General features: G+C 39.5%; 6 protein-coding genes across 15 annotated transcripts in view; 4 read left to right on the top strand and 2 right to left on the bottom strand.

Moving 5' to 3' along the window:
- Window positions 1-706: 706 nt before the first annotated feature.
- Window positions 707-90789, top strand: LOC117415855 (C-terminal-binding protein 2-like). Of its 8 annotated transcripts, none has more exons than XM_034026736.3 (11): window positions 707-858; window positions 959-1068; window positions 41165-41328; window positions 72278-72432; window positions 76003-76147; window positions 81855-82061; window positions 83869-84083; window positions 84237-84367; window positions 85702-85829; window positions 86265-86382; window positions 88799-90789. In XM_034026736.3, the coding sequence occupies exons 3-11, from the start codon at window positions 41271-41273 to the stop codon at window positions 88977-88979; spliced, it is 1338 nt and encodes a 445-aa protein (XP_033882627.1). In that variant the 5' UTR covers window positions 707-858; window positions 959-1068; window positions 41165-41270; the 3' UTR covers window positions 88980-90789. The 8 variants fall into 8 exon arrangements, with proteins under 8 accessions (XP_033882627.1, XP_033882626.1, XP_033882623.3 ...); XM_034026732.3 differs by lacking the exons at window positions 707-858; window positions 959-1068; window positions 41165-41328 and adding exons at window positions 47897-48123; window positions 48417-50224; window positions 87220-87294 and having other exon boundaries at window positions 88799-88936; XM_034026733.3 differs by lacking the exons at window positions 707-858; window positions 959-1068; window positions 41165-41328 and adding exons at window positions 47897-48123; window positions 48417-50224; window positions 87223-87294 and having other exon boundaries at window positions 88799-88936.
- A 4066-nt stretch (window positions 90790-94855) lies between these two features.
- Window positions 94856-111468, bottom strand: zranb1b (zinc finger, RAN-binding domain containing 1b). The gene is made up of 10 exons (XM_034024235.3): window positions 111114-111468; window positions 106685-107520; window positions 102985-103172; window positions 100585-100738; window positions 100169-100240; window positions 99206-99404; window positions 98747-98867; window positions 97788-97917; window positions 96510-96739; window positions 94856-96292 (listed from the first exon to the last, which is right to left on the bottom strand). The coding sequence occupies exons 2-10, from the start codon at window positions 107496-107498 to the stop codon at window positions 96074-96076; spliced, it is 2127 nt and encodes a 708-aa protein (XP_033880126.2). The 5' UTR covers window positions 107499-107520; window positions 111114-111468; the 3' UTR covers window positions 94856-96073.
- Window positions 111469-115395: 3927 nt separating this feature from the next.
- Window positions 115396-120465, top strand: LOC117415321 (4-hydroxyphenylpyruvate dioxygenase-like protein). Its single transcript, XM_034025520.3, has 5 exons — window positions 115396-116209; window positions 117003-117169; window positions 117478-117629; window positions 117978-118114; window positions 118664-120465. Exons 1-5 carry the CDS (start codon window positions 115485-115487, stop codon window positions 118857-118859), a joined length of 1377 nt encoding a protein of 458 aa, XP_033881411.1. The 5' UTR covers window positions 115396-115484; the 3' UTR covers window positions 118860-120465.
- Window positions 120466-120683: 218 nt separating this feature from the next.
- Window positions 120684-132338, bottom strand: LOC117414690 (BRISC complex subunit abraxas 2-like). The gene is made up of 9 exons (XM_034024456.3): window positions 132107-132338; window positions 130365-130455; window positions 127743-127779; window positions 127441-127507; window positions 126868-127058; window positions 125966-126085; window positions 124757-124841; window positions 124552-124666; window positions 120684-124096 (listed from the first exon to the last, which is right to left on the bottom strand). Exons 1-9 carry the CDS (start codon window positions 132176-132178, stop codon window positions 123594-123596), a joined length of 1281 nt encoding a protein of 426 aa, XP_033880347.3. The 5' UTR covers window positions 132179-132338; the 3' UTR covers window positions 120684-123593.
- eef1akmt2 (EEF1A lysine methyltransferase 2) lies at window positions 132305-138436 on the top strand. 2 transcript variants are annotated; one of them, XM_034025089.3, is made up of 7 exons: window positions 132305-132411; window positions 132825-132968; window positions 133921-133986; window positions 134373-134487; window positions 134938-135045; window positions 136676-136892; window positions 137239-138436. In XM_034025089.3, the coding sequence occupies exons 2-7, from the start codon at window positions 132874-132876 to the stop codon at window positions 137334-137336; spliced, it is 699 nt and encodes a 232-aa protein (XP_033880980.1). In that variant the 5' UTR covers window positions 132305-132411; window positions 132825-132873; the 3' UTR covers window positions 137337-138436. The 2 variants fall into 2 exon arrangements, with proteins under 2 accessions (XP_033880980.1, XP_058882206.1); XM_059026223.1 differs by lacking the exons at window positions 132305-132411; window positions 132825-132968 and adding an exon at window positions 133188-133261.
- A 3803-nt stretch (window positions 138437-142239) lies between these two features.
- LOC117414856 (protein FAM53B-like) overlaps window positions 142240-144179 on the top strand; it is a 43879-nt gene continuing 41939 nt past the window's right edge. For both annotated transcript variants that reach the window (XM_034024681.3, XM_059026224.1), the window contains exon 1: window positions 142240-142476. The gene's annotated coding sequence lies outside the window, so the exon portion shown is untranslated. The remainder of the gene's footprint in view (window positions 142477-144179) is intronic.

Genomic DNA, 144179 nt, shown 5'->3' on the forward strand with positions numbered 1-144179 from the left:
CCCAGATTGAATGTATGATGAGATTGTCTTTTAGAGTGATGTTATTTTCAGGAATGTAAAATTACTGCTGTCTGTTTCTGGTCATCTTGCCAGGACACTCTTGTAAAAGAGGCCTCGTCTCAATGAGCTTTTTTTCTGGTTAAAGAATGTAAAAAAAAAAAGAAAAAAGACAATTTAAAGTCAATACGCCAATATCAATGCTAATGCTGCTTTCTTATGATGATTACTGTATTGAAATTCAAAAGTATATGCTACTTACAATAATAATAATGATGATGTTTTGTTTTTCTTTCTGTTGTCACTATTTTGCAGTATTGCTATATGCCAATAATTTAAAACGTTAGCGATTTAACTGACACCTAAATACCTTTCACTGATGTCATTGCTTCCCCAACCAGTTAACACGAAGCAAAGCGTATCCGTCTGACATAAAGCGATAAGTTTTTCTCTGACAAAGAAAAAGTAAAGCAACCAACACGTGTTATTTTTTTTTTTTTTTTTAAGTCAGTTTAAAGTCAGTTTTTGTTCTTTGCATTTGAGCAGCGAGGTCATCTCGTATCTACAGCAAATTAGCAATCCCAGGAGACTGCTATCTGTTCCAAAATTGAGGGAATATCTGATGGGGGCGAGGCTGGCTCATGTGGGTTTGTGTCATTGGTTTGTACGAAGAGACCCCGCCTTGTAAAAAAACACACACACGCATTCAGACCCTACCTCTCAAACCTCTCTCCATATCAGAAAGGAAAACAAGAGGCTTTTCTTAAACCAAATACCATTACTGTAGATAATTGAGGGCATATATCACTCAGAAATTAACATCGTCTCTTTTTTCTGGACATTCTCCAAGAGAGGAGAAAGGTCTCTCGATTTGTAACTGCATCGGAAATTGCTTTCTAGTCTGCACAGTTAGAGCTTGGAGGATTAAGTTTTTTTTTGGTTTTTTTTTGTCATTTTTAAGGTGGATCAGTTGTCCTGAAGAGAGGATCGATAGGAAACGAAAAGAGGATGATTATGTTCCTGAGTGCATATCGTCATTGACTGTGCTTGCAATGTACATCTAATATTGAGGTAGGAGTCAGATTTTTGCAAAAGTGTTATAATATTTTCCTTCGTAAGATGTACACCTTAGTTGTACTAGTGTGTCTGTCCAGCACAATGTCCATGTGTTTTCGTTTCACTGCGCCACCCGAGAAAAGGGACGCGCTTGTGTTGTATTCTGAGGACATCTTTCTTTGCTTTGGTCACATAACCCCCTCAGTCCAACCTCAAAAAATACATTTTTTTTCTTTTTGCGCTGATTAAACTAATTTAATCTAATGAAGTGTTTCAATTAACAAAATATTGTCATCATATTATGTAATGCACGTAGAATAGAAACCACACTGAACATAGTTCACGGAACCAGGGTCGGCACGGGACAGCGAGAGGGTTTTTTTTTCTCTCTCTCTCTCTCCAGAGCTGGTATATCCCGCTAGTATAAAATGGGATGATACCTCCCTTGCATTATTTGAATTTTAGAGGAAGACCGTTATTAAGCGGGCTAGCTGTGAAGCTTTGCTCTTTTCTTAGTTGTAGTAACTGAAGGGAGAGGAGGGCGTGAGGAGGGAAGAGAGTGGAACTAAGTCTTTTGTTTTGCTGGGTTCTGTATGGTTTGCTTAGTGCTGAATGTGATGGACATTACTCACACAGTTCAGCGAGGTTACTCTCGGTTTAGACCTTAAAAACTCGTGCGGGCGCAAAGAAAAACTGACTTATTTATTTGACTGCACGGTCTCAGCTATGCTGTTAGTATACAGATGGCGAAAACGTCCCAACATTTCTTTGCGCAGCTAGGGCCACATTCTAATTTGTGTTACTACTGTGTTACTATTATTATTTATTTCTTAGCAGACGCCCTTATCCAGGGCGACTTACAATTGTTACAAGATATCACATTATTTTTACATACAATTACCCATTTATACAGTTGGGTTTTTACTGGAGCAATCTAGGTAAAGTACCTTGCTCAGGGGTACAGCAGCAGTGTCCCCCACTGGGGATTGAACCCACGACCCTCCGGTCAAGAGTTCAGAGCCCTAACCACTACTCCACACTGCTGCCCACTGTGTGCTGAATTATTTTGAAACATTATTTACCGCCTTTGTAATTGTAGTAATACTTTTTTATTTTATTTTAAAGTTTTGCAATAGCAACCATGTACATTTATTTATTTACATGTTTATTTACTGTTAGTTTTGACTAATTACACTTTTTTTATTATTATTATTTATTTATTTATTTTTTTTTTTATTTTTTTATTTTTTTAATTGAGATGTTTGTAATACACCTTTGCCTGTCATTATTATTGGTTTGTTTTTGAGTCGAGACAGTTATACAATTTGGAATTGTTTCGTCTACGCCGAGGGCGAATTACATGCGCGTTTCACCGGTAAAACAATGTTGTTAATAAAAAGGTTCACATACATAGTAGCATTGGTACGCAATGCCTTTAGATCGTTCTGCATGTGTGCATCTTTTGTCAGGCAGTTTTATTACGTTGTATAAAAAGACAAATGACAGTTTCTGGTTTTTTTGTGGCTATTTTTTTTATATAAGCTACTCAACACTGGTGAGTTTTGGCGGCATTCGGAGCATTTTTTTTGTGACATGATTAATGCAGTTGGAAAGTGTGTTTTTCAGGAAGTGTTTGTCATCACAAGCGTTTCACACTTTCACTTTTTTAACAGTGGAAATTCAACAAACTTGACAGTGACGTCACAGTGCTTTTTAGTTTTAATGGTTTTGCAAGAAGCGAATGTTAAACTACTAATTGTTCTCAAGGTGTTTTCTGCTGCAGTTTTTCATTTTTGTATTATTATTGCTGTGACGTAGCTTTACTAAAATTACAAAAATGATCAGGCCCCCCATGCATTTTACAAGAAGTACCATGGTGGGTGTGATCTACTAACTGACTGTAGGGGCACCAGTAGTGACTTCAGATGTGTTCTCTGGTATATGAGATAGAGCACACATTAAAATGATTAGCGCCGCCCCCAAAAAACAAACAAACAAACAAACAAAACAAGACAAAACCTTTTTAACATGAAATTCCAGTTGATTTGCAAAACACATGTAAAAATTCACCTTGCCATTCGATTCAACAAGAATGTATACATTTTGGGCACAGTCTCTTTCCATTAAGTGCAAAAGCATTTTCTATTCAGAAGACTTGTGATTTTATATATATATATATATATATATATATATATATATATATATATATATGTTGATGAGAAAAAAATACACATAAAATTGATGTACACAAAAAGTTTAAATGATTAAAAAACATTTATTTCACAGTTTAAAGTTTAATCATTAAACTTTTTGTGTACATCAACTTTATGGCCATCGACACGTTTTCATAAAGTAATAACTTGAGGTTTACTTGTGCCTTTTTGTAGCTGAACAAGCAATCTAAAACTGAAATTTAACTTTAAACGCTTCAAATAAAACAAATGTGGAAATGGTGTGTAAAGTGAAGGGGGAAAAAAACTCACCGTTTTGGGTCTCGTTTATTACATTCCACATAACACAAAGCCACAACAAATGATATATAATATATACAGTCTATATAAAAATCACTACACAACATTTCCAGGAAATTGGGTACTGTTTAAACGAGGCATTTCAGTCCCATGAGATTCACTAAGCGGCATAACGCATTCTTGTCCCAGATGGCTTTCCATAGAGTTCACTAAGGGTGCGTACGCATAATCTGGTTTGTTTACTTTTCGCTGTCTAAAACCTTGAAGTAGAGACTCAAGAGCTGCTGTGTTGATTCTGTGTTTATATATATATATATATATATATATATATATATATATATATATATATACACATACATATATATATATATACACATACATATATATGTATATATATATACTGTATGTATATATATATATATATATATATATATACTGTATATATGTGTGTGTGTATATATATATATATATATATACACATACATATATATATATATATACACATACATATATATGTATATATATATACTGTATATATATATATATATATATATATATATATATATATATACTGTATATATGTGTGTGTGTGTATATATATATATATATATATATATATATATATATATATATATATTACTATATATAGTAATTTAAAGTTCTTGTTCTGTCTAAAAAAAAGCTATTTCAGTGACTGTTTCAAAAAAGAAAAAAAAAATATCGCAGGCTCTGTGTGTCTGTTTTGATGGTGTGAAAAAAATGCCTGCTGTTTTGAGTCAAGTAAGATATAAATCTTTGTGAGATGTGTAGGGGAAAAATAGCTTCTTTCCTTTGTGGCTTTAGCATTCTATTTTTTTCTATAACCAGGTACTTATAAATAAAGTATTATTTTGTCCACCAAGGCCCAAGCTTCATGTTCTGAATAATGCTCTACACTGCAGTTCATTTTAGCACCTTTGATTCATCACAGACTTATGATAAATCTAAACCAACAGTTCAATATTGATCATATTCTTCAATTGCAGGTGCATTCTGCTAGCAGTAAAGTGTGCCTGCTGGGACTATATTTCTGATTTCTAGTATATTCTACATCTAATGAAAGGTGAATCTGCTTTTGTAATAATCTGTCTGGGATGCAAATGCATATTAACTGCTCTGAGCATGTTAGACAAGATAAGAGGTGATGGATTTTAAAGGCCATCATAAGGAAACAGTTGACAGGAGCTGAAGAAAAGAGACTAGCTCAATAATGTGTGCCAGACTTCATTGATATTAATGCAGGGGTCCATTTAAATATAGCCTATTAATTGGTCTCGGTGGACTAAATGGTGTCATTAGGTGTTCTTCAAATGTTTTTTTTTTTTCTTTTTTCTTAGTTGTACTACAGGACAGCCCAACTGGGATTCAACATAGTATTTCTAGATTGGATTTGGCAATTTATCCAGATTTGGAATTGTCCAAAGAATAGAAACACTTATATTTTAAAGGATTAGAGCAGGAACATGATTTTTTTTTTTTTTTGTAGAATATTACATTATTTATAAGCCCAAAAAGTGCTTGTTGTAAGGTTGCCAAGGTTATGGCAATAGTTTTGATTGGCTACTTCAACATTCCAATAAAACAAAATAAGCATATAATGGCAGTTGGAACAATATGTCCTAAATGTTGTGGGACCACCCCTTTTCAAAGGAACGCCCTCCACCTCCACTTCTAAACAACGAGATAAATAGTCCATTGGCCAGACAGGGTAGGTGGTACCAAAAAGTGGTACCAAATGGTCTTCATACCAGTGATCAAGTATTTTGAGCGTTGAGCTTGAAGAGTGGTATATAGTTAATAATGATTTGATGCGTATTGCATAAGATAGTCGGATTTAAGTATGAATTGTCAACCCCACACAGCCACCAAAAACTTCTGATATTGTTCGATAGTGCTTCTGTTTGGAAGCAAATTACTACAAAAGCTACATTTGGAATCTACAGATAATAAGCTTTTAGAAAAGTATTGTTTCATTTGGTATCAATCGGCCAAAATTTGGGTCCTGGCTCAGGACTAAAAATGGCTAAATGAAAAAACTGCTGAACGGTGATTCTGTGACCTAACGGAAAATGAATTACAAAACATACTACAAAAAGAAAGAACAAAACTTGTGGTATGAACTTCAAAAACATTTTCTGTTATTTTTTCATGTTATTTAGTTATTTACTTATGATATCAGCTATACTTAAACAAAATCATGTAAAGCCATAAATATTTGTGACTAAAATGGCGAATCACACCCATAAAACCTATTTTGCTCCCAAAATGTTGGCACCCTGTTGCACTGGTAATAGTATATTACTTCATTATATGTACAGCACTAAGATATTCGTGCCAAAAATATTTAGGTTTTTTTTCATACGCAAAAAAAAAACATAATAAAAGGAAAATATTTATGGCTTCACAGTATTTAAAGTAACATTTACTATCCAACCTTGTCTCTCTTATTATTTTGACGGATTCCTATATTAAATATACTGCAGACTCCACTAATAGTGGAAAATGAAATGCCCCTCGGGTAGACTATTGTTACCTCCCCTTCAGGCATTATAGCCCCGTGTCGGTAGCACTAGTCATCCCTCGGGTCAATAATTTTCCACTATAGCCCTCCTCTCCAGTCCATATTTACTATATATAGTTTTATGATTCATCATTAGGTTACTATAAATCTTGCAAATCCTAAGTAAAAATCATAATTTTTCATTGTGACCTCCAGGTGACCTTAGAATCCTATTCAGTATCAAGACATTAGAATCCTGCACAGTTGCCACCCCACACCTCATATTTCTTGTCATTCAATGATAGCTATATTTACTATTCTGGGATTTCTTTTTTTGTTTTTATTCAATCCAACGCAGATACATAGCAAGACATAATTGCAGTTCTAGATGTCTTTTTCTAGGAGCAGAGCAGATAGCATGTAATCAGGTAGAAGAAAGGAAGCCTAATCCCTCTGTGTGATGTGTACAAAGGGATAATACAGGCTCTTGTAAGGGTGAGAGAGCAGCTACAACATAATAAAGGTGTTTTGAAGGTGGGGGTGGGGGGTATTTCCTTGTAGAAACTGCAGTACGGATCAATGGATCAGCATTCATCGTAGCCTAAGCCTTAAGAGTATTTGTATCTGTGTGAACGTGTGTGTACATTAATCTTCATGCATAATTGTTTGGCACCAGAGGTTGAGATTCTGATGTTTGAAACCTAGGCATGCTATATTATCAGTGCTGCTTCATGCTTGTACATGCGGCGGGGGTTCTGTGCTGTTGGATTTGCTATTCTCTGCAGAGATCATGTATGCCTAAAGTACTGGCCAGCATTCACACTCAGTATCATGAGCAATTTCCATTTGATTTGAAAGCAAATGAAAAGATATGGGAAAATACTGTAGACAGTGTGTTGTGTGTTATGTTTCCTCGTGATATGCGATTTAGGCTTTCTGTATTTTACATTAATTGTACATTCACAGATTTCTTGATTGGTGGGGGGCATCATTTGGAGCATGCTTTATCTTAGCTCCAATTGTAAAGCTACTTGTGCCTACTGTATAGGGCACTGTAATCAGTCCCAAGCCTGTTTATAGAAATGAAGAGACCACCTGAAAGCAGTGTCACACTATGTTTCTCTCCACCCTTGTGTATCTCACAGTGTCTCCCATCGTTCTGCTCCTGTCTGCTTTCGGCACATTGATTTTCTTTTACAGTGGGCTCCTGCTGTGAACCACTGTATTTGAAAGCTAACGCTTACAACAAGAATAGCGATCAACTGTTTCAGAGATTACGCTTAAAACTGAATGCTAAAGACATTATTACAGTACGTGTGGCGTTTTGCATACAGTTATAAGAGAAATTATTATACACATAAAAAAGACTTAAAAGACCAATTGTTAAACCATCGGTGTGTTCTGAAAATACGTTCTAAAAGGTGCTAATTGGCTTCCTGAAGTTTTCATAGCAGATGTTGTAATAAAAAATAAAATGTTGGCTGTGACAAAAAAGGCTTTTGTTTGAGAAGCCAGGAAGGTTTCTTTGTTTGGAGGTTAAGAGGCAGAGGTGAAGTGTTCAGTTAAATTCCAGTGAGATTCCAAGGGGGTCAGGGAGAGGTTTCCATTCTTTTTGGTACACACCCATTCTCTTGGGTTTAATAAACTTCTATTGAATAACCCTGGCTGGTGTCTTGCGCAGTATTTATAAAGTACCTCACACTGTAGTAGCAGCTTTGATAGTGGGGTTTGGAATTGTGTTTAGTGTAATCAAAACTATATGTGAATGTAAAATTTGATATACATACAAAAGTAAAATATAAAGTATTGTGCTTACTGATAGGTGCCTTTTTATAAATTCATACTGTAGACCAGCCTGAAGCATACCCCTTTAAAACACTGATAAGCCTTTGCGTCAAACCCTTTTTAGATCAGATAACTACTCCTTGCCTTATATACTGCACAATCAATGAGCTGGTTTTGTGACAGCTTAATTATCCTAGTACTGTGGTTGCTGCTAATGAAGGGGAGTTCTCTGATAGATTCTCCGAAGAACTACAGTAGTGTCTTCCACCCCGCAAAGTCAGGGTTGAGTCAAGGAAGCGTCTGTTGTAGACTAGTATACAGTACAGCTGTGGGCTGGAGGGGGAGGGCACTCGGGTGATATACTAGTTCTGCGGCAGGATTCATATAACCGTTGCGTTCTTCTCAGGGAAACAAAATACCCCATTGATCTCATTACTTAGGACACCACATCAAAAGGTTAATGGCTTACTGTACTTGGCTTCTGTTCATACGCTATTTAACAAGTCATTGAATTAGAGGAGCCTTCCTCCTTCCTTGTTTAAGAGGCACTGTCTTCATCAAGATATCTGGCTTGGAAAATGTTTTCAAAGGATGAGTGAACGCCTGAAATACCAATAAGCAAGTAGCAGGAGAAATGCTTCAGTTGAAATGCTTACCACACTTTGGTTCTGCAAATTACCTAAACCCCTCTATAGACATTCTGAAACCAATTCCCCAGAGAGGCAGCATTTGGGATTTTCTTTTCACAGAAGTAACCCATATCATATATTTTTTAAACGGCATTTTGCATGCACAAACTGCTGGAGTATATCGTTGTAGTTGGACAACTGCACTGTAACTGCAAGTTAAATGTTGGTCACAGTAAAATATTGTATCGATTTAGTTTACAGCAGTGGTTCTTAAACCATGCGTCCCGACCCAAAGTGGGTCGCGAGCACCTTTCTGATGGGTCGTGGCGTGGGAACATAAATGCAGCTGCATTCTCCACCTTTCTCCGTTCTTCCACTCTGTCAGCTATTTCCCCAGTCTGCACCAACCCGAGGACGTCTTCCTAGAGCTACTGCCGTTATACAGTGATCCAAGAGTTTGTGAAAGCAGCTGTTTATTAAGATGAAAGGTAAGCGTACGGATAGTTTTTTGGATTAGTAAAAGCGGTTGGGAATGCAGAGGAGCGGCCGCAGTGTGTGTGTTTGTGGCGAGGTTTTATCAAATGAAAGCCTTGAGCCCAACACACTGAAGCAAAGCATTCGCAACATTTTTAAAAAAATCGAGCGGCCAACTTCGGCAAGCAGTGTTTTGACCGTGGAAAATATTTGATTTATAAGAATATCATATTTAACTGAATAATATGACAATCTTTTGCATTGCAATACACAATTATTGACGAAGATCGTGTTGACTGATGTTTCATGCTGTTGTGGTGCCTTGTGTTTTCACACTGAACCTGCAGCTCATAAATCAATGGAAATCACAGACATGCTCAGGTCGCAACCAGAAAAAAGAAAATATTATTATTATTATTATTATTATTATTATTATTATTATTATTATTATTATTATTATTATTATTATCCGAGATTAATTTATTTCAGAGTTTTGCAAAATACAATGAATACATAGATAGTCAAATAGCTACCCCGGTGCAGCAAGTAAATATCACCCCTGAATGTGACTTATATATACACTGCTGTGCAAAAGTCTTAGACATGTTGCATTTTTCTACTATGATGTATTATGAGCATCAACAATTTACTCAAAGCCTCCACTAGTGTTTTCTACTATTATAACAACCTTGACTTGCATAAAGAAGGAAAAACATTGAGTGAAATAGCTTGCATCACTTGATTTTAAAATGTATGGTATCCAAAGCATAATCAACAAGTACAGAGAAACATCATCTGTAATTGACAAACCCAGGACTGGAAGACCCAAAAAGCTGTCTAACAAGGATGAGCAATACTTGAAGATAATAGCCTTAAGGAATAGAAAGAAGACAAGCGTTGAATTGACAACAGAACTGGCAGAAGGGACAGGTGTCATTGTCCTTCCATCAACAGTCCAAAGCACCTTTGGCCGTTGTTATATAGCCCAATTTCAGTGTTCTTGTGCATATTTTAGCCTTTTAGTCTTGTTCCCCTTTCTTAACAAAGGTATTCTTACTGCAACACATCCTTTAAGTCCTGATTTCAAGAGTGACCTTCATACGGTTGAAGTTCTGGATTTCCCATCTGCAGCAGGAAAACTTTTCATGTTTGGCTAAAAAAGCTATAAATACTATTTAGCAGTTTGGAACCACCTACCTGTGTGAGTCTGGATTCTCAACATTGTCATACTTGAAGAACAAGTATAGGAACCGACTGAGGCCAGGGGTGCTGGGGGTGTGGCAGCACCCCTGGGTTTGCATGGCTTCCATCATATGCAGGGGTTACAGTTTTGTTCAATGGCTTTCAGCACCCCCACTTTAAAAATTGTTCCAATGCCACTGACTGAGGCCAGAGCATGATCTTAGAGTTGCCTTATCAAAGACTGAGCCAAGAATTGACATGCTGGTAGCACATTTCCAAGAACCTCACTGCTCCCATTAAAAGCCTCATAAAATTGTTTTTCACTCCCTGGGATTTGAAATTTTATTTTTTTCAGTAGTATATTTTAATTTTTATTTGCATTGTCAAATATGAGATGGGTCTCAAGAAGGCAGCGAGGCATAGTTTTGTGTCCTTTTGGTAAAAATGTTTAAGAACCTGTGGTTTACAGCACAGTTAAACTGCATCGGACTTAGCTTCTCTGCTGCTATTCATGGTTTATATATACATGCCCATCTGATTGACCTTAGTGGTAGTTGCCTTTGGATTAAAAGGCTCTGTGTTTGACTTTTGACAGTTAACTCAGCCTCTTCAATGCAATTTTCACTTGGCTTGCAAATTAAACACCTTGTGAACCAGAGCTTGCAGTCTCCCCTTGCAGTGTCTCTTCTGCTGGAGCAGATATGGATACGCTGCTATCAGCTCAAAATACATTGAAACTCAGCGGGCAGTTAAGAACACAAGTGTATGTGCTTATTTTCTCCAGTGTGTGTGTGTGTGTGTGTGTGTGTGTGTGTGTGTGTGTGTGTGTGTGTGTGTGTGTGTGTGTGTGGAGGAGCTCACACTGCAAAAAAAAAAAAGGGGGATTTAAACTTTTGCTGGGGTCACCTTTAACAAAGAAAGAGCTAGCATGTTTTCATATTAGTCCCACCGCACGTGTATTATCCTTCTGAAACATTTGTGTGAAATCCTGTGAAGTCAAGACAAATGAAAATCAAGTAAAACCTCCTCTCGCTCTTCCCATGGAGAATGGACAGATGGCCTCCTTCATTGCAATACATGTAAATGTTGGGGTGAAAAAAATCATTTGAATAACTGAGCCATTTTTTTTTTATTATTATTTGTTTATTTAGCAGACACCTTTATCCAAGGCGACTTACGGAGACTAGGGTGTGTAAACGATGTATCAGCTGCAGTCACTTACAACAATGTCTCACCTGAAAGACGGAGTACAAGAAGGTTAAGTGACTTACTCAGGGTCACACAGTGAGTCAGTGACTGAGCTGGGATTTGAACCGGGGACCTGCTGGTTACAAGACCTTTTCTTTAACCACCGGACAACACAGCTTCCCATTTTAAGTCAATAGCTAGGTTTTTCATGCACCCGGGAACTGCACACTTGAGCACACTGCCTTATCGAAGTAATTCAGGGAAAGGGATTTTTAAAAATTATAATTTTTTTTTTTTTTAAGGATTATGCCCAACAATCCATAAAAGACAGCTCATTCTCCACATAAAGAAGATGGATTGAGCAGCATTGTTGTTAAGTTGTTAAGCATTGGACATTACCAGGTTTGAGTGTTTACTTTGTGATGTCATATTATTATTATTATTTATTTCTTAGCAGACACCCTTATCCAGGGCGACTTACAATTGTTACAAGTTATCACATTATACATTATTTCACATTATACAGATATCACATTATTTTTACATACAATTCTCCATTTATACAGTTGGGTTTTTACTGGAGCAATCTAGGTAAAGTACCTTGCTCAAGGGTACAACAGCAGTGTCCCCCACTGGGGATTGAACCCACGACCCTCCGGTCAAGAGTCCAGAGCCCTGACCACTACTCCACACTGCTGCCCTAACTTCATCCAGAAGAGACATTTTTTATGATTATTACACATGGCACTTTGTAAGTCACAGTGTGACCATTATCACTGGGACAGTTTGAGATAGAGATTTTATTTTAATTTTTTCTCTCATTTAAATGTACTCCAGGTTCTTTTTGAAGAGTTTCAGGTTCAAGTAACAGAATGTATAGCAATGTTATACATAAAAAAAAGTGAACTGTCAGTCCATGAACAGTCAGCATGATAAGGCTTGATGGGGGGCACAGAGACACAGGAATGACATGATTTATTTTGTGTGGCTTATACAGAGGTACACAGCTTTTCATTAGTGACACACTAAGTCACCAGGCTCTTTTCTAGTAAGTCACGCAGCTCCTTAAAGCAATCAGGGCTTATGTCCTAAAATTGATTGACAAATCAATGCTAACCCCCTCATGTAAAAGCTCTGACACTGTTGTTCAGTTTCACTGTAAAGCGGTTGCCCATGGCTATTCTGACAAACAAGGCAGATAGAATTTCACCACAGAGTAAACATTAAGCAGCACATAAAGAAAATAAATGAAGATTACACTAAAAGCCCCAGAGGTGAAATCAAATAGCAGCAAAGTAATTGTGAGGGATGTTTATGGATTCCACTGTATTAAAGGGAGGTGCTCCCTGTAGCAGTTAATGAACACCCACCTGGTGAAATTGATGTACTGTAGATTTAGCTCTGACTAAATGGCAGGTCATTTCATATAAATCTGCCCTGACTTGTTCTCCTGCAGGAGAAGAAAATAAAATGTCTCTGAAGTTTGGTTGCAGTGATTTAATGCTACATAATGTTTGTTTGTTTTTACAAATCATGCATTCATAATCATGTATTTATTTAATTGAAGGTGCCCTGTGTCCAATATATTTGACATTTGGAAAATAGGCATTCAATAAGTATGGGAAACACAGCTAGAACAGTAAAGGGTTCCATCTGCCATTGTGATCATTGTGATCAAACCGGTTTGAATTGAGACTGTCAGCCCCAGTTAAGATTGTGGTAAATCAGTGTCTCAGCTTGCTCCGATGGTGGAAGTTACTGGTCCAGGTTTAGTTTTACAGGCTGGTTTCATGGTGTAGATGGAAATGTATAAACACAGTCTGAAAATAATGTCTTTGAAACTTCATTAGCTCTGGTGAACATAACCTAGCACAGGGCACATGTTCACTAAAGGGGACACAATCTATCATACAAAGCAGGACCTTCACTTGTGAAGCATATTGTTTGGAATCGTGATCTTAATTTGTCTTTGCATCCCTTAGGTCCACATGTATCATATCATCTCTTGTGAGAGGCTGCATATTTACATACAGTTAGCATGGTGACTGAACTATCCCTCTTCCTCTTGTGAAGAATCTTTCCTGTTGCCTGAGCTCTACCTGCTCTTTAAAGAAACAGAGAACATGGTCTCCCTTTGCTTTGAATCCAGCACCTTTCAGGTGCACTGAATTATTCTGAAAAGAACCCCCCCCCCCAAAGAAAAAGAAAAAAAAGAAAAAACACTGAGATGCTAGTGTTTCATAAAGCTGCAGACAGTCTACCATCTGCAAACTCCAGGGTGCTTGAGTGCCACATGGTCTCTGCTGGGATAAACTATTAGCATTGTTATTAAATAGCGGCTGCCACACTGGTGAGCATATTACATCTGAATGTAAGGAAAACAAGTGTGGCCTTCCATGTATTGCTGCCATTGTGCACACAGTGGGGGGGAGGAGGGATTAGATAGCAATATACAAAGTCTCTTTTAAAAGAAAAAGAAATAGATTATTTTGTTTAGTGCATCCCCAGCAAGGTCTGTGCAAGACAAGGTTGTTAAGAGAACCGGCTTAGTAAAAGAGCAATTGATATTGAGCTGCGATCAATTTTTCTGAAGCTGTCTGGTTTTTAGCTCAAGAATGATAACCTTTTAACAGAAAGCAACGCTTAATATGAAATGCAACTTGTATGGTAAACACTGAATCGTAGGAGTTTTTTTTTTTTTTTTTTTTAATTAAAAGCACATACTGTTCTAAAATAATAATTTGTGTCAAAACTAGCCTGTTGTGACCTAACATATTTGTAAATTCTACAGTATTGCTAACTGGTTTAATTTCTTTACACTGCATTACAGTAGGTACAGTATTATATTCCATTTAATCACTGGGTGGCAGTAGTAAAGATGGATATACACATTTTGGAAAATGGCCTCAGCAGCACAGGTAGGGCTGCGGATTTTCCGCGATCGCAGAATTAGGCATTGGAAACGTAATTGCGCATTCTGAGAACGGAATTATGCAGTGTTGTCTTTTCACCTCACAACTCCATTATTTATTTATTTATTTATTTATTTATTTATTTATTTATTTGCGCTACATCATGTGACTTCACTCAAGTGTCTCTGCTGAAACTCAACATGGGGCTAAAACATTTTCTGATAATCTGTATGAGGATGGCATGATACTGTTCTGCAAATGTTGCTGTCATTCGAGTGATCATGTACGAGTCGATACCATTGGTACCGTATTGAAAGTCTTAAACCCGTAGAGAACAGGAAAGATAAAAGATGGCAACAAATGCAAAGCACTGCATTCTTCTGTGCTGAAATAGTAAGGTTGGTTCATACTTAAGACTCTGACATCATCTGTGGTTGGAGTTGAGGGTCTGCGACCCTGTGCGACAGGTCAGAATTACATCAGCCACACTCTTGCGCTGTGCGTCTTTTGTAAAGTCTTTTCCAATGCGTCTGACCTGAAATCGCATAGGGTCAGATAATGTTGAAAACACTGAGCATTTGCTGCATGGTCAGAGAGATGCACAGCCTTGGTCTAAGTAAGGTACTGCGCTCAAGGCGGGGCTTTCCGAAGTAAGTAAGCTAAAAGCTAAGTTTATTTCTTTCCACTCTACATGTCAATCAACACACCTTTTTTTTTATCAAAGTGTTTTTTATATTTTATTCTGGGTATTGTAATGCCAGTAAAACAATAAACGTAATTTGCGGAGCACTGTACATAGGATTACTTTCACATGACATTGCTGGACTGTTACTAAACTGTTTAAGATTTTTTTTATTGTTATTGTAATGCCAGCAATAAGCTAACAGGTCTTTCAAAACACCTTTATTTGTAGACTGAACTACAGTGTCAGTGGAAGACTGTAAATAGATTATATCTCACAACAGTGGTGGGCATTTGTTTTCTGATCTGTTGTAATATAATTACATTTTCCTGCGCATTTTTAGCCAGCAGTGAGCCAAGTGATGTCTATACGCTCCCCTACGCTCCCCTGCCTCCCGAGCCCGCTCCTTCTCCACCCTTGCTCCGCAGTGGTGGAACGACCTTCCTACAGATGTCAGGACTGCCCAGTCCCTGACCACATTCCGGCGCCTCCTTAAGACTCACCTCTTCAAACAGCACCTGTAGAACTCCTCTGTTGTATCCTGGGACACTATCACCCTTCATTTAAATATGCTTTATTTTGCTCTTATCTGCCCCCTATTTTACTGCATTTAATCCTGTACCTCAGAATATTGTAATCTGCCAAGTGTTTAATCTGTAGTATTTTGTACTTAATCATATCCTGATGTAACTATCACTATTTAATCATATCCTGATGTAACTTTCACTATTATCTGCTGTATTATTGAATTGTGGTTTGTCACACTTGAGAATTATTGTATTTCTTGTTCTTATTGTATGACTTATATTGTAACACTTGAATGTATTTGTATTTGCTTGCGATTGTAAGTCGCCCTGGATAAGGGCGTCTGCTAAGAAATAAATAATAATAAATAATAATAATAATAATAAACATTATGAGAGGTTTGAAGTGTCTTCAGGTGCTTTACTTACTATTACAGCAGCAAGAGTCTGATTGAAAATCTTGGATTTTAATAAAATAAAAAAAAAGAAAAGAAAAAAAAAGAATTGCAGTAATATTTATTTTATCTATCAACATTGTATTTATGTTTAAATGTCATGAATAAATTGATAAAAAAAAAGTGGGTAAAAATGGAATTGGTCATTATTGAAAAATGGAATTTGCTATTCCCCAGAATGGACAATCAGGAGCCCTGCACATGGCTGTACATTCATACAATGTGATCAATTTACATAAGTACGTATTCTGTATGTTCAAGGATACACGAAACAGGCATTGCTCGCAGATGTCGATCTGTCACTGGATAGTTCACGTGAATTAGAAGGTCATTCTAGCAAGGAATGAATCCCAAAGAAGCTATTGTAGTCTAGTTTTACAATATTGTATACAATGAATGACGCTGGGTCTTTTTGTGAAGTGTATGGATTTTTTTTTTCTATGTACATTTCCCTACGTCTTGTTCTGAAACCATTAACAGTTGATCTCAATTGCACATGTACTTCCACAATGCTTTGGAAATCAATTATAAAAAGAACCTTGTGGTTGACCTACAGTAAGTGTGCTACAGTGTGACAGAATACAGTAATAGGGTAGTGGAATCAATATGGGAGCAATCCCCTTTGATAAATGATACTGAATTTGTATTGTTATTTAATTTGTTCATTTGTGTTTTTAAATCAAATGCCGATAAGAATTTTATTTTAATTTTGGAGAATTAAATATTATACTGATCTTATCTTGCTCCTGTCAGATCTCATCCACACTGGACAAGACATACCGTGTAGCCAGCCCTGCGTGAACATCCTGTCCGTCCATGTTCTTGGGACCCCTCCACTTCATCCATTAAGATGCACATATTCAATTTCTCCCACAGAATTGCCCTGTATGATGGGAATTTAGATTCATTTTATGATAGTGCCCTTAACCATACAGTTGCACAACTAGATAGCTAAAGAGTCTTATTTAACCTCATTGAATTTTTATAAGTGGCCTATTTTTACAGTGCTCCATCCACGTGTCATTTGAGCTGAATAAAAGCCTAGTATAGTTCTAATGTCATGAATTGGCCAGCGAGCCAATCTTGAGAGGGCCACCATGCTTACTGTTGGTCCGGGTGTCTTTCCTTTGAAGCCCTGGGGAAGAATGAAATGGGAATTTCCTGCAGAAGATAAGTGTCCAAACTTTCTGTTCATAATGAAGGGTTAGTGTTAGGGAAGCAAATGGCAGGACGGAATCCAGTGGCAAGAGAAACAGTCTTCACTAAACAAGAAAAGAATAAGGGGGTCTGAGGTGATGCTGTGAGACAAATGGTTATGCTAATGTATTTAAAAGTCTTGGGTAACACATCTTTATGTTTTAATATGATTACGTGTTTATTTCAGCTAGTACCAAATGCCGCGGCAACAGCACATACACACACTAAGTCTTTTTGGAACAGAGTTAAGGTCACTACATTGGCTTCCTGTGAAGCAGCGCATTGATTTCAAAACCCGGCTCCTCACTTATAGGCTGTTTGCTATTGGTGTAATTTATGCTATTTCTTCCTTATAAACTGGCTCGTACTTTGAGATATGATAATGATGGTCTCTTGTTAATTTCAAGAACTCCAGGAAAGACCTATGGTACGAGGGCTTCTAGTTTTCAAGCTCCCTGCATTAGGAACTCACTTTTAAATTGTATCCAGAATGCTGGGTCTGAGCTTAAAACATATTCCTTTGATTTGGCCTTTCACTAGCGATCACTTTCGAGCTCCTTTGGCTTGCTGCTTGTTTTTGTAATGCACCTGAGATGTTTGCATATGAAGGAAATTGGTATGGTTTGGTTCATGTTTATTTCATATGAAATTGGTATGGTTTGGTTCATGTTTATTTCATATGAAATTGATATGGTTTGGTTCATGTTTATTTCATATGAATTTGATATTTAAAGTGTTTTTTTATTTATTTATTTTTTTAAAGAACATTATTCTCTCCACTGGATATTTCCAGTGATATTTCTCATTTTCAAGGAAGATCCCAGGGGGACAGACAGCAAGCACGTACTGTACACACACTTCATTAACTATTTATCACACCTGCAAATGATGTGGTTTCGAAAAAAATGTGTTTGATAGTTTTTTTTTTTTTTACATTTGAATGAAAGGCATGTGTAATGATTGCTTCATATTGTAAAAGCTGTTAAGGAACGTAGATAAACAGTTCCCTATTAAATGTCCTTATCATTTCTTATTGTAAGTCGCCCTGGATAAGGGCGTCAGCTAAGAACTCGTGTTTTCAATATTCCATTGATGTGATTCGTGTCTGGAGGTAGAGGAGGGTGGGTTTATTGCAGAATACACCTGTTCTGTACTGAGGATATACCACTGTTACCTGAATACTGGTGATTACTGCTATTATTTAATTGTTTGTTTCCTGGGCTAGCTACTGTAATTGGTTAATGGCTGAAGTACAGTAACCTGTTTACAGTATATAAGGTCAATGTCAAATGCTGGGCTGTTTGTTTTATTTCAAGTAACTAGACTTCAGTACAATACAGCGGGGAACAACATTTAGCAAAGCTTAAGAATACCCACAATACATTATTGTACAGTGTGCTGCAAAAATGCTGACTTTTCAGACCAGAACTGGGGCTGTGTCTTCAGTATTTAAAATGTGCACATAGGCTGTGCCAAGTGTAGGCTGATCTCACCAAGTTACAGTGTTCAACAAGCGAGACAATGCTTGCCTTGTAAAGATGTCCTCTAACCAACAGGGTTAATAAGTCATGTTACACTGTATGGATACAATAGTGTCACTGGCTGTTAATGTCATCAGGGACCCTGCATGGGGGGAAATACAAAAAACTGTTGCTGTTGGGCCCAGGCAAGAACAAAAATACAGTGTGCAAGGCAAAGGTTTACTACAGTATTGCTGCATTCCCACAATGGGAGAGGCTCATGTGCGAGATTTAGGCCAGTGAACCAGGGTTTATATCCTTGTAGGAAGAGGGAAATTGAGTGTCTAGATTTATCTTCATATAAAGTACACATTTTTCCTGTTAAAAACGCTTCATAGAATTATAATATTGCCTCATCGAAATGTCAGTGCCAAATCATGCTTCATTTTGGAGTCAGTACTGATGGTTAGCAAGCCTCCAGGGCTTCCTGGTGCTTCTGTTAAAATCTCAATAACTGGTCTGAATTAAATATATATACAGACGTGCTCAAATTTGTTGGTACCCCTCCACAAAAAACGAAGAATGCACAATTTTCTCTGAAATAACTTGAAACTGACAAAAGTAATTGGCATCCACCATTGTTTATTCCATATTTAATAGAAATCAGACTTTGCTTTTGATTTTTTATTCAACATAATATTGTAAATAATAAAACAAATGAAAATGGCATGGACAAAAATGATGGGACCACTAACCTAATATTTTGTTGCACAACCTTTAGAGGCAATCACTGCAATCAAATGTTTTCTGTAGCCCTCAATGAGACTTCTGCACCTGTTAACAGGTAGTTTGGTCCACTCTTCCTGAGCAAACTGCTCCAGCTGTTTCAGGTCTGATGGCTGCCTTCTCCAGACTGCAAGTTTCAGCTCTTTCCATAGATGTTCGATAGGATTCAGATCAGGACTCATAGAAGGCCACTTCAGAATAGTCCAATGTTTTGTTCTTAACCATTCTTGGGTGCTTTTAGCTGTGTGTTTTGGGTCATTATCCTGTTGGAGGACCCATGACCTGCGACTGAGACAGAGCTTTCTGACACTGGGCAGTACGTTTCGCTCCAGAATGCCTTGATAGTCTTGAGATTTCATTGTGCCCTGCACAGATTCAAGGCACCCTGTGCCAGGCGCAGCAAAGCAGCCCCAAAACATAACCGAGCCTCCTCCATGTTTCACTGTAGGTATGGTGTTCTTTTCTTTGAAAGCTTCATTTTTTCGTCTGTGAACATAGAGCTGATGTGACTTGCCAAAAAGCTCCAGTTTGTGACTCATCTGTCCAAAGGACATTCTCCCAGAAGGATTGTGGCTTGTCAATATGAATTTTAGCAAATTCCAGTCTGGCTTTTTTATGTTTTTCTTTCAAAAGTGGAGTCCTCCTGGGTCTTCTTCCATGGAGCCCACTTTTGCTCAAAAAGCGACGGATGGTGCGATCAGAAACTGACGTACCTTCACCTTGGAGTTCAGCTTGTATCTCTTTGGCAGTTGTCCTTGGTTCTTTTTCTACCATTTGCACTATCCTTCTGTTCAATCTGGGGTTGATTTTCCTCTTGCGGCTGCGCCCAGGGAGGTTGGCTACAGTTCCATGGACCTTAAACTTCTTAATAATATTTGCAACTGTTGTCACAGGAACATCAAGCTGCTTGGAGATGGTCTTGTAGCCTTTACCTTTACCATGCTTGTCTATTATTTTCTTTCTGATCTCCTCAGACAACTCTCTCCTTTGCTTTCTCTGGTCCATGTTCAGTGTGGTGCACACAATGATACTGAACAGCACAGTGACTACTTTTCTCCAATGACTGATTACAAGATTGGAGACATGTGTGATACTAATTAAAGAAACTAATTAGTTTGAAATATCACTATAATCCAATTATTTATTATCTTTTCTAAGGGGTACCAACAAATGTTTCCAGGCCATTTTAGAATATCTTTGTAGAATAAGCAATAATTCATCTCTTTTCACAGCTTCTTTGCTTTATTCTATGGCATACCAAAGGCATGCAAGTATACATGATAAAATAGCTTTTAATTTCATCACTTTTCAGGAGGAATGAAGCATTATTTCAACGAGCTGTAAGGGTACCAACAAATTTGAGCACGTCTGTGTGTATATATATATATATATATATATATATATATATATATATATATATATATATATATATATATATATATAATCTCCTGCCTTCATTTATCGTTTACGTTGGGATATGAAGACTCAGCAGTGTGTGCCGACAGGCTCCAGTGGCTGAGCCTCAAGGTCAACAGGGGTCATTCGAGATGAGGGATATGTGCCCTGAGTGTGTTTAGATTTCCTGTTCATGAGCGAGTGCACAACCCAACCACCACCTTTTCATACTGCGCCTGAGGCCGGGAGCTCACATTTATCGAGCATTGAGAATTCGTAAAAACTGACTAATCAATTGTGTGGTCAAGTTAAAATGCCCAAGCATTAATGGACAACTGCAGTCATTAATCAGACATTAACAGTTGTCAGCGTTTATGGTAATAGTTCAGTAGTTTGGCCAGCACAATGGCCTTCTGGGTGGAGAGATACAATCCTGGGACCCTATCAGAAGCCTGGCAACAGTAGGATATCAATTCGTTGATGGCAGAGTGCCACCTTGTGACTTTGTACATCTGGGATATCATCAGCTGGGCATTTGAGCTTTTTAATCTGCTAGGTCGTAGACCAATAGTTCTCTACCGGGTAGAAATAGAATTATTCATTTTTTGAATTCTTAATTCTTAATCCCTGAAGGGGGAGAAGGGTTGGATTCCCTTCAAACAGACAAAGCTGTAGAGAGGAGGAAGCACGCCCCCTGATATTTAGTAAAACACACTCGGGGTGCCTTTCGATTTGCATAGAGATTATAGGTGTTAGTATCCCGGTGGATTCTAATCAATAGCTTTGTTTCCGTATGAGTGTGTGTGTGTGTGAATGTGCTGTAAGGAGTTATAGTATGCAGGGTGGCACAACTTGCTACTGCATACAGTACACATTACAGTTACAGCACAGACAAAAATAGTATTTCATTCCAAACATGCTTTAGCGCCATTGGCTTGTAAAATGTCAATACAGTTTCCTTCATGAATCAATTAACAAGCAAATGCAGAGGAATGAATATACTAGTTACAGAGGTATAGGATGAAGCTCATTCTTCTGTGTCATGCTTGTTTTTATTTTCGTCTTTTATTGCTTTTATCTGTGAAAGGAGACGTCTCTGTGTTTCAAATGCCAGCTGTCTCAGCTATTGATTTTGTCAGTAGGGGAAGGCAGGGGTGCTGGCTTTTTCCTGATTCTTCATTTCTCAGCTTGGTCATTTTCAAAACACAATTCGAAAGGGATTATGTGGTTCAGTCAATACGGAACTAATAAATAAAAACCTTAATTCTCAAACTCATTTGTCAAATGCTTTTCAAGAACTGCTTTTATACAGTAAATGTTATGAAACGAGCAAGTCTCAGTTTTTGTAATTATAATGTATTATAATAATGAGGCTGCAACTGCACACAAACTTAGTGTGACCTTTAAGAGCAACTTGGTATGGGTGTGAAATATGAGTTTCCTGTCATGCATTCTTTCTCATGTTTAGATTCACTTTGTATAATTCAGAAGTTTAAATAAGCCCGGTTGAGCTCTGATCTTCTGTACATCTCACACACCAGAGTGTAACCATTAACCTGCCCCCCTTCCACACTCTGCCCCCTAGTGGAGGTTTGAATGAAATGATCTTTGGTGTTGCCAAGAGAATACATTGGTTACATAACTGTAATGGTATCTGTAAGGGTGCACGGTACATATTAAATCCTGTCATGGTTATTATCGCTAGTAGACATGCAAAAATGAACATTGCATGAATGTTGTACGTAGAAGAGGCAAGCTTTTTTTGTAAAATCACATAACTTATTGGCTTTTTTTTTTTTTACTTGATTTTATTGTAGACTATTTTCTACTACCTGTCTACTTAATGTAAAACATTAACTGTCTAAATGGCAGTGTAGCCATATAATCCAATGACAAGCACAATCGCTTGCTAATTATGGTAACAAACAGGAACAAATATCTGTATAGTCTTTTATGATCCTCTGTGCAGATCAACATGTGATATAAACTATGGAGGATCCCAAAAACTCCCAGATTGCCAGAATTCAGGATTTGTTGTTTTTGGCTGAACTTGAGTTGAAATCTCGCTTTAAAAAAAAAAAAAAAATCATTTTCTTAAGTCCACTGTCAGCTTATTTCTGATTGTCTTTTATGTGAACAAATTCTGCTGCTGTAAGAGGACGTTTTTTTATGAGCAAGCACGCCTCTGTTGTTGTGACCTACCTACTTGTTTTTATGGATTTGTTTGATCACAGGAGCTCAGAAGCCAGTCAGTAATCAGGCTAAAAGAGAAGTGTGTACTCCTAAAATAAATGAAAGGCTTTGAAAGCTCCCAAACAAAGCTTAGCTCCTCCGCCTCCTGGAAAGGTTTTAAACTGTAGCGAATTTAAAATAATGAAGATGTGAGAAACATGCCTAAGTTAACACCTGAAACAACGCAAAGAATGAACATTGTCTAATGATTTGGACTGGGTTCCTAATATTGATCCATGCAAATGCACAAACCACCTTCGTTCTGAGTGAGACATTGATGCAGTAGGTCTGCAGTATGAAACACCCAGATTATTGTGATGGCTACTGTACAGAGCCTTCTGTTGACTGCATAGTGATTTCTGTCAATACTTCCTCCACAACTTGTGTCGATCTCAACGTTCTACTGTGCTTGTTTATTTGTGAACTGGAGATGAAGGTTAGTAGATATCTGTGCCAAAGCCCTTCCACTCTGTTACAGCAACGTACTGCATTACTGTAGTTCACATGAGATTGCAATGTGGAAATCCAAATCACTTGCCTTCACACTGTTCTAGTTAGCACAGAATGGTATTGGTGTACACCGTGAAGCTATCTGCCTTGAACCACATATGTGTATTTATATTTCGGCGAGATAGCACAAACACAATTTTCCATTTACACACAGATATAAAGGCAGCCCGGCTGAAGAGCATCTTGCTCTGTTGGCAATTAATTTTCTCAGCTTCAGTGTGCCATCCCGTGGGTTATCATTGTTTCTCTTAAGCAATCTGCTGCTGAGAAATTGATTTGTTTGTTCGGCGCGCTCACAGAAACTGCATCATGAAATATGGATAAATGCCACTGTGCCGCCCTCCTGTAATGATAAGGACAAAAAAAAACCTTTCAAACTAGCGGTTCAGTGAGATGCTGAACTGCAAATGTGCATTGCACAGCTACTGGCTGCTTCATCACAAAACAGATACACAGCAACACTGGTGCTTCTGCCTCTGTTTAGATATCACGATGCACGCTCACCACTGGAACAACAAGTTCCAATCAAAATCCCTCAATTTTTTTTCATTTCTCCACCACCCTTATTTAAAAATACAAAAACAGTTGCTGTGGTCCAAATGTGCATTTATTTTGGAAACTAAAGTGTCTATATCAGCTGCCTCTGTCTTCTCTGTCCTGATTCTCCTCGACCTCTCTGCTGCCTTTGACACTGTCGATCACTCTATTCTACCATCCTCTCTCGCTGACCTGGGAATCTCTGGCACTGCTCTGGCCTGGTTCTCTTCCTACCTCTCCAACCGCACTTACCAGGTAACCTGGCGTGGAGCAACCTCCACACCTCGCCCTCTCAACAGGAGTCCCCCAAGGGTCAGTCTTGGGTTTATTTCTGTGCTGATGATGCTCAGATTTTCCTTTCCTTCCCCACCTCTGACTCCACCATCCCCTCCCGTATCTCTACCTGTCTGTCTGCTATCTCCCCCTGGATACACTCGCATCACCTCAAACTAAACCTCTCTAAATCTGACCTCCTTTTCTTCCCCTCCTCCTCCCCCTCCTGACCTCTCTATCTCTGTTCCTCTGGAATCTACCACACTCTCTCCCTCCTCCTCATCTAAGAACCTCAGAGTCACCCTGGACCCCTGCCTCTCTTATTCCCAGCACATCTCCACTCTGGCACGCACTTGCCAATTTCTTCCTGAGCAACATACGAAGAGTCCGACCCTTCCTCACCAACTACGCCACCCAGCTCCTGGTCCTGGCCCTGGTACTCTCCCGCCTAGACTACTGCAACTCCCTCCTGGCTGACCTCCCTGCGTCCTCCACCCGTCCGCTCCAGCTCATCCAGAACTCCGCTGCTTGCCTAGTGTTCTCTCTGCCTCGCTTCTCCCACGCAACTCCACTGCTCCACTCACTCCACTGGCTCCCGGTCACCGCTCGCATCCAGTTCAAGACTCTTGTACTTGCCTACAGATGCCTTGACCAGACTGCACCCAGCTACCTCCAGACCCTCATCTCTCCCTACACCCCCACTCGACCTCTCCGCTCCTCCTGCACTAGAAGACTGGCTCTACCTCCTCTACGCTCCCCTGCCTCCAGAGCCTGCTCCTTCTCAACCCTTGTTTGTATTTGTTAATGATTTCTTAGAATATACCCGAAACAACCCTAAAACTGTAACAGAAAAATCCAAAATGTGTACAATATAGGTTAATTACTTAAAAGTAAATGGCCACTTTGCAATGCTGCCATCTGTTAAGAATCAGTGGGCCATATTTTCAAAGCTCTTTAATTCCAATTGCTATTTCCACTGTGACATCAATTACAGTCCTAAAGCAGGAAGAACAATGGAGACTATTAAATACCTGAGCTGTTTATTTCTGGTTTGGTACTGTATCCATTGAGTGTTGTGCTGATGGCTGTTTGGAGGAAAGAGCTTTGAATCTACAGTAGATTGGTAGGTTCCCTCAGAGTAAGAGCAGTTTTAACACATTTTTATGTAGACGTTGGTATCTGCTTGATTTATGTGGCTGATCTGAGCGTAGGTTTTCTTTCTGTTTAAACACTTATACATGGGTCACATAGTTTTAACAATCGTTTTTAAGTGTTAAGCGCTGTTGTAGCTTTATGTCAAGAATCTGACCCACATCCCTCAGAAATGATTATGTTTTTTTTGTGTTTTTTTAATAACAATGGTAACCTTGACTTTAGCATGTGTGCATGCATTGTGCTGCTAGGTCATTCTGCACAAGCATATCTCCTCTCTCTTTGAACAAAATGAAACACAAGTAAGTAAGTAAATACTCCCAGAGTCTCTTTTCTTCAGTTTAATGAGTCCCAATAGAAGCGGTTTATTTTTGCTCCTAATTTGAAATGCTCCACTGGAGCTTTGTTACCTCCTAATAAGATGCACTAGAACCATGAAAAAGCATTATCTTTCACAAAGGTCATGTTGATTTTTGTTTTTAAATCCGCAAGAAAGTTGATTGAAATGAAAGTGTAGCGTATGCCCGCTCTGTTGAAGGAGCTTGTCTCTTTGAACAACGTCCCCCCCTGAACAAGGAGTTCGATCCTCATTCACTGCCACCTGTATTTTGTCAGCTGCTTAAACATTGTGTCTTATTGATTTCAATGGGGTTTTTCTATGGGCCTTGCATGCAGATTTGTCCAGGTTTCCAAAGATCTGAACTGGCTTTAATGGATTGTGCTCTGTAGTCTTGCTGTAAGCCTTTTAATGAGACAGTATTAACCGTGCTTTACAAGCTTTATAACAGACTCGACCTTGTGGTTTCTGCAGCCATCATTGTGTTGTGTTGCAGAGATTACATTGGCTCCTTCTTCTCTAAGACAGGTGTGAAGGAAATTGCCTCAGATAGTTTATAAGGGTAATAAAGGTCTTGTAGACCTGAGCCTGTCCGCTCTGATTGAACCCACTCACTGGAGTTCTTATTGGAATTGCGCACTTGAATAAGTCTGCGTGTGATGGGGTGCTAGCTCGCCTCTATAAATGTGTTTGTTATTGTTGTTAGTTTTACTGTTTTCATTATGTTTTTGTGATTCTTGGTTTGTTTTGGATTGGCAGGGAGGGGGTTAAATTCCTCCCTGTAAAATGCATGTGAGAATGTGGCTGGAGCCTTAAGTGTTTAATTGTTAATTATTAGTTAATTGGGCTCCAGCCACAGACTATAAAAGACAGCTGAAACCCTTTGTTAGGGAGGAGTTTTTTTTGGGGTGAGTTTGTTTGTTGGTGTGCTGTGCTGTTTAGTTTTTGGAGAAAGAAACTGTAGTGAAGGCGAATGCCCAGCCTACATTTCTGTATTTTGTTTAAACCTGTTGTTTGGGCCCTTGTGCCTATTTATTTGACTATTTTTTGTTTAATAAAGATCATTATTTTGCCCCTTCCACTGTCTCTGAGCCTCAAACCTCTGTCATCCTGCCACACGTGGCATTTTACAGGGAGGAATTTAACCCCCTCCCTGCCAATCCAAAACAAACCAAGAATCACAAAAACATAATGAAAATAGTAAAACTAACAACAATACCAAACACATTTATAGAGGCGAGCTAGCACCCCATCACACTGCGTTTAGGTGCTTTCGCCTGTTCAGGAGCGACTCCAGTTCCAGTGGCTTGCGTACATATAGTTCTGCATAATACATTGTTCTGTAATTCGGGTGGGTAAAATCAAAAGCTTGAGTTTCAGTGCTCCAAATCTCAATACCCATTGATAAAAATAGGAAAAGGAATTTCAAAGATAGAAAGCTGCAAATGTGCCCCGTCTCTAGTAGACAGCAGTCAATTGAAAATTTAACGGGACCACAATTGAAAAAAAAAAAAAAAAAATGTAGCAAAAGAATGAATTTATTGCAGCAAATTGTTCAAGCACCGCAGGTACTTCCTCCACCTCCTCCCATATGCCCTGCCTTCATGCCGTTGAGTAGGCTCTGTGTAATCTAGTATGATTAATAATATTAGAAGCGCAACAGCCTAACTTTAATAACTCCATCATTAGGAATGAACCAGATATGTGTTTTCTAAAGGCCTGGCTGGCATTGATATTATTAGAGAATCACACATTATCTGGAGTCAGCAGTTTCACGCGGCTCAATCTCATTACATTTCCAGGGTAATGCTGAAAAGAAAAAAAAAATTAATTGGAGGCATGCGATAGTTCGGATGTGCGCTGGGCGATGGCAATATACATGAAATGCTAGGAAGACAGCTTTATGCACCAGGAGTGGGATAAGTGGTTAAGTTTAATGAGAAGAGATAGAAATGTTGAGCTGTTTTTTTTTCATTTTCGTGCGCTCCCTAAACTGTTTTTGACTCACTTGATATATCGAGTTAATTCCCGTTGCCGTTCCAATAATTCATGCTGCACAGTGTAATGGCTTACGGATTAGGGAAGGCATCCAGTTGTTAATTTTCGGTGTGGAAATTGCAAGCTTTGCTGTCCCGACCTAATTTTTTTTCTCTCTCCATTACATTGCCAGTTAATTTGGCTAAAGAAGCCTTGCTAGGGAGATATTTCATGCCGCATAGAGTTCTGTTTTCCCTATAAAAACGTCCTGCTTCATCAACTCTACCACAATAAACACACTCCACAGCCTGGTTTTATCTAGTGGCGAGACGACAAGCCCTTCTCAACTACCTGATTTATGAGTACTTGAATTAAGTGGCGCTCCTCATAGTTCAGAGTCCTTTTATTTATTTTATTTTTTGCATGGGATATCAGTTACACATGTGACCTAATGAACTGTGTTTTTTAATTAGTAAATGCAGCTTAAATTACTAATGTATCTGAGAAATGTTGCAGCTGATTTACTTATTCTCAGCTCAAGCATGTTACCTTTCAGCCTATAGCGCAGATCTGCATTTACTGAAGTTCGAAGATTTTTGGATGCATAATGGTCTGTCTTCATAAATTAATAGCACGCCAGTAAATGCACAGGGCTCGGTTAATTGACAGGCACACAAGTTTTATGAAAACAGTGGCCAGTTGCTTAAAACACCTTAACCCTTTCAGCCCCAGCAGGATCTCAAGGTCCAGCCTTACCGCCATATGTTAACTGTATTGTAGTGATAAAAGGCGAGTAATATTATATTAGCTGTATTTTAATACAAGTGAGTATTTAATACAAGTGAGTACAAACATGTTTTGACAATTGTGGCCAAAGATTGCTCCATTGTAATTCCATGAGTGATTTTCAATATGTGGAGTTGAGTGTTCCTAAAGCACTGAAGGGACTTTAAAGTCACATTTACCAAAATATATGTAAAGAATATTTTTTAGTCATGTTCTCATGTCCTGTTCTCTGTTCGACCAAAAATAATTCAGGACTGAAAGGGTTAAGTAAAATATCCCATTAGTTTTCCCCTTAAGTGTTCCTTGAGTTTCAGGGTGTTGCAGGAAGCAGCTTAACACATTTAAGAGTCTGTGCCCTAGTTTTGAGATAGTGTTTCCTTAAGTGTAACACTTAAAGTTAAAACATCAGCTATTTCATGCAACCAGCCCCTGCTCTGTATGTTATATCCAAAGTTGTAGTTTGAGAATCTTCAATACAAAATCAGGTGACCTGAAAAATGTATATTTCACACAAAAGAGGTTAAAAAAACAGTGTAGCAACACTGACATGTCCATGTAAGCTTTCGCTCTCTTTCTTTCTCCGCTGTATAAAATGATCTTCTAGACCCTTTGAATGACTCATTGCATAGCGTGTATCTTATTACATCATCTCACCTGCAGGGGGCGGCAGTAACAGAAGTGTGTTGGAGATGCACAGCAATGTTTGTCACAACTAGATTTCACTTTCATGTTGACATGATATATACATTGAGACTTGCTGGCAGTCCCAGTGCCATTTATTTTAATGTTAATATTTAAAAAGATGAGCAGCCCAGACCATCAGAAACAGTTTCCCTGAGGCCCTGAACAGCCTATAGATGAAAATTGGATCAGTCACCTAAGGTTAGCCATGATCATATACTGTACATATGAGAAAGAAATCATTGCTTATACATGCCTTTTGTGGTGTCTTTGTTACTGGTGCCTCCAAAAAGATCCCTGCATTCTGTCTTGGTGGACAGTGGGTTATTAAATGTTCATATTCTAAATTTCCATTTAAAGCCTTCTCAGAAATGTCATGAACAAAATATCAGTGTCAATTTCAAAGATTTTTAAAAAATTGTCAAATGTGTTTCACTATTGTAAAAGAACATTTGTAGGAAAAACCCTGTCTGCTAATAAAACAAGTTAAAATGAAAAAATAAAAATGAAGAGAAACAAGCAAATATGAAATGAAGTGTTCACTGGACACAGCTATGTGAAACACAGAGGTGTTACCCAGGGCAACACGCCCACAGAGCTGTTGTGAGTTCCATGAATGGCTGACCTGGGCATGCTGTATCAAGGCCAGCAGCTTCCCCCGAGATTCTATTAAACACATGGAGTTTAAAATTAAAACGTCAATGTATTTATTTTTGCAACACAGCATAAAAAGAAAAGAAAAAGGCTGTATCATCTATAAGCGTTCCCTAGCAAGCCCTGTGAAAAGGTTTTGACACAAGGAGTGATGGAGTTGTATTATTCAGCTGGTGGCTGACAGGCCCCCACTGTGCTATTCAGAGTCCTGTGGGGTTCATTAAACAGAGGAGTGCGGCACCACCAATAAGCCAAGACACAAAGAAATCTTCCGTTTGTCAAAAAATCACTTTCTCAAGAATACAATTGCCAATTCACAGCTTGTTCACTGCTGCAATACGAGTTATCACCAGGCCTACAGTCGTGCCACAAACAGTAAAGTTCAAATGACAGAAAAAAACGTGTGTTTTTTGTTTTTATGGAATTGTTGTTTGGGTGATTTGAAACTAAATGAGTGTTTTATTTTTTATTATTTTTTTTAAGTATAAACTGTTCCTCAAAAGTAACCATGTATGTTTCATACAGATGGGAAAAGATGATAAAACGTCACAAGTATACCTACTGTTGTGTTAAGACCTAGTACTGTAGTTTAAAAAAAAAAAAAAAGATTGTTTTATTAAAATTGCCTGGATATACAGTAATTGTATAACTAAAAAATTAAAACGTTTGCTTGTGATGTAGTAACGGGAAGAAAATATTACAATACAATACATTACAATACAATACATAACAATACAATATATTACAATACAATACATTACAATACAATATATTACAATACAATAGACTATCGACATATCATGAAACATGTTCTGAGGTGGGTTTAAACATGAATACAAACAATGACATGTACATGCCTAAGAGCATATTCAAATTACAAAACCATTGGCAACTGTAGGTTTTTATTACTGATTTTTAATTAATGACTGAACAAGACTAGACAAGGCTTTTTAAAATGGACAAAACTCATTCACGTTATAGGCCATTAAAGTAAGCCAATGTCTCAACTATTGGCCATCAAAAACACTTTTTCACCCATTTTTAAGAGGGAGCACGGGTTGGTTTCCTTCAGTCACGTTTTGGCCTCTGTTTTCCACATGAGTACCCGACTCATTTCCATGTGACCCTTACTTAAACCCTAGCCGCACTGATAAAGCATTAGGATTCACTGTATTGGGTTAAAAATGACGTCCAGCCTCATCTCAAAGACACTGTTGAAACAGAAGGGTAGTGTTTCACTAGTAGCAAAATAGCCCATTAACAACACTGATGTAAAGTGAGTGGTTGGTGTAGAATAACCGTGAAGTTTCCAGCCCGCTGTGTTCTGTAACTTCAGAGCTCTCTATACAGTGCTGTACCTGGCCAGATCAGACACACCAATCCTGCCGCAGGTTCAGAATTAGACACTAAGATTAGGTGTTCCAGTTGCTGTAGGCTTCAACTACAGTAGCAGGAGGTATTAGGGCTCCCCAGCTGAGCAAGCAGCAGATTGGTAGTTGCCAGTAAAGCAGTTTTGGTGGATAAAGTTAGTATACTTCATCAACTTGCAGTAATACTGTGTTTAAATAAATGGTTGCTTCTGACGTTTATTTCGTGCATCTTTAGAAAGTATAAATTCAGCCATATTTAGAAGTCATTAAGAATGACTGAAAACGGAAGCCACGGTCACCGCTCAAAAGTCTTATTTTAGTCCATAAGGTGGCGCAGTTGTACATGGTGTCCCCTGCTGGGACTTCGTGGGACTGCAGCTAAAGACATATCAGCTGTAAACTATAGAGAGATGAGTTCATTGTGTATAAAGTATTTAACAGAAAGTGAAACGTCTTGAATAAAACTCACAAGGGAGAGAATTAACAAAAAAAAATGTGACTGTTTGTTTTGTTGGGCTTTGTGTAAACCGGGAGTAAGCTTTAGCACTTTGTTTATTGCCTTGGTGTGTTTCAGAAGTGTATCCGGTGCTAATCAATTTATGAACCAGTATTATCAATAAAGCTGTCATAAGTACAAAATACAATAATAAACTAGGTAATTCATGTCTGCAGCTCCAGAGGTTGATCTCTTTTCTTGGGGTGATGAATTGCTATTTTTTTTCTGTGGTGGAGATCAGCAGTTTTATCTAGCCATTAATTCAAACAGTCTTAGATTGTTGGCAGACTATAATTTTAAACCTTGTTTCACTGTAAGAGGAAAGTGGTGCACATTTAAACCTGTCTTATGCCTTCAGATAAGCAGCAGCAGTTTGCTGATTTAGAGTTTGCTGTGCTAACCTAACAGCAGTGATGACATTAGCAGAGAAGATGGGGAGGACGTGGGTCATATTTCACTAGTCCGAAGATGAAGCAATGCTTCGTTAGCAGTCCTGTCACGTTGAAGAAGGATTGTGATGTTGGATCAGGTAATATAAGTAATGCTTGGGTTATTCACTATATTTATTGTATTAAATGCCTTGTTGCTCTGTATCTATTTATTTGGTTCACATTCCCAGTCATTTTCTGTCTTGCCATTTTTGACAACACAACAGATATTTTTTTTTTTCATATTTTTCAAGGTAGACATTGCCTTGGCAATTTAAAGGTTTTTCCCTAATGGTCCACTAACATTTTTTGACCAAAAATATATGTATTAATTCTTAAAATTTTACCAGTATCGATACATTTGATATTGAGAAATAGTCAATTTTTAAAACTTATAAAATGCAAATGGTTGTATGGGGTCAGTTACTTGCAGAATATATAAATCTGAACTTGTCCTGTAGTTTATATTCTGATGTTGATTTTTCACATTCATTATTTTTTAAAAAAAAGAAGCGAAGTGCCGTCCAGACCGTAATAACATCTGTTAAATGTACATACAGGGTTTCCTTAGCGAGGTACGTGAACACAAGAGCCCAAGCAAACTGACTGAGAGCTACAGCTGTGAGAACATGCACAGGGAGACCTGCGGGTGTCACAATGTGTGTGTGCTGGTCGTATCAAACCACAAAGGAAAACTACTGTGGTTCAATAAAAGATGTTTAACAATTAAGTACAGTAGAAGTAAAAGTGTGTCTCTTTCTGCTGTTCTGTGCATTTCTCTTTAGAAACGACTGGCTCATCAAAACATGGTGCTTTTGGAATCAAAGACACAGTGAAGGTATACATTTTTATAGGAGCGGCTCGATGTTTACATTTTCATTTTATTTTTTAATCCTAGAATGTTTGGCAGCACAAATGCCTCTAGTTATCAGACACCGTTGACTGTTTAGCCATTGATGGATTAAATACAAAAAAGAAATAGCTGCTTTCTAGTCATTGTTATTTTGCTGTTTTATGGCAATGTTACGGTAATTGAGCACTGGTTAATATATATATATATATATATATAATTGAGGACTAACCGAATTACACTCAAGAACTGCAGCCCTTCATAGTCTCTCACACTACATCATCAGCTAATCTAGCAATGCTGGTACTGACCACCTATGTATTTCAATAAAACTAAAATTCTGAATAAAAAAACATTGGAATCTTGTCCTCCATGTCTGACAGTCACCACGGAACTCATACAGAATAAGGCAACACAGTTGTGGCTCTAATGTTCAATAGAGAAACTGGAGTATCCTCTGTTTTGCTAGCCTATAACTTTGTTGTAATTGATTAAGGTCGTCTGTTTGCTGTTTTTTTTATTTTCAATCCCAGTCTTTCACAATGCCTTTTTTGTGTGTGTGTTTTTTTTTTGGTCTTCCGCTGCTCCACACAATTCACTTCTGGACTTTATCAAGCCAGTGTTTTTCTTGGCCCCCTGTCAACGTAAACTGGAATACGAACCGCATTTGACTGGATGGGATACTCTGCCAAGGCCAGGAGAGGCCTTGTAACCACCTTTTATTTAGACAAGGAAACCCTGAATCATACTTTTGTTGGTTTTATAACATGACTTCCTGTGAGAGCGCACAGGAAGTGGCTGATCAGCTCCAGGTCATGGCTCAGGACCGTGTGTGGCTCTCCCGCTCTCAGCGGGAATTTGTTTTCCTCAGAACTGATTTAGCATTAGATTTGCAGCCAGACCCAGCGGGGTTAACAATGAAGGTGAGAGCTGTGTGACTTGGTTAATAACAAAACCAGGCCAGATACCTCACAGCTGTCATGCATTAGTCTCCCACCCAGAATTAAATACAGAGCGGGGGGACAGAGGGGGGGACGAGGCTCAGCTAGTATAAAATGTCACCGTATATTTAAACAAGAAAACATCCAGCAGGTCTTTTTTTAATCTCCCGATTCATTTTTTTTTTTAATTTTAGTTTGTGTGTGCCAGAAGATGAGACGTGCACACAACACAACACTGCATTCATCAGCTCCAGCACTGAGATTATAGAGTGCCAGCAAGCACGATAGATGCACTGCGGTTTTGGTCTGTCCTGATGGGAAGATGAAAGTGCTTGGAATACTGCTCTTGTATGCATTTGTTCTGCACCTCTCGTGGCGAGCAAGGCAAGCAGCTTTGCTTTTCACTGTATAATTCTACAATGGTGGTCCATTGCAGTACAGTGATCAACAGTGTGCTGCTGTATCAGCTGTATGTCCTGCAAATCCAGTTCATTTCATTAAGAAACAAACTCTGAAAAGAAAGAAACGAATGAATTGTTTTTCTTTTGAATTCACATCACGCCTCAGTGCAAAATAACTATTGTTTGGAAGTTTGTTTTGCTGTTTCGCTTTCACATTGGCCTGCGTTCAAACAAACTGAAGGGCACTGAATTTGTTTGGCTCACCTATGTGTAAAGCAAGTGGGAATGGACCCTAAGGGTTGTTCCAGTGTAAAACACTATTATAGTATTATATTGGCTTACCAAATTACCAAAGCAATGTTAAATCAAAACTGCAGTAATGTGGTCATTGCAGTACAGGCACTGGATTTTTTTCTTTTTCAATGAATTGTCCCTGAACCCCCTCAGTTGGTCTTCCCCATTTTAAGAATATCTAATAAAGGAAGACCGAGGGAGGTAATGACCCTGGTGGCCTGGATACATTCCATTCCAGTAGCTTCTCTTTCCTGCTGCTGCAGAGTCCAGAGGCTTCTTGTGAAACAGTGGGAAAGCATCCTTTAAGACCTCCCTACCCAGTTTCACATCCCATGGTCTTCCATTACATATCCGAGTTCCCAACCAAATAAAAGTGTAATCTATTATTTTTAGCTGTCGCATTCCCTACCTAGTGCTTCCTGTTTTTCCCTGCGGTCGCTCCTTGTTTTGATCCAGTGGTGAAAGATTTATTTTAGCAGCAAAACTGAAAACGCTTCCATTGTTTTATCAGTCACAAAGAAAGTGGGGGGCTATGGGAGCAGTGGTTTTATAAATAATTTAAATAATAACATTTCCGCCCATTACTGTACTTTGGTACAGTATGTGGGAAAATATATATATATTTTTTTTAATGGTTCTGGTATGAACTTTTGATTGGGTCAGTTTAATCCTCTCGGGACCATTCTGAACTTTACAGGATACTTTGTATGCATTTGTATGTGGTAAAAAGAAAGCAGTGGATTAAATATTGATCCCTTATGAATCTCAAGAGAAATAGCACAGATAATATGGATTTTCAGCTAGACAGACTGTGTCGGGGTCTGAAAGAAAGGTTTTAGCAAAGTGCTCTGTATGAAAAGCAGTTGCAAATTGGGCAAAAGGAAAAAAAAATAGCTATGTAGTTAAAGTAAAGGTGTGTACTGTCTTGATCAGTAATCAACATGAAAAGTGTAATTCTCAATACGGTTTATAAAATATATATACAGTGTGTGTGTATATATGTATGTGCATATAAGTAAACTTGAACTTGCTTCATCACATTTACAGAATTATCAAGAATACGTACATTTAGTGGTGGATATGCTTTTACGTCTTGTGAGTTTAGCTTGTGAGCGAATTTTACTTGAGATCAATCCATCTAAACTATTGCAAGCTAATTAGCACAGATCCAACCAAACAGGGCTTTACCACGCCTGCTGTCCAAATCTTCGAATAATTCACTCGTTCTTTTTCTTTTTTCGGTTGTATTACTTAATTAAAACCGTTGCCGGTAGACAGAGAGTTCTGAAAATAATCCCTGTGCTTCAGATACAGTATGTTAAAAAGGTTACTTCCATTTTGTTTTATTATAGTAATTGTTTACAGTCATTTTGCAGTTTCCCATTAATTTAAATTTCTGTTGCAAATCTGGGTTTTCATTTAACATTCATTTTACCTTAGCACACATTGCCACCAGTTGGCCAAACAATATAATACAACTCTTATTGTGGGATAAACTAAAAGGGAACAACAGTTTGTCAGTTGCTACATAGAGGCTGAATGCTGGGGGAATACTTCAGGCAGAGGAGATACATTCTGTACCTCCTAAACCCTCGCAGTGATGTGTCAAGTACACTGAAATCAGTTTAATTACAAAGTCATTCACTGGGGCCTTCCACACACAGGGGACTTCTGAAGATGGCAGTCTGGCTCTGAGGATGATGAGAAGTTTTTTTTATTGTTGGAAATATCATCTCTTGAGGTGTTTCCTGTAAAATGTTATCAGCACCACAAAAGCAACATGTTGGGTGTGTTTTGAGTTTCTGCTTTGCTTCCTGAGCTCCACAGAAGAGCTTGAAGATGTCAGGTTAAGTCAAGTGAGCAGAAGCATGCCTGCAGAGTCGTGGCACACTAGTTTTAAGCGAGGGCGGTTGCATCCTAACAACTTAAACCACCACTGGGTGGTAATTCAGAGTTTTGTGCAGGTTTTTCATTTATTGAATAGAATTTGGGATAAATCCTCTTCTTATCTACTATCAGTCAGTGCAACACCTACCTAGAATATGGGTTGATTTTAAATGGCCTTTCAGTGTCACTGCATTCCCACCTGAGGTGCCAGTGGATTAAGTGCAGTTTATGAAGCTTGGAAATACAAGCCTGATGAGATTCTAGCCATGAGCTCAGATTCCAACCTGGCGGTCAGGGGCAGGAGGAAGTTCACTGCATATTGAGGCTACGTGTAAATCCCACCCGTCTGAACAGCCAGGGCTGGGATTCAAGCTGACAATCTGCTAATGTGGAGAGTCAAGGCATCAGGGCACTAAGTGTATTGAGCTGCTGTGACGGCTAGATATCCAGGATATTTTTTTTTTTTTTTTTTTTGCAAACTGGCTATTCTGCTCATCTGAGGAAAAAAAAAGAGAGGATATATATTTAAAAAACTGCGGTTGTAAATTGCTTCAAACTGTTTCAGATTTATGTATATGTGCACACACCGAAGTACCTAGATGGAAACATGCAATTAATTCAATGGTGATCAATAACACCGTGAAGCCCAGCATGAATTATCCCAGTCATACAGGGGGGTCCTAGCTCCTGGAAAAGGGCCCAAGATGTGCCGGGGCATGAGAGGGCTGGCTGGTAACAGGAGGCAGCCTGTTTAAATAAAGTGGATCTAAACAAAATACTGCCAGATAAATCTGAGAACCAATTTTATGAAAGTCAGACATCTAGCAACGCATGCACATTTTCCCGGTACATTTCTGTCTGCAAAAATATGTAAAAAAAAAATCAATAGAACGGTCCTGTTTAATTCTTGATATGGTGGTGGTATTTCGGTTTGCCGTCGTTTAGATGAATTGAGTAGACCCCAATGTCTAAGGGTAACAACATGCTCTTGTCTGTTTGGTTACTGTTGTATGGAATACAAGTGGAAACGGTTCAAGCTGAAATGTCACTCTGGGGTTACAGAACTGGGGCAGAGCATACCCTCCGGATTGTATTTCAGGGCTGGCTGCAGTCAGGTGATTCTGCGTCAGGTTTCTTGCTGGCACACACCCTCGGGGTGAACTTCTCTAACAGAAAGCATGGTCGTTTGATTCAGAAACACATTGTAGTCGTTCCGGTAATGTAGAATGTTACTAAGCAAAACTGAAACTTCAGTCATCCCTGAATGAACAGGAGAACATCCTGTAAATATAGTCTAGGGAAGTATTTCACAACCTCTGCAGATTTAGGCAGCCATTTACACTCCATCAGCCATAAATAGAGACCTTTGTTCTGAATGATAATAAATGTGAAATGTGTTGGTATACAGTATATATATAGGCTTGGTATATATATATATATATATGTACAGTGTCTAAAAAGAAATTAGAAACGTAGTATTTGTGAATGTCTTGCAGTTTGCCTGTAGCTGTTGTGCTGTCCTCTAGATAATGTCAGTGCAATGCCACTGTCCATGAACACATTGAAAACGTACAAGGATGTTGTGTGTTGTAGGTAGACTGCATCATTCATTACAGTAGCACTGTGTTCTCATCTTCATTATGTGTGTGTAGGTGAAAGAAGAGCTGAGTTCTGATTGATTTAGTAATAAGTGTTTACATCACTTTAGTGACCCCTTGGGATAGTCCCAGCTAATTAGTCAGTCATCAGCAGGGCGTTTATCTTATCCATGCCCTTACAAAAGGGTTGTGCCCTATTTATGATTCCACATAATACCCCATACTATGAAAAGCCTTTATCCTGCTGTCCAAGAAGGATGGTACCCAGCAGCTGCTAGTCTTGGGTTACACTATGGTAACAGCAGCTGCTGCTAGCTGAGAAGTTCATAGCGCCCTCTTGTGGCGAAAATATATAATTACACTCTATAATTCTATCAAATTACAAGGTTTTAATGAATGTCTGTTGTATTGTTTGCTGTATGACATGCTTCCTGTTTGTGTATTGCTGTTATTTCTTCAGTGTTCATGTTTTGCTTCCAAGCATAGCCCTCTGTGTAAACTGTACAAAAAGAACAGATCAACAAAAAAAAGAAAAAACTTCCGTTGTTAACATTTTATTGTACCCTTCCCTTAAAAAGGGAGCTTGTCTTTACTGCCTTTTACCTTTTAAATGAATGTCAATTTGTAGAATACGAACATTTAATAACAATACAGAGTGCTATGATGTATACTTACAGAGCATCACTGGAATACCAAAAGCATTTATCTTGTGAATATCCCTGTCTGCCAATGAACTTGTTCTTAAAATAAAACATTGAATTCATATATAAACAGGTTGCAAATTGTACTGTGTAGTGTGCACTGTTTTTAACCTGTTGGTTTCAGTGGTTTGATTTCATTCATGTTGTTGCATTATAGTACATTATAAGGTACAGTAATATCAAATGTTTTTTAGGGACTGTACTATGAAGTGGACTAATATGGTCTTAATCAAGTCAATTTCAGAACGCTTATAAAATATCATCCGAACTTAACGTGGTTGGCAAGTTACTGCCAGTGTTCTGTGTTCACCCTAGAGTTGTCTATTTTTGTTTGAACTTTTATTTACAGATTATTTCTAAACACTTAGACCGGGCACTTCAGCTTAGTAAGACCCTATAGACAAATTACTGTAGTCTAATTCCATAGATTTAACTTTCTGAATTTCAAGCAATAAAAACCAAAGAAAAACACGCTTAGTTGTGTAAGCTCATAAACTGAAACATGTTGAAAGTCTTGGAATTAATACTGCGTTGGTTTGACACTGCTACTGCTGAATGTCGCACACTTTATTATTACATTATTAGCTAAATCTGGACTCAGTGTGTAATATATAAAATCATTTTACAGTAGTAAATACGGCCCTATCTTGTGTCAAAATGTGACCCTAGCAAATCTTTAATATAATCCTGAAATTGTGCACAATAAAGTGGAAATCTCTGTGTAGGAATACACCACCTCTCTCTCTCTCTCACTCACACACACGCACGCACGCACACACACTCACGCACGCACGCACGCACACACGCACACACACACACACACGAAAAATGGGAAGGAAAAGCCGAAAGAGCAATACAACTATACAACAGTATTCTTTCTTTATTTCAGTAAATATATAATTTGGAAAGAACAAAATGTATATTTTCTATAATAAGCGTTTCCAAATGTACAGTTTGGGCCATCATAGGTCACTTCCTTTAAATGTTTGTAATAGTAACAAACCTTTTTTTTTTTTTTTAGTTGTTGCCAATTAGTTTTTTTTTGTTTTTTTTTCTCCCCAATTTGAAATGCCCAATTATTTTTAGGCTCAGCTCACCGCTACCACCCCTGCGCTGACTCGGGAGGGGCGAAGATGAACACACGCTGTCCTCCGAAGCGTGTGCCGTCAGCCGCCCGCTTCTTTACACTCTGCAGACTCACCGTGCAGCCGCCTCAGAACTACAGCGTCGGAGGACAACGCAGCTCTGGGCAGCTTACAGGCAAGCCCGCAGGCGCCCGGCCAGACTACAGGGGTCGCTGGTGCGCGGTGAGCCGAGGACACCCTGGCCGACCTAACCCTCCCTCCCCGCGGACGACGCTCAGCCAATTGAGCGCCGCCCCCTGGGACCTCCTGTCCACGGTCAGCTGTGGAATAGCCTGGACTCGAACCGGCGACGTCCAGGCTATAGAGCGCATCCTGCACTCTAGCGAGTGCTTTTACTGGATGCGCCACTCGGGAGCCCAAACAAACCTTTTTTTAATATGTTGTTTATATATCTTTATTACTACTATGATGAAATTAATAGTATGTGAGATAATGAAATGTAATCCAATGTAATTCGTGCAAACCATTGTGTGTGTTATTATTTCAAACTGAGAAAACTGGCGATTTCTATACAGTCGGCGTACAATATTATATCCGGTAGTTAATATGTCATTTGATAAGGAGTTAGCATCTTGTTGTCAAATATGTCACTGCTGGTATTTCTTAATTCAATAGCTGTAAACATGGCATGTTTTATAGGAAATTAAGCATTGTTGCTTACACCGTTGAATATGTCTAATTGCTGTAAACCTGTGCTAGGTTTTTATATATAAGGTGTGACACATCACATGCTAAATTGTTGGGTTGAATTTTTAACATCTGTATTGAGTTACTCCAAGTAAAATGCATTTTTTGTTTTACACTTGTAAGTCATCCATATCTGACAAATAAGAAGAGCTATAAAAATTATGGGCAGGTGCATGCATCCTAGTACAAGTGGTACACTATGAATACATAGAATAAAGGCAATTGCCATTAGTCAAATTGGTGGCTTATATTAACCAATATTATATTACAAATATAATAACCAGTATTACATTTTTATGGAATCTCAGGTTCTGATTAAGAGATTTTGAAACATTTTGTGCTGACCGTAGATGTTTTTCGCAATGGATCTTTTTAAGACTGCTGAACAGTTGTCTACCATACAATGCCCTTTTGTCTACAGTGAAAGGTTGTGTTGCAGTCAGTGTCCAGTGCCATTTCTTTTCAAAGGTTTGCTCTGTGTGCTTGTTTTTATAGGTGTTCTGCTGACGTTATGCTCTCAGGAGAATCCTGGGCAGTTTATTAGGTTCCTGAAGATCAGCTTCGCCTGTCTAAAGGAGGAGAGAGCACCTGCGACCTGAGCATGGCTCTGATGGACAAACACAAAGTTAAACGGCAACGACTCGACAGAATTTGCGAAGGTAAGGGAGACGAGTATTTCACGCATCACATTGTTTTTTAAAATAGAAGCATCTTGTAAATACCTAGATGTCACTAATGCAATTCACGCTGTTTTTTGAGGTTTTTATAATAAAAAATGTGCGATAATGCCATTGAAACACACAGTTCAGATATACAAAACTAAATTGCAATCTCAGATTAGGGGTTTATATTACTGGTGCTATGCCTTGGCACAATGTGGTACATAGCTTCAACCTAAAAACACAATTCTGTAAAACTGCGTTTTCATGCTCATCTGTGTCATTTCCGTCAGTGAATCTGGTACAGACACTTCAATCCACGAGTAGGTTATTCATTTAAGGTAGCTGTAATACCTCAAATTTCCAGCAGGTGGCTTTGGTGTATATACTTAATAATGTGTCAGTTCCAGCAGTACTCAGATACTTTGATAGACAGTGTTTTAGTTCACAAAGACTGTCCACACAGTGAAATATGAAGGCTGCTACAAAACACTTGGCCACACTGTGATCCGTAATGGTGCATCCAGTGTTCTAGTGTCTGCCTCTGAATATTAGCATGATGGAAATGGATATTTTGGCAGTGCATGGATTTCCACCCACCCCCCACCCTACTCTGAACAAGGCCACCTACTTTACTGGGAGATGTCACAAGGCTGGCTGAGTGGTGACACGTCAGACCCGGAAGAAACACACAGACAGACGGTGGTGATGAGTAGCTGAGTGCAAATGGTAGCACTCGGCGTTTATTAACAAAATAAAAGGTTTAAACAGAACACAAAAACAGGACACGGCACTTCACGCCAAAATAAACAGGTAAACAAAACGAACAGACACTGACACACAGGGACGAACACTAAACAAACACGTACTGTGCTGGTCCTCCAGCACCACGTAGCAATTGCTCACTTTCTCTTTCTCTTTCTCGTTCTCGTTCTCGTTCTCGTTCTTTTTCTCCTCAGGAGGGGCAACTGAAACCGTATTAATATTGAGCTCCGTGGCTTTAAAGCACATGCAGTTTGCCCCCTCGTCATCTGGTAAACACATAAGGAAACATGCCAGTCCTTTCTTTCCAGGGGCTTGTATTGTATTTATTTCAGTTCTGTGAGCATTGTGTACCGCTCTCCTCTAATTCTAAATGGCCACTTTGATGAGAAGTTAACAGAAGAGGAAAAATCATGCGGATGAGGGGAGGTGGTTTGGTTTTGAAAGCCAGCCCCTTTGGGTTCATGTTTCCAATCAGATCTGTCTTAACTGTGCGTTTTTAAGAGCAACTGGAATGAAACAGAAGGCATGTAATAAAAGGGACAAGTACTGGATTTCATTATGTAGCTGTGATTTTTTTTTTTTTTTAATTTTATTTTATGGCCAGCTGTGTGACTGGTTTAGTTTCTGCATTGTTTTTAGAGGTCCTATTTGCATATCTGGATTGACTCATTATAACTGCAACATCAAAGCACTGCGTCAATACACAGCATCAGAAGGGCGTATTTGGGTTTAATGGGCTACTCTCTGGCTTCTCTAGGAGGGGCAGTGAAGGTATTCACATGTGTTCTGAGGTCACCAGTGCCACCTTTATTTAGGTTGTGCCAGCTTTGGAGCTTCGAAAGCCTTTTCCCTGATGGTGAATGTGATATTTTGTAAAGCATACAGGTTTCACCAGATGATGCAAGGATGTCATGTTATTACTACAGTACTGTATGCATAAACAATCCAAGTACTTTCATTAAAAATTAAAACAGTAAAAACACTTGACTGTACAGCTGATACTGAAAAAACATAATTGAGTTCAAGCACCGTGTCTACAATGTGTGTTTTGTACTCTTTTACAACAATTTCAAAATGTATTGAAATTTACAAAACTGGTACAAACAAAATCTTAGACTGCTCAAGTCAAGGCTAAAAACATACCATAGTGTACAACGTATTTAAAAATGTCTGGTCTACACTAAATGAAATGGGCTGTTCCTTGGGGTATCTGCTTTCAGCTGTCTGCTGTACAATTTTGTTTTCCTTTTAACATATTTGTACCTTTGCAGTGATCATACTCTGGATCACGTTTTTGTATGAAATTATCCATGAGGAAAAAACTAAATGAAGGCAGAAACTTCCATCGTGCAAATATTTCACACTGCCAAATTATAACGTCCTGCTTTTCTATCTAGCTGTGCTACCAGCTACCAGATCATGCCAGATCTTGGCATGATCTGGGAGCTGAGAATTACGTAGTTCTAGTAAGCGCTGCTTTTATTTCATCAAAGCAACCGCAGCAAACGCTGGGCTTTCATTTTCTATTTAAGGGGGAAAATGGTTTTGCATTTTTTAAGCATAATACCTCGTAAAACTTCAAAGGTTCCGCCTTGTCTTGTACAAAGATTTTGGCAATCTCTCGGTGACAGATTTTAAAGTCAGCAAAAGCTAAACAGAAACCGGTAACAATGGACAGGTTAAAGCTGAAAATGCTTGACCAATAGCCAAATAGTTTTGAAATCATGTATAATCATTTACATCCCTTTAATTGTTTAGCATTTTTGGGGAGTTTTACGAGCAGGTTGCTTACTGTGCATGGCCAGTAACACAGCGAAAATCTGTGTGTCCAAGCTCTTCCTACAGCCTTCTACGCTGCAGCCCAGTCCTCTATCACTGAGGCTTGCACACCCCTAGGCTACCCCAGCACTGGGAGACAGGTAGACATCCAAAGTCTTAGCATCCTGTGCACACAACAGTATTTAAAAGAAAACTGATTATTCCTTTAGCAATCATAGGATTAGTCCCTGTTTCATAGCCTGCTTGGGTAAAGGGTTCGGGAATGATGCTACACACGTGAACATTTTTTCTCCTTTGTCAGCTTTTAGGGCACTGTAGGTACATAGTAAAATCTGGTGAGATGGATAAAGCAGATGACGCATTACTGTATTTATTTGCATTTGGGCTGTGCCTCTGCTATACTAACCACTAGTCAGATCCTAATTGTGTAAGCCAGGGATAATTTGAATCTCCTTGCATTTCTGGCTGTTTTTAAAAGCAATGTCCCTCAAATCCTGTCTACAGATGTGGAGCTTCAGGAAATTATAACCATGTATTAGCAGCATGTGGAGTTCTCCCCAGATACTTGTAAAACTTAGCCTTGGGGCTTGTTAAAACTTTAAAATACTGTACAATAACTGTAATTGACTTGAATTTTCAAGTTCCTTGTCAAACTGCCTAATTTATTAAGTCTAATGAAAGTTTAATGGCCAAAAAGGTTCTGTAGCCGACACTATCTAAATCACGTGATCTGCTTTGTGTGTGCATTGCTTGCCAAGTCCCAGGCAGCAACATGTCCTGAAATCAGACAGCATGCTCTTTCTGTAGCCCTCTGTATACCCAGCCACCAGATGGCTAAGACTGAAGCAATACTGCCTCGAAAAGGGTTAGCTTCACGAGAGCAAATCCCCTCCTCAAAGGGTTACCCAAAATAATGCACTTTTAAGCATTATTATTATTATTACTATTATTATAGCTAATGATGATGATGGGGATGTCAATTATTTTTTATTTATTCAGTCCATCGATGACAAAGCCTTAGTCACAAATGGGTGCTGACAACACAAACAGGCAACAGCGGTCCCATTGTATTACCCATACACTATATATATATAGAATCTCCAGACCAAATAAGTTATTATTTCCATGTCTGTATTTTGTGGTATCTTTATTTCTGTGCCTGTTGTGATGATGAGTGCTTTGTCCACTGCGTCACTCTGGCTTACTAGCATTCTTGACAGGTATATCCACGGCAGAGCAAACCGAATCTATTCTGACTGTGAATGAATAAGCTGATCAAATCATCACAGTTGACTTTGAAATGAGGTTCAGGACCATCAGGACAGATTTCAGCCAAGATGAAAATAAATTACAGTTGAGCCCTTTCTCCTTTAAAACAGATATAGAAGGATAATACTTTATCATTTATCATACACTTAAACTATAAGAAAGACGACTAGATGTAACGTTTTGGTTAATGTCTTCAGCACTGATGGCTTTAATTTACTAAGGACAATAGTTAATGTATCTAGAAATGGCATTTTCTGCACTATGACCATACTGCCTTATTACCTGTCCCATGCTGTTAAGGGGTTCTGTGACATCGTAGAGAGCAGAGCTTAAGCAGTTAATGAAGAGAATCCGGTGAAATATTTAGATTTTTATGGTAATTTCATTGCAGCCCATTTGTTTGCATTGTATATTTAAAGAAGAAGATTGATCTGTTATAAGTACTCATTAGAAATTAAGCTATGAACCTTTATATATATATAAATAATAACACTGAATTACACTTACAATCTTTTGCTATAACAATATTGTAAAGAACTTCTACAACAGGATCTAAAAGGTGCATCTGGAATCCCAATAAAGATAGATATGGAGATTGTATGAACTGTTGAACAGAGTGGAACTGAGTAAACGAGCTGGGGACTTTTCTGAGGAATAATACACATGACATGTTTCATATGACAGTGAGTGATATATGATATTTAATTGAGCAGAATACTTAATAACTGGGAGCACAACCCAACATATTAATACATGCAGCACCAGGATGGAATCTAATGATAATGCGTGCACCACAGTATTTGACCTAATTGGATGGATCTTCCACATCATGACAGTAGTGACTGTTAAGTGAACACTATTGGCCAGCCAGATTGAACCAATGATCTCTCTTGCACTCGCCTGGCACCTGTATCCTCAAGCACTGTGTTATATAGTACAATTTCCCCCCTCTTACATAATGTGTCTCTCCTCTATAGTTGTGTGAATAATTCCTAATAGTAAACCTACAGACTCAGGGGAGTCTTACTCGTGCTGTGATAAGTGCAATCAGTTCAGAGTACATTTAACAGGGACCTGATTGCTGGCAACTGGTCATGTCAATAATATACCTCAAAAAGGGTAGTTCTGAAATCCAGGTCCTTACATACTTGCCAACATTTGGAAACTGTTCAGCGGGACACTCGTATGGGGGAGGGGTCATACCCAAAAAAACACTCATTATCATATAATAGACGTATCCCCCCTAACTCAACACGACACGACCATCGTGACAGTAAAAATAGACATAATGAAGCGTTCTTACCTTTGTATAACTTGATCAGCAGATGTGTCAGCCGCACGAAGAGCACAGTGTGTGGTTTTCACAAACTCTACTGTGCAGAATAAATGATTTATTTTTTCAATGGGTAAATATCGGGACTTTATTCCTATGCATCGGGACGCAGGACATTTGCTAGAAAATCGGGACGGTCCTGACCATACAGGGACTGTTGGCATGTATGTCCTTATACTATCAAAGTATAGCCCTGTGCTCACATTTGCTAGGGCTGTACAGTACATCCAGCACTGTTCGAGTAGAGTACCTGGACCTGATTAACCAAGCTCCCTTATTTCCCCGTTCTGTGACCCGTCACAGTTCTCTTTTTTTTTTTTTTAATTTAGTCGTTGCCAATTATTTTTATTATTTTCTTCCAATTTGGAATGGCCAATTATTTATTAGGGTCGGCTCACCGCTACCACCCCTGCACTCGGGAGGGCGAAGATGAACACACACTGTCCTCCGAAGCGTGTGCCGTCAAGCCGACCCCTTTTTTTTCACACTGCAGACTCACCATCCAGCCACCCAAGAGCTACAGCGTCGGAGGACAACGCAGCTCTCGGGCAGCTACAGGCAAGCCCGCAGGCGCCCGGCCAGACTACAGGGGTCGCTAGTGCGCAGTGAGCCGAGGACACCCTAACCGACCTAACCCTCCCTCCCCCTGGGCGACGCTCGGCCAATTGTGCGCCGCACCTTGGGAGCTCCCGTCCTCGATTGGCAAAGGAATAGCCTGGATTCGAACTCGCGACTTGCAGGCTATAGAGCGCATCCTGCACTCACGTGGAGCGCCTTTACTGGATGCAACACTCGGGAGCCCCCCCGTACACAGTTCTTAAAGCCGTAAATTCCAGATTACATTTTAGTAATTTCTCTTTCAGAGATAATGGAAGGATTTGGGTACAATGTCCTGATAATAGCAGGCTAGCCCAATCTATTCTGAGAAAGTTTATTCGGGGATGGTGAATGGTTTAAACTTTAGATGCCCAAAGCATGTTGAAAAAAGAAAAACAAAACAAATGATGTGAATGCTCCTCTTTTTGGTGTGCCTTTCTAGTAATATATTCTTCTGAAACCTGTGCACATAAATGTGTTTTGACATCTTTTATTGCAGCTTGCCAGCTTACATTTGTACCATGTCTTTCGGCTCTGTGTTCAGTGGATTAGCTTTCAATCAAGGTGGATTTAAAATGTGCTGACACTGACCAATTCTTGTGCAGTCTTTTATTAATTTCCTGAATACTTATCGGTCTCTCCCTCTCTGTCTTTAATTGCGTCCTCTTCCTTTTTAAAACACACACCATTGAAGCTCAAAGATGACGATATGGAATTGCTATTGCTAAAATTGCGTTGTATGGAAGCGGGGGGGGAGGGGGTGTTTGAGATCAGATGGGTGACAGCATTAGCATTACGCTTTATCTGGCTCAAGTGATGTCACAGGGAGCAGAAGAATTAATGAGGTTTTATTTAGCCCATAATCCCTCATACCAATTGCCCAAGCGAGAAAAATGTCCCAGAACGGGGGAAGGCAAAACCTCAGGATTAAAGTGTTGCAGCCCACTCCCTCCCCTCCCCTTTTTTATTTTTTGTTCCCTCAAGCTTCAAGCCAAAAACAAAAGGAGACCATGTCATGCTGACCACCATGAAGTAGTAAGGCCGGATTTAAGGTGCGTTGTGTGTGAGTATGTGTGGTGTTCTGTTTCCCCCTCACCATCTACTAATATTTCCAGGAAATGAATAATTCAAGGATTGCCTGGTAACAGGGAGATACTCAATAGCACCGCCTCTGGATAATTAAAAAAAAGCCTGGAGATCAGGTGAAACAGTACCTCAATCTTCCACTTTTTTTCCTCTGTCCTTTTCTTTTGATGTAACTGTAACAGAAGACTTGAAAGAAAACACCCTGCTCTTTTTTTCTCTTTAAAGCTGTGTTCTTTTTCTCTCCAATGCCTGTTTCCAGTCAGCAATCCACAAGTATCGGGCGCTCTCAGAGCTGGGACGCTGCTGGATGGTATGAGGGGAATTGGGAAGGGGAAAACAGCTACCAGTACCACCCCAGGGCACCAAGACGGAGAAACTCTTTGACGTACGGGGGAGACGGTGGTGGAGGCTGGGACGAGCCGCACCCAGAGTTACGGTGGAACGAACTCCATCTCAAGAGGGAACCCTATTCCTACCACGACTCTTTGTACGACCAGGGCTACCCTGAGAGGCATGAGCACCGGCCTGTGAGAAAGAGCTCAGTCCCGGATCTGAAAAGCTACTACGAGAGGCAGGCAGACGCTGCCATGACGGGAAGGGGCTCCTTGCCTCCTCAGGATTACTACCACCACGACCCTGCAATAGCAGCCCGGCCACCTGAAGATCCTCGAGGCTGTTATAAGGGGGAGCAGCAAATGCTTAGCAGATCAGCTGCGCATTATGGGATAACCAGTGGAGGACGACCAACTTGGGATCAAGGACAATCCAGGCCTCCTCCCCCACCCCCAACGGCTCAGGAGATGAGCCGAGTGTACAGGGAATCTGCTGCCTCTAAGATGATATCAGACGGGCAGCGCGTACGGAGCAGGGACCCTTCTCTTAGCAGGTACGGAGTAGAAACAGCAATTCCTAGGTACGGGGCCGAACCACCCCCTATGAGCGGCGGCTCTGTCTACAACGATGTCAATGGCCGTCCCTTGGACCCCCGGCAAGCCACAGCCACCTCCTTGGTGGTTGATCCAGCCACCCAGGCTATGGACGGCAACCCGGAGAACCATCACCGTGGGCTTGGGATGAGGCAGGAGGGTGCCAACTCTTACAGCTCAGCAACCGGGCAGAAAATGGCCTACGATGGTTACGATGGCAGTGCCGCCACTATTAACCCAATGGGACTTGCTCAACATCCGCCACAGTCCGCCACATTGGGGGAGTTGAAGAAAAACATGGATTCGGATTTCCTTGCTCTGCTGCGGGCCGAGGGCCTCTCAGAGAGCACCATTAGCGCCCTCCTCCAGCAGGGCTTCGACTCGGCCAGCCTCCTGGCTATGATGGAGGAGAATGATGTGCGTTCGGTGGCGCCCAACCTCGGGCAGGTCCGCGTATTGTCCCGCGTGGCTCTCAACTACAAGATGGAGCTGCAGCGGCAGCACGAGGCTCCAGTCAGCGCACATCAACATCTGCGGACCCGATCCAACAGCTTCAACCACCGCAACGACCTCTACCAGCAGCAACAGCAGCAGCAGCAAAACATGGACCCCAGCGCCCTGCAGCAGCCGCCCATCTCCATGCAGCCTGCCTCGTCCAGGATGGGGGAGGTCATTGGCAGGAGGCCCTCCAGTGCCCCAACTCAGCACCTGCTGGAAACCGCCACCTATGGCCCTGGGATAGGGGCGCGCTCTCCTGCGGGCTTCCCTGCCAGTCCTGGCAGCTACAATAAACCTGTCTCCCAGAACCACCCCATGTCAGCCTATTCTGCCAACTCCGGGATCGCCATGACCACCACGCAGCATCCCAACTTTCTGAGCTCGGCCCCAAAGACGGCGTACTCCACTACCTACACCATACCCATGGAGCTCATGAAGCGAGACCGCAGCCTGTCGGCCATGTCGCCCATGCACAGCCCACACTGCAGCCCCCAGCTCCTCCGCAAGGGGTCCCAGCAGGAGGCCTCTCTGATGCACAGCGGCTCCACGCTCCAGGCGCAAAACGTTAATGCTGCCAACCAGAAGCTCACCCGGCGCACAGGGCCGCCAGTCATCATCTCCACAATGGCGTCGCCTGACTCAAGTAATTTGCTGTTTTAAGCTCTTCTGTCCCCTTGGTCTTTTTTTTGTGTTCTGTGCTTGATTGTGGTTTTGCACTCTTCTCCTCTGTCCCAAATGTCTGTATTTCTGGTACAGATATTTACATATGAAAAGCAATTACTTTAACTTAGTGGTGCTTTGCTTCACTGTATCCATGGAGAAAAACAAGGTCTTGTTGTATTGTTTTACTATTCCATCATCAGCCACCTCAAAACTAAAATATTTCTATACTTCACTGCGCAGACTTTGGGTGTTAATTTTCTAGCCAATCCGGAAGTAATTGAATCTTCAGCTGCTCTGCATATAACTGCTCACAACACCTGTAAAAGTATTAAGTACAGTGTTGTGCCTAATTTTGCATTATTTTGAGATGTGTTTTGATGTTTTAAAAATACATTGCATTTATAATACCGAATGTTCATATTTTAAAAATACATTAATAATAGAGTAATCACACGGACAAAATGGAATGAACTGACCCATGCACGTATCTCAAAATAATGCAGCATGCAAACAGCGTTTGGTACCTAAACACCAATCAATGGAATAAAATGGTTAAATAATACTTTAGTGTGCGGTGTTTGCCTACATGTCTGACCATGATTGGTAGGCATGGGGTTTGTTGTATCTTAATATAAAATAAACTTGATTATACTGCATTTGTATTTTTAGCAGTATTGGCAATTAAAAGTATGTCTCTGCGATGAATATTTTTTTTTGTCCACAACGATGTCAGTGGCCGTCCATATGGAAATTATTATCGATATCATTACACGATATCATATCAGTATGTCGATATTGGTGCCCATCAATCACTGTTATTTACTGCTTGAGACAGTACCTCTGTCTATATTACATGCTGTGACACTTATTCTGGTCTCTCTTATTGTTTTATTATTCACCTCAGCTGTCTCCATAGACTGCATTCTCTTGGCCTCGTTGTGTATTTGAATGTAAATGTAATCTCCTTTAAAAAATAATTATTTGTGCAAATATTCCAGTCCCTATTATTATATAGCTATGTTTCAAATGAAAGCGACCTTAATATAAAGACGAGCTGTCTATTAGATCAGTTTTGGCAAGTGCCTGTGGTATTGTTTCATATTAATCAAAATTCCTATCTTTTTTTATTACGACAAATGGTCCCTAGTATATTGATTTTACAATGTAGCTGTTCATGAAAACCTATTGTGACGATGCATAGAACTACTTAAAAAACAAATACTGAAAATAATTTTCACACACCACAGCTGGATATATGTGAGCTCATTTTCAGTTTGGACTTTACCACTATGGTATTAGTTACCGTCCAAAGTGACATATTTGTTACAGTAAAGTGACCCCTCCCCTTCCATGGTTAATTTAGCAAGCAAGGTGGCCTGACCTGTAAACTGAGTTTTTTCCAATGCACAATAATAAATACAGTGACACTGCCCAATCAAAGACGAAGCACAGTGTTTGGGTGACGTTGTTTTGCCTTTGTGAGTTTGCTGCCTGTACCATTAATATTGTTTTAAGTCTATATTGCCAATGTTGTCAAGTCATGGCTTTCTTTCTGCATATGCAAAGGTTTCATGCTATAGGTAGCTAAGATTGGTATCTTATCTATTTTGTGTAGTTCTCTTTTAATTTGCTAATCGGGTGACCCCTCGTCCCCCTGTCTGCTTCTTCTCCAGCATATTGTAGCTCCGTTTAGGTAGCCTGTCTTGGCCAGCAGCCTAATTCAGTGGCTCACAAACAGTTGACTGCAAAAGCAACCGCTTCCAAGCAAACTTCACTTGTGAACAAAGGAATAAGGCTTTCTGAAGGGACTGATGCTGTTCAATAATTAAGCACCAGCTGTAGTAAAACAAGCAACAAACACTTCCAAACGTTTGACAGTTTTCTTATTTTCTGAGTGACCACCTGACCTTTGACTGTCACGGCTGGTTTCACTGACCCCTATTTAGCAGTGATCAAGGACTACCTTACCTCAGGGAACAATAGGTAGTTCTAGATTACTGCATAAATAAACACAATTACATGGACATAAAAAGGTGTCTCAATAAAACAAAAGAAACTGTTCTACAATAACTAATACAGGTCTGTATTATATTGTATATGCACACCTGTCAACTTTTGAAAATACAAAATCAGGAGGGAGGGGGTGTGCAATCCGTAGAGCGGCGGAGGGGGTGGGGGGGGTTGAGGTGCGTGGCTAAGTATGTGAACTTACCTCGCACACTGAATTCATGCCTGCCACAGGGCTCCTTGGGGTCCTAAATCCTGCTATTATAGATGGGGATTGCAGTAAGCACACACCGGCCATTACTTTTGCAAACATTAAAGGTTTGCTGACATAAGGGGGTTTAATAGTACAGTTTTGAGGAAAATACAGGAGAAAATCTGTCCCGGGAGATGTCCGGGAGAAGTGTCCAAAATACGGGAGAGTTGACAGGTCTGTATATGTCTTAGAGACACACTCCAGTTATGTCTGTCATTTCCAAATGATCTTAACCGGCACCTCCTAGCTCTTGTAAAGTATGTGTTGGGGTGTATCAGATTTTATATTGCGGAATTGAAACTGATCGCTGTGATGTTCCTGTAAGCTGCTTCGAGCCTAAATTATGGTTGGTGTGTTTCAGGTTGTTTTATCTGTCTGTGTGAGGAGTGAGCTTGCATGTGCGCTGTTTAGGCTTATCTGTGACCGTATTCATATCAATGTGGTACATTCTCATATCACATCCATTGCTATACATTTGAACCATAGATTGTTTCAGTATCGTTCTAAGACTTGCATTACAAAAAAAAACGTTTAATATGCAAGAACAAAACATGTGTGGCTGTAGCGTTCAAACTGATGCCAATGGGCTGCTTGTGACAAAACAGATTTTCAATAAATAAAAATACCTTGCGTTACTGGTACAAATGTGTAAGTGTTTGTACAATAATACTGCAGGCATCTTAAAAGATTACATTCAGTAATCATTTCCTGTGATATACTACTGGGACATTTCTGTCACATGACTCTTATCTTAACCCTCTTCACAACCTTCCCAGACTGGTGCAAGAAATAACTTCCCCAAGCTGTGACGTTGCACCTGAGCAGTTCTGAATTATTCAGGACTGATTGATTTACCCAGGGTATTGTGAACTTCATGCGCAATGGTTTGTTGTGTGACATCAGTATCAAAGCTGATGTTGAAAATTCAGTTTTATATAAGGGTGGTTATTATAAACGTTACACTTCAGGATGTGTAGTTGAGAGAGAGCTGCTCACAGAATCCGGAGGAGCATTGACTTTTGAAGGAACGTAATGTTTTGTTGCCCACTGTGAATGTTTATAAAGCGAGCTGGAGCAGGTGTGTGGCAGGGATTATACACATGAGGGCTATATATACACAAACACATTGGCGTCTTGGCAGATTCTCAGAAAAACATGTTTTGTGACTGTGGACATTTGTGCTTTTCCCCAAAATAATGTCCTATGAATGTACTGTTGTTGTTATTTCCTGAACACTGTGTACTTTCACAACCTCTCAGTTCCGCTAACACCTAGCAACCAATTATATATAATGTATAACATGATTAAAATGTACTCACCTAATCAATTGAATATAAACGAATGAATCTACCAGAGCAACCTTACTTTATGTGTGCATGTAAACATAAAAAAACAAACAACGAAGGATAGTTTTCATCTTGACTTTTTTTTTGTTTTTTTGTTGCCTCTGCTTGTGCGGAACCTGTTTCATTTTCACCAAGGTCGTGTGCCTCGTTTTTCAAGTTAAACATCCTTTCAGCACAACAAACTCATTTGCATGAGCCTGACATTTGTTGCTTCAGTAATTTCATCTGATAATGGCCAGCTTGCAAAGCAGATCTCAAAGCATATTCCTTAATTGTGTGTTGCTAGGCAACCTGGGTTTTGGTGGTAATCACAGAAAGATTATCTTCTCATTTAAGTAGTGGGAAAAGGTTTAGCAGAAGTGGGGACCTGTGGAAATGTGTTTAAATTTGCATTGTGTTCAGGTATCTACTTGTTTAGGGAGGACAGAGTTAGGTGATAAAATATTGAAGGAGCTGCATTGACGTGGCAGGGTGTGGGAAGAGTTGACCTAGAAATCTCTTGGTTTGGGATGCGTTGGGCTGTTAATTTGGATTCTGTTTTCAAATGGACTAATAATTCAGTTTGAAAATAAATTTTCTTTGAACTTCTTTTTTTAAATCTTTTTTGAAATATCTCCCTTTGAAATTCCCCAATATAACACTGTAATCATGAGGCATTCAAATACTGTGCTATCTTGTAATGATAATGCAAATACAAGCAAAATTGCATTATGGGGATAATGGGAGCCATTGTCATACTGCCTCATAATTAGTTTTCCTTGCTTTTAAAGGATTCAATTATACTGAGTTATCACTGTGATAGGCACGGAGAAGGCATTAGATCACAGTTCCCTAACATGACCGTTTTTAGCAGTTTTGTCAATCACTATAACAGAAACTTTAACACTATTACTTGACACAGTTTATTTTCAAACCACACTGGCATGTGGCTTGTTTGTATTTTGCTTGCTTAGCAGAAGTACAGTCATTTTTATCTTGCCACATCTGATTCCTTGGTTTTAAGTTTCTGAATGGTTAAGTGCTGTTATATTTTAAAGGCCATGCCACTGTACATACAGGACACATTTGTGTCAAAAGAACAGCTGTTCTATAGTATATGCTTAAAAAAGGTGGTCAAGCTCATCTCATTCTCCTCCTGGTCTCCGGTGATTGCATACGAGTGTGAAGCTCATTAATGTTATTATTAAAGGGCTGAGTTTGAAATCATTGGCTTCAGTTCATCTAATCTCATTTTTGTATGTGTGGGTTTACATGGGCTATGGACGTGTCATTGAGATGCACAAGGATCAGCACAGGTAAGTATCACGAGAAGCATAGTTATACCAAATATTACTTTACAACTGCTTCTACTAATCACTGCATGTTGAATTAATTACTAGAAAGTCAAAAAGTGTTTTGAACCACAGCAATAATACCCCTGACCCTCTTTAGAAAATGCAGCATTACTGTGTTATGTACGGGTACATCTGCACTACAGCTTACCGGAAGGATACAGCATTTTTGCAAGTTATGCCTTCGGTACTGTAGTCCATATTAGCTTTGAGGGTTTTTTAGTCTCCCAGATCGCCAAGCTGGTACTTCATTAATTAATTAATAAATATGAAACACTGCTCCTATTCACCCAACTTTTGAAGTGCCACGTCAGATGTGAAGTATCATTTTTTTTATTTTTTTTTTTATTTAGTCGTCGCCAATTATTATTATTTTTATCCCGGTTCACCGCTGCAACCCCCCGGTGACTCAGGGAACGGAGGCTTAATTGTATTATTACTTGTACTGTGATACTTGAAATGTATTTGCTTACGATTGTAAGTCGCCCTGGATAAGGGCGTCTGCTAAGAAATAAATAATAATAATAATAACATGCGTCCTCCGGAACGTGTTCCTGCCAATCCGTCAATTTTCGCACTGCGGATCCACAGTGAAGCCACCAGACCTATAGTGCCGGAGGACAACACAGATCTGAATGGCTCCACTGCAGACCCACAGGCGCCCTATCAGCCACAGGGGTCGCTGGTACACGGTCCTGCAGACCTAAGCCCTCCCTACCCGGGCGGCACTCAGCCAACTATGCGCCGCCCTCTAGGAACCCCCGGTCACAGTCGGCAATGACATAACCTGGATTCGAACCTGCGATTTCCAGGCTATAGGGCGCATCCTGCACTCCACACGGAGCGCCTTTACTGGATGTGCCACTCGAGAGACCCATGAAGTATAATTTTTGACAAAAAAATAGTTTCCCCCTGCCTGTGCGTGTTTCAGGGAGGTGGGGCAGGCTTCTCCTACCCAGATGTCTTTCTCTGCAACTAGGCAGAGTATTTTTAATCCGATGTTAGCTAAATATGACAAAGACTGCTTGGGCTTTCATGCATTCAGGATATTAGACTTAAGGAGAGTACAGCATGAGGTTACTGCCAGTTTGGCATGCAACAAGCAAACAGATTCCAGCATTGTGTTTGGTACGTGTCTCTTAAACCTTAAAGAACGGAGCAAAAGCGAAAGAAACTTTGAAAAGCTGTGGTGGGATTGTCTGTGGGATGCTAAAGCATCAATCACTGGGTGTAATCCACGGCGATCTATTAATAGCAGCTGTAAAATTGCGATTAAAGAAAATGAAGGTGTGATTTCAAGTGTATCTGTTTGCAAATATATTGCTGTGAAGAGGGATTATTGCAGAGGCATTCTGAAAGACAATCTGGACTGAAAAAGCAGGCATTGCGTGCGTGTGTGTGTGTGTGTGTTAGTGTGTGTGTGCTAGTGTGTGTGTGCGTTTTAAGTATGACTGTATAGCGAGCAAAAAAAGGTTCCACAAGGTGTGGATTCCCAGTAAAAATCAGTGTACAGGTCGAAACCACTGTATGAGTGGCTTGTACCTTCTTCAAAACTGCCTAAACTCCGACTGTCTGACTGTAGAAAAATGTACTGCAAAATTGCTACAATCCCATATCTTAGAGAGTAATAGACTCCAGACTGGAGTGCTTTGTAGTCTCTGTCAACCCACTGAACACACCCAGCTTGATTTGAATTGCACCCTTGTGTGTTCAGTGCAGGGCTCTACATTTAGATTTTTTACTACTGGCCCCTTGGGCCACTGAGGTAGTGTTTTTACTGGCCCGGATACAATTTTAACTGGCCCAATAAGTAGGCTGCAAAACTGTTATCACCCTGCTCAGTAAGTTAATAGCAGAGTAATGTATTAGTTTGTGTGTTGGCGCCATTCAAAAATAAAATAAACAATGTTATGGATTATTTGTTTAACCATTCTGATTTTGTGTATACCATGTTTAAATGGTAATAGCTGATCTATTTTTTAAATCTGGCTTTTTGTACATTTAACATGTACATGACTAGATATAAAAATAAAATAATTAGTTATCATCTGCAATAAATTCACCCGATGTTTAATTTTTAAACTGTTATTGTGTTGTTTTATATACTGTGATTTTTAGCTTCAGAGTTGCTAAGGCGTCAGTAAATTAAAGAAAAAAAACTCCCCGTTTATTTTCACTGTGGAAATCTGGTAATCCTAAACTACATGGAGAGTGCGAGAAACTGAAGTTCTGGTAGAAATTCTGGACAGGGGGTGGGTATGTTTTTAAAAATGGGTTTGTAAAGTCGTTCTTTTCAGCTTTTTGGCACACTGACCCATTTTTCTGCGTTCATAAAACAGAAGCCATGTGGACTATACTGTATACATTGTACAGCTAAAAAATGTTACCGGCCAAGTCGGGCCTGTGGTGCCAAACTACCGGCCAAACTGCGATCTCTACCGCTGCCAGGCCGCCTGGCCATGGTTAATGTCGAACCCTGCAGTGACCCGTGTACTGTACCACTGCAAGCTTTTATAAGGCACCTATGCTCACAAGCATACTGCTTTTTGCTCACAGTACATCTATCGTGATAAAATGCTGATGAAAAAAAAAATAATAATAACTAGATGGTAACTTTACAAGTAAAGTTGTGGGGCTTGCTTTATTGGGAAAGTGGTCAAAGTAGTTGACTTGTGTCAAAAGTCACATTGTTTACTAATTGTCTCATGCTTAGAATGTGCTATAATTTGAAATTTCTCAAAGTTCTATGACAGTTAATTCAACAGTGGGAAGTAGCCTACTGAAAGAAGTTGATACTGTTACTAAAACCTCTTGATTGGAAGATGCCATTCATGTTTTGATTTCACATTTGAATAGCAGAGCAGTAGAGGAAGCTGTCATACCCTCTAACTTTTTGTCTAGCTTGTTGGGAAAGTGGTCAAAATTTCAGTTGTTTACAAAAAGTTAGAGAAAATTTAGTTGATGTGGTTACTAAAAACAGCTGTACCTCTTGATTGGTAAAAGTTATTTCTGTTTTGATTTCAGATTTGAATAGCAGAGAAGTAGAGGAAGATTCCATATGCTCTAACTTTTTGTCTTACTTGTTGGGAAAGTGGTCAAAGTAGCTGATTTGTGTCAAAAGTTACATCGTTTACAGTAAATAGAATCTTGGAAGTCTGGGAGTTTTTAAACAATGCGGAGCTTTAGAATGTTGAAAAACATAAAGTGAATGAAGATGGACAAAAAAAGGACAAAAAGCTTAATGGTTTAAAAAGTATAAAAGATATCAAAAAGTTGTATACAAGCACACTATTCCAGACCGGTCTACACGTTTTAAAGTTTGAACGGCGTTTGTAGCTTAAACGGTGTAAGAGGAGTAGCGTGCCAAAGAAGAAGAAGAAGAAGAATAAGATGAAGTATGTCGAAGATTTAAAGTGGGGACTCTTGCTTCGCAAGCCCCACTAATAAATAAACATATATATATATATACAGTGCCTTGCATAAGTATTCACCCCCCTTGGACTTGTCCACATATTGTAGTGTTACAACCTGGAATTAAAATGGATTTAATACTTGGTAGAAGCACCTTTGGCAGCAATTACAGCTGTGAGTCTTTTTGGGTAAGTCTCTACCAGCTTTGCACATCTGGATCCTGCAATTTTTGTCCATTCTTCTTGGCAAAATTGCTCAAGCTCTGTCAAGTTGGATGGGGACTGTTGGTGAACAGCAATTTTCAAGTCTTGCCACAGATTCTCAATCGGATTGAGGTCTGGGCTTTGACTGGGCCATTCTAAGACATTCAGGTTCTTGTTTTTAAACCACTCCAGAGTAGCTTTGGCTGTGTGTTTAGGGTCATTGTCCTGCTGGAAGGTGAACCTCCGCCCCAGTCCCAGGTCTCTTGCAGACTGAAACAGGTTTTCCTCTAGAATTTCCCTGTATTTGGCTCCATCCATCTTGCCCTCAATCCTGACCAGTTTCCCAGTCCCTGCCGATGAAAAGCATCCCCATAACATGATGCTGCCACCACCATGCTTCACCGTGGGGATGGTGTTCTCAGGGTGATGAGCAGTGTTGGCTTTGCGCCACACATAGCGTTTTGCGCTAAGGCCAAAAAGTTCAGTTTTGGTCTCATCAGACCAGAGAACCTTTTTCCACACATTTGCTGTGTCTCCAACATGCCTTTTGGCAAAATCCAAACAGGATTTGATATGGGTTTTTTTCAGCAATGGCTTTCTTCTAGCCACTCTTCCATAAAGCCCAGCTTTGTGGCGCGTCTGGGTTATAGTTGTCCCACGGATGGTTTCTCCCATTTCAGCTGTGGATCTCTCCAGCTCCTTCAGAGTTACCATTGGCTTCGTGGTTGCTTCTCTGACTAATGCCATCCTTACCTGGTCACTGAGTTTTGGTGGACAGCCTTCTCTAGGCAGAGTCGCGGTTGTGCCATATTCTTTCTATTTTTTAATAATGGATTTAATGGTGCTCCGGGGAATGTTCAAAGTTTGGGATATTTTTTTATAACCCAACCCTGATTGGTGCTTCTCCAGAACTTTATCCCAGACTTGTTTTGATAGCTCCTTGGTCTTCATGGTGCTGTTTGTTTAGATATGCTCTCTAACAAACTCTGGGGCCTTCCAGAAACAGGTGTATTTAATCTGAGATCATGTGACACCTTAATTGCACACAGGTGGACTCCATTCAACTAATTATGTGACTTCTGTAGGCAATTGGTTGCACCAGAGCTTATTTAGGGGTATCACAGCAAAGGGGGTGAATACTTATGCAATCAAGACTTTTCAGTTTTTTATTTGTAAATAATTTTGAAAAATATGTAGATTTTTTTCTCCACTTCGACATTATGGACTATTTTGTGTAGATCAATGACAAAAAATCCTAATTAAATCCATTTTAATTCCAGGTTGTAACATTACAAAATGTGGAAAAGTCCAAGGGGGGTGAATACTTATGCAAGGCACTGTATGTGTATATATATATATAAATATATATATATATATATATATATATATATATATATATATATATATATATATATATATATATATATGTATGCATATGCATATATATAAACTTTTCTTTGTTGGTAAATGTAAATCAGGAGCTGTCCTTTCATCACAGCTCTCCCTATCTCCTTTTGTCTCTCATCTCATTTATTTTGCCAGGCAGGTCAGTTTGAATTATTCATCGGTGGAAAATGAAAACCTAGCGGATATTGAATTGCAATTTTGAAGTGTCTGGGTCAACCCTGTGTGCCTGCAATTGAACAGAAAGACAGTTAAAGGAGATATCTCTTCTGGATTCATTTTGATTCATCTTTTTTTTTTTTTTTACTTGTATTTGATTTTATTTTTTAAAACCAAAGCTTTCATATTTACAAAGGAATACTGTTTAATAAGTATACTGTTCAATAAGGTGCTTATAACATAGCACAGATGTGGCTTCATAGTTACCTGTCAAAGCTAACCTCAAAAATAGTATTGAGATTTATTCTATGAAACGTTTTTTGCTAAGGGGCTTTGAGCTGATTCCAGAGCTGGGGGGTTCGGGGGGCTCAGTTGTACTAGATAGCGCTGACTCTGACCCCTCTACAGAGCCATCCTTTGAGTTTTATTTTCTGCCAATTGTGACCCTACAAAGATCAAAGAAATAAAAAAACGGTGTCCTTCTTTTACCCAGAGAAAAACAAATATGAAAAGTTAAGAATGAGAGGAGTCCAGTCAGCCTGTAGATAATCAGTATCTTAGTAACCCCTAAGGATAAGGTGAAAGACTTATTGAAGAACCAATAGGTAACAATATGAACTGTATTCAAGTTACATATATATATATATATATATATATATATATATATATATATATATATCTCAGTGTGTTCTGCTTGCTTGGCAGCCTGACAGTACCAGACATGTTTGAGCTCACAGTCTGTGGGTCTTTTTCTGCATACCATGAATGCAATGGCTAATAGTCTGAAGCACAAATTACACTGGCATTCTTTTGATGTCATGTGCTGCAGCCATACCAACTAAGTACTGTATATCTGTGCAAAAAGGGAGAACACAATAATTGTTTCATTTCCCTTTCAGGAATTTTTGGCATGCATGCATGTTTACGTTTTAACAATGGTGTCTTTTACCGTTTAAACCTAAAGAATATTAGGCATTTGTTTAAATAAAGTAGTGATGCATAAAATATTATTTCTATTAGTGAGTGGTGCATCATTATTAGTATTATTATTATATCATTTTTTTTTTTTACTATTATGTCACCTTTTACATTTACTTCTAAAGAAATTCTTCCAAAAGGTACTTCTTCTGATAGTCCTTGTCAAAAGCCTACAGTAGCTAACGTAGTTAACCCTAATAAACACAGGAGTGGTTTTATGTTGGGGATTATCCAACTAAAAAAAAAAAAAAAAAAAATACATAGATGCTGTTTGCTCACTGGAGTGCAGTAATGATTACCTGTGTACAATCTGGTAGCATTTTCCAGTGTGTTTAGCCAAAGTAAAGACGTTTTAATAATTGTTCTTCACAAGTTCCCAGCGACTGTGCTGGGCCGGGTTTGACAAAACATGGGTGGAGGCGGACGACTGTAACAGTACTACAGAGGGACTTAACATTTCCACATCTAACATTTCCACATCTTCTGTTTAAACTTTCATTACGAAAAAAACAAGTGTGAGCTGGAGTGAAGAAAATCCCATTTGAAGCTGATCAGTTACACGAATTGAATCCATTCTGTAATTCACCAAAAAGTGTTCATCTCAACTCCCGTAGCCTCTCCACTAATCTTTCTAGAGCTTGCAATTTAATTGGAGAAGACGGCTCTTCGTCTGTTATCTGGGTATAGTATTATTTTCAGTCATTTAGCAGAAATCCTTTTGCAGTTACTAATAACCTCCTCACGGTGCTCTTACAATGACAGGGCGATAATCAGATTCAGTTGAAAGATGTACCAAAGTTACATGCAACCCCAGTAGTCTCTGCGTAGACAGTACTGTTCTGTAGTTTCAGAAACACTATTTTGATTAAAAAGCATGAAATCAGATTTTCAGGCTAAAAGCAGTAGCCATGCAGCAACTGGCACTCCGCTGCTTTATGAATACAGTCTCTTAATCTTTTCTTGTCTGGAACCACATCCAGTAATGGAGATATTTTTAGTGCAGCACAGTGACGACATCTAAAGGTGAAATAGCTAGATAAGGGCCATTCTTCTTTGTGCATAGTATTAGTTTTGGAATAGTTTCCCAGAAGTTACACTTTTTTTCTGTGCTTTACTTTTACTGTGTTGTGTGCCTGTTGTGTTTTCTGTGTTTCTAATGAAAACGAACAGCAGGAGTTTATTCTTCCACATTTAACTACTTTGACTGACTCCGTAAAACAACGTCTTGTTTATGCCCAAAACTGCTTGGAATTGCTTTTGGACACGTATTGGAAAATAAATGTAGTGGCCGCCAAAAAATCAAAAACCCTGAAACTTACAAATAATTGTTTAGAATTTTCAAGTCAAACATTATAAAACAATCCCCCCCCCCCCCCACACACAAAGAAAAGTCTTAATAAGACACACATGGCTCTGAGCTGTCAAGTTAAGTGGCCCACAATTTGCTCATTCGTCTAGGAATAGTGCACACCAATATATACAATAAAACTAGTCTTAATTAAACACACCTGGTGCTAGACTGTTTCTTAAAGCTACAGGATATAAAGTGGCTTTATAAACCAGCCTTGCCCCTTCTTGGTCTCCTGATCATCAAATACATCAAAGCCAGAACAAATATAGTTACCTTCACAGCACTGGGGAAAAAAAAACACATTCATTTGTGAACAATCTATGTGCAAGTACTGAGGTGGTTCTGTCATTCCTCACTAAACAAACGGGCTTGTGATTTTTTACTTTTGGAGGACCAGCTGTTTTTGCTGTTGTAATATGTTCGACAAAATGGAAGATGCTTTTTCCCCTTGACCTTTGTGCTGTATCTTGTATTTTGCAGAATTAAGAGCTTGCCAGAGGGTATCCTATCCCCTTCCTGCCAACATTCAGTTAACGCTGTACTTTCAGTCTTCAAGGATTTGTGGAAAGAAAAGTGAAAACTGAGGGCATTTTATTAACATTACAGTAGGGTGTGCAGATGAATCATCTCTAGGCTGCTATAAAGTTGCTCTTGAATTTTTTTTTTTGTGTTATTCAACATGCAATGTATTTATTTTAATGTAAGTGGTCTACCACTGTACCCTAATGGATTTCTGTTGAATGAAAGGCTTGCCCCTTAAAGGATTAAACAGAATATCTGCAGGAGGGAACCCGAATGGGTTAATGCCTTTCCTTTTTGTATCAGAGCAGTGGGGGATGGGCATCAGTCCTTCTGAGTATGGCATGTATGTACACTCGCCACCAAACAAACATGGGCGGGCTGGCATATTTCATACCAGATGGCTCTTGTCACACAGAGAGAGAAAGTTCCAGAAACAGAACGAGCACCACCCACTAAGACCCCACGTCTGCAGTGGAGCTTTTCTTGCGGCATTTTGCCGGTTTATGATTTGTTGAGGTAATTCCCTTATTTATGCACGTTCTGTAGCCCTCTGGGGTTAGGGTATAGCAGCCTTTTGTTTTATTAGAGGACTAGTGGTAGAATGTATTTTTTATTGATATTAATAATAGTCTGTCACTCTGCACATTTCATCGTTTTTTTAATATATTCTTCTATGGAAATTAAGTGTTTAGATGAGCCTCTGGTGCCTTTCAAATCGCAACAGTTCCCTGTAACCCACTCTTTTTTTTTTTTTTAAAAGGTTTAAATCTGTATCGATTTGGTTTTGATAATTGGCCTTTAAAGGAAATGATGTAAATATAGACATGGTTTATTTGCATTAGTGGCTGCCAGCACAGGTGCAACTCAGTAGGGCAAGCAGTAAAAACAATGAGTGCCCCATAGATAAATATAGAGTCAATAAAATAACAGATTCGCTTCTTTTCTGCCCAGGAAAATCATGCTGTGATTTTGTATCGCGTATCTCTTTCCCAGTTGTGCAGCTGGGTTGGACAGAGTACATGAAGATGGAGCACCTGTCTCTGTGAGTGAACAGTGCAGGTTAACTGAGCTCCTGGGCTTTTGTTCCTACCATTAGGCTACATTGCCTCCTGCTGTGTTTCATAGCTTTACTACACAAAAAGAGAAAAAGCATTCGCTTTCAATGGGAACTTACACTAGCCGGCAAGTTGTTTGTTTCATTTGAAGTAAAGAAAGTGATTTGGCAGGCAGAGGGATTTTTTTTTTTTTTTTGGTGAGTTATTTTATTCATACCCAACTGTTACTACGACTGCTGCAACATTACATATACTGAAACAGTATAGCTGATTGTACTGGGTCACTACAAGATCACTGGCATGGCCAAATAGTGTTGCTTACTGTATGTGTAGAAAAAAACATCCAGATGCCAAACTGAAGGACAACATTCATCAAGAGGTGTTAAATCATCAAAAAAAAAACAAAAAAAAACACCTTTTAAGAGACCAGACAGATCTTAGTGTCTACGGCTCGTCATCGCCCCCTGTGATCCACGGTGGTAATTCGTCTGAAACCTCCATCTGTAATGGCCAGTGATGCATAGCTGTTACGAATTGGGGCCCCTGCAGGTGAGGGGAGGTTAAAAGCTCGAGAGCTGCTCTTTGAATAGTGGTTGAGTCGCTTGCCTGCGGTGTGAGGGGTCTCTGATGCAAGCCTCGTCTCTGCTTACACATCGAACACGTTTGATGGTTCTGTAGAAAAAAAGTGACCAGCTGACTACTGTATATCCACCCCCTGCGTGTCAGTGAATACATTTCTAATTGCTACGTAATAATACATTCAGAATATGACTTGAGTTTAACGTGCATGACTGGGCTACGTTGGGTTACATCCCAACACTGTATAGAAAACTATTAGCTGAGTATAACGAACAGTGATTCTCCTTACAGATGTACAGCTGTGTGCGTAATATTCTTAAAAATCAGGGAGAGCAATCTTCTCTCTGGGAACTCTCACTCTGCGTGGCGATACCTCAGAAAACCTTTCATGATAAGTTTGAATTCTTTTTGAAGTTGCTTACAGAACTGTTTACCACCAGTGAAATGGTTTGCTTTTTTTTTTTTTATAGTTTGCGGCATTGAAAGTGCAAGGGGGATCTTTGGATGTTAAATGAACCCCATCTCCTGTTGCTTGAGACAGCTGAGCTGCTGCATATTGATCTGATAGCATTTGCTTTTGATACTTTAAAAAAAATCTGAGTTAAAGCCCCTGTGCTCCCATAGGAGCAGTACAGAAATGAAATGGACCAGAGCCCCAGGATCAATCGATCTCTGTTGAGCAGGGGAACTGGTGGTGACACTTACTTGACATTTCTCTTAAACTCAATGCAGTAATACTGAATCAAGCTGGATACCCTTCTAAAAACCAAAACAGCAGAATGTACGTTGACATGTGCCTGTAACCAGTCATTCTTGGTAATCTTTTAATTCTTCACTTGGTAACTCTTAAAGGCAATCTTAAGTTCTATTGCGCCATGCAAGGCTGCTGCAGCTTGGATTATTATCGGCCACAGTAATGGTGAAACACAATAAATCTCACACCAGAAGAGTGAGCATCCACATCTACAGCTATGGACAAAAGTTTAAAAAAAAATTTAGGATTGAGACATAGTAAAAAATAAGAAAAAACACTATATATGAGCTTGACCTCATAGAGAATGAATACAATCCCCCCCTTTCCCCGAGGAGTCAGAGCAGCATGCTGGGGACTGCAAAGCAGACGGACAGGCAGATGCTGTGGGTGACCCGCAGCTGCTCCGCTTTCAAAAGATGCTGGACCAGGCAATGGAATACAGTAGCCATGTTATGTATGGTGCTAGACAACAGGTACAGCAATGTCTTTTGTGTTAATAAAGACACTTTTTTTTTTGTTGTGGTTGGATTCTGTGGCAATATAGACTTTACATTTTAGCCATCCGTACACTTTGTGATAAATGCATTATTAAGAAAATTCCAAATAGTAATCATATAAGAATTCACCATAGTTCCTTTTTTTTTTTTTTTTAATTTAGTCGTCGCCAATTATTTTCTCCCAATTTTGAATGTCCAGTTATTTTTAGTCTCAGCTCACCGCTACCACTCCTGCGCTGACTCGGGAGGGGCGAAGACGAACACACACTGTCCTCCGAAGCGTGTGCCGTTAGCCGCCTGCTTTTTTGCACACTGCAGGCTCACCATGCAGCCACCCAGAGCTACAGCGTCGGAGGACAACGCAGCTCTGGGCAGCTTACAGGCAAGCCCGTAGGCGCCCGGCCAGACTACAGGGGTCGCTGGTGACCATAGTTCCTTTTAAATTATAACGGAGTATGAGATTTAAATCAGAATTTCATCAGAGAAGACTTAAATGAAAATATACCCTATTGTATATTTATCAGAACATTTTGATAAAAGCATCCCTAATTAACAAGCTATGCAGACCACTGGCAATACAGCAGAATACCTGAGGAACATGGCTGCTTCATCTTTAAACTCAGGGAGTATTTTGTCTGAGGCTTGTTTTAGGGGGATAAAATCAGAATTCTGATGTAAGTTTCATTTTGAAAGGGTGTGAGTGGAAGAGGGAGAAAGGGAGGGAGGGAGAGAGAGAGGGAAAAAGGGGGCTGGCGTTCTTAAAATGCTGCGGAGGCCAGATTATAAAGAAGAAAAAAAAGGCAGGAAAAATGTGCAGTGCATCAGGGAAGGAAATGGAACTGTGACATGTACAAGCCCTTTGGAGAACAGAAGATATTCTGGCTGGCACTCACATGATTTTTTTTTTTTATTATTTAACACAAGGACTGGGAAAGAAGAAAGACTGATTAGTTCAAAAGCTTTAGCCAAGTCAGGAGGGAGTGTTTTAAAGAGTTTGAGATTGAGCTGGATGGAGGGGTCTGCTGGAACAGTCGTAGCAGCGCAGCACGGGCTAATCTTCAGGAGCAGATAAAGGACAAAAGGGTTTTTTTTTCTGTTCCCCGCCACCCTTGATTTTTTTTTTGTTTTGTTTTGCCTTCCTCCTCAAAGGGACGTTTGTCTCGGGATGGTGCAGCTGGAGGAATCGCGACGGCTTGTTTGGAGGTACCTCTCGTAGCCAGAGGGGACTTGTGTGTAAAAAAAAAAAAGGGGGGGGAAGGAGGGGCTTCCCCCAGGCACACTCTGAAAATCTTGTCGTCTCCTTTCGTCCTTTTTTTTCCCTCCTTTTTTTTTTGTTTTGTTTGGCTGACATGTGCGGTTCGTAATCAGAAGAATGTGGAGACAACATTTTCCAGGCAAGGGGGCACATTTCCTGTTTGTTTTCTGATTGTTTAATAAAGTGTGGCGTGGGGTTTTCAACTGTGCTTGTGGCAGCTGCTTTTTTTGGAGAGGGCTGGGGGGGGGGGGGGGGGGGTATTGTGAATTCTTTTTGCCGTAATGGAATAATTCAATAGAGTTCTGCGAGAGCGTGTGTGTGTGTGTGTGTGTGTGTGTGTGTGTAGCTAGTTGATGTACTTTTTTTATATACTGCTCTACTGCAAGGGACTATGTTTTCAATGTTTTCTCTCAAAGCTCTGTAACGTAGGCAGTGGAGATTAATAAGAATTAAATCCAGTGTTATGCTGCTTCTGCTGCTGCTGCCTGCTTTTGTTTCTTCCCTCTGATTTGTAGCGAGCCCGAGCCTCGTTGGTCAGCACAATGGCTGCCATTTAGCAGGGAGCACTCTAATTCTCTAGGCAGGGGTGTCACTGGAGTGGCGCACAACTGAGTGGCAATGGGGGTGGAGCAGTGCAAGGGAGGACAAGCAGGCCTTGTGTGCTTTAGGGGGGGTGGGGGTAGGGGTGGGGACCCGAAACAAAAGAAGCTTATACTATAATATACACTTATACTCTCTGGCAGTAACACTGTGTGTGTGCGTGCGTGTGTGTGTGTGTGTGTGTGTGTTTAGAATGGGGTGGAGCAGGAATTCGATACCTTTTGGGCAGGGTAATATTCTAAGACAGATAAGTTTGAGGAATAAAGGGAGATACAGTTTTAAATAAAAATAAAAAAAGACTTACTGTTTGATTTCCATTACACGAGAGTAGATGTTAAATGCTGATTTGAACTCGGCTCTCGCCAAGATAAGCACCAACTAAGACGTAGCTTTACAGTAAACTAATGTGATCCATATGTGTCTCCATCCATTTACGTTTCCTTCCATATGATGATGTAGATATCCTTCTGTCTGGTGTTAATGGCTGAAGTGTAATGCTGGCTCCAGGGATCAGCTTATTCTGCCTCCCTGGCGCATCAGCAGTTAATCCAGTGCTGTGGTTTACTATACGTTGTAGCGGTAAGATCTGACTAGTTCTTGTGCCCCTCTTCTTTGGAAGCATTAGAAGGTAGAGTATTACAGAGGTAACCAGTAGTTTAAGATTTTAGCTTTCACTTACTGTACGACCCCTGTAAAAGATTACTTTTGATCAGACTCCTACTGTTGCCAAGTTTTTGGGGAACCTATTGGACTGTCCCAACGTTAGAAGCAGCAAAGGCATCTTTAGGTGCATTTTTGTTGCTAGGCAACTGGAAACATGTGTTGTTTCTAAGGGAGAGGCTGGGTTTCTAACCGCAGGAAGGGTTAAGAAAACAGCATGAATAAGGCCACTTTTAACCAGGGTTTAACGTCATTACACTGTGGAACATTTCAATCAGCATTTACTTTTTAATATAATTTTATTGTTCCGTCAGAGTGTAATTTAGCCGGTTTGAACATTATTGATTGTCCTTTACTCTGTAAGTATACTGCGCAAATCCTATTTAACTGTGTTCAAGCTATTACTTTTCTCTTACAAAAACCATAGAGATTCCATAGTGCCTGGAAATGTGGCACTTTCATTTTTACTGCTATCTCAAGAACTGCTTGTCCAGTTGTGCTGGAATTTGATGTGGCAGTTCTTTCTGCAAGGCTTTGAATGTATCAGAATGCTGTTCTAATTTGCAGTTGTGGTGCAGGTTAATGACGGATACAGTATATCTTTAGAACGGCGTGTGTGAATTTTAGGAAACTTTGCATGGAAGTGATTCCCCAGTGAGCTACAGTGTGTGTTCATAATCCAGATGCCAGATTGGCTTATCTACTCATTGCTAGGAAAATTGGCATGGACATTTGATATGGTGAGTAATAAATAACGGACATTTGATATGGTGAGTAATAAATAAAAGTAATGTGTTGTTTATGTACTTGGTGGAGATAAGTTACTGACATGTGTAAAGCACAAGTTGAAGTGTGCATAGTTACCATGGCAAAAAATACACATTTCTAACTTTCTTTCTGAAACTAATTATCCTTTGACTGGTGTTGATGGCTGCACTATTGTAACATCAGGTACACAAATCTAAAGTACGAATGCTGATCATTTATTAACACACATATTGCAGGTTTCAGATCTTTTCAATATTAGAAACGAAATGAAAGAGAGCTGCTGGTAATATTTCATGTAAAACACAAATGTCTTGAGAGCGGGATGGAAATAATTACACAGCCCTGTACTGGCGGTCACAGCTCAGATATTGGAATCAGACCGAGATTGTCTTCTGCCAGAAGGAGTTGAACGTACAAAACTAAACAGAAGAAAGAACTTGGGTTTAACATCCTAGCAGGGATAGAAGTAGGACTCCTACTGCATAGCAGTTTCACCCATTCCAGATTTTACTTTGAGCTTGATTAGCCCCAGTGTATAGGTAACAAGCTGAGGTGTATCTCATTAAACTCGCAGTAAAACCGGGAATTAATCAAACTATCCCTGCATCCTCGGATAGCCCCCCTTTTTTAATTTGTTATGTCTTTATAACAATCAGAATTACCTGCTACTACAGTAGTGAATGGTTTTTAAAATGGTCTCAGTCCTATCTGCAGTACAGTTAACCTTCTCCGAGCGTTGCTATCGGACTTGCAGATTCTTTGATAAAGGTCTTGAATGCATGTACCCTCCTAAGGCAGGATCTCCAAGTCAAAGTCTAAAGACCCTGCCAGCAGGATGCAAGGATATCCCAAAGCAGTTGAAGCATAGAAAGCACTGGGCATTGATCACCATCTTCATAGATGACAGCTTTGTTCTTTTGCAGATACAGCATGGGACAATGTTGCCCTTTCTCTGACCTTCCCATAGTCTCGGGCTAACATCTGGAAAGCAACCCCATCTCTACGCTGAGTTCTGTCACAACCTGACTTGCAAACCAGTCATGTGCATTGAGTCACTCTGTAGAGTCAAATCTGTTGCAAGTATAATAAATAAATAAATAAACCTGTGTGGGAAACTATGGCCCCCGAGGGAAGAACTATAGCCCCTGGAGGTAACTGTAGTTCTTCCTGAGGGGCCTTTATAGTTTCCTACCATGAGGTCGAGGTCTGCAGTCCATATTTGTTTAATGACAGTATTGTTTTTGAAGTCCATAGCACATAGTTATTAACATAGAACTGTCCGTCTGACTTTCTCACTGCGGCATAGAATTCTTGGAGGAGTCCATTGAGTTTGTGACTGTCGTATTTATTTACATAGTCGAGTTGGATTTGTTTGAATTTTAGGAAGTCAGAAAGCACTGAAAGCGAAGTTTTTATGTCAATTTTAGTGTTTACAGCATCTTTGTTTTGTAGTATATTTTGTAATTCATTTTCTGTTGTCCGCCATTTTGTTTTGTTGTGTGAAGAGTGGAAGGAAGCTCGGCGTGATGATGTAACTATTGACCTTAAACAGCATCACGGGGGCAAAAGTTGGATCTATTTTTGCTCATGTGATAGAGGTTTTAACCAATCACATGCCAGAATTCCTAAGGACTGATTCATATCTATATAAGTGATGTAATCTGGATATGGCCACTGACTGCTTTTTTTTGCAACATAATGGTGGTATTTTTCTTTTTATTTATTTTTTTTATATATTTTAATGAAACACCATATCAGAAGGCAAACAAAAGCCTGAGGTTATAAGCTCCAGCAGAGTCCCAGATGTCACTGCCCAAAATAAAGTAATTTATAATCCTGCCAAAGCCAGTTTAGTAATCACCATGACAACTGAGGCAAAGTAGCGCTGTGCTTGCAGTTCCGTTGCTCTTGTTCTTTTTTTCTGCTGTTACGGTACAGCAGGAGGTTTTCTCTTTTACTTCTGCCCTATAAGCCCGCTATTATATCTCCTTTCCCATCTGCACTGCCCACTGGTGACCCCTGCTGGGGGGAGGTGTGACTAGAGCAGTGGAATATACTGGATCTATGGTGAATATGACCTCCGAAGCTGGGGCTTCCTGTATGAGGTGATTTTCATCCATAGGAAATCAGTCCACTTAAGTGATCTCCTCAACAGGTTTAATAATATTAATCAAGCTTCAGAATGTGATATGGTTTCTCTCTACTGTTCTAACAGAGGGAGGATAATAAATTAATGCAAGTCTAGAGAGCTGGGATGTATAATATGATAGCAATGATACCTCCTTGTGGTACAGTCAGTTGGGACTGAAATGTGTTTGTAAATTGGAATGGAAAAATGTGACCATTATTCTTTTTTGTGGAGTGGCTTTCCAATGCGGCAGTGTATTTAGATTGTAATTAGATCTCATAAACAAGTGGATTACTCCGTTTGGTGACTAAGAGATTATAAACAGACTGCGATCATTATTCATTAAAACTGGTGTCAAGACTGCTTGCCGACCACAGCACTGCCGCTGTACTGCACTGGAAGTCTTTGTCCAGTTAATTGGTTTATCGTTGCTTCACAGTAACATCTGCACAGCGAGTGCTCCAGATGTAAAACAAATAGTCTTTAGCTCCTCCTCGAAGATTGTAATGTTCTGAAAAGGAGAATTTTTTTTTTTTGCTGGCCAAGTTTTCACTGTAATGGAAACCCATTGGCTATAGAGATATGAGTGGAGCTGTGGTCTTGTGATTACTGTTGGGAAGCACTGTAGAATTTATTTACTACTTTGCCCATTTTCTCCAGTTTTGGAGACTTAATTTGCACTCAGTTGTGAGTAAAATGAATGAAACAAGCACCTTGAAAGGACAGTGTTTCTTCAATGCACTAAACCACCCCCTACCCCCTTGCTGTGCAGGTATCCGCCCCCAGATCATGAACGGCCCCATGCACCCCCGGCCCCTGGTGGCGCTGTTGGATGGGAGGGATTGTACTGTGGAGATGCCCATCCTCAAAGACCTGGCAACGGTGGCCTTCTGTGATGCCCAATCCACACAGGAGATCCACGAAAAGGTTGGTACAGATACAAAATAAAAATAAAAAAATGAGATTCATCTACTTTTATCGTGGTGGTTCTTTGGAGACTGTCATTTACACTACACGGTACATTTACAGTATGTTATTGCTGTGTTACCTGTTTGACAATGTGGGCAATAATCCTTACACTATCAGTGCACTAGAGCAGACATTTAGAAAAAAGCTTTGAAACAGACTTTAAAGTTATAAGTGTAAAAAAGTTGTCAGGATGTTAACAATGAAAAGAAAAATGGCAGGTACGTTATTTAAATAGTTGTAGCAACACATGGGGACGTGTAACGCTGTATTTTTCAGAACCCCGCTACATACTCTTTAAACTCTAGTTTAAATAAAGTGGATTTTATTAGGAGTTAATGTCGCTGAGTGCCAAGGTACAGCAGCCCTACCAGAAGCATTATCATAATAGAGAGCCTCATAATGGGAGAGGAATGTAATTACATTTTACCAGTTTATATCGACCTAAACTTAATACTGTGTAGTGTAAGTGTAATACTGTATGATGACGGGACTCAGTCGGTGGTCTCCCCAATGTAAAAAGGACGGGTTTAATGGGGGGAGAAAACAAATCATTGTCTGGTAATGCAATGGATGAATGGGAGGGCTGCTGTCTCTGTCTGTCAGTCTTTGCATGAGCAGATCTATTTTGAAGCAAGGGCAAAGTTTGCAGTGGGGATCTCCTGGCAAGCTGAAAGCTCCGATCTTGATTAAATGGTAAAACTGTAACTCACTGCAGGCGCACTGCAACCCAGAACCACTCCAAATGAATGCAAACATCATTAGAAAGTAAGGGATAGGCCACTTTAACTGTCTTTACCTGCAACTCGGTTTACACAATGATGGTGGTGTTTTTTTATAGGAAGAAGCTTTTCACTATGAGGTATATACAGTAGTAGGCTTGACTTGTTCAGATGAAGCCCACTAAGTTTCCTAAGATGTATGGTATTGGCAAGTGACTCTTCTGAAGGGGTGCATGTTTAGGAAAAAGAAGCCAACTTAAGCTACAAAACATCAGAAAAAGATTTGCTCAGAATTTCCATTCAGTTGAACACGGCATTCAGAAATGTTATTTCTCTTGCAAAACATTTAATTGCGTCGGTCATAATTCACAGAGGAATGCTTTGGCTCTTGGCTTTTGGCAAATCACATCAGCAATGGAGTAAATGTGAAGAAATGCTTTAACCTTGAATTAACACCCACCAGGAATTCCTGGGCTACGGTTCTAATAAAAGCTTATAGAAATTCAGGTAATCATTTTGAGTTTTATATATGTCTTGAGAAGTGCTTGTATGGTTTAATAAAGCCTGGTTAGGACCTTTTTTGCAAAAGATGTTGAGAGTCTATAGAGGACATGTGCAGTAACCTGTCTGTACATACGTAGGTCACACTTGCATTTTAAACTGGTTATTGATGGAACTGAGAGCTGGCTTCCAGTGGAGTTCAGAGTGAAATTTAAAGTCCTATTAACTTTTAAGGCTCTGCATGAGTTAGCACCAAACGTCATCTGTGACCTTCTTTCGCCATATACTCCTATATGTAGCCTTCGATCTTTTGACTCTGGCATACTATCAGTACCTAGAACTAAGCAGCGTTCTTTTGGTGACTGAGCATTTTCCTGTATAGCACCTAGGCTGTGGAATGACCCTCCGAAGGTCATAAGGGACAGTGATACTGTTAGTATTTTTTAATCTGAACTGAAAACCCACTTTTATACTTTGGCTTTTATTGTTTGACCTGTTATATGTTGTTGTATGTAGTTATTGTTTCTATTTGTTTGTTTAGACAGTATGTCATGTTTTTTTTTAAAGTAAATGTCATTGTTTAAATTTTATTCTTGTGAAGCACCTTGATGTGCACATGAAAGGCGATATATATAAAATAACGATAATTATTATTTTATTATGTACAGTACCGACAGTGCGTGTACTGGTATGTCATAGTGATCTGTTTTTTTAATGATAGTGATAGCATTCAGTGTATATTTACAGTATGTTGCTAATGTACTTGTGTATACATATTCAAATTCAAACCTTTATTGAACCAGGTAAAGACACTGAGAACAAGTTCTCATTTAAAATGCCGACCTGGTCAAGAGGCAACATAAATACAACGGACAACAATACACAGACAGTTAGAAACATTACAGCAATACGAAATCAATAAAAAAAAAAAAAACTAATAAAATCAGCATCTGCTCTGACAAGCACATGAAACAAGGAAAAGAGCTTCAAGCCTAGAAAAGAAAGCACCTCTGAGATAAAACCAGGGAGTTTAAGCCTTGATTGGAACTCATTCCAATCGTGAGCAGCTGCATATTGCAATGAGTTATGCCCAACAGCAGTAAAAACACGAGGGACAATTAAACTAATCAAATTGCTGAATCGAAGGTTGTAAGAGGAGACAGATATAGTCAACAATTCGCTTAGATAGAGGGGTGATTTCCCGATTTTAGGGTTTTATAAATGAGTCTGTACCAATGACATGGCCAACGTGTTTGAAGTGAGGGCCAGCCAACCAAAGTGTAGAGATCACAGTGATGAGAGCGGTAGGGAGAAACAGTGACAAATCTTATTGCAGAGTGATATAAAGCATCAAACTTCCTAAGGACAACATTAGAAGCAACTTTATGAATGACATCTCCATGATCTAAAATGGGTAGTACAGACATCTGTACCAGTGAGCACTTAGCTAGCTGTGTGAAGCATGATTTATTTCGGTAAAGAAACCCGAGTCTGGCTCGAACTTTCGATTGTAGTTTTAACGATATGGGGTTTAAAAGTAAGTGCACTGTCTAGCCAAATACCCAGATATTTCCAAACTTCCACTTCCACTTACAAAAGGTACCAATTTTGCAGCCTTGCTCAAGAACTGCAGGATTGGTAACATTTGCACGTGCCCTATTAAATAACATAGATTTAGTTTTATCAACATTAAGCAATAAACGTACATCACAAAAAGACTTTTGAATCTGATTGAAACTTGTTTGCAAGTCTGATAGCACTGAAGAGTAGGGCCAATTGAATATAAATAGTGTCATCAGCATAGAGATGGATATATGAATTATCTATTCCCTTAGCAATATTATTAATATAAATGGGAAAAAAGAGATATAAGAGACGAGAAGACATTTCAGTCTTATAAAATAGCTATGTTGTCCCGGGATGAGAACTACAATACTGTGCTTGTGAATATTAGTTATTGCATTGCATTCTAATTAAAAAGCTGCATCTTCCATCTCAATATTTAGTCTGAGGACTATGTTCCTCCACAGTAAGGCTACTGCTGTGTAATAATGCACCTTTGATTTGCCATTTCCCTAGCTTGAAACTATTGAATGAAGCAATATTAAGCATTGCTCCTCCAAAGCAAGACCTACTACCATCAGACTGAATCATGCCTGAAAAGCAACATTAAAACATTACTTGAGAGTGCTCTGAATTATGTATTGTTTTTTTTCCCCCTTTGGAACTTCTGCGTTTGAAGGTTAAAATGTTGCCTCGAGTGAACAGTGAACGTGTAGTTCTCAGTTTGTGCCCCTCTGCCCTGCAGGTGCTGAATGAAGCAGTGGGTGCCATGATGTACCACACCATCACCCTGACCCGAGAGGACCTGGAGAAGTTCAAGGGTCTAAGAGTCATCATCCGAATAGGCAGCGGCTACGACAACATCGACATCAAGGCAGCTGGGGAGCTTGGTGCGCGCTCCCTGTCTTTTATTTATGTTGTGTGCCTTGTTACTCCAGCATAGAGGCCATTGAGACCAAAGCCTGGCACCCATGGTGGCCCTGACCCGTCAACAAAGTGACAGCAGCACTCATAGTTACATCGTTTAGAGCTACAGCGTGATAAGCAATCAAAACCAGTCTAGCAGTTTCTTTTTTTTATTATTCAAGTTGGAAATGAATGAATCAGCCGCAGCAACTGATCTTTAACAGGAACAATTGAACATATTTGCAAGGAATAATATACCTTTGCAAGACTTTATAAATCCTGTAATCCAGCAGGAGTCTTATTCTATCACTGCACAGGTCCTTTAAATGGGTAGGAGGAAATGCACCTTGCTTTGTTCAATACCTTGGTAACTCAAAAATGAAAGGAATGCCAAGCACGGTGATGGATAAGAGAAGTGATTGATGGCCAATTCCCTGCTCCCAGTTAAGAGCCTGTTACTTGAGACTGAAGGTCCAGGTATTTCATAAGTGGTGCTAACGGAGACCTCATTAGGAGCTCCTTGGCAGCGTGCCACCACGAGATGGCAATGATGCCGCCAGCAGCCCAGTGTAATCCGCTGGTGAAGGGATGAGAAGAGATAAGGAGTTGAAGGGGGTCACCAGACACAAATCTACATCCTGTGTCTCGCGAAAAGAGCGAGACAGAGTGTCAGGCGTGAAATGAACAGATCGCTGCTTTGAGAGCTGAATCTAGATAAAAACAAATGAGGTGGTTCAAATGGGTGTTGGGGCCTCAGCGAGTGGCAAGCTTGTCTGTGACTCAGGACTCCAGTGAAAGGGCCTGTTTCTAGGACCAAGTCACTCTGGAGAGCAGCTTGGCTCCACTGGAACACCACAACCGCAGATACAGTACAATGCAGACCTGTTCATGTTAAACTGACTAGCCACACACACATTCAATGTATCATTAGTTGCAGCTATCCAGTAAATAGAAACTTTCCTGTATACCTACATGCGTTTCACTGCAGTTGAAGATATTAATGATATATACATTGGAATACATGAGGATTCATTTATTTCAACTCCTCGTGGGTTACTTTCTCCACAAGTGAAGTGCAGTACGTTATCCCACTGCACCGATCCGTCACGTATCCTCAGTTTATCCTCCGCACATCAGATGGATCCTGACAGACTGGCACAGTTTAAATGTCTCCCCCAGGAGGGACCATTCACCAAGGGTTCCAGCTGTTTATCACGCAGCGGTTCTCGCTGCTCCCCAAGCTCAGCTCCAGCTGTGAGCATCCCCGCCGCTGGGTGACACTGATCGATGGTAACCCTTAATGAGCCTGGCTGGAGCACAGCCCCCTGGGACACCTCACCGCAGAGGAGGCCTACTTTACAGAAACAAGCCTGTTGAGTTTTATTCGCAGGAAATGACAAAAACGAATGTCAAGGCTGAAGGGCCTTGTGGTCAAGTTAGAGGAGAACAAAGGCATCTCCTTGTGTCTTAGACTCATCAAAAACCCTTCAACACCACACTGTATTAGAAAAGAAAGGAATAGATGTCTATAAGATATATGTCTATAGCAATATACAGTAAGCTTTCTTCATTTATGCAATTGGCAGCTGCTGAGGACTTCTTATCCGCTTATGGGGCAAAGCTATAGATTTGGTCTGGCCGTAAATTACTTTTTTACCATCATGGCACCCTGTGGCAAAGCGCCCCGCCCCTGTGTGCATTTGTGTTGTATGTTGCGTGTGTAAATGTTGGTGTATAGATTGGTACACGGGATATAAACGGGTCTGTGTTTCACGTGTATTTAAAGTGTAGATTTGTATTTAGGCACGAGGAGAGCACAAATCACTTCACGTGCTGGTTAAATGTAATATGTGAGCACGGGGTTGCACAGAATTAATTCACGTGCTGGGATTCAAGTGAATAATTAATTAGTAATTGAATCCCAGCACAACAGTATATATAGATGCACATTTTCACTCAGTCGTGGTTAGGTGTTCGGTGAGTGGAGAACGGGATTGGAGACGGAGGTGAAGTAAAATAATAATAATAATAGTAAAAGTAATAGTTAACGTGTTTTCACTCACCGTGTTTGTTCGTCTGTCTGTCCTGCACCGTCTGTTTAGCGTTTAGTCGTTTTGTATGTCTATTTATTTTGGCGTGTAGTGCCGTGTCCAGTGTTTTTGTCTGTTCCAACCTTTTATTTTCTGTTCTGTTTATTAAATGCTGAACGCGATCACGCGTTCAGCCTCACCAAAACCCCATCTCTCTGTCGTTTGTGTTCCTGTTTCTGGTCTGACGCCACCCACTCCGGCCGTCTTTGTGACACGTGGTGTCAGAAGTGGGATTTGAACCCACGCCTCCATTCAGAGACCAGAAGAGGGGGTTTTGTGGAAAAAAAAATAAATAAATAAATAAAAAAAAAATAGTAAAGCGAGGATGGGAAGAAAGAGCTGCAGGAAGCAGCAGAAGCAGCAGCAGCAACAACAACAGCTGCAGCCCTCATCCTGCATGCCGGGCTGGGAGGAGGACAGCCACAACGGGGCAGTAGCCACCCCTCTACCCCCACTGCCACCGGGTTCCCCACCGTCCCGGGAAATATGGGACTGGCTGGTGCACCCCGAGGGGAACTTCGCCAGTGACCTCCCCATGGTTATTCACGCACTGCAGATGCGAGATGGGAAACGATGGGAGGACTGGGAGCAACAGCACAACCCGGCATCCGTTCGTGACCTCACCATTGTGGTGCTGGGTTACCTAGCTGCAGACATGGGAGGGATGCCTTCCAGTGAGCAAGAGGGAGAGGAGCAGTCGCTGCCCTCTCCAGTACCTGAGCGGGAGGAGCCTGAGCGTCCACAGCCCGAGTGGGAGGAGCCTGAGCGTCCACAGCCCGAGTGGGAGGAGCCTGAGCGTCCACAGCCCGAGTGGGAGGAGCCTGAGCGTCCACAGCCCGAGTGGGAGGAGCCTGAGCGTCCACAGCCCGAGTGGGAGGAGCCTGAGCGTCCACAGCCCGAGTGGGAGGAGCCTGAGCGTCCACAGCCCGAGTGGGAGGAGCCTGAGCGTCCTACGCCTGAGTGGGAGGAACCCGAACGTCCTACGCCTGAGTGGGAGGAACCCGAACGTCCTACGCCTGAGTGGGGGGAACCCGAGTGTCCACAGCCCAAAAGGGAGGAGTCGGGGCGTCCACAGCCCAAAAGGGAGGAGGTCGAGGATGATGGCTGGGAGGTTTTTTTAAAGAACCTCGCAGCAGAGTTATGCCCTGGCTGTGGGGCTTATGGGCACACGTTAGCCATATGCCCCACCCAGTATGAAGAGGAGGAACCAGCGCCCAGACGGGGGGACCGCGAGCGTCCAGCGCCCAGACGGGGGGACCGCGAGCGTCCAGCGCCCAGACGGGGGGACCGCGAGCGTCCAGCGCCCAGACGGGGGGACCGCGGGAATCTGAAGCCTGAGAGGCAGCTGTTCCCACCTTCACCAGCAGAGCAAGAATGCCTGCTGGTTTCCCCATCACAACCAGCAGAGGTAGAATGCCTGCTGGTTTCCCCAGCACAACCAGCAGAGGAAGAATGCCTGCTGGTTTCCCCAGCCCAACCAGCAGAGGAAGGATGCCTGCTGGTTTCCCCAGCACAACCAGCAGAGGAAGAATGCCTGCTGGTTTCCCCAGCACAACCAGCAGAGGAAGAATGCCTGCTGGTTTCCCCAGCACAACCAGCAGAGGAAGAATGCCTGCTGGTTTCCCCTTCAGAAGCAGAGCCGCACCAGTCCGCTGCGAGAGAGGCAGAGCAGCACCAGTCCCCTGAAAAAGGGGGAGACTACACGCTGCTCCCACTTCCATCGGCAGGAGACTACACGCTGCTCCCACCTTCACCGGCAGGAGCAGAGCAGCCGGAGCTGCCTCTGCCACTTCCAGGAGCAGAGGAGCAGGAGCTGCCTCTGCCTCCGCCACCTACATCGGCAGGAGCAGAGCAGCCGGAGCTGCCTCTGCCTCCGCCACCTACACCGGCAGGAGCAAAGGAGCAGGAGCTGCCTCTGCCACTTCCAGGAGCAGAGGAGCAGGAGCTGCCTCTGCCACTTCCAGGAGCAGAGGAGCTGCCTCTGCCTCTGCCACTGCCAGAAGCAGAACAGCAGGAGCTGTCTCTGCTTCCCATACCTCCACCACGGGGAGTACGGTGGCCGGAGCCCCAGAAAGGGGAGCTGTCGGCCACGAAGAAGGGGGAGGAGGTCTGGAGACCACCAACCCCAGCAGCAGTTTCGCTGCCGGAGATCGTGGGGGAGGTCAGGAGACCTGCTCCCACTGCAGCAGTTTCGCTGCCGGAGATCGTGGGGGAGGTCCGGAGACCTGCTCCCACTGCAGCAGTTTCGCTGCCGGAGATCGTGGGGGAGGTCCGGAGACCTGCTCCCACTGCAGCAGTTTCGCTGCCGGAGATCGTGGGGGAGGTCCGGAGACCTGCTCCCACTGCAGCTTCTTCGCTGCCGGCAGTACTGTGGTCGGAGCCCCACCAAAGGGAGCTACCGGCTACAAAGAAGGGGGACGAGGTCTGGAGACCACTTTCCCCAGCAGCAGTTTCGCTGCAGGAGTTCTTGTGGCCGGAGCCCCACAGGAGGGAGCTGCCGGCTACGAAGAAGGGGGAGGTCGGGGGACCACCTGCCCCCGCAGCTTTTTCGCTGCAGGACGGGACCAACAGGCTGTCAGCCGTGCCACTACCGGCAGGGGTGCTGACAGCATGGCCAGCCATGGGCCCACTGAAGCCTCCCTTCCCAGCCCGAGACTTTGTCCTGGACTGCTGGATTTTTAAGGGGGGAGGTGGCCGTTGAGGCCATGTGTGCTGCGCACAAGGGGGGGTATATGTGGCAAAGCGCCCCGCCCCTGTGTGCATTTGTGTTGTATGTTGCGTGTGTAAATGTTGGTGTATAGATTGGTACACGGGATATAAACGGGTCTGTGTTTCACGTGTATTTAAAGTGTAGATTTGTATTTAGGCACGAGGAGAGCACAAATCACTTCACGTGCTGGTTAAATGTAATATGTGAGCACGGGGTTGCACAGAATTAATTCACGTGCTGGGATTCAAGTGAATAATTAATTAGTAATTGAATCCCAGCACAACAGTATATATAGATGCACATTTTCACTCAGTCGTGGTTAGGTGTTCGGTGAGTGGAGAACGGGATTGGAGACGGAGGTGAAGTAAAATAATAATAATAATAGTAAAAGTAATAGTTAACGTGTTTTCACTCACCGTGTTTGTTCGTCTGTCTGTCCTGCACCGTCTGTTTAGCGTTTAGTCGTTTTGTATGTCTATTTATTTTGGCGTGTAGTGCCGTGTCCAGTGTTTTTGTCTGTTCCAACCTTTTATTTTCTGTTCTGTTTATTAAATGCTGAACGCGATCACGCGTTCAGCCTCACCAAAACCCCATCTCTCTGTCGTTTGTGTTCCTGTTTCTGGTCTGACGCCACCCACTCCGGCCGTCTTTGTGACACACCCTTTTTAAGATTTTGGTACAGGAATACTTAGAATTACACTGGTGACAAAACAGAAACTAAACCTTGATAAACATAATTGTTGCAACAACAAAGGACCCTCACCCTCACCATGTGCATTTAACTGATTGACTCTCTCTCTGTACAAGGTTATCATATTGAGCTGTGCTGATGTGCACGACGCAGTGCTGCTGTTCTGAGTAACGGGCTGTGTGTTTGTTGTCCTGTTTCAGGGATCGCGGTGTGTAACATCCCTTCTGCGGCGGTGGAGGAGACGGCCGACTCAACGCTCTGTCACATCCTGAACCTGTACCGGCGGAACACCTGGCTGTACCAGGCGCTGCGCGAGGGCACGCGTGTGCAGAGCGTGGAGCAGATCCGCGAGGTGGCGTCGGGGGCCGCGCGCATCCGGGGGGAGACGCTGGGCCTCATCGGCTTCGGTACGGGCTTGGGGCTTGTACCCTGAAACCTAGTTTACTGTTAATACTGTACACTGGCGCTTGCCTTTTGAAGGGTATGTCCAAATCTGACTCGAGTAAAAGAGTCATCAATCACATGAACATTTAATTCACAGAACAAAATGAAAGGGGGGTAAAGCGTGATATATTATGATGGCATTGTTTAATAGCTATGTTTTTAGGCTGAGCAGAGTGACATTGAGCTGTAATGACATTGAAGATAATGACCCTGATGATTACACTGCAGCTGTCCTCTTCAGTGGAAGTAGTGCATTAGAGCTGCATCAGGCCCCCTTCCCAGACCATGGCAGTTGCCTTAGTCATGCCCAATTAAAAATGCACTTAACACAGAGATGGCAGGAAAACAGACCTTATGGACAATAAATAAATACAGGTGAACATTAACCCGTGATGCATCATCATGGTACTGTCCCAAACACTTGCTTTTTAATGCCATGAGGACTCTCGGTACTCAGTACAGCTTCGGTATTAAAGACATGGAGAAAGACAACATTGAAGACATTGAGAATTACTCAGTCAAAATGTTTGTCTTTAGATTTTTTTCTGGAGACTTCTCTTCAGGCACAGCAGTGCACGTTTACCCACACAGCCCCCCATGTTACTTTAATTGCCCCAGACAGCCTTTGGAAATGACTTGCAATCAGTGTTGACCCTGGCTGGGCCTTTTATCCTATTGCCAGTCCACTGAACTGAGGTCGCCTTTAAAAACCAGAACAGTACTAAATAAGGTTATAGTGCCCTTAGAGTCCGGTCTCAGATGAGGAGCTTTACATAAACCGATAGCTGTTTATCTCCCTCCTTCTTACAAACTGTTGACCTACTCTCAACATTCAAGGGAGATACAAAAAGAAAAATGCATGGACCTTTTTAATCCCATTTTGAAACAATAGAAAACAAATTTTCTCCTTGATTAAGCGCCCGAGGATTTAAAAGTGTGCCTCTCCTGGTATTAATGTTGATTCGACTGCATTGGTGTATTAAAGACTGCACTACTAGGGGTCTTACGGGGTATTAGATGAAGGACTTACTGTCACTTTCTGGAGAGTTTAGTGTGTGACACAAGGGCACATGCAAATTGTGCGATTGTTACAGCCCTGCCATTTGCACAGCCAGGGGAGGTTTGAGCAAAGACAAGGAAGTCTGTGAATATTTTAGGCACTGAAGGAGCCATTCTGTTTGGAATAGAAAGTTCAATCTTAAACAGTCAGTGCACTGTTCAGTGGGCTAAAAGGGTTGATCTACATGGTGCTGGAACCAATAGATTTAGTGTGGTGGGTGTAAACTTGCATACCATTGGAACAAGCAGCAGCAGAGTTGGGTAAATGCGGATTAATTATACTATGCTTTTTGCAACTGTATAAAAGGCTTTACAATTCAGTTCCATTTTCATTGCTCTCCTTACCACTGGGCTGTTATACTTGTAGTTTGTTGTACTTTTTCAGTTTATTCTCAAGCAGTATTTAAGACCAATAGGATCTTACCATAGCATCCAGAGTAGACAAATACTGTAATTGTTCTGCTCTTCTCATTACGCTTATGGAGATACGAGTCGAAACATTTGTCTACTTGTCTGGGGAAGGGTAGTAGATTGCCACCCTGCTGGGGATGCATATCCCTCAAAGTAGGGATTTGGTAGTGAAAGAATACTGATTCTTGATTGGCTGAGCCCTTGAAGGTGATAATAATGACTTTGATTCACTTCAAAAGCTGGGCTGGAGCCCCAGACTGTGCACCTCACAGTCAACGGGACTCTCTGATTTCTCGGCAGGGCGCGCTGGGCAGGCGGTAGCAGTCCGGGCGAAGGTTTTCGGCTTCAACGTGATTTTCTACGACCCGTACCTGCAGGATGGGCTGGAGCGGTCGCTGGGGGTGCAGCGCGTCTACACCCTGCAGGACCTGCTGTACCAAAGCGACTGCGTCTCACTGCACTGCAACCTCAACGAGCACAACCACCACCTGATCAACGACTTCACCATCAAACAGGTACACACACAGCGCCCTGTCCTTACCAGGACATCAAAGAAGCTTAGAAACGTGCTTATTGAGGTTTAAAACCATTTCCCCTTTGGCGGTGTTATTGTTGTCCTTTTTTTTTCCTATTTGGATTTTTATTATATAACTGTGTTGTGTCTGCAGATGAGGCAGGGCGCGTTCCTGGTGAACTCTGCGCGGGGCGGTCTTGTTGACGAGAAAGCCCTGGCCCAGGCTCTAAAGGAGGGAAGAATACGGGGGGCAGCCCTGGACGTCCACGAATCAGAGCCTTTCAGGTGGGACAGAGACAGAGAAACTGGGGAGCCAAGCTGGAGACCCAGTGATCAGAAGGGAGTGGGTTTACATTGTGAAAAATTCTGCGCATTGATACTGGCTTTTAGTGGATTTTATTATAGTATTTCATATTTATTATTTTACTGTTGTTGAATGGTATGGTGTCCATTTTGAATTCTGTCTGAGCCTGGTCATGACAACAGTGTCAGTAGGATTCTAGTTTTCTCACGTTACGGGTCATATTCATCAGGAACGCTGGAACCAGAGGGAAATAAAGACTCTTGATAACATAATTGCAGCTATCCCGCTGATCGGAGAGGATATAATAACACCCACAGTTTGATGTGCTTCCCTCTGGTGCTTTTATAAAGAGTCTATTCATAGCAAATCATTTGAATTGGAATAGTTTTCATTCTCAGAGCAGGAAAACTCATATTAAATATCTAATAAAACAAACCAAGGATTGAGCAGTAAATGCTTCCATTGTGTGTCTCTATTGAATGTATGAAGACAGTTCACAATGGAACCGAACACTATTGAATAAAATGGTTGTTCAAAATAAGTATCACAGCATTTCCACCATGTCTAGCTTCATTAGAACTTGCTCTTCAGACATTTTTAGCATCATCTTAATTAGGCGCCTAGCAACCCAGTGCATCTCACTTTGTTCCCAAAGTAAAACAATGACTCTGGTTCCTTTAAACCGTTCCATTTAACATCAAACAGCCTTTCTTACCAGCAGGCATTTTCAGCAGCAAATTCATACCTGCTTTCATTTTGTTAATAGAAATTGATGAAATGAGAGAGACCAGCAAAAAGAAGAAGAGAAAAATCTGAAACAGCTAAAGGCCTCTCCCTTCAGTCACTGCATGCATAATTGTACCATGTTAACTTTCTTATCTATCTATCTATTTTATAATACATATATGTTGTTGTTTTTTTCAAAGTAAAATGCAAAATTGTGACCGAAGGGGATATATTTCAGTCAATCTCTTCTAATAATTTAATTAATCTGAAATAAAAGAAATACCAGTGTTACAATGTGTCACACATCACGATTGTGGTCTGATATACACTATTATTATTATTATTATTATTATTATTATTATTATTATTACTGCTATTATTTGGGATCTTTAGTATACACAGAATAGACAGGACCTCTGTGTATGTGCAAGTATGATAAGCAGGCTGAAAGCCAGAATCTAACCGCTGTTTAGTTCGTCCACTTTGTTACTTGTCCTGTTTATTTGTCTTTTTTTTCTATCTGACTAGAGTTTGAAATGCTCCTAATGTGATGGATGTTAGCTGACACGTTATTTTCATTTTCATTAAGTTTTGCCCAGGGCCCTCTGAAAGATGCTCCTAATTTAATCTGTACACCACATACTGCCTGGTACAGTGAGCAGGCATCGCTGGAGATGAGGGAAGCAGCCGCCTCAGAGATTCGACGAGCCATCACTGGTACGGCTTTGCTTCTAAATAAATAGAAAAAATTGTAATAGCTCTGCTCACCTTAAGCGTATTTGCTGTGTAATGCATTTCAGTTTAATTACAACCTCCAGAAATCTCTTCTGTCTACAAATCTGAATAAGGCACCGTGACTCTACATTAGTCTTGCCATAAGCATCATTTCTTCAGATGTCACATTTCCACTTGGTTTGCCTAGGCTTTCATAAATGCATATCCCTCTAATAGATGTCATCATTATGCCCAGACTTTTATTAAAAGAGCTCAGGGCTCCCCCATTTGCTCCGACTGTATATCAAATAACATGAATTCAAAATTGGGTTTGGAGCCAAATATTTTATGAGTCACAATTGATCAAATTTAAAGAGCCTCTTACCCAAGTCATTCAATTAATGTTGCTCACCGCGGCTGATTGATCTGCACTTTCAGGTCGCATTCCGGACAGCCTTAGAAACTGTGTGAACAAAGAGTTCTTCATCACCACCTCTCCCTGGTCAGTCATGGACCAGCAGGTTGTCCATCCAGACCTCAACGGCGCCACCTACAGGTAGGATGGAATCCCTGCAGTTACACTTTCTTTGTTTTCTTGTCGCAAATATTCCCACAAAAGCTGCTAGGATGGATGGAAGCAGGTCATTTTTAAAGGCAAATCCGCTTGTTGTCAAATATGCTATATTTTATGTACGTCATCTGAATATATTTTTAAATATTGGTATACTGTTTTTAAAAGCTCATACAACAGCCAATAGCTTATCTATAAGAGGCAGGGGGCATTATAATTATTGCTGTTATTATTGTTATTATTGTTGGAATGTTTTATGTTCCTTGTTCATACATTGTTAAACTGTCACACGTGTGAACGATTGAGAGATGTAGGGCCCATGGAGATTCAACAGGGACAGATTATTTACCTATTTATTTATTAAATATTTAAAGTGAAAGGTGAGGAATGAAGTTAAGTACCTCCAACACACCTCAATCCACACCTATACATTCCCTCTACCTCGCAGTTCTGGCAGAGAGACTAGTAGTGCCTATTTGTGCCCCATTATGTGGTGCTTTTGTGATCGCCTGGGTAAAGCAAAAACTAAAAAAAAAAAAAAAAAGTAATTTAAAGGGAAGGCAAGAATGACAGGCAGTATTTTTTTGTTTTGTTTAAAAAAAAAAAAAGTTTTATTTTTAAAGCAACCACTAGAGGGCAGTGTTGACTATGATGTCAAAAGTTGTCACTGTGACACCAGCCCTGGCTTCTGTAAGCAAGCTAAACAAAAACAAATGGTGATTTTTGTTCTTTCTTTTATGAATTGTTATTTTTACATCCTGCCTGAATGCCTGCCTGTATGGACTGGTAGACACAGACAATGCTCTCGCTTTTTTCACACAGCAGAATGAGCCATATCCTTCAAGGAATAGCAGCTGATGGTTTTCAAGACAAGTTATTAATCTAAGTCAAACAAAGGTAACTACTGAGCGAAGGTGGCACTGAAGGGGTAGTGAATGATAAACATGCCTCCCCTTGCTTTGCTCAGCTTCTTCAGCATGTCTTCACAATGGGAAGCTGTAACCATTAACAAGTTCACACACTTCCTGAAACTGAAAATAAAAAGCAGATGATACATTGAACCAAGGAAGTGACAAAATGTTACCGTATTCATGACCTGACAATAAGGGCAATGCTAATAAAGTAAACAGAAGAACGAACTAGTCGAGTCTTTGGGCTATTCACTTAGAAGGCAGGATGTTAGGACAATCTACAAGCCTCCCGTAGCCGTATTCATTTTAGAACACATGACATGACATTAATAAAGCATTATAAGGAATGTGAGCTCATTTTAGCCATTTAAACTGCTGTCACGATAATCATTAGCTCTCAGTTTCCAGCTCTGTTCCGCCTTTGTAAAATAGGTCAGGTTGTGCTTGCTCTCATCTAAATACAAAGCTTGGACACATGCAATCAGGAGCACGTTTGTAAAGCAGTCCCATTTAAGCCCGCTTTAAAAATCTGCATTAATTAGGTCTTCTGTGAGGTTTCTACTGAAAGCAGTTTTTTTCCCCCAGTGGATGTTTTTAAAGACCAAATCAAATCAAATAAATAAGGATGTGTTCAAAAATAAATCAGGTCATTGACAAACATTTTGCGAAGACAGGGAAATAAAGACATGTCAAAGAACGCTGATCAAATTTTTTTTCTTTCAGTATTAATATTACTAACGTTTTAACAAATGTTTCGTTATTTGTTAATGGTTAGTTAATGGCTTCTTAAAATGTGGTGGCTTTTTTTTTTATTTTTGCGTAGGATATAGCCTTAGGATATAGATCCTGCTTTTTTCCATAGTGAGTAACAGTAAAGGACAATTTTAACATGCTTTGTGTGAGCAGTCCTTTACAGTAACTAGTTATTCTATAGAACATTTCTACTATGTAATTTTAAATACAAAATAAGAAACACCTGTGGGGTGGGGTTGAGTTTGCAATTTAGGGAACAAAGACCCCCAGTCCGGTTTCAATACCCCAGGCTTCTGTTTATAGTCGTGGAAGTAGTGATTTATAAGGCACTGTATTTCACATTTTAATTAGCAAGGCTTTGGAAGCAGCTCTTGTCAATTCTAACTGCGGCAAGGATGTTACAGGGAAAGCAACCCATATAAATAATACATAAATATGAAACAGACTGCAAAGATGTGTATTCTAATTCAAATGTATATTCACAATGCACTTTAAAATGGACCTTCTATATGTGGAATGAAATAATGTATAGAACATATTTTTCCACACATCTAGCGTAATATATATATATATACATACACACATATATATGTATATATATATATATATATTTTTAGACGGTTTTAATATGTGCTATGATATGATATATCAAAGCCACATATTTGCATTTTCTTATAGGAAATCCAAACTGTTTGGCATTAGTAAGTTATTAAAAGTGGTCCACTGTGTTTTTGCAGGTACCCCCCCAGCATGGTCGGGGTGGCACCAGGAGGAATCCCAGGCGCGATAGAGGGCATGGTGCCAGGCGGGGTGCCAGTGCCTCACAGCCTGCCCACAGTCACACACCCCTCGCAAGCCCCCTCACCGAACCAGCCCACGAACCACGGAGAAAACCGAGAGCATCTAACTGAGCAATAGCACTAGAACCAGAGCACTCAAACCTTCACTCACCTGGGACCAAGAGACACTGAGCACAACCGCCGAGACTCAGCACTGGCAGCGAAGACATGGACCACCAACTTGGACTCTTCGTTTCTATTCCTTTATTTTGTTGCATATTATTATTGTTATTATTATTTTATTTTTTTGGATGTTCCAGTGTTACCTACAAGTACATGATGGTGAGAAACAAGCTGTGATGATGCTAAGCCCCTTTGAAATGTCGCTACTCAGAAGTACCTCGCCCTCAACTTTTATGTTAGTTAATGTGTGATTTTGTGTTTCCTCTCGGTTTCTTCTCTTTTTGACTCCAGACGTGAATATTGCTTTTGTTCCTCCAGTAGAAATAAAAACAAAATAATAATGAAATGCATATATATATAACCAGACATCTGACAAGGAATAAAAATCGTCCACTGCACTGGCAATCGACAGAGTGAACTTTGACCCTTTCCTGGCCAAGCCCTACTAACCTTGGACCGTGACCTTCATCGTCCAATAAAAAAAGACATTGGAAGGAAACCGTTTTCACTTCAACTTCAGCTTTAATCATGGAGGAGAGTTCAACATAAGAGTACAGTCAAAATGAGTGTGCAAGTCAAATCTTACATTCTATTAAGAGTGTATATTTTCCATTGAGTGTTGAAGAAGCTTTTGTACAAAGTGTTAAATTGGGCGAATTCCATGAAGTATTGAGCAAAACACTTCATACTAATGCAATTGGTTAGTAGCACAAATACCATTTTCAATGTTGAAGGCTACACATAGGTCCCTGTAATATCTACCGTACACGGTTGAGATGTCTAAAGTGAAACATTAGCTCTACACCTTTAGTGTAGCGTGTATTTGTGTTCTGAAGCCAGTCATGTTCACAGCTTCAGAATAATTCAGAGAAAGGGGAAGATCCAAACTCACAATCTTTCAGACAACCCAGGAAATACAAAAGTCAGAAGTGCACACAGCAAAATATGATTTCATTTCAGTATCAATTAGGAAATATGCCAGACTGCTAGGCGACATGCAATATTGAATTTGTATGAATTAACAGGCAGTTTGCAGTAGAAAGTGTGCCATTATACAACAGCATGGGGATTGACAAACATGTTTGTGTTTGAATTTTGGATTGCCCCTATTTAGAGGCTAGCTAGGGGGTTTCACACACAGTATGTAAAGACAGCTCTGTTTTCTATTTTCATATTAAACAGTTACTACCATGCAATGGACTGGAAAAGGGTTACAGCAAACTGGATTTCTTCTCAACTCAGGAAAACACTTTTTTGCTGATTTTTTTTTTTTTTTCTTCTCCCCCTACATTTTGCCTGAACCAGAAAAAAAAAAAAAAAAGTTCAGGATACCTTTTTACTTCATTGTGGTATTTTTATATTACAAACACATCACGTTTTAGGTGTTAAAGGTTTTGAAGAGTCCTGTTAGATTTGTATTGGCTAGTTAAATGTTCTTATAACCATAGTCTTTATGTGAACCATCCTTATTTTTTATCTTTTTGTTATAATAATGGCCAATTTGAGCCCTTGGGCACATTGTGTACTCAGTGAGTAGGTGAGATATTAAAACCTGCTAGTGTCCCAGTAACAGCAAGAAGTGGCCGTCAGCGGTATGTTTTGTTTTTAGTGTCAGTATTTGTATTTGTTTATTGTACAAAGTGAACATTTAGCATCAGTGCAGTTCAAATAAAAAAAATACAATTCTAAAAAAAAAAACATTTTGTTGCTAGGTTTGTGTCTTCCAGCAGAAATGTTGACTTTCAGAATAAAACGTCTCAATCCGTTCTCTCTTGTTTATTCCAGCGCTGTCTGCAAACACCTGTCTGTGTTCAGAAAATGTTTCAGCCTTTTACAAATTGTCTTCATGAAGAGCATGTATGTAATGTTTTGGCACCTCAAGTAAGCAGCCACAATTGTTCAATCCCTTTAGTGACTACTGTTCCAAAGAAGCCATAGCATGTAAACAACTTATTTTTTTTTACCAATAAGGGCGCTGTGGAACAGGAATGTAGGGTTAGCTCCAGAGCCTTGGAGTGGGAGTGGAGCTCTTGATATAAGGGTCGTCCAAAATTATCAATTTGAATCGCATTGTAAGAGGACAGTGAGCAAAAGATTATTCAAATGCATTCTGAAACGTACATAGGAGGCTAGGATTGAATAATAAAATATAATATTCACAATGTAGTGTGTGACAGACAGACCGCTAAATGAAGTGTATAATGTATATTATAGTAATACTTAACATAAGACATACTAGTTAGTTTACTTCATAGTACGCTGATTCTATCCATGTAACATGTATTTATTATACGGACATGGTATTTTCAAGGTCAGATATCTCCAAGACTGAGAAAATGTACCATTAAAAATGTAATAATAATAAACACTACAAGTCTCAACATGTTACAACCCTCCTCCCTCTCCCCTTGTCTGTGTGAAATAATAGAAGTACGTCACTGGTGCTGAAAGAATAAAACCTCAGGACATTCCTGTTTATTACCAGCACCCCACCCACTGAGCAAGTGATTTAGCAGCCCAAGGTCCTAACCACTAGGGGTGCCATTTCACAATAATGCTAATTATTTACTGATTATTCTTCAATAGTTTGGACTGGAGCATTGTATATTTGGTAAGACAAACTATAGGTGATGCAGTGGGCTAGTTCACTAGCATGCTGTGTTGATCCTCCTTGTTGGACTGGGTTCAAATCCAAATGATTCCTTTATTTTTAAAGAATTGGTTAATTTACTATATATTCAATGAAAAGCATGTCATTCCATGAAAGTAATATGGCACAGTGGGCTAATTCACTAGCATGCTGTGCTGGTCTGCCTTGTGGGACTGGGTTCAAATCCAGGGATTCCTGGACCCTTTCCTGTATAGACAATGATAAAGGAGGTTTTTTTTTCTACACAGAAGTGAAATGGCACCATTACCTCCTAAAGACCCGAATCCTGAAAATTGTATACCAAAGCTGCTCCTTTGAGCTTCTGACGCAGTCGTGACCCCGCCCCCAAGGGATCAAAAGGACTGTATGTGATAATTAAACGAATCGCTGTAATAGTTATTCTATTTACGTGTGTTTGTATGCACTACAAGTCTGTTGCTAGTTACGTCCCGCTGCGGCTTGCTATTGTCAATACTAAACGGCTTTATATATATATATATATATATATATAATGCCACTTTGGTGAACAGCTATTAAAAACTAATCACCATTGCGAAGGCTGTTTATTCCGACAAGCAGGCTTCCCTCAGTCTCGTGTTGGTACTGTCTGAGTGGTTTTGGCAGTGGCTTTTACTGTACATTGCCACCCACGGTAACTGCGACCAGGTGGACCCATACCGCTGGTACCAAGATGACTGAACCGCTTCCACACCAGTACCAACCCGGTGTTAAAGCCACTGACCCGGCGCCATCCCGGTGCTAAAGTTACCCAACGACTGGCTGATTTGTGCTGAGTCTCCAGCACAGGCAGAGGCCCACACCAAACTTGTCACCAGACACCTCCATCAGTTGCGCCTTACGATGAATCATGCGAAGAACCAACTAGCAACCACGTTGAACCACAACCACCTATTGACAGTGTCCCATCTCAGTCTAAAGGCACTCTCTTGGTGGAAACAGCCAGCCCATTTACACCAACATGCACCATCAGCTCCCACAGGAAAGCTGTGTTTCACACTGACTTTAAGTTAAATTAACCAATTCTTTAAAAATAAAGGATGGAACTAGCAGGATTTGAAACCAGAACTCCAAAGAGAACAGCACAGCAAACTCATGAATTAGACCACTCTGCCATCACACTTCCATGGAAGAGTGTGCTTTTCATTGATTAAGATAAATTAAACTCTGTAAAAATAAAGCAAAGAATCAGCTAGATTTTAACAGAGTTCCACAAGGACCAGCACAGCATGCTAGTGAATTACCCACTGCACCATCTTGTGACAGTCTAGTAGTCTAACTAAAGGAATGCCTGGGGGTTGTCAAAGACGAGACAAATGGCATGTCAGGCCCTATGTGTCTTCATACATTTCAGCGAATTGATAGTAACTGCATCAGTGCTGTCAGTGCACTATAATCTACCTGTTTTTTTTTTCAGTTTGAGACTGTGTTACGTGTGGCTACTGTTAAGCAACATTCTGCGGTTTACTATCCAAGAGTGCACCAGCATTTATTTTAAAATCTGTTTTTTTTTCATGGGACATACAGTAGTCACTGCAAAACAGCAAGTGTGTGTGTGTGTGTGTCAGAGAGCATATAAAATGCTGAAGAACAAAGTGACAGTGTGTGTTTTTATGTTTGTACATTTTGGATATTATTTCCAACAATTATTTTACTTTTGCATTAACAATTGTAAAGTTTTTATCAACCATAACATAAGGGACACACCTTTGAAATGTCTACCATGGATAATCTTCACAATAGTAACAAAACATATATGTATAATATGTGCAAATATATTAATAGGTTGACAGCTACAATACTGTAACTTTTAAAAGTACTAGTCCACAACAGACTTTTATTTTAAAAAATAGCATTGATTCTCCATAAGACACTGGTCTTATTGTGGTTGAAAGAGCAATATTATATTTTAAGATTTGCCACCAGATGGCGCTACTATAGTGAGCATTTTCTCAAGAGAAATATATATCTTTATCTTTCTGGGGTTTTGCTACAACAAATATACTGATTTGACAAAATAAACCAATGCATTCTGCTTTTCCATTCTATTGCAGAATGTAACTACTTAAGAATATAAGAACTTAAGAAAGTTTACAAACGAGAGGAAGTCATTCGTCCCATCTTGCTCGTTTGGTTGTTAGTGGCTTATTGATCCCAGAATCTCATCAAGCAGCTTTTTGAATGATCCCAGGGTGTATGGCAAGCCAAATTATAATTTAGAGATATCTCAAATACATTTACAGATATCTTTAAATGAGATATCTAAAATGCATTTGATTTAGAGATATCTCTAAATGAACAGGAAGTTATTTCAAGATATCTCTAAATCATTTAGATATCTCTGAGGCGCATTCACTTAAAGTGCTGTCTAGAGCAGGATTCAGGTAAATCAGTTATGCAGGTAAAGCTCTTGGCTTGGATTAATAAAGGACTTTGTTCAGTATCTGGTGACATCATATTCTCACAAGCACAAACAGCAGCACACATGAATTAGGATAAATGATTTATACAGTAAACAGTAGACCTATTGTATCAGCAAGTTATTAGATTACCTGTCAATACAGGTCCTTTATCAGAATGTATTTTTTCCCCAATATTATTGCTGCTCTAACCACTTCACTCTTTTAGAAAGAATGTCAATGTGCTCCAAGGCAAACATGTATAATGTATGATATATACTGAAGATGAGCGAGTGAGCCTCCAAATGTACTTTAACCTCATAAGTCAGTATTGTTCAAATCACCAACACAAATAAATCAATAACGGCCATGCAGGCCTGTCACATGAATCAATTCCCACTGTAATGAATAAAAAAAAAAATTACAGAAAGTACGACCTTCCAGACGGAATAGAAAATACTGTTCCAAAACAGAAAAAAAGTTACATTATCATTCTGAAAAGCAGGCTATTTTGGTAGTACTAGCTAGTTTGTGTATAAGAGCAGAATGTAAAACATGTTATTGGTGTCAGCATTACCTATATTAAAATGCAGACTTGTGCCAGTACTTACTTTGGACACCACCCATTAACCACACTAATGTATAGTTTGATCTCATTTTTGTATTTGTTTGCGGTCAGTAATTAAAATCTTTACAAGTACAATGAAGTAAACTCTAAACAAAAGAAACTTCATTAAATAATTGCTTTAGATGATCTTTTCTTAAAAAAAAAAGTCACTCAATACATTTAGTAGTCTGTTCCTTTAAATTAATATTTTTTTAAAAAATTACAGTAAAGCAATTATAATTTCATGTAAAAGCATTTGCTTTTGTAATGTTTGTTTTGAACCTTTCCCCACCCAGGAATAAGCACCAGTGTTGTAACATCAAAATGAGGTACTAAACACACATGAATAACATAAGTAAACTGGAACAGTTCTCACAGCAAGAATATGTATTTGTGCAACATAAAATTCTTCATCAAGATTGAATAAACAAATCAACAAAACCACAAAATCTGCTCAAAACCAAATGTTGGGGGGGCAGGGGGTTTGAGGTGGGGAAAAAAATAACAAACAAATGGGAAATAAGAGTAAAGTTGCTCCTCTGCACTGTAGGTCGCTTTACAAATATATGCAATTATATATTGCAAAAAACTTAGGGATTTTCAGGAGGGTCATGAAGGCGAAACAATAAAACATCAGTAAACGCGTCGATCATTTTTCCCTTCATCCCAAATAATTTTTGACTATTATAAAGTCAAAATGACACATTTGAAAAATAATTCCTTCCCAGTTTGTTGCTTAAAGGATTTCCTTTTGTTCTTGTAAGATTTATTTAAAATGATTGTGTGCAGTATCTGGGGTGTTCATAATGTGTAATTCGCAAAGGTAATCTCTCAGTACAGATGTGATGTTGATCTGGCATTTGTGATACAGACTTAAAGAAGAAAAGTGTAAATGTGTTTTTTTTTTACTCTTTAAAAATGAATAAAAATAAATCCAGAAGGAACAAAATGGCATTCTAAAAATGTGCTTTTGTAAGTGCCCATATTATTAAACCAATATAAATTTTGCAGGTATATTTTTCCTATTACACAACTTCTTACACACAACCACATGCAGTACATTTATGGGATAAAGATTTACACTTGGAAAAAAGAAAACAAAGCTTTTTTTTTTTTTTTTTTTTTCTTGTAGCTCCTCGATAACATTTCAGTAAACTAGAATCTTTATTTCACTACAACCCGGTCCTACTTCGCAGCACAGTACAAGTGTATTTATTTGTTTGTTTCATCCTCCTACGGCGTCAGACAGAGACGGACCCTTCTTCATTCTAGATGGTGACTGGCCATCTCACATGTGCACAGCTGTCCCTTAGGATTCGCTGTTTCCATACCAAATGGAAATGGCACTTTCTGGTCTTCCACCAGGTCCCCCCTCCTCACTCATCGTCATCATCCTCGTCTTCCTCCCCGTCCGAGAGCGATGCACAGGGGCGGATCTGCCGGTAACGATCCAGCCACTTCTCCACCATCTGTGTCACCAGCGGGTGGTTTCGCCGACGGGAGCTCTTCTGCATAGCAACCAGAACTCCACCTTCGGTGACACAGCAGTCCAGCCACTCTCGCAGCAGCTTCTCCTGCTGCTCCTCATTTCCAATCTGCAGGGGGTAAAAGAAATAGGAGGAAAAAAAATAAAACAAACATTACATGAGGACATTCTATCTGGGTGATGTTGGACAATCAACCATGTTCTCCCCACTCTGGAATCCCAGCCCACCCATAAATCAGTCCCTTGAGTTCGCTAGTAAAGCAAACTGACTTTTTTTTAAATTGCAACACGTCATTTAATAATGTTTAATAGGTATTAATCTTTACCTCTTGGGCAGATAAAAAGTGTATGTGCAGTAGCTTCCTCTCACTGTCGACTAATGGTAAGAAGGTAACTGTAACATCGTCGTCGGTGTTTAAATTGGCGCCAGCACCTCGATTGTCGTAACCGTCGTTCTCCATTGCGACAAGTGCGGAGAAGTGGCCCCTTGTGTAGCCCAGAGCAATTGGACTTTTCCAGCAGAAGCTCTGTTCCCACAACAAAGGCAAATACACACCTACAGAAAAAAACTGGCATGTTAAGATCAGGATATGATCTGTTCTGGACATTGCCAGCCTAAAGCAAAAATGACTTGTGTAGGCCAAAAAGCAAACAATCATTGAATTTTACTTGAATAAAAAAAAAAAAAAAAGCTTTAGGGTCAATGACATTCTGTTTAACATTTCCAATCAAAACTGTCTGACTGGCACCTAGAACACACATTCTGGTAACTATTTAAACAAAGAAAACTGAAGAGTGAGCTAAATAAAATAACTTTCAAAGTAAATTCAATGCACAGACAAGGGTAACCATCCATACAAATCCTGAAGTCAAATCAAATACTTCCATCACTATTAATAGTATGTGCACAATAAATCAGCAGTAAACATAGTCCACCATGGACCTCGTGAAATGTACTGTATTTATATTAAAGTTTATCCACTGTGCTAAATTATAACACATTTTACATAGTTAGGATTTTGAGCTAGCAGTCTTTGCATATGCAAATACAGAAACCTTGGCTGGTATATCCGGTTACATATAAAACTGGACATTTGTGTGTCTGAACAAACAAATCATTCCATGTTAAAACACCAGAGGATAGGGAATGGTACTACTTTACATGGGTAATAGAACACTTTTTTTTATTATTTATTTTTTTTTTTTTTATTTCAATAATCAAGGAGTCACTGATGACAACCAAGGGCCGAAGTTCCAAGTAGGTGATGTCTTTCCTCACAAACTCCAGTGGTTACGCTAAAGATACTAGCCGACTCATTGCAGTGATTGGACATGCCCGTTGAACATCCTAGTGGCAGACACAGGCTTTGTACAAGCTGGCCTTCGACTTAGGGAAAATAAGTTAGCTTTCGAACATGATGCAGTACTGTACATTAACTTACTAAACCACCTATGACACTGATCGGAGATGTTGAAAGTTGCACCTTTTCTAAAACATCCTAAAACCTGTAGCTTAAGCATACCCTTAAAACAAACTTTCCTGTATAAAAATAGCCACCCCACACATGTCTAAATATTACAGTTTTGGGCATAAAGCATCTTACCTTGAAAACGTGTGTAGCCTAATGTCTCCCCACGGAAACTTTTGTAATACTTTACTCCATAAACTATGATTGGTCTACGAAGGATGTGCGCAAGAACAAAAATATGTGTCTGTTCCAAGCTGGCTCCAGGCTTTAAGAAACAAAAAACATTTGTAAAAAAAGTTTAAACACAAAATACTTTAGCATTCTCACTTCTAGGGTGCTTTAAAAATAAAATAACTAAAAAAACATGCATTACCAAGAAAAGACATAATGTCCACATCTCTCCAAGTAATCCCACATCATGTATTTCAATAAAATCACTAGTTTCCAGATCAGTGTAACTAAAACTGCCCCAATGATATTTCAGACATTGGCAGCAATGATTGTAAATGCATCATAAATTTGTTTTTAAAAACACACTAATACTGAAACTAAAATATCTATAACTTCAAAACGTTCAATCAGAATTCTGAGATTAAATTTAAGGAACTCAGTCCAGTAGACAAAAGTTGCGTGTACGTCAAGTTTCTTCTAAGCTTTAAAATAAAAACACTTCTTATAAAATCTGGCAACACATTTTGGTAGCACACCTGGTAACAGGACCCATGTGTATGCAAAGCTTGGATGCATTCAACATTTCTGAATATCCTGGACCATTTACATCTGTGATGAATACATTTCCACCAATTTGAATGCAACAGCGTTCAATTACACACAATTAAAGGTACTGCATCAATAGATATTATTATAGAGGTTAAATGCTTTACAACACTGCTGAAGCCATCCAGCCAAATGAAGTATTAATAAAATGCTTTGAGCCAAGTTGATTCTGTAAAGAGAAACGTATCCAGGTCACATCTGAAAGAACTTTAGATAAATCCTGTGTTGCTGAAAATCAGTGCAATAGAAAGTGCACATTGCAAAAGTACAGCCAATGTAACCACACACACACACACACACACACACCACACCCTTACCTGACTAGCAAGAGAGAGTATAAACGCCCAGTCTTCCTGCCACTGCTCTTCCCGTAAAGAGAAATGCAAGCCAAAGCTTTGAGAATACCAGGACTCCCACTCCTTCCAGCGTGAGTAGAACCTATAAATGTTTTAAAATGTTTATAAACATTTTTTTAATGACTCAGTAGGGACATTTCACACTAAGTTAATTATACCTTGGAACAAGCTTTGAAGCTACATTAAAGTTATCTGTCCAGGCCGTTCACCACAAGGAAGTCAAAGGTCATCAAAACCAACAGTAACCCAAAAAACACAAGGTGGCATTCCCCCCCCGCCCCCCCCCCCCCGCCCCCCCCATTATCCAACTATGGGCTTGTCAATGGCTAGGGCATCTGTATGTGTTACGAGTATCTGTTATACATACCTACTCCTACAAAGAATAGGAATTTAATGAAATTGAAATGGAAAAGGTCTTACCAATGTGAACAGTCATGTAAGCTATCATGGAGGGCTTTCCTCAGAACCGAGTCCTTGTCGTAAATGCCCCATGTAGCTTGTAATACAGAATCTAGCAGGCAGTCCCCAGCTGTGCGATTCCAAAGGGCATACAGCCGGCTATCCAGTCGTGTTCCGAGCTCCAATGACCAGTTTATAATAGGGGACTCTTCTTCCAGTTCTGACAAAAAAAAAAAAAAAAAAAAAAGTCATTTCACAAAATTGATACCACAAGACCCAAGACATACATCTCATACCCAAGTTTCACATATACTGTATAGAGGCATACAATTATGGCAGTCTGGCTCTGGTAGAGGCATGCATGAAAAGCTTACTTTTTTATAGTCTAAATGTCATGTATTCCATGATGAGCTGAAGGAGTTCAGCTTTCTTTATTTAGAACAGATAAATGGATTGTCAGACACTCAAGAGATTTAAAGGAGACCGGCGAGGGTGGAAAAAATACAAACCACCTCCCCTCAAGAGGAAAAGTCATTTAGCAAATGGAGAGAAACTCCTTACATGCTCCAAAACTTAATTAACCTATTTAAAATAGGAATATATATTGCATATACAAATCGGTAGACTTTCATTTCATCTTAAATATTCTGTAATATTCCTTTCTACATTACCAGACTCATCATGTCACAGTGCCAGTGGAGAGTGCCAAATTAAGTGGCTGATTTGTTTGTGTGTGTGTGTGTGTGTGGTTTTTAAAAAAAAAAAAAAAAAAAAAAAAAAAAAAAATTATCTGGCATTACATGGTAAAGAAACATGCTTAGGTTAACAGAAAAACTGAGAAGCAAAAAATACAGCCGATTGTAGGATACTGGTCAAGTCAACTGCTTGTGTCTTAAATGTATCCATGTACATAATTATCCAAAATGATTTACAACCCCACTGCATTACAATGACAATATGCAGAAATAAAAGATTGATTTTTACCTTTTTGCACATCCCTGTCTAGCACCTCATCAAATAACTTCTCTTGGACAGAAGGCGGCAGATCCTCTATATCTGAAAAGAGATTGCAAAAATGTATTTATTAAATAAAATATACGTTTTTGTTAGGATTACTTTATTAAAACAGTTTAGTCAGTAAACTTATAATTTCAGCAAAATATTTCAATGTGTTCCAGCAATGTTTTGAACAGTAACCCCAAATGTCAACACAAGCCATCTTAAATAAAGATGTAATAAATTAAATACTATACCATGTAAAACAAAACAATTGTTGCAGGGTTTTAAAGGAAAGATTTGGACCACAACAGTATTTACACAACGTGTCTAATTGAGTAATCGATATGCAGAATCCAATTCCCAATTTTAGTACTCAAAACAACCAGTAATTTCTAACATACCTGCAGGTAAAGTGAAGGTGACAAGGTCAGTGAGAAAGTAACAGGCAAAGTCTCCCTTGCGTTGATGGAGGGATGCAGCAATCTCACGGCGGATCTGTTCTGTAAGCTCCAGGCACACCATTGCAGGGATGCATTTTGCAGCTTGTTGTGATACCTGCAACACAAGTCACCAAAGGTCTTACTAGCCAAAAATGAAAACATCTGACCAACACACACCCTGGCAGCGATAAGTGGGGAAAAGGGAATTTAAAATTGAAACAATTATTCAATGAAGGACTATATGTACAGTTAAAAAGAAAACAAATGTCAACAGCAATTTACTGGAACCTCGTGTCACCCTCAACCCTTCCCTCGACTACTCTGAGCACATCTCTACGCTGCACGCTCCTGTCACTTCTTCCTCAGCAACATACGCAGAAATCGCCCTTTCCTCACCGACTACTGCACCAAGCTCCTAGTTCTGGCCCTGACGCTGCAACTGCCTCCTGTCTGCTACAGCACATCCAAAACTCTGCTGCTCATCTTGTCTTTTCCCTTCCTCGTTTCTCCCACACTAAACCGCTGCTCCGCTCTCTGCACTGGCTCACTAACGCTGCTCGAATCCGATTCAAAACTCTTGTACTCGCCTATCACTGTCTTGACCTTTCTGCTACCTATCATTTCTCCCTACACCCCGTCTTGCCCCCTTTGCTCCTCCACCACTGGCAGATTAGCTGTACCCCCCGCCTCCACAGTCTCCACCCTTGCCCCACAGTGGAGGAACAACCTACCCATGGATATCAGGACTGCTCAGTTCCTGACCACCTTCCGGTGCCTCCTCAACACACACCCGCATTCTACTACTGCTCTTAATTCTAACTACTTCCTGTCTCTTGTATTTAATTTTAATCGTAGGTACATTGCTCTTATTTAAAATCATTCTCATCCATTTATTAAACTTACTACTCTTACTTGACTTGTATAAGCACATTTTTACTGTAAGTTAACTGTTCTTCGTTGAACCCGCTCTTAAATGTAAATATTCACTGTATTCTTTATTTTGCTATTTTAATTTGATCTTATTTGCTACTGATTTTATTGTACTTTAACTGCTCATCTGTAAATGTGATATTTTGTAATGTGATAAGGGGTGTCTGCTAAAAAATAAACATTATAATTTATAATAAAGAAGGAAAGCAGACTTTATAGTTGATATATTGGAACAATGCCAGACTACAACAAGGAATGGAATGTCAAAGCCTGGTTAACTGTTCATTATTTTACCCCTTCTCCTGAGCACAATAGGGGTCAAATGATCCACAGGAAAATTAAAAGTTTTTGTGTGGGGGTGTGGGGGAGTAGACCACAGAAAAGGGCTACTGCAACTCGGTCAAGATCTCGAGCAGATTTGAAGCAGGGATTTAAACTCCTGACAAACTCCTCTTGCATGTAGTCAGCACAACAGAGAATTGAGATAACCAGGCCATATTCTTACAGTAAACGTGAGTGGAGTTGTAATCACAGAGGGCAAAAACTACAATTAAACTCATGAGGTCATCAGATCTTAAAACCTTACACTACTTTCTTTGGAGACACTTAAGCATAAAATCTTAATTGATCTGAAGTGTGATATACTGGAGCGGGGTTCCCTGCCAACCTCCACCCTATGTGTGTATTTATTTTACTTGATTAATTGCAGTTTCTGCCCTGCTAAAATCCTACAGCTTGTAGCAATCAACTACTTTGTGTATACCATGGCACCTGAGGCCTTCTAATCAAAATCCTGAAACTCAGACCTCCTTAAGACCATACGATCATGACCCAGCAGAGTAAATAAACGAACAAAGAAAGCTGTGATTTGTGTAATCCATTACTGAATGTCCTGTAGAGACCAGGCCGCTCTAGCATAAACATGGACTGCTATTCTTGTAATTATAAATCATTTAAGAGAAAGCAACTAATCAATGCCAAGCGTTTGTCAAAATTCTAGTACATCTTAACCTGTGTTGCGTTTAGGATGGCTCTTCTAGGATAAATCATTTCACAGTTTGAGCACCCAGAAAGAAACCACACAAAAGTAGAAAAAAGTGTTAAAAAAACAAGTTTAATTACAATTTTATAAGTTGATGTAAAAGTGTAAATAGCAGACAGATGCCAGGGATATGGCCTTAAGTCTTAAAGCTATAACTGGAGATCTTGTTCTAACAATTACACCTTACAGGATAATGCAAAGAAAACAACATTACTTCTCTTATGTTTCACCAGATGTTCCTGGGACATGTACCAATGACATAAAAAGTTCACAAATGATACATTTCCATCCACAATTAGAAAACACAGAGGTAGGATACTGTATGCTGCAATATGATCCGAAACTTACTTTATTTTGTATTACTACATGTCTTGGTTGCAGCAACTTACCTCTGTCAGTAAAATTGCCAGCATGTCCTGACGCTGAAAGCGGATAGCTAGATGTACCAGAGTGTAACCATCATCAAAAGCAGAAGGACGATTTAACAGACGAACTTCATCAGCTGTGAGCTGCCGTGCAAGATCACCTCCTGATGACTTGTAGGCCTCTATTGCTGCCAAGTCCCCCTCCACAACACCTAACAGAATGTGTAGAAAATACATTAACAAAAATGACCTTTTCATGCAGGAGAGCACATTCATTAATCTATAAAGAGAAGATACACTTAAAATTAGTACCAGAATCTAGTTTTAATTTTAAATTAAAATGTTCTCAATTTAAAAAAAAAAAGTTATGAAGCATGATAGTTTTAGTAATAGCTTCCTGGTTCTTCTATGGCATTATCTAAACCCAGTGTTAGAATGAGCGTGCACTGTTCCACTTTTCTGTTGCTGTACAGTACCTCACTGAGGAAACTTCTGACCCATGTGATCCAACACAGAGAGAGAATCCCCATCATACTGTGTCACTGTCTGAAACAGGATTAAAATGCACTACTGCAAAAACTATCACAGAAACAATAACATTTGTACTTTCCACACCCCTTTCTAGAACAATCATACACAGACCTAGTGTACAAAGCCTTGTTTTGTTAACCAACAAGGATTCATATACACCTCAATGTAAATAACTGGTACCAACCAACAAAGTTCAAGGAAAATTCACATTGGTATAGCAACTGCATTATAGGACTTCTAAACAGGATCCAATTTCAGTTTGTTACTTTCTAATTTATACTGCATCTATAGAGCAAAACAGCTAACTACTGTACATGTAAGTGTTTTATTATTTAGTTTACAACCATGCAAAATTAGGATAGGATATATCATCAACAAAGTAAAAGCATATAGGTCTACTCAGATAAACTTGACTTTAAATCTGAAACCGTATGTAACAAATACCTGCCCCTCTCCTACTTAAGACTTAAGAGCAATCTCCTGAACTCTTATTTTTATTTTTGTGGATCAGTAATATATCCCAGTTTTCCTCGCCGTAGGTTGAATAACGGTACAAGAACCCAGGGATGCAGGCTGGAATCTCTCTGCCCTCAAACTTCCACCCAAACCATGCAGTTTGAGTAAGCCCACACAACCAATATTCACCATATGCTGATCATAAATATAACTTAGTATTATGTATTATGTCCATGTAAATCACCAAGACCTAGAATCCAATACTCAAGAACTTTGAGCCAAGGAACGATCATTCTGGCAAGCTGCCCAACACACAAACACAGATCCTTCTGAGAAAAATAACCATCAGAAGGAAAAAAGATTTGTACTTACAGACAAACAGTAACATAGATAATAAGAATGTCAAGATGTTTTGCAACCAAGATAAGCATGGGCTGCCAGGAGAATCCTAAACACCCAAACATAGTGTGCCTGGTTTCAGACTGGCAACACCCACACACTGTGTACAAATAGCATCAGGTTACTAATTCAGACATTTCACATTTGTATAAGTCTTAGCATTGCACAACTTGGATATCTTGCTTGTTATATTATTCTGCTTATTTCTGATTGTAGCATCAACGATGACAAAATACTTTGAACAGGGGTTTGATTGGGGTTATATGGATAATAAATGCCCCATAGTTTCCTAAAAACATTACAACTGCACTTGACAGCTTGCAGACCACACAATTAAACTAATAGGGCAAGACAGGAAAAAAAATTCAGTCCCAAAAATAGAAAAACCCTTCATCCAAATTACAAGTGGCAGAAAACTATTCTGGCAACATGCCTATTACAGTAGGTTACATGTTAAGGAACTGCTGAATGATGTGCCAGGAGTGTGTGTGGGGGGGGGATGGTGGGGGGCGGTGGGTGCTTGATTTAATACTGGTGCTATGCGGAACTTCTGAAGTAGATGGTCATCGGACAGAAACTGGTGGCATACGCTTTTCTGGTTAACAAATGAAAGATTAGGTAGTCGTGGGAACTTCTACAAATTGAGTATTCAAATTCTAGTCAAATGACCAAACCTATGTTATTGATTTTCCTTTTACAATTATGCTGGCCTGTATAACTATATAAAACCAGAAAAATATGTACTACAGGCAGGGAATAAACAATAAACAAAGTAAGGTAAAGCTGCAGTAGTGGGGGTGTGCGGGGGAGTGAGTGATGGGGAGTGATGAACATGCTGAACTCCCTCAACTCATGATTTCCACAGGTAGATTTGTGCCAGTGTTTTCTGCCAGTTGCTTTACAAATTAATCAAGTGCATTGAATCAAGTGCTTGAATAATCATTTTATTTGGAGCACTCAGCTACTAGAACTCACCTAGAAAAAGAGCAAACCACAGTACTAAAAAGAGTACTCTTTGTAATGTACACTGAAGAGCTGAAAAATAAGCTTTGGGGTTTATTGCAATTACTGGTTTCAATTTGTTTTTCTACCTGGAAACCTGAGGCAGCAACGTGGGATGAAATTCAGTTGGATTTAATGGAAAACAGCATCTCCTGATAGTTCTGTACTTGTAAGGGATTTATGAGAACTTGAATTATTTGTTGCAAAATATATTGCTTCGGTGCTTTCCACTGTAAGGTTCATAATGAAAGCGCTAAAGAATGAATGTAGTGCTCTCAAGGTCAGATAAGGCAAACGCAAATACAATGTAGGAGACACTCATCCTTCAGTTCCTGACCAATAAACCATTAGCTTAATTAGCTTTCCGTTCTCACCCTACAGGCACACACAGACAGTAAATTTGACCTCTCTGATCGGAGACTGTCGTCTCCATGAATTGTTGATTTTAGATAGACTCACGCCCATGTGGAAATGGCTAGGTCAACCCCCTCCCCCCACCAAAAAAAAAAAAAAAAAGACTGCCAGTTAGAATCCTAAATTTAATAACATTTGAAGACCATCCTGTCTAATTTAGTTTAAGTTTAAGGTAATGTCAATGTTAGTGAATAAATTAAAACTAATTAACATAACCCCCTACACTAGAAAGGTTAAAAAAAAAAAAAACTAATATCATTTTGGACAAACTGGATTAAAACACTGGTATCTTGGGCAAACAATGTGGCAGGAGAATACTGTACCTTCACCCACCCAGTGTAATGGGAAGCCTGACCTTGACATCTCGTAGGATGGCAGTGGCCAGCAGGCACAAGATTGGGAGGATATAAAAATCTAGATAAAAATACTATACCATACTGAAACAACTCCATAATGGAAAGACCAAAACATTTAATGTGTCCTCAAATAACTGAGTAGAACGAAGGTCAGCATTCAGTGTTTTCTGTACATCTGTTTATTTTTGACATGTGCACATATTAAAAGTTATTTTTAGTCCAGATTGCCTATCTCGGCACGTACAGCTTGCACCGTTTACAAAACAAAGTTGCCACTAAGCAGCCAACCAAAGATCTAGGCTTCAGCTCACACATCTTCTTTCAATACACTTTACAGTAGTTCTACATTAATTGCAAATGTAGCATAAATACCCGCAGTATGAAAATAGTACTTATTGTCACCCCAGAGAAGTTAAAGATGCTGATGAAATCTTGTTCCTACAACAGCTGATTACGTAATCCCTGCAGTCATCATAAGACAGTCTTAGTATCAAAGAAGCCATTGTATTTATATATAAAAAAAATAACAAAATGCCATGTTTTATTTTTATTTTAAAGTGACTTACCTGCACAAGCATTGAGAAAAAGCCAGTCTGTCTTTCTCATTCTGTTTTTTATTTGTTTTAGTTTTTTAAAGTCAATTGCCAATTCTTCTTTGCTGCCACCTGCCCCAGCCGCCAGCTCAATCCGCTGAAAGTCCATTTTAACCTTTGAATCCCTCTTGCAGGTGGGGGGTGACCGTCGTTGGCCTCCGCTGCAGCTACTTCTCCACCTCGCCCGGTCCTGCTCATTAATGACTGAGGAGGGGTCCTCAGAGTCTGCCAGTTCGATTGCTTCAGTGTTGTTAGGCTTAGGGTGATCACACACAACACACTTCATGGTCTTGGGCCAATTTTGATAGGTGCAAGCTGTACAAGTCCAATGCTGCACTCGTGTGATCAGTCTGTTCCTGTCATTGTATTCCTCACAGGGGTCAACGGGAGAGGGAGCTGGCCTGGAACCTGCACCTGAGGACTGGGGGGAATCTGTAGGGCTTCTGGTCCAACGCTGACACAAGCACTGGGTACACCTTATTGCACGGGGCCAGTTTAGGTATGTGCAAATATGGCATGACCATTTACTGGGGCTTTCTATGCTGTTGGACGTCTTAACTCTGGGCCTAGCACTGGAGTCCGGGCAAATTAAAAGGCTGCTCCCGCCTTCTGTGCTCGTGGGATCCCACTCCCTGCTGCCATCGACACTGGGACTGCTTTTAAAGGGTTCTTCTGTGATGATGGTGGCGCTGGGTCTCTGTGCACGACACATCGTACATTTGATTGCGGACGGCCAGTTTTCATACGTACAGTACTCACAGGCCCACTTTAATCCAAGTTCAGTCATTGTTGGTTACTCTCTCAGGCACCTAGCAGATTTAATAAATAAATAAATAAATAAATAAATAAATAAATAAAAATACTCTATTCTATTGGACTGATAACTGAAATATTGGACAAAAATGTTAGTAACGTGAAAGATCGAAAACTCAACTAAGTCAAAAGAACTTTGAAATCAAATGCAAATTAATAACTCTGACAAAGATTTCACATTTGTAAAAACAGAGATGCATTTTAAACAAAAAATCTACTCAAGAGCACAAGATACAAAAACACAAGATACAAAAATACACTACACCAGCAATCTTGGGAATTTGCTGTGTAGTGTATTATTGATACAGGGCAAATGAAAGTGGCCTATAAATAATAATAATAAACAGCTGGGTACCTTGCTAATACAAAATGAATTGTGTCACTGTCAACATTGTCTAATAACCCAATAGCAATTTAAAAGTTAAACATTGAGTGTAATTACAGGTGATCACATCAATTCCTTGCTATAGTTTTGTACAGTATTTACATTTTTTTTTAATGCAAGTACAATAGCAAGGACAAAAATAAAATCGGGGTTGAAAACTGGGGCAATCCCAGTTTTTCTGGGGCATCTGTTAACTCAGGAAATGTACATTTGCACCATAGAAGAACATTTCTTGCCATCATATTTACAATTTTCATTATTCTTGATTTTATTTGTTTTTAAGTATGTTTCATGTCGAAATAGATGTTATTCTGAAAGTTATCGGCTACTCTTGCAATTACGTTGTGAATACAAAGTCATTACAAGTCATTACAATGTTGGCACGACTAGGTCCAATTGTAAAATAACCAGACCACTACGAAATATGTAGGTCAGTTACATTTATTTATAACATACTATTTTCTCTGTACTGGTCAAAATCAGTACATGTACTCAATATTTTTAACATGTACTAAACATATTTTTGACCCAAATGGCCTTCCAAAGGGGGTCCTGTATTGTACTGCAAAACTTGCTGTTACAATTCAGGAGGACTAAGGCTAAATAAGACAGTCAAGATACCCCCACCCCCAAATATTTAATAAAACAACTCTAATTTGATGCAAATACTACATCAAAATCATTTTTCAGGACACATACTAATCTGCCTTTATTTTATATAGGACAGTAAATGGCTACTGCACATAGGTCTATTGCTAAATTTACATTTACAAATGAAGGTAAATTAAAGCGTGTATCCTGCAGCTACCAAGCAGATGCCAAAGCTGAAACACTACCCAGTCCTTAAACTTTAATCGGTCAGGTGCCAAGGTTTCTGACAAGATGTGCTGTGCAAAGAACTGATACGAGCATAACAGAGAGCTATTTACCAATCAGAGACAACAAATTAAATTACAACTAATCTGCTGCGTACAGTCCTGTAACGTACACACATTTTCAACAGCTCTTCATTTGATTTGCACATTTCAATTTGCAGTTTAAAACAGCAGTGTGTTGGTAATGGTAAAGGAAACTGTATAAATAGTTTTCAAATGATCTTAACCTAAAGCCTAACTTTCTAAATTGATTCTTAGTTCTAACTAGAATGCAGAGCGAGTTAATAATTTAGCTTGAAAGAAATACAGCACAGTATATCTACAGTTTAGACTGCATTTCGGTTTCTAGCGTTTTTATCCCGGATCTCTCAAGTGTAAACTAACAGTGTGCTGCTATATGGAGAGAGGTTTTTAATTTGGGTAGCAAGCAAAGCAAAAGCTTTTTCGGGCTAATTAAGGAAATCCGTTCTTACTCAAACTTTTGCCAGCAAAAGAGAATGACCAATAAAAGTAAACCTTCACAGAGGCTGTTGCAAGATATGGTACTTTAGCACTACTGCTTTAAAAACAGTTGTGAGAATTCTGCCACAAATGTCAAACTTAATAAAAATCACTTTGTCATCCTTGTTTTGTCAGCCTCTCGCAGCTGTGAACTTACATGCATCCCGTTACAGAACATATCAATTTGTACTACAGCATCTATGCAATATGGGCAATAACTTAATTTAATGGATGAAAAGAAGGATATGTACGTTCTGTCTACAAAGCAAAGTTAACTTTCAGTTGACATGCATTAGCTGGCAAACACTGGGGTGGGCAATTCCAGTCCTGGATGGCTGGTGTCCCTCCTGGTGTTGGTTCCAACTTATCAATTAAGCTTCTAATAAGCACTTAATTGGTCCAATTAAGTAATTTAGGGTACAGTTAGAACAAAAAACCAAGAGGGACACCGGCCCTCCAGGACTGGAATTGCCCACCCCTAGTGTACACTGCACAACTAAATATTGTTTGCATAACTATTCTCTCTCTCACACACACACACACACATATATATATATATATATGAGAGAGAATTTGCTGCTACTGTAAGGCTAAATGTCAAACAGTGATATCAGTGAGGGAGGGAGTCAGATTCAATCACACTGCAACATTCTTCACGTTTTCAGTTTGCTTACAGGACAGACAATTGGAAAGGACTGTTAAACAAAACAAAAATTGCATATGCATATAACATGAAGCAAATATAATTCCTTTGTATCTGTGTACACACAACACACACATGTGGGAAAAGTTGATGACAAACTTACCAAAGAGGTGACATATTTGCAGTAGACTATTAAGTCCACCTTACACAGTACCCAAGGGCCACACTGCAGTGCAAAATGTACTATTAACAGACACCCTTTAAAGTCTTTATAATTTATAAATCTCTTAAGTCTTTTAATGTTTTATGCAGCTCTGTCAGTAAAGAGCTTGAAAAGGGATACAGTTTCTAAAGGAACTGAAAAATGATAGGTACTGTATGAAGTATGAGGGACAAAAGAACTTTGTACTTGAATGCCAAAATGTTTTTTGCAGTAACTCTGTGAAACTTGAAAGAGAATATGAACTCATATTAAAATAAAAAAAACACGTCACATTTTTAAATGATAAAGGCGACTCATACTCATTCGTTTTTTTCCTCCCATCATATACCACACCACACTTTAATGTAATTGGCACTTAAGAACCTTAACATCTGAATCATACAAATGAGTCAATAATTATCAATAGTAGAAATAAAAGGATTACCAATAAATGCCTGCATTTAAATGTTTTAATGAAATGATTCGATAACGTAAGTGTTTTATTATGAACTGCCTACCCTTAATACTGGCTCCTAAGAATGGAATTGCGGAAACACACAAAAAAAAAAAAACACCATTTACTTCCTTCAATTATTAAAACACTAGTTGAAGAGGCTTGCACTCTCATTGTACCACTACACTAATTACACAGATTGTGCAAGTACATCACTGAATGGGAGAATTATTACTATTAAACCAGCCCCCATCACACAAGAGTATTAGAACTGCACTTTCTCCAAAGAAGCTCAACCTGTGTGTCAATCTGTGTGGTACAGTATCACACTGCACGGCAGTGAGGTGACATGGTTACCACCAGAATATTATTATTAATAATATAACAACACGCTGTCCCGTTCAGGCGCACAGTTGGTCGAAAATAAATTACAAATGTAGCGCTTGTTAAAATGTAATGCATTAACTAAGACAATTGACTACTTGTACAGTATGTTCGCAACAGATTATTACCCTTCCTTTAGCCTTACCTTTCCCTGTGTTTATATTTTTCTCTCTCTGCCCAAAGCTGAAGAACAACAACAACTCTGCTCCAGGCTGCCCCAGTATCCGACCTCTGCAGGCTTTTCCAAATCCTATTTCACTCCTTCGTTATTTTCGAACCCCTTCTTTATTTACATGGTTCCCCGTCCCGCCCTGAACTCACAAACCCAGCGGCTCGACCCACTTAAAAAAAAAAACCCGTATCAGCCGTCTTCTTCCAATTTCAAACCATTTTAATCCCCATTTCCAAAACAATCTTTCAGCCTGTCTCTAATGGCGCCGACAACCAGAACTGAGAAGCCAAAATAAACCACTATAGTGGGGAGGGACGGTGTAATACGTCACGCGTCACAGATCCATTTTGCTGAAGCTGATTGGACAGTCCTTTTTTTCCTATCAGGAGCGACGTCTTTCGTTGCTCATGTCAAATAGTTTTTTTTCCAAAGGTGAGAACTTTAGGAAACTGCATCCTTGCGTTTACCATGTTGGTACCAAAAAGTCTATAACATACATGGTTCTCACGCTCAGTTTGAGCCACAATGGCGTCAGTTTCTCGAGCCTGCTGTATAAACCTGGCTTCACAGATGCCTCGGTGATGTCATCAGTTAGAAACTGCTGCAGTCGAGGGCCTGCAGAGAAATAAATAAATAAATAAATAGACTTTTGCATGTACTCAAAGCTTTTGAGGTGTAACCGCTTCAAGTGTTCCAGTTTTTTTTAACGTTCAAGGAAAAACTCACTCCTGACGAGTGGCATAACACATTGTAACCTTGATGGTACAAGCAACACATTTTAGTTCTTGCATGATGGTCTATTTGGCACAAGGAGATCACTTTTTAGGGGAATATGTTTTGTTCACATTGGAATAAACAGACCAAGAGTCGTCTGTTACCATTTTTCTTACATCTTTATGTGTATTGCTGCAAACAGAATGAAAAATGGACCCCATAAATTTGTTGCAATCAGTACTGATCACAACATAGCCTATATCTATAAGAATATGCCTGTATGTTAATCTTAATGTATGTTACTTACATATCCACTTAAAATCATGTGTCAAAGTAGTTTTTCTTACTGTTTTCTTTATTTTTTCTAAATACCTTATGCTATTTGTTTTAAATCAGTTTAATAATGCAATAACATGGTGACCTCATAGTTACTGTGATGTGGTTGTTTTCAGTGAAAGAACTGACCATTATGGACCATTTTTCCTTTTGGTTGCTAGGGTTCTGGGTTTAATTCTGTTGTTGTTCAAGGGTAGGCCTTAAAAAATAACTGAGTAAATGTGGGTCTGTGACTGCTTGCTCCCCACTCGACAGGGCAGCTGGTGTGTATTAAATTGCAAAAATGTCACATCTGGTAGCAGTAAAAGTCATCAGTAAGAGGAAATACAGGTTTAATCTGGATTAATACATATCTTTCTTTGTCTGTGATGACAAGAGTAAAAGACTTGGGTTTAGTGTTAGTAAATGACCAGAATTTACATTTAGAAGTACTGTGGCTTTTTGTAAATGCCACTGGTAATATATCTCCTTTTGGGGCAAACAACAGTTTGACAGACTCGTCTCTAATTACCAGTCAACCTTTATCTACTGACAGGCCTTATTAATTCCAAATGCAGTTCTATATTTAACAGCTTTATTCAAGACCACAGGCAACAGAATACTAATGAAAGAATAATTGCAGATGTAGCACTCAGTCAAAATACTATATATGGGTGTATCAATGGCAAAACTCTTTTCAAGACCAGTTTTCTGTGGCATCAAGGCATACTTGTCATACTCACAATTGCATCTAATGATCTCTTTTTTCAAAAGACTACACCATTTATAATCCATATCTGATTGGTTTGTCATTTGGTTCACATCATATTATTGGCATAATTAGACAACATGTACCTCATTTCAGAATTCTTATTGCATTGTATAATAAAAATAATATTAAGTTCCTAAGTCCTGTGGTAGAAACCTGATGGTGGAGTTCACACTGAGCATGGTTTAGTGTATGTTCTTGGTGTTACTGTTTAATAGTATGAATGCCCTCTGTATTATCAAAAGTGATATAATCTAGTATGTAGGACTGTTTTAAATGCTTCTGACGAAGTTCACACTGTTCATACAAAATTAAAAACTGGCTTATCTAGTCCTTTCATTGTTTAATATTGTATGAAAAAAATGACTGCAGTTAAATGGGTTTTAGCATCTTTTATATCAGTTTTACTACAACAAAACACCATGTTGTTGTAAAGTAATGCAAAATGTATAAACATTTTAGGCCCCCACCAGGGCTGTATTAAGGGACGGGCCTACTGGGCCCAGGCCCAGGGATCCCAGAAAACTAGGGGCCTCTTAATTATGATCATGCATATTTAATCTCCATTTGTTTTATTTACAAAGCCTGTATATGTGTGTATATGTATCACTGTAAGAGCAGTAAAATACTGTTCACCATTTTGCATTTTTATTTAACGCTTGACACACTTCTCCCTCAAAAATGGTTTGAGTGTTTTTTACATGCGACCTGTCTGTTTTTAGTGAAACACCAATGAACTTGAACCACAGCATGAATATGTAAATTAATGTACTACCGCTGTGTGCTTGTGGTTACCAACCGTCGCTACTGAAGTGAAAGAAAAGAAAAATGTTTAAAATAAAACATTGCCCTACGAATTTATCTCAACTACCCGTGACAAACTGTGAAGGACAGCGGTCGTTTTCGAAGATGGCTAGAATAAAAAACAAACTGATATCCACCATGCAGCACAGCCGCTTGAATGCTTTGTCCCTCCTGGCAATCAAATCAGAATTGGTACAAGAAATGAACGTTGACGACCTAATATCTGACTTCAGTTTGCTTAAAGTTAGGAAGCAAACACTTGCATAAAAAGGCAAGATTTCTAATATATTGCATTTAAATTCAGAAAAATGCCCATAGTTATTTGTGTTCTATTCACCAATCAGACACACTAGCCATGTTACCTTACTAGTTATTGTGTAGATACTGTATTTCATAGTTTGTGTTTAAAATTATTTGCTTTATCTCTACAACTTATTGTTTGCTGTTACGTCTTTATCAAAAACAAAAATGTATATCATTAATTTATTTCAAAAACGTAAAGAATAAGCCTCCTTGGGTCAGTTTTCAGAACACAAAGGTTGTTCGTATGAAACATTACATTTATTTGAAATACCATACACACTGTATCGGTTCTCTGGAGGTAGCTGTTTCGATACCAAAGCCTACTGTATTTTTGCTTTTCTGTAAAATAGTTTTGGAGAAGAACTTGTCAACAAAAAGCTGGGTAGTAATTTTAGCCGATTGATCATTAATTCTGCTTTAGTGAATACTATTCTCGCTCCGCAGTGGTGGAATGACCTTCCTACAGATGTCAGGACTGCCCAGTCCCTGACCACATTCCGGCGCCTCCTTAAGACTCACCTCTTCAAAGAGCACCTGTAGAACTCCTCTGTTTGTATCCTGGGACACTATCACCCTTCATGTAAATGTGCTTTATTTTGCTCTTATCAGCCCCTATTTTACTGCATTTAATCCTGTACTTCAGAATACTGTAATCTGCCAAGTTTTTAACCTGTAGTACCTTGTATTTAATCACATCCTGATGTAACTATCACTATTTAATCATATCCTGATGTAACTATCACTATTACCTGCTGTATTATTGAATTGTGGTTTGTCAGACTTGTACTTTACTTGAACAAAAGTTATTGTATTTCTTGCTCTTATTGTATTACTTGTATTGTAACGCTTGAAATGTTTTTGCTTACGATTGTAAGTCGCCCTGGATAAGGGCGTCTGCTAAGAAATAAATAATAATAATAATAATTCTATCTATTTCCCACTATGATGTGGCTTCAGCCTGCAGTCCCTGCTCAATTCTTCTGTTTCTGCTCCCTGTACAGCGCACCCATGTATTTTTTGTTTTCTATCTGCGCTTGCCTTGAATTGATATCTGTAGCGCGGTATTGAGCAGGCAGTAATTCTGTAGCTAACCCTAATTCTTAATGTCTGGCTATGGTGCGTGTGTTGATCCCGCCTTATTCTGTTAATTATTTCCGTTGTTAATTCTGTAAATGGCATGTATTTATTCATATTGGGAAAATGTAAGTCATTTTTTTTTTCACGAAGATGAGGGGTGGGGTTTCAAGATATTCTGTGCCCAGGGCCCCGTGAATTCTTAATCTCGCTTTATATTTGCATTTATCTTTAAGTTTACCAGTTTTATATGTCATGCATTACCTATTCTAGTTCTCTCATAATGCTACTATTACGACTAGGTGCAGAGAAGTTAACCACGCCTGCATTCAGGCGGGCTCCTCCCTTCACCTTGTGTGACTGATATGACACTCAAGATGGCTGCCTCCTTGCGCCGGTTGCATCACATTGCATTCCACGTTAGAAACGGAGACAAACTAACTAATGATCTAGTTAACAAGTACAAATTCAATTTATTCGCGGAGAGACTGACGAGTAAAGCGAGGCAGGTGGCTTTGAAGAATGGATCGGCTGTTTTTGTTGTCAACGAAAGACTTAACCTTGCCTTTCTCGACAAGAAAGGGCAAGTGAATAATCTTTTGAATGAGCAGGTCCACGACCATTGTGGTTTCGAAACTTTTGACTACAAGAACATCAGATTTGAGCACGAACCGGAGTTTCTTTACGATGTCTATCAGTCATACGTCGTAAACACAGCATGTAACGTTTCTTTTGAAGTCAACGATGTAGAGGGATCTTCCAAAAGGCTTCGTAACCAAGGATGTGATATTCTGGTCCCACCCACAAAAGTACAGGACAGATGTGGCTACGTTACATACTCGGTGGTCAAATCTATTGTAGGGAATGTGTGCCACACTCTCATCGACAGGACAAATTACGATGGGGATTTCTTACCAGGATTTTGTAAAATTAACAATGCCGGCAATAACGCCCGATCCGTGGCAGTTGGTAACTCTTGCGACATAACTCATTTTGACCACATTACCTACGCATGCCCCCAGCAATGCACTCCTGAAATATTGGAATGGTACGAGAGAATGTTTGGTTTTGAGAGATTTCTTATGAGTAGGTAAGACTACATTAACTCCTAGGACGACGTCGACTACTTTCAGACAGATTTTATTAGGTGTTCAAAAATAGCTGAACTGTATCAACACAGTTGTCAAGTATGTGATATATTGAACTCCATTATGACCCAATGACAACCCATCTTTAATTCACCATCACAGCCAGCTGGCTTCCTGCTAAAGTATGACATTCAGTTCTTGATTATAATACTTAAAATAGTTGTCATTACTTATTATTATTATTATTATTATTATTATTATTATTATTATTATTTGAAGTATTGTTACTCAAGTAAGATATGCACAGTGTACTTGGAATCCAAGATAAAATCCATAATTAAATTTTGCTTTGACAGAATCAGTTCTCAAACATTTTTTTTTGGTTTAGTTTACTAGGCTGCAGAATAACCTCCTGCTTACATGTTGCAACCACACCTGCTTAGTCCATGGTGCCAAGAATCCACCACACCACACCACACACACACACTCCTTGTCTCCTTTATGATGATTTGACACACAAGAGGCACGAGATTAAGAACTGTGTATGAGTAATACATGAAAATGAATCATTACCAACACTATTTGCCTTTTGCAGTACAGTATGACGTATACAGTAAAATCAGTGGCATGCTCTTACCTGCTTTACATGGCCTTGGAAAAGGAAACAGATAGCAGCTAGAAGAGGGGAGTTATTTTAGAATTAAAAATAACATCTGTACTGTACAAGATTCAGAGTATGCACATAGCAGCTCAGGTTGAAATAGACTAATGTTTTCTGTATCCTGTGTTTCACAGAGATGAAGATGTGGATGAGGGGTATGTTATCACTGGAGACAGTATAGGGCTTCGTCTGACAGCTATGCAGTTCTGGAAATGCAGTGAAGTGGGGCTGAAACTCCCATCACACAACAAGAAACAGCAAGACTGCAAGTTTGTGGTGGCTGAATCCTTACCACAGCAAGGTACTAAACTTGGCACTCTGTCTGGTTGAAGAGTATACCTGTTTTTTCTCTCAATACACAAAAGACTTACTTACATGTAATGATCTCCAACACAAAAAGTAATGCCTCCTCTGTACGATCAAAAGGCTATCAAGTATGAAGAAGCACATTACATTTCATTATCGCAAAGTTTATGAATTAACTTCCTGTTCCACGGTTATCAAATTACAAGTATGCCGGTATCAGGTATTGTAGACTGGTTTTATGTAAATGATTACATGCATGCAGGACTAAACTGAACAGTGTTGTTTTTTTTCTTTTTTCTCCAGGGAGAAATCAAGTGGACACTTTCCTGGAGCAGCATCACGGTCCTGGTATACAGCATGTTGGCCTCTACACTCCAGACATCATCTCTACTGCCAGGACGATAGAGGAGGCTGGAGTGCAGTTTGTTTCTCCTCCACCTGCCTATTACACTGAGGTGAGAGCGCTGGAAGTAGGTCTTCACATGCTGGTGCATCTGTCAAGGTGACAGTACAAAAACCACAGTGATCGGGTGCTGTACTGAGGGATTTTCACACAAAACTTTTTAAAAAATTTTAATACCATGAACATATGTTTTTATGTTTTTTTTTTTTTTCCAATAGTGTTTACATAAGCACCTGAAAAATATCCAATTACTCCAAACGGATAAGGAGTCACATGCTTCAATTTACAATGGAACCATATCTGCTCCCTTCAACCCTCATTATTAATATGAAACCTCACAGCCAGCTCTGTAACCCAGATAGTTGGTCCTTTTTTAATCCAGTGTGTTTGTTCTCCTTAGGTGGGGAAGCAGAAGGAGATCCTTGAAGCAGGTCACGACCCCCAGCTGCTGTCCCAGCAAGGGATCCTCCTGGATGCAGAGGTGGAGAATGAGACTCCCCAGGTCAGATCTCAAGATCAGACCACCAACAAGAAAAAGTATGTGCTTCCAGGTTCTTTCAGGTTCAATTCTAGGTTAGTTCCTGACTCCTACCACGACAGCAATGGAGTAGAACTCTGCTTCAGTTCTGTGCTTGTTATCGAGATTCTGGGTAATTCAACCTATGTGTGCAAAGCGCCAATGTGTTTGATAGGAGTATTGAAAAAATTTGATGGACAGATGAATAGCTACTTCTCTGGAGTAAGCTGTGCCCATGGGAAGAGCGTAATTCATTATACTCAATGACAGCAGTATTAACACAGCTACTTCTTAAAATATCTAAATATATTGCATGCAGCAGTGATTCTGAAGCCCTGTTAGGTATAGAGCACCTACTTAGAATAACGACTGCTCTACTGAGAAATTGATCGGTAGATGATCATGAGGTTTATCTATGTCAGTTTCCCACATTCACAACTGTTTAATGAGTGACGATCCAGGGTATTGTAATACCTCCACTAGAGAATTAGCACTGCAACATGGCAAGCCTCATACAAGGTTATACTGGAATCAATATATTAAGTCTTTCATCCCTTTTTATTAACTAGGCACCTCCTGCAAGTCTTCACAAAGCCACTTTTTTCTGAAGACACATTTTTTCTGGAATTGATTGAGCGGAGGGGAGCATCCGGTTTTGGAGAGGGAAATATCCGAGCTCTTTGGAGATCAGTGCAAGCTTACATGGAATGCCAGAAGCAAAAACAAGCAGCACACCAGACCAAGGTTGTGAAGATGCAGGTTTAGAATTCAAGTGTACCAAATAATGTAAAAGGAGCACTTTTAGATGTTGCTGGAGATGTTGATCCAGTTTGTTCTGCTGTTCATACTTGAAGAAAGGCTGTTGACTGCCTTGTGTACAAAATATAGGTGAACTGGGACCTAGTTTTTTTTTTTTTTTGATTTACTCCTGTTTTTGAAGAGATAAGAAGAATGTGAACCTGAATTACAAACACATTGGGAGTGGAGGTTGTTTGTAACTCTGAAAATTAGTTTTCAGTGGTTTTAATAAAATGTGTACACCTGCTATGTACAGCCTTAATCTGGTGAGTAATGCAATACTCGTATTGTTATGATCCTGAAGTCTTTGAAATAGTTCTGTAAATGGAAAAAGGCTGCATTTAAGTTACTATTGAAATTGTAACTGTGGTAAAAACACAGATTTAAACGTCCAGGAAAACCTGGGTTAACGTAATGCTGGTTTTTAAACACAATGCATTCACACAGCTTGCTCAGTCATTCAGCCTCCTTTGGCTTGAAAAAAAAAGAAACCTGTGCTTTGTTTAAAACTAAAATATTCCCAGTAAAATTGCCCATACTTGCTTTGAAATATGCATCATCTCTGTGTATTCATTTGTTGGTACAGTAATTTTGCCTTCATCAGTTGCATTGCACGCATGGTTGCATTGCACGCATGGTTGATTGCATACTTCCGGCTGTGAGTGGGGTGTAGACCGGTCAGTTTGGTGTTCGTAACTCTGAGGTTCTACTGTACAAGTTTTTTGGCTCTCATAGGTAAAGGTTACAGACGACGAGGGAATCCTATCCAGTTTTAACCAAAAACTAGTAAATGTACATCTGGTGTTTTGTTATTTTTATTATTTTTTCAGGGTAACAAAAAAAGCAGAGGGATTTTTTTTCAAATGCAGCACGGGAAGGGGAGCGAGCTGTCAAAAAGAAGCCTGCACATTTTTATTAGTAATGCTTCTTTTTAAAAAGCACACAAAAAGGGAGCGTTACGTAATTCGAATACTCTACCTGCAATAATTTAGAACCGCAGTTGAACTTAAGAACAAATAACATATTTTGTATTGCAGAGCCACTCTTTAATTAAAGTTAGTGCTGCTGTTATGCTGTAAAATTAAGTTATACTTATGGCATCACGCATGTTTTCTTGTTAAAAACAATAGTGTTTCTTTAACTTGTGTAGTTGGTTAGTGCAACTGCACAATCGTGTATAATTTGCTGTGATTGAGTATTCATAATTAGGTGACTATTATATTAAAGTGTATCTGTTAGGGGGTCCCCATTCACTCACCTAGTAAAAGCAAAGCAAGGTGAATAATCCTAATCAAGAGCTCGCTGGTTCTCAGCCACGCTTGTCGACAATCTAGTCTGGGGGCCCACAGGGAGCACTACATTGGCCTTTGTGCCCCTGTGGGTTAGGAAAAAAATGGTCTGTGCATAGCTCACCTTACCACACTACAGTGATCCCTTTTTAGTTTTAGAAGTTGTCTGACTGTGATCCTTGACTTATCCTGGGGAGATGTACCTAAACTGAATGTTTTATTGTTGTCAGCTACAGGAAGAAAAGAAAATCCTTAATCATTAATAAAGTGTCGAATTTGCTGAACTTTTTCCTGTTTTTTATATCTTCCAATTCCTTGTAAAATAATAACAGCCAAGGCTTTTGCAGTATTCTATTTTATACACCTTACCCTCACAATGATGTTCTCGCCATTATTAGACTAGACACAGAATATAGTAGATAGTGCTTGAAAATATAACAGCACTTATGGATAACTATCCATAAAAGTATAGGAATAGATCATGCAACAAATCCAAAAGATGTATTATTTTTATAGAATATTCTTGTTTTAATATCTGAAGACAATTTAAACAGTTTAAAGACAAACTAATAAAGAAACCCATTGTCCTTAGTTAAATATGTCACATTATAGAAACAAGTAGACAGAAAACCTTTTTTTTTTTTTTTTTAAATACATTCATTCCGCTCTGGTACTAGTGGTCAAACTGGATTGGTATCAAAATAATATTTCACTACTTCATATGAAAATGAGTTCAATCTCATTCCAGCCATTCGGGAACTATGAATTGTCTTTGATAATCGCAACCTAGTCTGGAAAATAATGAACTGCCATTAATAGTTGTACAGGAATAGATGTTTCATGTGAGGGTTCTCTTTGTGCACTGTACCATATATCATAAATCCATTTAGTCAAAACACAAGCAGCTTCATTAGACCCAGATATATTATCTAAAAATAGAAAGTCAGCACAGACTGTACAAACTGAATTAATGCATTTATAATCCTTATACAAATCAGGTTTCTTGATTAAACTTAGGGAAAAGTGTCTTCCATCCTCAGGCTTGGGAGTAACCCTGTTCTGATGTTTATTGCCTTTTGGTTTGTAAGGAGTGTTCGACAGGTGTCAGTGAGAACTCTCAGCATAAACCTTCTTCCTTTTCCTTTTGGGAATACTTCTACAGGGCTCATCAACAGAAGGCAACAAAACCCATGATTTCAGCACGTCGCCCCTTTATTAAATATGGAAGGCCATTGCAGTAAATGCCAATGATTTCACTAGGACCTTCGTGAGTTACTTCCCTTTCACTTCCCACGGAACATGACCTTGTTATCTAAAGCAGGAGTAGATATGGAAAGGAAAAGATGCAGATTCTCCTGCTCATAGATTTCAGTTTGGGTGTGTCAACCTTAAAGATAACAGACTGTTTAGCAAATTGTTTTGAGCGCCGGTTCTGCAAACAGTCTAAATGAAATTCACAGAATTGCGCTCTGCAGCTCCCGAAAGTAACGGCACATTTATTTGTGGCACAGATTTACAGTATCGGTTAATAGCATAAGAAATTAGCAATGTAAATAAGCAATGTAAGCACACCAAAGAGCAGATGAGATCAGTGTTATTCCTGATGATACAGAGATGGACAGCGTGCCCTGGCATTGACTACCAGTTCATTATTGATGGTGATTTTGTTTAATTGTTATACAGTAATCCATCGTGTATCCGCCCTAACCGTTTATCCACCATGATCAAGCTCTTCAGCAACGTTACAGCACTAATGCAAAATGGCTACAGGAAAGCAAAAGCGAGTTGTGCTTACAATTAAAAGTTTTTTTTTTTTTTTACCCTAACCCTATGTATTTGCTGCTGTATAAAATTACCTGACACTAATGTAAGTGTATATAGCACTGTGGCAGGGCAGGAGCCCTGCGCATGAAGAGGATTTTTTGTGTAAATGTATATTGTAAATAGTGTGTATTTATTGTAATTAATTAATTAAGTACCGGACGCTCCTGCCTGCTGTGTGTAATTACCAGGTGTGGAATCTAATCAGCAGGTAGGTGTGTTCCAGCAGGGGTCGGGTATAAAAACGTTACATTTATTCACCTCAGGGCTGCTGCAAAACCAAAGCCAACAAGGGTAAAGAAGCTGAAGTTCACTGATGTGCGAGTGTGAGTGAGTGAGAACCAGAACCAGGGTAGGATACCGAAGACTGAGTAAGCAAGTCAAAACCGCCGTCAGCCAGGCGAGTAGCCGGAGTTTGTTTATTATTGAACAGAGATTAGTTCAGAGATTGTAGATCCCACCAAAGTTTTCGTATTGTTCAGTGTGTTGAACATTGTTCGCCTGCGGGGCGTATCAACTTCAACCTCCGTCTCAATCTCCTGCCTGTCACTCAGCAGCGAATGCACGCACCCACACGGCAGACGGCTACTCTGTCACAAGCATTAATACCCTGTATCTTTCTAAACAAGAGATTTAGGGGATCTCCCTGTGTGAATATAGTAATTGTTACAGCTGTGTATAATGGTATAATTCTATTTAAAACAGGATTAATTTATCTGACTTTTTACATATCCCCCTTTCTCTGGTCCCACTGCCATCGGATACGCGACAGACTACTGTATTGTTTTCTCTTTAAACACACATTGATACACAGATCAAACTAAGTATGTCCTGCTTACATAAATAATTTTCAAAAAACGTGCAAGCTAAATCAAGTATATAATATTTTTTCTTTGTTCCGATTAGGTTTCTTATAGTTCTTGTAAAACACTTTTCCTAACTAACCTCTACTCTGGCTCATAAAAACCAAAGAACTTCAAAGGCCGCTGACAAATTACATTTTTTTCCCTTTTCTTCTTTTAAATAAATTTAAAAACAAGGCAAAATAGTGCAAGAGGTAATGGTATGATTTGATTCTCTAGCTAAATCCTAGACAATGAACACAGACTAATCTGGATAGTCTGTTTACCCCGAAATGGTTTACTGGCATTACCACAGTGTAACCAAAATGTGGAACCAACTGGAAGATTTTTTTTATTACTATTAATTTAATTCATTATTACTACGATTTCATAAGCAGCCTTTTTTCCCCCCCCCCAAAAGAACACCCTCCCTCCAAAACCCTAAAAGGATCTTTAAAAATGTTCACTGGCACAGGAAGGGCTAGGATCCTCAAGCGCCCATCTGTGTGTCAGGAATCTGGCGCAAAAGGTTTCCAACAGGGCAAATAAAAATTTAAAACAAAAAACCAGCGGAAGCGTCTCTTCTTAAAATTGTCTGTGCACGGCTTTATTTTCTGGATTTGATTTGCTTTTTTTTTTTTTTTCTAAATGCTTCAGCTTCCTCAGTCTATTTGAATTCAGATTGTTTACTCAAGCAAATTCAGGACCCATGTTTCGCTGAGCTATCACTCCCCTAACCCTCCCCCTTGTCAGATATGAGAGGCCTGGGAGTTCCTGGAATCACCGTCTGGCCTCAGCGATGCCGGTCGTCCCTCTGCAAGCTGCGAGAATTCACTGTCAGAGGATTCTGAGGGCTCGTTTGCCAAGTTCTCATATTCGCTGCTGTCCTCCTCATCTTCCTCCTCCTCCTCCTCTTCCCCCTTCGCTAGCTGCCCAACCACTCCACTGCCTGGTGTCCCTTGTGAGGAGTCGGTGCTGGAGCCATCTCCGTTTCCTGAATATTTGGCAGCTCCTAGACTCGGCTGGGCGTAGCTTGATGAGCCCACCGCCTGGGGCCGCGGCAGGTAGGCAGTGCTGGTCTCCTGACTGGCCGCTGTGCTGTCCAGGGGAATGACCTCGGAGTATGGAGGTGGTGTCTCTGAGGTATCTTGGTTCTCCAGGCTGTACTCTTCAGCTGCATTACCAGGACACACTACCTGAGAGTTATAAGCACGATATGTGTTCTTGTGTTCTTCCGGCACTTGTGAAAGTCCTGTGAAAAGAAATGCAAACAAGAAATGCTCATCACCGACTACTTTGGCATAAAATATAATTGTCTTGCAACAGTATGACTGGAATTGGACCAGAACCAAACAGGCATTCCAAGACCAACAATGGGCTTTTGGGAAAGTCCACTGCTAAGATAAGTTGTTACATGCCTGCCCTCTAGTTGCCATTCAGGGCAATAAAAAAAGAAAAACGAATATTTGAATGTTCTTTTTTTTTTTTGGCACTTGAGAACTGCAAATATTACAATATGTCTTCAACTTTGTGTAACTTTTTCCTAACTACCTTGGATAAAGTATCTCTCTTATTTAGGTTGGTGTCTGTTCTATTTTTCCTCTAGATCCTAGTCCAGAGTTCCACTAGTCCAAACTGCTTCTACAGATCAGAACACCAAATAACCAGTCTGATGATAATGCTTAGCTTTCCACTGTGGATACTTACTCCTTTCCTCCTCCTTTTCACTTTTCCTGAGAGCTATTTGCTTCTTAAGTTTCTTTACTTCTTCTTGAAAGGTTTCCTTCAGACGTTCACTATGTTCCACTTCTCCACAGACTGCCTGTAACACAAATAGGGTTTAAAATGTGTTAGTAGGGTTAAGGTCAATAACTGTACAGTATATTACATTCCGTTTATATAGCGACCTTACCTGGACTTTGTCTTGCAGTGCATTGTACACCTGAAAAATTGTTCTGATGTCCTTCATTACCCCGTCTTTGTCAAAGAATTCAGCCCTGCAAATCATGGATTTGTAAAGTTTATTTAAAAACACAACATGTTTTTAAAGTTAATCATTAAACAAATGTTTTCTTTAAATGTTATTTACATTTTAAAATCTTTTTATTTATTTATTTTTTTAATTTAGTCGTCGCCAATTATTTTACCCCGGTTTTCACCCCAATTTAGCATGCCCAATTATTATCTGTATCCTCGGCTCACCGCTCGCAACCACCCCGCTGACTCGGGAAAGGGAGGCTGGAACACGCGTCCTCCGAAACGTGCTCCTGCCAAGCCGTCATTTTTCGCACTGCAGATCCACAGCAATGCCACCAGACCTATAGTGCCGGAGGACAACACAGATCTGGCGGCTCCACTGCAGAACCACAGGCGCCCTATCGGCCACAGGGGTCGCTGATGCGCGGTGAGCCGTGGATTCCCCTGCCGACCTGAGCCCTCCCTACCCGGGCAGCGCTCAGCCAATTGTGCGCCGCCCCCCAGGAACTCCCGGTCACGGTCGGCTGTGACATAGCCTGGATTCGAACCTGCGATCTCCAGGCTATAGGGCAAATCCTGCACTCCGCGCAGAGCGCCTTTACTGGATGCGCCACTCGGGAGCCCTACATTTTTAAATCTTTAGCTATTACTTCAGGACAGACAAAGCAGGATAACAATCCGAGTACAGTATTTAATCAATTTACTATGAATGCTGTTGTTCTCTGGGTTATACAATGGAAATAACAGTAATACTGTAAATAGGTGTGTTACCAACTATAATAGAATAACATCTTGAACATACAATCATAGCCATTTAATAATACTTTATCAATGCATTTGAGAAAGGCATTAAAGATTATCAAACCAGTAACTGCCCATTGTCTTTCGTTTCCCCATTTCAGAAGGTCAGGTTTCAATTCAACACTGTTGGTTCCATAGTTTCAATATTAAAATTGCATCTTAATTTGTACTTGATATTGGTACTATATTGTAACAGTATAGTTTTCTACAGTGGTGTGATTCATTACCCTATAATGTTGCTGATCGTTCTTCATCCCTTCTTTCCAGTCTACATGCAGAATAGCACTGGCTCCCTTGGAGCAGTGTTGAAATGAAAGTAAAGTTCATTTGAATTTTGACTCACCCTTGTTCCTTTATCACCTTGGCGTAGTTCCAAGATGTATTTGGTACAGATGAAACCTTATACTCCTGCTGGCTTGTATTGCCTAGATTTGGGATGGTAAGCGAGACCCTCTGATTGTACCTAGAGAAGAAAACAGAGTTACAGGGAAACACAGGTCACAGACACAATGTATACCCATTCTATTGTGACTCTGTTGTTTACATTATACATTACATAAGCGTACAACCCCGTAGTGACTTTTCACCCTCAAGGAACGCCAGGCAGCTGGTTTCCAAGCAAGGCTAGAATACCAAACACCAACACAAACACAAACGGAAAATGGTTGATGCTGATTGAGCCTTTAATCTTCATAGGCAGGGCTCCAAGAAATAAAACACTACACTTTACTGAGTAACAGGTCATCTGCAAGTCAAAGGTGAGGACTGCACTCACCATGAGCTCTATCATAACAATAATAATGTTACCGGCAATAGCATTGTGAGATACAGAAAATCACGACACCTTGACAACACAATACATTCTCGCATAAAAGCTTTTTAGTGTGGTATTTGAATTGAAAACTCTTCTAGAAAGGGACATCATGTGGCAGTGTTAGAGTTAGGGTTAAAGTGTTAAAGAACACCCTGCAAAGTGTACAGGATTGTAGTGTGCCAGATCATGCTTCCTCCTGCAACACTGGTGTTTTTCTGTTTCCACACGTCACCCATTTTTTCATTAAGTACAGTTTTACTCAGGTATAAGGAAAGGTTTAACTCAAAAGGTAACCTTTTGAAAAACAGAAAAGTACAAGCATCATATTGCATTAGGCAATATAGCTCAAGTAAAACCCAACCCCAAACATCGCTCGATAAGTGCGCTTGACTGTCACGTCAAAATAGGAGCACCACTGTAAAGTCACTTACTTTCTGTTTGGCCTGAACAGCACATACTCTAATGCATGTGTGGAGTTATTTGCAGTGGAGATGAAGCTGAAGAGAAGGAAGACGAGGTCAGGCACTCCAAGAATGTGGGTCAGCTGTTTGTGAATAATCTGCTCCCTGAAAGACATCTGCTGTTGTGTGTTTCTGCGAAACTTATACCAGCCAATAACATTCTGTAGGGATACAAACACAGAGGCAATGTCACCATTACAATATAACACAAGCTAAAACCAGTCAACATACAGAATGTGCTTTTGATGTATGGTATCTACGTAAACTATATATTTTGGTGTTTTTTTTGTGTCAGTAAATACAAAACATGACATGTAAACAACCTGGATTACAAATAAGGTCTGCCTTTTTAAGAAGCGATTACAGCACAAAATGTAGTAGACAGTATCCTCAAGAAACTGGCAGTATATATAAATCCTACAAAGGCTGCCAGCTGAGGAAGTTAAGACCTAAAAATCATTTCAATATCCTAAGCTGGAACAAACTTAGTACAAATCATAAGGTCAACAACCTTAGCTACAATGTTCTTAAAAGTTGTCTTACTTTTCTTCTTTCTTTGAGAATTCTTTTGAGATTTTCCTCATTGATTTTACCTGCGTAGTCATAAAAGCTGACAACAAAGAAATCAAAGCAGTTTTATTAGTCTACTTCTTTAGATGCTGATAATTACTACTAGACACAGACCACAAATATAGTGACAAAGAGGTAAACACAGGTAGCTACATGTAGCTGTATAATCAAGGGATTATATAGAAATATTAATCACAGGTTGCTAATTTACATAGCTAGCTTGTATTGCTAGTCAAGGTCAGAACCTTTCCAGTTACAGAAAGCCATTTACCTACCTAAAAAGTTGTGAGCACGGCTCATGGTTATGGATTTCTGTAAAAGATTAAATGAAATAAAATGAGTGGCACAACAAAAAGTAATTTGTTTTTCAACCAAACATATGCAAACCTAATGATGTATAATGCTTTCATAGAGCAATTATTTAAAACCTAGTTACAATGATCTTTCTCATCAACAACAGATTATTGTATTTTTTTTTTTTTAAACTGAATTAATCTGGATTGCTCTAGGAAATGTAATTAACTGTTATCTGGATAACAGGCAATCACAAGGGGTTGCTTTACTTGGCTTTGGAAAGGGCAAATACCCCCTTGTGCAAGACGAGAACTCTAGATACCTAGCATTGGTTTGGCCATAGTCCGGTGGTCTGTAAAAGCAACTAACAGGCATAGACTGTGAGTGAGGGTGTCAGTAGTCCATCCTTGTACTTCTCATAGCAGGCAGACAGAAAACTATCATTACCCAAGTGGTTATCTAACATGACCAATAATGACCACAGCAGAAACTGCATTAAAAAAAGGACACAGAACACCTAGCTAAAAAAGATAATACAGCAATACATTATTATCTTGAAAACATGGGTATGCTAACCACACCGAAATTTTGTTCAATCTCTTCAATTAAATAGGTTAAGTTACTCTAGGTAAAATACACAACTTAAGACAGAACTTTTTGTAATGTCTTCCTCTAAAAAAAAACAAAAAAAAAAAACAAAAAAAAAAAAAAACAGCAGCACTGTTTCTACTCAGTCATAATGTTCCTCAGACCCTGGATAACTGAATCATGGCAGGGCAGAGACCAGTCAGCGGAAGTTGTAGAACCCGATAGAAAAGCATTAGGAAAAACAGTCTGTAATGTACAAAAGGTCTGAAATGACTGCAGTTCGGACCAGAGCCAGGATTTAAATTGGTCATTAATGGCTTAACTAAGAGCATTAGTATTGAACTTGCTTTGATGGTCTGAAGAAATGTAATAAGCAGCCTGCCACTTCAGACTTAAACATGAATTATCTAAGGTTTAAAACTGCATTTTCCTACCCTTTTACAGCTTCAATACCAGTTTCACAACTTCCCTTATTGTGCAGTGGAACTTTTTTGTAAAGATACAGCACTATCTGCTCTGCTACCCTGCTTTAATTAAACTGACAGATGAATGAGACTTCCTTTGAAAAGGGAAATATAAAGTTAAACTTAATAAGTGAAAAGCGTACCAAAGATATTTAAGGGTAGGGAAATTAATTTTGAAACCTTAGTTATTAAGGTCATCCATAATACAGTAATGACATGGTTTTCCTTAAAGGTACAGTGCTTTAAGTGTCACAGCAGTACACAAAGAAACAGGATATAAACATTGCTAAGAAAATTGCAAATGTATTAAAGACAACTTACATTTACATCATTTATATGCACAATCTAATCTGATTCAAGCTACCTGTTTGAGCAATCGATTCTGCACATAATCCGGTTTGGCGCTGGAATCGGTGGTTTTGAAGGATTGGCTCCTCCAAACTTGTTTAGAGTTTTGCAAACTCTACATTTATTATCAGATTCAAAACAATTCATTAAAAAAGGATTGATTCCTTGTGCATGTAAATCTAGCAATATATATTATGTAACTTATGTTTATATTTTTGAGGACACTAATATCTCAGAGGTTAGTCTTTCATACAGAACACAGGAAAAAATGCTCTTTAATAAAAAATGTAGTTTCCCCCTTTTTTCTCTACGATGAACCGATAGCTGCACCGACTGCTGACCATGAAAATCAATGGAAATGTATTAATAATTAATACGCTGCAAGGGCATTTTCAAAGACCTTTTATTTACATACTGGTTCCTGAAACTGAATATGGAGAGAAACTGTAGAAAGAGGAAGTGAGTATACATAGGTTCATTGCTACTTTGCTTCTTTGTTTGCAGTCAATTTTAAACCTGCCTCTGATAATCCCACTTCTGAGAATACTACTTATTATTATTCTGTGCACTGCAAGCTACAATATTCAGGGTAGTAATCAACGCCGCTTTGAAATGCTGCTGTTGGGAAAACACTCTGTTTTGAAAGTGACATTAGTCAAGATGTTTTTGTGTCCCTGTGAAAAATGCTGTTTATGACAAACAGTTAGTGTAATTACACATGTATGTTTCTAGTGCTTTCTTAGATTTCTAGTGATAGAATCCATTCTCCTGTAATAGTCAATGCAAATTTAGGTGACATTTTATGCAACATGTTGGCCAGCAATGGAATTGCTGCCATGGAAGGCGAGACAGAGGCTGTATCTGATTTGGAACAGATGTGGGTTTATAAAGCATCTTCAAATAATCACCATATATCAGTTTAAAATGAAACATTAAACACGATATTGGGCAATGAAGTGGAGGTAAAAATGTTTTACAGTGTTGGGATTTACCTAGAACGCCACATAAATTCTCCTTTTTTAAACTCACAGTTCAAGACAGACAAGCCCAAGCTCAGTGCTCCCAAAATGCTAGGCTAGGGGTGATAATAGATGACGTTTGTACCCCCCCCCCCCCCCCAATAGAGTTAAGCCTGCACACTTCTGGCTCACAGTGAAGTTTGACAGTCTTGATAACAAACACAAGGTCAACATTAAGTCTCACCTAAAACTTGAAGAAACTCTGTGCTGCTAATTTGTGAATCACTGATGCTGAAAGTCTCCTCTTGCCTTACTTCTCCCAAGAGAAAGCCTTCCTATAAAAATACAAACAAATCAGAATTGGAGTACATGCTGTAGTACAGTCTACATTACTGTTTAAATTAACTATTTTCTAATAATGTGCCACTCTACATTAACAACATTTTAAATACAGTAACAAGTAACAAGAATGAACCCAACAAATGTAAAACTTGCGAAAATGTACTTTAACATAAGCCAATATAATGTACATCTCTTAAAAAGGCACTGGACCTACACTTGGAACTTTTAAAAACATATGAATCTCTTTTTGCACACATCCCGTTACTTTTTTTACAGCCTCAGAAGTGAACAACTGCATATTTTATTAATTACATGGAGACACACCCAGTAACCAAACGTACCTCCCTTCTTACACTCTCTCTTGGCTTGGGTAATCAAATCATTTTTTGCTGACACAAACCTTGAATATTAAAACTGAAAAGCCTTCTTTAATATGTTTCAGCATGGCTTATTTATTACAATTTGTACATTTCCCAAATCTATAAGACATCTGTTAAAAATAATGTAGCAAAAGACTGTGTTTAAGCCTATACCTAATCAATATTGAACCATGCTTGAGTTTTAAAGACAGTTCAGAAATGTGACATTGGAGTGCACGGTTTTGTGCTTGAATCCCTGTGTCAGGCACCAAGATTTCAAGAGACTGGTAGTGACAAAGGAGACATTTCATTTCTTTAGAACATTAGCAAGTAATTTGGACTGATAAATAAAGATGACAGAGCTATGAGAAAGTACAAAGGCAACACTTCTGAGTAATAAATCAACGTTAATTGTATTCCACAACTAAAGAAATGACTTGGAGGAAGGAGTTCTGAGTAGTTTGCCATTTTAAAATTATTTTTGTCCTCTCTGAAGATGTATTGTTACCTTTCCACTTTCTTCAAAATACAGACAGTATGTGAAACTGATTCTATATTGATGATTCTATATATATAAATGGTACAATACTATATATTATTGTACCATTTACTTTTGACATAACACAAAACACGGGTAGGAGCACAGAAAAAAAAAACTTACTCAAAAACAATACCATGCAAAAAATTCAATTTAATCTGTCTCCCATAACATTTTGGAAAGACTTTGCGTACACTGTATAATCCACATCCATGTAAATTCAATCGGCAAAATAAAAAGCATCACGGTAAATACTGCAAAGGACCTCAAACTATTTTATTATTAAAAGATGTATTCTTAAAAACAAAAGGTGAACAAAGGAGACGTGATTTATAATTATCAATTTGTTTTCAAACTGTTAGCACTGATACGAGTAAACCGGTTTCATAGAATAATTTACACTATACATTAATTATGACACCAGTTCTGTGTTGCTGCTCGTCAAACATCAGCTTCACAAACTACTTATAAACCGACACAAAATATCTGTCAGTCCAAACGTAATACGAATAAAGTCCCCAAATAACAACCCAATATCTCTAGCTTTGAGACCAAGAAGCTCTACCGAGACACTAGCGGTGCCAGTAGCACTAGCTGCATCAAATTCAGGAAGATGTCACTGTCTGAGAAGAAACTTGGACCGGAGCTCCCCAAACAGCAGCATATTAAAACAAGCACAACACCAGGATTGCCACGGCTCAATCAATTAGCGTCTCTACTGTCTACGACAAGTGTCTGAATACATACGTGGTCGGAGTTGCTGTTGGCACTGTGATAACACAGAGAACTGAACGTATAGCCCGAAATAGAAGCCGCCATGATGGAAATACCCCCACCTATCCCACAACCCAGTGCGGTCACAGAGACCTCATCTTCCTCGCGGAGACACAAACATCCGGGAGCGCAGCTAAAGGTGTCGGGAATTGTAGTTTTGACGTCAATAAGTGACCCACTGACAAAAAAAGTTGCCTGGGAGAAATTGTTTGAGGGATACTTTTAGCTTCTGTTGTAACTCGACAAAGTAATGGAAATGCACAATGGGAAAGAACAAGGTAAAGGTGACTCCGTTCCTAGCTTCATGGAATGCCAGTAGAATGAGCAGAAAGGTTCCTCCCCTTTTTGCATATATCACCTGGGATACAGGTTAGCATCTGCAAAGGAATGTGAAGTGTCCAGTGTTACTGTGTACTGTTCTTTAAATCATGCTTTTATAGTGGGGAGGAACCTATTAATGTCTACACTTGGTTGCTCCCACATTTGTTGAATAAGGCTGCATGTATTGAAACTGCCTTCCCCATAGCCGAGCATCTACAGTGTACACTATTTGAATTTCAGTAACACGTGATTATGCCCCTTAAATAGCAATGGATGTGTGCTTCTGACATTAATATTATGAGGTATGCTGTGTTTAAAATACACTACATCCCAATCAGTCTCAAAAACGTCTTTCTTCTGATCTCTTTAGATTAGCAGAAGTACTTCCTGTGTCGACATTAAACTCTTCCTCTGGCACGATGGATGCTGCCGGTAGCACACGTGGCTCGGTGAACTCAGAGCAAAACAGAGAGGAATGTGAATTTGTTCCATCAAAGTTGGGAACGAAAGAATAGTAAGTACGGTCTGGGTTATACATCACAGGTGTTACGCGCTAATTAAGAATCTGATTCCTGCGGCTGGACAATTTCCAGAATGACAGAATCGCAAAACGCGCACGCGATTCTAACACGTAGTAAAACAGCAGATTTTCAATAGCAAAGCACACATGGCATTGAATTAGTTGTCAGAGCAATTTGTATTGCACGTATTGTATTGTAAACTAAAGCGTCTGTTCGGATTCTGTTATATGTCACCAAAACCAAAACCAATTAGGCTCTGTAAATGTTTGCATTTCAGAATTGTTTAGTAAGTTCCTCACATTCTCATAGTTTTGTAAATTCCTCAAATTGTGTATAAATGTGTATCTCCCTAAGACCAAAAAGATAATTCATTTAACGTTTCGATCCATTTTGGAATACTGTTTCGTGCTATTTGTTTATCATCTATGACTATATATATATATATATATATATATTTAAATTGATAGTGCCATGCATATGATGTTTTCGATACTCAATGCATTGTACAAAAGTGTCCCTTAGTTGTGCTCGGCATTTTCTTGTCCACACTCGCAAGAGTTTAGCATAAATATTAATGTCTTGCTGTTTTTGGCAAGCATTTTAGATAGAATGGATTCTGCTTACTGTCGGGGTCAATCAATTAGCTCATGAATTACAATGTTTGTATTCCGCCGTTAAGACGGGTTCCTGGAATTTGCACACGAATTGGGTTTGATAAACACCAGCTTGCCCATTTCAGCAGCGTTGAAAAAGAATGGAAAGAAAAATCAATGTCTGCAGTACAAGATTGTATTGATTGAAATTGGACTGGGAACGCTGCTTGTGTTTTTAATACATTGTAATTGGAGCGGTGACGGCATCTGAAGATAGGCATGTATGTCATTGTGTTTTGGATGATGAATGTTGCCTAATTTTATATATATATATGTTTTTGTTTGTTTGCAGTTGGGATGAAGCCTACACAAGAGAACTGCAGACTTTCAAAGAAATTGGTGATGTTGGGGAGATCTGGTAATTACTATTTTAATATGTGATGGATGATGTTGCTTAACAGAAAGTGACAAATTGGCAGTAATTATCTTTTCACTGAATCCACAATGGATTCAGCTTTCCTCCTTGCATATGTCACCTGATTTACTTTTTTTTTTTTTAAATCCTGCACCCTAAATGTGTTGGTGACTTTGACATTGTCCTCCAACCTAATGTAGCTGGACCATTGGCATGGGGTTGAACCACAGCACATCTGTAGATTATGTCCCAGGAAGCAACAGCAACCTGCCAGACTTCAAATGTCTTCATATACCAAATTGAAGTATTCCACAATACTTAATGCAAGAACCAGAAACACAAAAAGGGGCTCCATTGATATGGGTGCTAGTGACACATTTATTTTACAGGTTTGGCGAGGAAAGTATGGCTCGGGTTGTTCAGTGGCTAGAGAAGGAAAATATTCCACAAGATGCTTCTGTGCTTGATATTGGAACAGGGAATGGGATGTTTCTAGTGGAACTGGTAAATATATTTATAAATAATAATAATGATGTTACCTTAGACATTTCTCTATATTAATACTACCAGTACTAATCTATTTCAAAATATTCTTTTGTTTCATTTTTCATACAATGACTGTCTTAATAAGGATTTTAAAATGTAACCTAGTACAACATTGTGTCTATGCCCAGATTTAAAAAAAAAAAAAAAACCAGTGTTGGTGGGCACTTAAGTGTGCTGAAGTTAATGGCTGCTCATACTGAAAGCACTCTTAAGAGAGCACAAACACTCAAGGGTTTTTTTTTTCTGATTATGTCCATTATTGTCTGATTGTCGTTTAGTTCAACCTGATTACACTGTAGTAGCAGCAGCCACTCTAAAATGAGTAACACAATTGAATTATGCTGTGTTTCATTAGTTTATCAAATTGAGAGGCTTGTATCCAATTTGTCTTTTTTTTTATTCTTTAAGGCAAAATGTGGGTTTACCAATCTGACTGGAATCGATTACTCCCCTGCTTCTGTTGAGCTGGCAAAAAATATCATGGCAAAGGAGGAACTGACAAACATCAGGATCATGGTAACATTGGCATATGATGTATTGGATATTGATATTTAATGCATTTAAAATTGTGTTATTTATATTTCCCAAAATTAGTTGTGTTTTACTGTCTTAATTGCAAAACAATAACTACTTTTAACAAGCATGTTAATGATATTCACGCCTGCTGTGAAAATTAGAGCCGTCATAACGTCAAATCACTATGACCTGCATCCACGGTATGCACGTGTAAAAGTACGTATTTTACATAAAGAACGATGTCTTTATATACCACCAGGTTATGGTGCACCTAAAAAACTTGAACTAATGAAGCTTGAGCAAGTTTCATGCAAACAGCTTTTTTATATATAAATATACCAGATACCATTTATTTAAAATGAAAATACATGTTTCCGATAACATCTGCTTCTTTCAAAACTGCACAAGCAAGACGTAAATAATTATTTATTTAGCTACAGCAACTTTGAATTGAGATTTCACAAGAAGTGAAAGTGTTTAGATCCTACTTACTAACTTTTTTTTAAAATTATTATTATTGAAAATAAGTCGGAGGTATTTAGGATTGTGGGCCAAAGCTTTGTTTTCTTTACTTTCAGCCTGTTTGCTTTTTTTCATTTCCTCTATCCTTCCAACCCAGACTACAGAACGGATCCTTCAGAAGCTGCTCTAGACTGTGCTTTTAGTGTTGAAAGACACTGTTCAGATTTGACCGCTAATATTGGGTTTGAAAAGAGTCCTTAATTTAAAGGATACATTGGCTTGTTTTCTCTTTAGAAGACTAGGAAGCAAATGGCAGGGTGCCAGATGTACTTGTGGTTATCATTGCAAAATAGTTTTCCCACCTTGTGCACAAATTAATACCTCTCTGTGTATTTAAAAATTAAATACATATGTAAATAAATCATTTAATTCCATGATCTAGTGCAATATGCTAGTATTTTCTGTGGGTTCAAAACAGGATTAATTATGTTGCTTTAGAGTAAATATTGACCGTGGTCAAGCTGAAGTCTTGTGCAGGTCAGGCTTGTGGCAGACTGACCGCATCCTGCCCCGGACCTTCTCTGCGGCACAAGAGGGTCTTCAGTGTCGACAGCTGTAAATCCACCACACTCGCTATGCTCCAAATTCATCCTAAATTAAACCAGTGCACTCTCATCCGTTCAATTCACTGAGCCGAGGTGGCGATTCATTACAGTGTGTGTGTTTAAAAAGTCAGTGACTGAGTAACACCTTTCAAAGCTACACTGCTGCGAGATAAAGCCCTCTTTCATTTGCTGTTTACTTGGCAGACAAATTAGTGAGAGATTCGGAAGGTAGAGGGGGGCAGGGGGGCAGGGGGATGTTTACAGTAATACTCCTTCTGTTGGCTCCCGAAATGTGAGGAAGTGGACAAGGGCTAAGATGTGCCAGCTGGACAAAAGATCTCCGACATAAAACTTAACCTGTGTTCAGTCCAATTGTAAACCCCCCTGTCTCTTGTTTGCATCGTAACCGAATATTTTACAACTTATTTTGTTAATTCAAGTATAATATCTATAAATATATTCTTCTGAAAAAAATGCAGTTTATTACAAATAATTTCTCATAGTTGCCTATGCTGTTTCTGGTTAATTCATGCTTTGCCACTTAAACATGCTGTGTGAACCAGGAAGAAGACCTTCTCAGCCCCTCTCCTGAGCTGTCAGGGTTTGACGTGTGCATCGATAAAGGGACGTTTGATGCGATCAGTCTGAACCCAGAGAACGCGGCAGAGAACAGAGAGCAGTATGCTCGGGCTGTGCGCTCGGTGCTCAAAGACGACGGGCTCTTCATTATCACATCGTGTAACTGGACCAAAGACCAGCTTCTTAGCATTCTCTGCAAAGGTGCGTTACCATTTTATTCTCCTGACAATCTGGTCATGTTTCGTAACTCAGCAGCGGCTGGTTAGGCATTGGCTGCGAGGAAGCAATAGCAGTCCCACTTGTGGAGACATTATTATTATTATTGTTGTTGTTATTATTATTGTTATACTGTTTTTCTTTATCCATGGTGGGGAGTGAGGAGACGCTTGTTTGTAAGTGTGCAGGACCTGGTTGTTTGTGTTTCACTCATCCTGTAAAGTTCTTGCTGTACCCCAGTTTGCAGTTTTGTCTTTCCGCTTGTATGTATCTGATAATTCAGCTGCTTCCTGGTAGCTCACTCAATGTATTTCACTTCGTGTCTTTTCAGGATTTGAGATTCAGCAGGAGCTGCCAACGCCTAGCTTCCAGTTTGGAGGGAGAACTGGGAATAGTGTGACAGCGCTGGTTTTAAAGAGGAAGAACTAAACACTTAAACTTAAATACAGGATTGAACCACAAATAGCCTTTCTGGGAAGGAGTCTGCCTTGTTGCCAATTAAACTTTTGAAAGGGTGTGTAAAAAGGTCCCAGGAATCTACAGCAACATTTTCTACAAAGGACTCGGATTACATTGATTTTCGTTACTTTTACATGACAGAATTTATACAGAACTTTAAGTTTATGCAACATTAGGGAAATCATTTCAAGGTGCATTTTTATATTAAAATTTGCATAAAAATATGGAGACATTTTCACAGCCATTACCCTGACTGTCCAGCAGGGCAGCTAACTTGACCTGTCTATCAGCATTGGTTTCGTCTGCCATAAATGCTGAGCCTGCAACCAACTGTAAAGGTTTACATCAGGAATTTGCATTCATTTCCCCAGCTGATCTTGCTCAGTTTTTATTATAAGCATCCTCCAAAGATATTTCTGCCAGCATTATTGTTAGTAAAGCTGCTTCTGTCAGCTTGAGAACATAAATGTTACAAATGTGTGTCTTTTACAGTTAAAGTTGTGTCTTTGAAACTGTGAGAAGGTTGAACCATTTGAGATCAGAAACAGAACAGCAGGTGGGGGTGTTCTCTAAAGTGTTAGATACTTTACAGCACCTGATCTCTCAGACATGCACCAAAGCATGACACATTTTGTTTTATTCTATTCCCATGTATAGAGCTCCAGTTGTGATTATAGCGGGTAAGAATGTCTTTGGTAAGAATGTTCTTTTAATTGCTGGAACGTGGGGATGCATACTGTATGTCACACTTATGTTTTTATGTACGTATGGATGCCGATAGTTCAAATTTAAAATTGCCAGCAGTGGTGGCGGATATACAGGTGTATGCGACTGCTTCATATGAATTTAATGACACTGTAAACAAAGTACCTGAAATGATCACCAAAGTACCTGAAATGATCCTGGTAGGGCTACCAGCAAGGCAATGAGAGTATTTTATTGTCATGTTCTGCCTGAGATAACAAGAGCCAATTTTAACACTTAACACGGTACCTTTTCCTTTCAATATGTCTCATTGTAAATCTAATGGGGATAATATTTAGAAAATAAACAAACATGTTTAAAAGCCACCTTTAATATGAACACTGATGCTTTTTTTATCAACTTTTTTCATGGCTATGAAAATGTTCCTGCCTCAATATATTTTACTCTTTGTACTTCCCTTTTTTATTACAAAATTGCTGGTTAAGCATTATTGTAGGAGGCTGCTGCTAGAAGCAATGCTTTGGAACTTCATGTTTTTCAGTAACATACAACAACATAACTGCTGTAGGGCTCCTTATTTTGTACCTACGGTATTTGTAGTTTGTGTCTAATACAGCACTTTGGTTGCCTTTTTAATGTGTATCGCTTTTCATTAGTGCTGGGACGAACATGGGATTTTCATGTTCGGATATTCGCTCATAATGTAAATATTTGTTCGGATATTCGTTCGTTTTTCAAAAAGTATTAAAAGCCATTATATTGCTCTGAACGCAGGTGGAGACTGCATAGCGGCAGGGGGCGTGGCCATGCGCCATATCACACAGACCTCTTTTTCATTTGCCATTTTTTTAAAACTGTCGTGCGGATTCTGGTGAGACGTGAAATAAGTGCAAGGTATTTTTGTCATTTGGATTCTGATTTCTCCCAGCACTACTTTTCATAGAAACCCCTTCAAATGAGAACATGTTGACTCTTACTGTATTCTTCCCTGTTTTGTAATGCCGGTAGCGGAATAACAAAATGTAAAACTTTACTTTGTAATCTGACACACAAATGGAGCTCTCGTATGGCTGGAATAGCTGCCATAAGAGAGCTCCATACACGGGTGCAATCGATCAATGTCGGTTCCATCTCTATAAAGATTGAAGAACAGTAAGCTCAGATGCAGTGTCAACTTTAAAAGGCCAAGTTATTCATAGGTCGTTGTGTACAGTGTTCTACAGTTGCTTCTGCAGTTAAATCCTTTTTAAACTCTGTGTGCAGTATCATAGGGCACAAGGATTTTTCCATGCCAATTTTAAATGATTTTTTTTATAATAAAAACTTAACATCTGTGTGTACAGTAAGGCCTTTTCTTGTTCATACATTTTATTAATAATTAAAGCACTTCAGGCATAATGGTATCTTGGCAAATCCTAGCATTGCCCTGTGTTCCGTGATACCAGACATTCCTTGCATTAGCTAGCATTATGCTTTGTGTACAAAAATAAATATTGCTGTCAAATGTACTTAGAACTGGTGCAATAAATGCCAATTTTCAGCTTGACGGTGAATGACCCAAATGTGTTTTAAGGTCCCACTTTATAATTGTCATAGTACCTGCTGTTATATTTCCTGGGCAGAAGGTAAGCTCTCAATCCACTGAGCTACACATTTCCTTGGAATTGTTAACCGATTGTCCAATTTAAATAGGGGCATCACGTTCCTTTACATTAAAAACCCTACCACATCCTTGTGCACGCTCTGATGTTAATGACACAGTTCTTGGAAAGTGTTACAGGTTTGCCTGGGCACATTGATTGGCAGTTGTCCAGATACTACAGTCATAATCCTTCAAAAGGGTATTTGTTTGAGAAGTTGCTAAGGAACTTTTAACAAATATGGTTAGGGAGGAGAGAAAATCTGCCAAAACCTTCTAGAATGGTTGTTGGGTCGATTTTCAGAAAGCACTCCTTAAAGTCTTGGCAAGGTATCTGTTCGTCTAAGAACACTCACCCACAAGATGCAGAATAAACGGCTGAGCCAACCTTTTCAGGGCCTGGTTGTAACAGTGGGTCAAATGAATCCCAAGCTTGATCAAGCAAACTAATTAGAAATGTGCATGATTACCTGCATGTACAAATGTGTGTGGCATGTAAAAATGGACTAGAAAGAGCAACTGATTAAGATCTAGTGCCCCATAAGGTACAGAATTTTACATATTTTAGAAGGGTGATTATTATTAGCTTATTTGATCATTCCTAGATGTGTTTACTGCAGAATGTAATCAAATTGCAATTTAGTGGGGAAGGTGTTCAATTTTAAAATTTCTTGTTTTCTGATATACAAACAAGTTTAAATATTTGATTTGAAACCTACTGCTGCAAGTTGGGACAGGCGTACACTATTTAGATCACAGAGTGTCGATTTAAAGGGTAAGACGTTGGTATGTACATCTCTGCTCTTTAAAATTGTGCCAAGGGATCCATAAAGAACAAAACTCCAGATAGTTACAATGCCTCCCTGTGAATGTTGGGGGCAATTGAGTGAAGCATATTGTGAAATGTCATCTGATGCCTTCATTGTACCAATAACAAACTTGTGTGCTTCACAAGGGCCCATGTGGTTGGGCAGGACATATGCAGTGTGGATCTGTGCGAGTATATGGTATTTAATGGCAACATGAGCTGTTTGTAAAGCGTTCAGTGTTATAAAGACAGTACCTCAAGTTGAAATGCAATGCAGCAAATATTTATGTTTTTTTTTTATTATTATTTTGTATCCAGGGAAACTGCATGAAGTATCTTCTTGTGGTGATTTAACATGTTTAGTGAATAGTTGTGTAGATTTAAAAACCGTCCAGTGCAGCATGAATGTGGAAAGCAATGACTCTCACAGTACCTGTTTAAAGCAAGACATTCTCTCCCTATTAAGTAATATACATACAAGCATTAATAGTCTCACAGAGAGAGGTACCGTGGGATAAATGTGCTTACCGTACTATACCTACTTAATGTGTTGGAAATCGGTTTATATTTAATCTGGTGCAGTGCATTCCCCACCAATGGAATTAGGGTTCATCTCCGTTTTAGATTTCTATTTACAATGTATCAAAAGAATCTCCAAAGCAACCACGGATTAAAAATAAAATAATAATAATTTCTGAAATCCATATATGTCACCCTTTTCACTAACCCTTTGTTAAACGGTTGAACTTCACTCCAATACATTGTATTCACTTTGAAATGTCTCTGCGAAACAGTGGGGCTGGGATATGAGTTCAGTGTTTCCTCCGAGGTGGAGTCTGCTGCAGAGACCATTAGGACTGCTCAATAGGGTTGAGCCCTGTGCCTCAAAGCCATGGAAACTTATCGGAAGTGAAAGGGATGCTGAAAAGGTGAAATGGTCTTTGCACACAAAGTTACTGTGTAGTCCCTGAGCTTGTCATTATATGGGCGATCCACATGCTTGAACCGGCTTCCTCACAATCGCAAAGCTGTATGAAAATCACATTGTTCTGGATGGATATATATGTATATATATATGAAATGTTTTATTAAACAGAAAGTCAAGAATTATATATATATATATATATATATATATATATATATATATATATATATATATATATATATATATAATTAACATCATCTAGCTTTTCCCAATTCGCAAACTATTGGCCGCCACTATAGTTTATTATTTTAAGATGAAGGAGTCTGCGTCACCTAGCCGGACCGAAGCAATTTAGCCACTACATATATTAGTAGCATTTGGGAGGCTAGTGACCCCGTCACAAAGGAGAATCGTCCATCAGCTGACAACTCCGGAACAAACAACACGTGGCTCCAAATACTATCAAATTCTGTATGAACTGATTAATAGTTTCAATTACCAGAAAAAGTCTACTTCCTTGATTTTTTCCTACTCTAGAGTAGACCGTGCCAAGTGCAGCAGGGCAGAAGCCAAGCTGAATGGCAGGAAAAGTTATCGTCGTCTTTGTTGGAAACGGCGAGCTGTAACTTGCAGAGGTGGACTGAGTCCGGTCTGACATTTGTTATAAATCTTGAGGAGGGAGCGCCTAGTTTCAGGTGAGTTTCGCAGAAATGCTTGAAGTAGATGTAGCGCCCCCCACCCCCCGCCGCAGCTGAGAAATGGTTTGGCTGTGTGCGGATATTGTTACAATGTGTAAAGTAAAGGGTCTGTCCTGCTGTTGGTACAGTTTATTACAGTCAGTCAGTGAGAGGAGCTGGAGTGGTTGTGGAATGTGATGTGCACGAAGGTTGTTGATTTCTTCGCAGTTCTTTTGTTTGCATGTGCCGAAGATGACATTATGAACTCAGGCTGACTGAAGACAGATATTTGCTATTGGTGCTTGCAACATCCCAATCCTTTGATCGAGAGAATATAAAAAAATATTCTTGCTCCCGTGGGTATTCCATTATTCTTTTTGTGTGTGTATGTGTGTGTGTGTGTGTTAACTTAATATATTTAACGATACAGTCATGTAACGTCAAATGTGATGCAGGCAAGTTTCTGTATATAAATGTATTTAATTAAAAGTTGCATTGATGGAGGTGGTTTGTTCTTTGCAAGTTTTTACCGTTTTTATATATTTTTTTCATCAGCACCTTGGTAGAACAGACTCTGTTTGTGTGGAGACACACCAGGCAGTAATGCTTTAATAACACGAGTTTAAGACGGCTGTTGTGCGTTTAGTTATTTGCAAACTGTGTATTTCACGGTACTACTATATTGCGAAGTATCTGGGATTTCAATTCTTCTTCGCACGACTTGCGTCCTTGAATGTACGGCTGTGAAGTCGCATTTTTGACAAGTTACAGAGGTGGGCAATGGAGAGTGCCACGGGGGTAAGCCACGGTGTTTATTTACCAAGTACTACACTGTCATCCAAGCTACTTAGAGTTAGTTTGCTTCTTAAGGATCTGATAAAATGACACGCAATAAATGACATGATGTCTGCAGTCACAGATGCCTCATAACGAACTGAGCCTACCGTTATGTTTAAAACGTGCTTTGTTGCATTGGTATTGTAATATGTTTGACGAATGCAATGCACCAGTTCAAGTTTATATTTCTGTTGACACCTTATTTTGCTACAAGAATTAAAATGTATCCAAAATAGTGGACTACGACCGTTCTGCGCATTTGTCTGCCAAGAAAGTAATATGTTTTGATCTTTCGACTGTAGTAGCTCGTGATCACCGCGTCTGTATAGATTAGGCATGGTGTGGGTCCTGATTTAAAATTATAATTTTGCTTTGTTACAGGAACTGCATTATTTGTGTTGTTACGGAAAAAAGCTCAAAGGCCATTGAATATAGAGTATGCACCAGGTATAGGTCAGTATAAGGAAGCATACGGGTTTGTAGCTTCTGCTGCATGGAGTAGAATTTGTTCAAGTTGACTGGGAGACTGGGGAGCAATTAATGACAAGGAATGTAAAGGAATAGGATCTCCAGCAAGCCTGAAATACCAGCATGCGTCCGCTTAGCTCTTGTCCTCTGCGCTACCTGCTCAGATTTCTAGACCTCTGAAGTACATTCTAGCTAGATCCTTGAACAAACTACCTGTATGTTAAGAAAAAGCTCCATTCTGGCTTTTCACTTAAAATTGTTGCAACAAACTGTATGATTGTATTATGGATGAACAACAAATATTATATTTGGCATTCTAGAGTCTCTCAAACTGCATATTTCTTTATTATTATTATTATTATTATTATTATTATTATTATTATTATTATTATTATTATTATTATTAGTGTTGGGTACCCTTACTATTAGACCCTGAACACACCTTGATCAGTGGTAATCTTATTTTACACACATACTTTTCAAAGCTTCACTTTGCATAACATAAACTCAGTATTTAAATACTGCTTTCCTTCTTTCCAGTGGGGCTCAGATAGCTGGTTCCTTTCTATTTTGAACTCACATGGAATTCTTTTGTCAGGCTTAATGCTCAGTTAAAGTGGAAAAGCTCACTTGGTCATACAGTATGTGAGAACTTGTTGCTAATCTACAGAAATGCAGTGGTAAAAACAGAAGATTTAGCTCCATGTAATATTAGATGCTGTTGAGCAGAATGCCCAATGGGGATGCATTGAGA

This window comes from Acipenser ruthenus, chromosome 7 (assembly GCF_902713425.1).
Source record: "Acipenser ruthenus chromosome 7, fAciRut3.2 maternal haplotype, whole genome shotgun sequence".
NCBI lineage: Eukaryota > Metazoa > Chordata > Actinopteri > Acipenseriformes > Acipenseridae > Acipenser > Acipenser ruthenus.

Bases quoted from the DNA above. Each gene is read 5' to 3' on its own strand.
- LOC117415321 (XM_034025520.3), top strand. From the start codon at position 115,485: ATGACACTCAAGATGGCTGCCTCCTTGCGCCGGTTGCATCACATTGCA. The intron at 117,170-117,477 runs GTACTAAACTTG...TTTTTTCTCCAG, and splicing joins TGAATCCTTACCACAGCAAG to GGAGAAATCAAGTGGACACT. The intron at 118,115-118,663 runs GTATGTGCTTCC...TTTATTAACTAG, and splicing joins CAGACCACCAACAAGAAAAA to GCACCTCCTGCAAGTCTTCA.
- LOC117414690 (XM_034024456.3), bottom strand. From the start codon at position 132,178: ATGGCGGCTTCTATTTCGGGCTATACGTTCAGTTCTCTGTGTTATCAC. The intron at 127,059-127,440 runs GTAAGACAACTT...GTATCCCTACAG, and splicing joins TTCTCAAAGAAAGAAGAAAA to AATGTTATTGGCTGGTATAA. The intron at 124,097-124,551 runs GTAAGTATCCAC...TTCTTTTCACAG, and splicing joins TGAAAAGGAGGAGGAAAGGA to GACTTTCACAAGTGCCGGAA.
- eef1akmt2 (XM_034025089.3), top strand. From the start codon at position 132,874: ATGGATGCTGCCGGTAGCACACGTGGCTCGGTGAACTCAGAGCAAAAC. The intron at 132,969-133,920 runs GTAAGTACGGTC...GTTTGTTTGCAG, and splicing joins AAGTTGGGAACGAAAGAATA to TTGGGATGAAGCCTACACAA. The intron at 134,488-134,937 runs GTAAATATATTT...TTATTCTTTAAG, and splicing joins GGATGTTTCTAGTGGAACTG to GCAAAATGTGGGTTTACCAA.
- LOC117415855 (XM_059026220.1), top strand. From the start codon at position 47,912: ATGAGGTTTTATTTAGCCCATAATCCCTCATACCAATTGCCCAAGCGA. The intron at 48,124-48,416 runs GTGCGTTGTGTG...GCCTGTTTCCAG, and splicing joins GTAGTAAGGCCGGATTTAAG to TCAGCAATCCACAAGTATCG. The intron at 76,148-81,854 runs GTGCGCGCTCCC...GTCCTGTTTCAG, and splicing joins CAAGGCAGCTGGGGAGCTTG to GGATCGCGGTGTGTAACATC.
- zranb1b (XM_034024235.3), bottom strand. From the start codon at position 107,498: ATGACTGAACTTGGATTAAAGTGGGCCTGTGAGTACTGTACGTATGAA. The intron at 100,739-102,984 runs GTAAGTTGCTGC...CTTGTGTTGCAG, and splicing joins TGGCAATTTTACTGACAGAG to GTATCACAACAAGCTGCAAA. The intron at 99,405-100,168 runs GTAAAAATCAAT...TTTTTTTGTCAG, and splicing joins AGACAGGGATGTGCAAAAAG to AACTGGAAGAAGAGTCCCCT.